The 144,179-nt window shown below is 42.9% G+C and overlaps 1 protein-coding gene across 1 annotated transcript; it reads left to right on the top strand.

Annotated features, from left to right (window-relative positions):
* The first annotated feature begins 34,308 nt into the window (after window positions 1–34,308).
* LOC121283127 (integumentary mucin C.1-like) lies at window positions 34,309–104,081 on the top strand. The gene is made up of 4 exons (XM_041197263.1): window positions 34,309–34,370; window positions 96,331–96,588; window positions 98,777–98,899; window positions 99,437–104,081. Exons 2-4 carry the CDS (start codon window positions 96,369–96,371, stop codon window positions 100,606–100,608), a joined length of 1,515 nt encoding a protein of 504 aa, XP_041053197.1. The 5' UTR covers window positions 34,309–34,370; window positions 96,331–96,368; the 3' UTR covers window positions 100,609–104,081.
* The last annotated feature ends 40,098 nt before the right edge of the window (window positions 104,082–144,179 follow it).

The raw sequence follows: 144,179 nt of genomic DNA, 5'->3' as shown, positions 1-144,179 counted from the left end.
AGCTACTACATTAACAACGACAATGTTAATATACATTTTTAGCACAGTAAAACATACCATGGCACTTCATAGGAGCATTATCAACAATATTTGACACAAAGCCTCTTAAAGAAAATGTTAGATCAGATGACCAAAAGTGTGGTAAAGTGATAAGTTTTAAGCAAACACCTTAAAGGAAAAAATAGAGGTAGAGAGAGAAAATTGGAGCCTAGGGCCCAGGTAGCTGAAGGCACAGTGCCAGTTGTGAAGCAATTAAAATTGGTGATGTGCAAGAGGCCAGAATTAGAGAAATGAAGGATTGCAGGGCTGGGTGAGGATACAGAGATAGAAAATGGTTTGAAAACAAGGATGAGGATTTTAAAATTAAGGTGTCGCTCGATCGGGAACCAATGTAGGTCAGTGAGCACAGGGGTGATAGGTGACCAGGACTTGGGGCTGAATTTTATGGGGGAGGGTATTGCTCATTTACCAAGCTTTTCGTCATCTGACCTAACATTTTCTTTATGAGGCTTTGTGTCAAATATTGTTGATAATGCTCCTATGAAGTAGAAAAGTTGGTTGAGAGCTGACCGACTTTAACAAAGGCTGCTCTGCAGCGATAATACACTGATGGCAGCCTTAACAAGGTAATTTGGGAACTTCTGCTGTGCAGGGAAAGGAAGACCCGCCTTCAAGAGCTGCTGGCCAACCTGATTGGCTGGCAGCTGAGTAGCCCCTACAGTGCCAGAACACAGCTGCTGCAACCGGAAGCAGTTACAAGAAGATGATCCATGGCAACTGAACTTAGAGGTAAACCAAGGGGTTCTTGGTTGAGGAGGGATTGAGGATCCTAGGAAGGGAGGGTAGGGGCATGGAGGGTTGGGTTTTGGAGGCCAGGGGGAGAGAGTGACAAAGGGGGGCTAATATCTAGGGTGGGTGTCCCCAATGGCCACAGGGTACCCCGCTGCCCCCCAAAAGGAGATACCCCAAACTTTCATCCTGGAGACAGCATGTCTGCAAAATACCCATCAAAGAAAAAGACCTCAGAGTAATGTGAATGGACCATGTTTCCTAATCCATTAGCACAATATCCAGATACTCAAATAGGTGGAGACAAACCATCAAATCCAATCATTTGAACAATGGGATCCTGACTAAAAGGGGAAATTTCCAGACCTGATTGAATCAAGTTACAATTGGAATACATGATCATGGCTGAATTACTGGTCAGCTGGAGGGGGCAGTCACATGAAAAGCAAACCCTTTGTATGTTTTAAACGCATGTTTTCTCAGCAGAAGTGAGGACAAGCAGCTGAGAAGGTGAAAGAGATCCTTCCTCTATTTCTTTCTCTCTCTCTCCAACTAACTTGCAAGCTGTTGGGACTTGTCTGCTATTGTTTGACTCTGCGCAGCAGGCAGAGATTTTAAAGAAGGAACTCAACTCCACAATGGTATCTCCAGAAGAACAGATAGATTGTCAATCCGCACTTTTAAACTACCTCAACACTGAAAGCAGAAGTCAACGGTGTGAAAGCAGCAAGACCACCGGATTCACCCTGAAGTCAGCCAAGTCGCCACGCTGCAGACTGTGAATTCCTTTTAACGTTTATGGACTCTAATTTGGCCAACCTATTCATGTGTGTATGTGAGAGAGAGAAAGTTGGTATGCATTTTATTTAGATCAGCTGAGGTATAATAAAGCTAACCTCTTTCTTTGTTAAACTCACGAAAATCTGACCTTTTGGTCCTTTTCTGCTCAAAGCATGTAAACAGTTAAGCACTCACTGAATTGGCAAACAAAAAAAAACCTGTTGCAGTCAAATGAGGAGAGGACAAAGAGGGGAGCCGTTCAATCCTTCCTCACCTGGTTGTAACACCCTCTTTGGTGTGAGTTAAAAATGGACAGCAGAGTTTTGGTTGAGCTGAAATTTATGAAAGGTCAAAGATGGCGGGGGCTGGGGGGTGGGGGGTGGCGGGGGGCTGGCCAGGGGAATATTGAAATTGTTAAATCTAGAGGTAACAAAGGTATGGGTGAGGGTTTTAAAAGCAGATGAGTTGAGGCAGGTACATAGTCAAGCGATGGCACAGAGGCAGAAATAGGTGACCCTCATGATTTTGGTGCTGGAGAAGTTATGTGGTCAGAAGCTCATCTCCGGGTCACATACAAGATTACCCAAATTACAACAGAGGTGTAAAAATGCACTGACTCCAACAACTGCACAAAACATTAGTTATTATTTAGAAAAAAAGTAGAATTTTTATTAATTGATCCCACCTGTTCTCCTTTTCATTCATGCTTATCATTAGTACTCTTAGAGATACAGGTCGCACACTTCTTTAAAACCAGATCTGCTGAGCTATGCATTGGGTTATTGACAGTACAAACATGCCAACTATCAGTGTTGCATGCTGGCTGTCAGGATTTCAAGAGGGCATGTCAATGTCTGCTGACATCAATCAACAAAGATTCAGTCCATCCTGTTGCAAGTCATTCTGTATACAATAGATAGGCATTTTCTCAAAAACAGGAATTCCCAATTGCAATATGCAGCACAGCAATAAGGAGGGGAGTATAATGAGGTTGAGCAGGTAGTTCAGTGGTGTTACAATTATGAGGTTTGGAAGATTGTTATATTTTGGGACTGTCTTTAATTTAAGGTAAAATGAAAGGGGCCATTTGACCTATTCTAGAGCCTGCCTGACAGCAAGTCTGGGTGGTCTGATTGCTAGAGGTTAAAGAGGGCCCAGATTGTTTTACTGGGAGAAAAACGCAAGGTGTTTAGGCTTGGAGACAATGTGGCTAGGATGTGAGTCTCTAAAATCCCAGAAAAGTGTTGAGATTGTCATGTTGTAAACATTAATGTTTTAAACTGTCCATTTAAGTTCAAAGATGAAAAAACGTTCGGCTCTCAAGGATAGCTAATCAGCATCTCTATCTTGATACAAGGCCCATGCGATTCACATTGCCATGGTAATGGGCCTTGAGATGAGAAGGGTACAGAGGAAGCCATTATGATACTGGGTTTTGGACTCTTCTAAAAACACCACTGAATATCACTGCCAGTTAACCTGCCAGGGTCTGAGATACAGCAGCTAGAAGCCAAAAGTCTTCATGGTTCGTCACCCCAGAAAGCAGGTGAAAGACCAAATTCATAGAGAATTAAGATGAGGCTGGAATATTTGCCTAGCTTTAGCTGAAAGGAGAAGGATCCAGGAAAACTTGCACTATGAAAGACAGTTCTAGGATTAAAAGTTTCTAGGTTGGAAAGGTAAAAGATCAGAAGTAAACCCTTGGGAGCTAAGAATCATTTTGGACTGATTCTGGGAGAACTGAATGTCTACTTAAAAGACACTGTAATATGCATATGATGGTTTTTTTTATGGTTGTGTTAAAAGTTCTGTTCTGTAGTTTTAAAGTATAAGTTGCTTACAAAAATAGTGTTTAGCAATTAGTACTTTTAGCCTGTTTGTTACAGTAAACATCTTAAAACACGAAATCTTGTCATGTCATTCTTTCAGCTTTTAACTAGATGTTTGAATTTCTTTTAAAAAGTTAACGGTCCCTATGGGGATTGTAACAATGGGAAGAGACATGGATGGTGATAGGAGTTTGGTGGTAGGAACAGGAATGGGTCTTAAGGAGATTAAACGAAAGGGGACTTGCTGGGAATGAAGGTATAGGTGAAACAGGAGATTTAGGGAGAAGATGGGAAAAGAGTTGCTGAGGGCCACAATTTCCCTACAACTCCTACTCCAGGTGCAGCTTGCAGGTGTAGCTCTTTTATCTGCCTTGCTTCACCATAGTACTCACACTCTTCCAAAAGAAAAAAAATAAGATAGTAGCCCAGGGACAGTGAGCAGATGGGGCACATCCAGAATTTGAGATGGAACACTCCGTTTTGCCCTTGTTTTAGTTATAGCGTTTTCCAGTAAGAGGGATTGGACTGATTTTCCACCCATAATCTCTCAAAATAGCATATATGGAGTGTCTCACTGTCCTGGGATTTCTGCCCAGTATACAGGTAATGTTCTCAGCAAAGTAGTTTTGTGATTTACACCAAGGCCTCAAGCCATGACCATACATAGGTAACTGATCCATTCTGGAGCTCAAGAGCTTTCAAACATTTTAAATCTTTGGGTCTTTATAAGGATGTTGGTGTACATTATCAGAAGGGTGTAATTACTCCATGACAAGTTTACATATAAAACTTGCAATGCAATATAGACTTAGTGGCCCCCATATGTCCTTGTCCCTTCCAGCATGCTATTGCTATAACTTCAGAAGGAGTCTGCTGGAAGGACCAGCAACCTGGTCAGGACCCGAATGTGACAGGATCATCCTTTATGGATGTGAAATCTTTCAAGCTTATTCGCGTTAGATGCAGTATGACGAGTGGGTGGCATGGATTCCCCCATATCTTTAGCCCTGAGTAGGTTCCAGTATCAAATTTTAAACAAAAATATATTTCTGGGCATCACCAACAAATCTTCCTGAACCAGTCAGACTTTCCAGCATATTTTCTAAGCTGGCATCCAAGGTGTGCTCCTAGTAATGCAGATGCATACCGACAATAACCTCTCCATGACTTAAGTCTATGAGGGTCAGCAACACAGTTCGCTAGAAAGTGTATCTCAGCAGGCCATAAAAGGTTTTCAAGATCTGTAATTTATACCAAAATAAATACAGACAGATTACACAAATTTAAAACAGGAACTGAAATATATCTGCATGCCCCAATCTAAATATCCACTGGCCTCGAACTCCTCTTTGCCTAAGGACTACACTTGGACTTCCCACGAACAATATCATGACAGATTAGCATTTTTTTTAAAAAGAAAGGTTTGTCTTAATGGGGCAAGTTGGCTACATTGTTGGTGCTGTCCTCAAACTCAGATGGGCCTTACCTGCCCCAAAACTCCCAGAAATATTACAAGAAACAGAAAAATAAGAAATAGAAGCAGGAGTAGGTCATTCGGCGCTTCAAGCCTGCTCCTCCATTCAATATGATCATGGCCGATCCTCTATCTCAACTCCATACTCCCGCTCTCTCCCCATATCCTTGACGCCTTCAGAGTCTAGAAATCTATCTATTCAGTGACTTGGCTCCACAACCTTCTGTGGTAGAGAATTCCACAGGTTCACCACCCTCTGAGTGAAGAGAGTTCTCCTCATCTCAGTCCTAACTGCTCTACCCCGTATCCTGAGACTGGGATCTCTTGTTCTAGAACCCCCAGCCAGAGGAAACATCATCCTTGCATCCAATCTTCCAGCCCTGTCCGAAATTTATATGTTTCAATGAGATCCCCTCTCATTCTTCTAAACTTTAATGAATACATGCCTAATCGGCCCAATCTCCCTTCATTAGACAATCCTGCCATCCCAGGAATCAGTCTGGTGAACCTTCGCTGCACTCCCTCCATGGCAAGTATATCCTTTCTTAGGTAAGAAGACCAAAACTGCACACAATACTCCAGGTGTGGTCTCACCATGGCCCTGTGGAGCTGCAGTAAGACATCCTTGCTCCTGTGCTCAAGTCCTCTTGCAGTGAAGGCCAATATACCATTTGCCTTCTTACCTGCTTGCTGCACCTGCGTGCTTGCTTTCAGTGATTGGTGTTCGAGGACACCCAGGTCCCTTTGTATATCAACATTTCCCAATCTATCACCATTTAAATAATATTCTGTCATTCTGTTTTTCCTACCGAAGTGGATAACTTCACACTTATCCACATTATACTGCATCTGCCATGTATTTGTCCACTCACTCAACCTGTCTACATCGCCTTGAAGTCTCCTAACACCCTCGTCACCTCTCACATTCCCATCAAGTTTCGTGTCATCAGCAAACTTAGAAATATTACATTTGGTTCCCTCATCCAAATATATTATTGTGAATAGCTGGGGCCCAAGCACCGATCCCTGCGGTACCCGACTAGCCACTGCCTACCACTCTGAAAAAGACCTTTATATTCTTACTCTCTGTTTTTTGCCTGCTAACCAATTCTCAATCCATACCAATATATTACCCCCAATTGCATATGTGCTTTAATTTTACACACTAACTGCTTAGGTGGGACTTTATCAAAATAATTCATCTGACAGAGAATTCTGGGGGGCATTATGAGCATCCTGGACTGTGATCCAAATGATGCAAAGCAACTACCTTAACTGCCATATTACAAAATGTTGAAGTTAATATTTGAATGTAAGAAAATTGATTCTGTGGAGCTAGGTTACCATGATAGTTGAAAGTAGAGTTATTTTGGTACAGATAATCAGCAGAGCTTGAATTTCTTTTTTTATGTCTAACTTATTATTCTATATGACACTTTCTTAGCATCATCATAGATTGATTTTTACAGAAAAAATCTAATTCTTCAATTTTTAGAGCTTGGATAGCTAAAATAAACTGTTTATTTTATAATGACACAAGCAATTTAAATTTAAGCATTCTTTTTGAAACATTTTTTGCATTTCATTTTTATTCAGTGCATCACAGTGTTGAGGACTGAGGTGACTCAACTGAGAAATAATTATATAAAGAAATTATAAATGAGATGTATGTTAGGACTGAACAGACTTCATGCCTGAGGCTCAACTATCCATTATTAATTGGTGGATAGTTATTAAAATTACTCGTTCTTTTTAGCTGACAGTTGACTCTAATTTCTGATAAGACTTCTGCATTTGTAGAACTTAATTACATAATAATGATAGAGAAGGAACAGAATTTCCAGCTCAGTGCTGCAGAACAAATGCAAATCCTGTGCATATCCAGTCAATGGAATAAATTGGACAGTTCTACAGGTTTGTATAATTTTCACCTGCAATCACTGCATTTTCAGTACCAATTTCAAGTTTTTCACTCCTCCTGGTTATAAATTTGTCAAGATAGCTATTTCACATAATCTATTGATGCTCAGGACTCCTGGGACTCAGGTCAGAGGAATTAATTGCAAGTGAAAGATGCAGGCTTGGGAGGGTGACAAGAGGAAGCAGAGAGCCAAGGAGACTGCTCAGGTGACAGTTAACAGCTGATGACTACATCAGTCATAAAATACCTGAAACCACAATGTCTCAATGAGAAAACAGCAACAGCCACAACAATTGAAAATGTGCAGTTGCACACAGTTCTTTGGGTAATGAATAAGCTCCAACATCAGAGTTCTCTTAAAAGGTCATCAACATGAAATTTTGGGAAAATAGGGAGAGCCATGTTGCAAAGCTCCCCGATACTTTCCCGCCTGTGGGAAGATTTCCTAGGGCAGGCTGGGAACAGGATTGACTGTACACCCCACAAAGGCAGGCAACAAATTAGTCCAATTAAAATCCCACTTAGGGACCATTTTACACCAGCATTTTACTGACATTGGAGCATACTCCCCACTCCCCACCTCACCCACCCCTGTTGTGTGCAGAGGTCACCAACTCAATTGAGGCAGACTGCCATGTCAGGCTGGCGGCAGATGGTGGGGGCCAGGGGGTGCGAATACCAGGACCAGAACCTATATGGCCCAATAAAGAGGCCATGGGGATGAAAGGTCTCAGCCCTGTCCGTGACCAGTCCTGCAGAAGGAATTTCCTTCCACCCCAATGTTCCTACCGGCTAGGTCTCCTTCTTTCATGAATTCTTTGCAGGCAACCAAAGGCGCCTCCAAGTTGAAGCTCTCAGGCTTGCATGCCTGCCGCGGCAGTGCCCACCTCTCCCAGTGGGGCTGCTAGCCTGACATTGTTGCAAGCCTTCAGATTGGGCCAGTACCCTCAGTAGCCTGCCTGCTGACCTCAACAGGGCTGTGAGCATGGAAGTAACCAATTAGGAGACCTCCTCATGGATGGTTGCGCCAGCGGGCTCGCTGATGAGAGGGACAGGCTCGGGACCCCAACATGGACCTGACTTCAGGGTCCTGACGCCTGCCTGAAAATATAATGTTAACTCTATTTCTACCTCCAGAGATGCTGCCAGGCTTGCTAAGTATTTCCATGTTTTTAACCCCACATTACAATATTACAGTATTGAGCTTGTCATTGTTAAAAAACAGTATCAACACAATGGGTAGAATTTTCCGCCTATCGGGGGGTTGTGCGGGGGACCCCCCTGATCGGGTCCGCACTGCCATTTCACGCGGGCGGGCCGATTAAGGCGGGCCCAGTGTGACACGCACCCAGAAGCGCTGAGCGCTCCCTGTGCGGGTGCGGGGGGGGGGGGTTCCCTAAGTTGGGAGTGCACTCTTTCCCGCATGTGCGCAAAACAACGCAGAAATCTCCCTGCGGCGTTTTAAAAATTTTAATAAAGAAAAAATAATTTAAGACGTCCCCTCATGTGACTATGTCACATGGGTTGGGACATGTCAGTGAACTTTAATGAAAAAATTTATTTAATTTGCAAACCTTTCATGGAACCTCATCCTGCCCGTGGATGAGGTTCCATGAAAAATGTAAAGGCCACCTGGCTCTTCGCCTGTACCCCAACCTTAAGGTTGGACGGGCAGCTTTCTCAATAGGTTTAATTAGTTCATTAATGGCCTTAATAGGCCTTTGACAGTTCAGTGGGTGCACAGGCAACTCGACTTCGCGCCCGCCAAACTGAAAATCTAAACGACGCGCGGTGACGTCGGAACGCACGCCCAACATCACCCCACATGATTTTACACCTCAGCGAGCAGGCCCCTCCCCCACTCGCCAAGCCAAAGTTTCAGCTCAATGTCATATTATTTTGCGTTGAATTATGTGCTTTTGTGCTGAATGCAATACTGTACTAATGCAAGGTAATTGAAAAGCAGAATACCGCAGATGCTGAGGGTCTAAAATAAAAGTAGAAAATACTGAAAATACTTAACAGATCAGGCAGCATCTGTGGAGAGAGAAACAGAATTAACATAGCAGGTCAATCTTTCATCTTCATCTGACCTTCCATCAGAACTGGGAAAAGTTAGAGATGTAATAGGATTTGAGCAAGGGGTGCGTAATTAATTTTGTCCTGTGGCTGAATTATTTTCTTCCCTAGTTCACATCTTCTAATTTTGGTAGCTATTTTACTAATATTCACTCACATTGTAGTTCAGTGATCACTTTCTGTTATTTTCCATAACACAGATGCCTGCACACATGCAGGTACAGTTTTGTCCTGGTTAGCCATGTCAGGACATTTTTACCCGAATATACTCCTGGGGCAGAATTTTCTGCCTGTCGGGCGGGCGGGCCGGACCAATTTCCAGCGGGTGGGAAGCCGATCCCCGCCAGAGAAACGCATGCACATGAGAGAGCGCACATCTCCCTGAGGCTAAGTGCTGCCTCAGGGAGATTGCTGACACTTTTAAAAAGATGAAAAATAGAAAAAAAATTCCTTAACATGTCCCCCTTATGAGATGGGACATGTTCATAATTAACATAATAACTTTATTAAAAATTTTAAAACCCTGCACAAAACCTCATCCCACCACTAGATGAGGTTTCATGTTTTCTTTATTTGTCGCCAGGGCTCCTGGCCTGCCTGCTAACCTTAAGTTTGGACGGGCAGGTCATTTAATTGTTTAAATGGACCTATCAATGAAAGTTTAAATGGGGCGGGTTGATGTCAGGGGTTCTGTCCGACGTCATCCCATCATTTTAAGCGCTGGCGAGCAGGCCCCGCCCCCTGCTCACCAACAGCAAAATTCTGCTCCTGATGTTTTTGTGATTCTTTTTGGCAGGAAAGATATGATGAGGCAGTATAAAATAAAGGGAGAGCCTCTAAAGGAGGTGCTGGAACAGAGGGACCTCGGTGTATACATACATAGGTAATTGAAGATGGCAGGGCAAGTTGAGAGAACAGTATATAGTATCTTAGGCTGTATTAATAGGGGCATTGAGTACAAGAGTAAGGAGGTCACATTGAGCTTGTGTAAGACACTAGTTAGGCCTCATCTGGAGTATTGCATTCAGTTTTGGGTGCCATACTTGAGGAAGGATGTGAAGGCATTGGACAGAATACAGATGAGGTTCACAAGAATGATTCCTGGGATAAAGAATTGTAGCTATGTGGATAGACGGAGAGGTTGGGACTGTTTTCCTTGGAGAAAAGAAGGCTGGGTGGAGACTTGATAGAGATATTCAAGATCCTGAAGGGTATGGACAGGGTAAATGGTGAGAAACTGTTCCCACTCAAGAAAGCATCAAGAGCTAGAGGGCACAGATTCAAAATAATTGGCAAGGGAGTAAATGCGATGTGAGGAAAATGTTTTTCACCCAGAGGCTGGTTAGTGTTTGGAACAAACTTCCTGAAAGGGTGGTGGAAGCAGGTTTGATCAAGGTATTCAAAAGGAAATTGGACTGCTACCTGAAAAGAGAGTATGTGCAAGCTTACGGGGATAAGGCAGGGGAGTGGGACGAGGTGGAATGCTCTTTCAAAGAGCCAGTACAGACTCAGTGGTCTGAATGGCCTCCTTCTGCACTGTAAAGGTACTGTGATACTGTTTATTATATGCATGAGGTTCTGAACCACTGTTGTAAGTTGCCTCACACCCATATGGCCACTCAACTAATTTGGTCATTAACAACTGGAGCTCCATTTCTTTAAAATGTGTTGTTGACTTGACAATATTAATGGAAACCAGCACTACAGTCTATCACCACATACAATATATGGTATTGGGGTGGGCTTCCTATCCTGGTTCTGCTTAAAATAAAACCCATCCTACCTCTGCATCCGACTCCAGCGAGATTCGTTGGGGATTGGATGCAGTCCCAGCACTAGCCACTGCTCCTGGTGACGCTGCTAGGACCAGAGAGTTGCCAGCATTTGATTGGCTGGCAGCTCTTGGAGGCAGGAACTCCTGCCCAGATAGGGTGGAAATCTTGCCCTGAGCCACCCCTTTGAGCATTAAACAGCTGTGGGGCAGCTTGCCAGAATGGGGTGGGTTCACCATTGACTTTTTTGCCACTGGGGCTGTGAACCCCAGTACAGTATTACGCTAAAACCTGCCCGTGGAACTCAATGCCAGTAAGCACGAGGTGGTGTATTTTGGCACAAAAATAATCGCAGCAATTATATTCTACTTTGAAGTACTTTATGTTTGAGGGACCTCTTCCTCTTCACTGCATGGATCGACTGGTTGCAGCAGAAAAAATTAGCTAAGGTCAGAAATTTCCTTGGAAATGAAACTGCTCTGCAGCCATAATGTTGCTGGAAGTGTAACAGAAACTCCATTTTCGTATGTAAAAGCACTTCACCAAAGTTATGGTAGAAAAGCAAAGCTTGGTGGAAATTTCCTCTTAAATTTTAAGGAAAGGAAAAAGAAAGCAATAATATAAAAGCAAGATACTGCGGATGCTGAAGATCTGAGATAGAAACAGAAAGTTTCTGGAAAACCCAGCCGGTCTGGCAGCATCTGTGGAGAGAGAAACAGAGTTAATGTTTCGAGTCCAATATCTTCTTCAGAAATAACTGCTTCTACTCCTTCCCAAAATCCACAAACAGGATTGTCCTGGTAGACCCATCGTTTCAGCCTGTTCCTGCCCCACTGAATTTTTTTCTTCCTATCTTGATTCTATTTTTCTCTCCCCTTTCCAGACTCTTCCCACCTACATTCATGATTCTTCTGGTGCACAACATCATTTCAATAATTTCCAGTTTCCTGGCTCTAATCCCACCTCCTCTTTACTCTGGATGTCTAATCCCTCAGCAGGATGGTCTGAGGCCTCTCCGCTACTTCCTTGGACAGAGGCCTGAACAATCCCCATCCACCAGAACCCTCCTCCACCTAGCTGAACTTGTTCTTTCATTGAATAATTTCTCCTTTAACTTGTCTCACTTCCTCCAGCTAAAAGGCATAGCTATGGGTACTTGCAGGGACCCTAGTTATGCCTGTGTTTTTGTGGAGTATGTGAAATATTCCTTGTTTCAGTCCTATTCAGGCCCCTACCTACAGTTCTGTTCCTATATATTGATGATTGTATCAGTGCTGCTGTGTGCTCTTGTCTGGAACTGGAAAGATTCATCAGTTTTCCTTCAATTTCCGCCCCTCTCTCACCTTCACATGGTCAATCTCCAACACTTTCCTTTCCTTTCTTGACTTCTCTGTTTTCCATTTCTGGGGATGGACAGTCTACCAATATTCATTACAAGCCTACTGACTTCCACAGCCACCTTGACTACACTACCTCACATCCTGCTTCTTGTATAAAAAAGCAATAAACTGCATCATTAATAAACTGAGAAAAACAATAAAGTTCTGTAGTATTTTCTTTTAACATGGAGGGAAGGCAGTGGGGAGGGGGCAGGGTTTCTGAGATATTCTTCCTATCTCAGAGGATCAAGGGTAAATCCTTCAGCCCTACAAGCTCTTTTTGTCACTGTCATGAAGCTATTAATATATATAATATTCCTGGAAAACATTTTTAAAATAGAGGTTTAGTCTGTGGGTGTGTCTTAATTGGATTAAAGCTAGATAGTCTGAGTGCTTTGAAGTGTACTAGTTTTAAGATATAAGCGAGGTAGAGTGCATTTGCATTTTTTTGAATAGAGTTTTCAAGAAGTGGGGTGAAATCTGGCACCTAGCTAGCAGGGACCAAGCAATATGTTTATATTACTAATAAAATTGGTACTATGAAAGGGGTTTTACTGTTAGAAGAGGTGGAGCTCAAAGAGGCTAGTGATACAAAGAGAATTTACATTCAATGAGCTGTGCTAGGTATAACTTCAGTTTTCATGTGTGCAGAGCAAACATGTAAGATCAAAGCATCTGTAAGCCTATAATTATGTCCACAGGAACTAAAGTGAAAGGAACCTCATTTTGAATTTGTACAGTGAAAATGCTTTGCCTGGTGTCTGCTTAAGTCTATGGATTGCTGTTGCCTTAATGGAGATTAGTTTAGGAATTTGTTAAAAGCTATGATAGTAGTATTTAGTATATATTTAACTTGTGTAAATTAATAAATGTCTCATGTATTTTGATATAAAACCTCTCGAGAACTTGTGGTCTGATCCCTGAATTTCGAGTTGCATCTCAAACATACCACTTAAAAATATAGGCTATGACAGTTGTTTAAAGTTTCCCACTGGGATTTTTAAATAACTTGGCTTTACCAAACTGCTGGGTCATAACCATTGGGGGCTCATCTGGGATAATGATATTTCTAATTCCTTGATTGGTTTGGAATTGGTAAATCTTAAGGTTACGAGTATGAGAAGCACTTTGAATTCAGGAGTTGGTGAGGTATTTTAGAAGTGGTGAGACTGCAAGATAGCTTTGGCAGTTGCTAAGACTTATCTGGGAGTAGAAGAGATAACTCTGATTGGGTTGGAGAAAATAACCAAAAGTAAGTTAACAGAGTTAGCAGTTAAGTTAAAATTGGGGTTACCTGAGGGTGCTAGGAAATCAGATATAATTAAAAGTATAGCACAGCATCTACAGTTGGAAGTGAAACCTAACTCTAGTGAGTTACAACTGGAGGTAATGAGACTTCAGTTGCAAATGAAAAAGCTTGAATTAGAAGCAAAGGACAGAGAAATGGCTTCAAAAAGAGAATTAGAAATTGTAAAGATAGAGAAGGCGGAAAGAGAAAAAGAGAGAGGATTCCAACTGAAAATATTGGCAGTTGAAAAAGAGATGCCAGTAGGTGAGGAAGGATTTGTCTCTGGAGTAGAACCCAAAGGGGATAAGTTTAACTTTGTACAAGCTCTTCCAAAGTTTGAGGAAGAAGATATTGAAGCACTCTTTATTTCACTTGAGAAGCTAGCTAAACAGATGAAATGGCCACAGGAAAACTGGACGTCTTTAATACAGTCTAAGATGTTTGGTAATGCGCTTGAGGTGTATGCTTCATTAATAGAAGAAATGTTGGTGAATTATGATGTGGTAAAAAAGGCTACTTTGAGTGCATTTGAGTTGGTTCCTGAAGCATACAGGCAGAAATTTAGGGATATGAGAAAACAGCCTGGGTAAACTTATAATGAGTTGAAAAGAGTAAAACAAAGTAATTTTGACTGATGGATATGGGTGTTAAAAATAGAAACAACCTATGCAGCTGTTAGAATTTAAAGATCCAATCCCTTCAGTAGTGAGAGCTCACATGGAGGAACAGAGGGTTGATTCTGTAAGACAAGCAGCAGAGACAGCTGATGACTATGAGTTAGTTCATAGAGCTAAACCTTTCTTTCGTCACCCTTTCAGTTGTTTAAAGTTTCCCTTTGGGATTTTTAAATAACGTGGCTTTACCAAACTGCTGGATCATAAGTCACTCAATTAGAACTTGGCTAGTCTGTACATCAACTCCACTTACTTGCTTTGATTCCATCTCCCTTAATATCCTTATCCAATAAAAAATCTATCAATCTCAGATTTGAAAATTTCAATTGACCATTTAGGAAAGAGTTCCAAATTTTTACTGCCCTTTGTGTGAAAATGTACTTTCTGATTTCACTCCTGAGCGGCATACCTCTAATTTTAAGATTCGGCTCTCCAGTTTTGGTTTCCACTACTGAAATAAATGGATATTTGGTGTATCTATCCCATCAAATGATTTTATCTTGGTGGAGGATTAGCAAAAGGTGTGGAGAAATAGGAATAAATATCAATTTTAAGTCATTTCAAGCCATTTCTCCAGGGGTTCTACAAAGAACCTTTGTGAATCTTCCAGGCACAGGCATCAAATAAGAGCGTATGGAATAATTCCATCAGGCTACAATCTGAAGGTGCACAAGCTGATCTTTCCTTATATCAATGTGTGAAAGCAGGGGAAAGTCACATGGAGGGCTCTTCTGATATCATGGTGCCTAAACATTGTATTCAATTGTTCAATGTTCTTTGTGCTATTAGACAAGCCTGAGTGTGGTTACAGAGAAACTGAAACTAAACTGAAATAAACAGCTGTAAGCATGGGAGCGAACATTTTAAAGCATTGAATAAAACTCCTGCTCATAAATAGAATCTAATGTGTCATCTCTGCATATCTTCAAGGCATAAAACATAAAGGCTGGTGATGAAGGTGAGGGAAAAAAAGTTTAAATTTACCAGCTCCAGCATCATTCCTTTCTTCACTGGAACATACACCCACGTTGTGGAAGCAATGGATTTTGGGTTCAAGATGTACTTGCTTGCACCACAAGATGTAACAGCAACCCGCACAAAGTATATTGACTCAGAGCAGAAGGCCAGTGAATATTCAAGCAACCAACAGGAGATACATCTAAATTTGATACAACAGTTAGTGCTCTTCAGTAATACTTTGGACCAAAGAAGCTGTGATGATCAAACAATATACATTTCAACAGAAGTGGCAGAGAGCCCATCACAGTCAGATATCCTCAAAGATCTGCCCAAATTGGAGAGATCCCAAAACCATGTCCAGCTCAAGGGAAAAAGTGTACCTCATGCTTAAAGTGTAATCACTTAGCAGAAGTATGCAGGTTGAAGAAGAAGACTTCATTAGTTCGACAAATGAAGAAGTCTCCACCTGAGAGTGAAGTACAATACATGTACACCACCATGGACGTTAAAGCACCAAGTAATTTTAAGGAATATCCAGTCAAAATTGCCGACACCTTAGTGTTGCTTCTCATCAATGTTGGTGTGAAACTATCCATATTGAGCGACAAGGTCTACCATTGTTATTTTTCTCAACTTTCTCTCACTCCTGCGGCAAACAATCTTCCAGCTTATGGTGACTCAGTTATTCTAGTTTTGGGAATGATTACAGTTCAGTGCGCTACAAAAATGTCATCCTAGAAGGTTCATATTCTACACAGCCAAAGGCCAAAGGGAGTAAGCATTTTTTGGTAAGCTTGGCTTCAAACTTGCACACCCAACCAGGGCACACATTAACAGGGTCGATGACACAGACTATACCCAACGGTATCCTTCCTTATTTACTGGTTTTGAGATTAAGGGGTACTATCACGTTCCTTGCATTGACACATCAATTTCGCCAGTTTCACAAAATTTGAGATGGTTGCCATTTGCAATTGGTGCAGAAGTGTCACAGGGGCTGGAGCGATGAGAAGCAGATGGTAGCATTGAGCGAATCAACTCATCGACATGGCTATCGAACCTAGTCATTGTGCGACGCAAAAATTACAAACTTAAACAATACATCAACCTAAAGGTGGTCAACAAGGCAATCGTTCCAGACAAGTATATACTTCTTACAATCCAAGAACTATCAGCATCACTTCATGGCACCACAGTATTCATGAAACTCGACATACAGCACTAGCAAAGCAAAGCCGATATCTTACAGTTTTTGTTACTCACAAAGGTGTGTTTCAGTACCACAGAATGCCCTATGGACTAAGTTCAGCACCTAGCGCATTCCAGAAGATTACTTCTTCAGTCTTTCCAGATGTTGAGGGGACGTTCAATCTACTCAACAACATCATTGTCCATGGAAGTACAAAGCAGAGGAAGGTACAATCAATGATTTTCAGCAGCGCTCATTTGACTCGCACAATTTTACGCTCAACAAGGATAAATTCACATTTGTGGCATCTGTGAATTATTTTCTAGGCCAAAGAGTGACAGCAGCTGGAGTAAAGCCTACACATAACGATACCAAAGCCATTTATGCCCTTCCAGCCCCATATAAAGTGAAAGAACTGATATTATTCCTCAGTATTACCAACTTTCATCACAAATGCTTTCCTAAGTACACAGAGATCATGGAGCCTCTTCGAAAGTTACAGAATAAAGATGAGCAATGGGAATGGGCAATTGCATAGCAAACAGTGTTGACACATTAAAGGTGAAGATAGCATTTCCACTACTCCTCACACATTTCAACCCACATGTGGAAAAGTATGTCATAACAGATGCGTTGGGAAATGTGATTAGAGCTGTGCTTTCTCAATACATTGAAGAAAGCGAATGACCGACCACTTATATTTCACACCCATTGTCAGAAACTGAAGGCAAATATTCTACACAAAATCTTAACATTTGACCTACTGCACGCTGCACCCCCAGTACACTAAGCCCTTCCCCTGACATAAACACATTGCTAGATCTCTGACCCATTTTCAGGTGCTTCATAATTTCCGTACCATAAAAAGTATCTTGCCTCTGAAATCTCATCCTTTTACTGTTGTCAGATAAAGAAACCACATACTCATAATCTTGATTTAATAAACAACCTGCAATTGCATTCACAAACAGGTTAAAACCTCAGTTTCAACATTATCCATTGTTGCCATGGAATTTTCTGCAAATATACTTTTATATTGAATGATCGCACTGTATATTTGAGACTTCTTTGTTTCTTTCCTTCTTCCTTTTGACACACAGAAAAAATGGATGTTTTATGCTGTGCAGAATCATATAACTGGAAATTAAATACAGCAGATAACATTACTAATGGACAGCATCATATTAGAGGCTAATACACTCCACTTCTAAAAATATTTTTTTGAGGCTGATACAAAATTATAATTAATCAGAAACCTACATTATGAGGAATGTAACCTAAGCTGCAGCAATATAGAATAATAGTAATGATCGTTAAAATTTCTATTGAAAATCTTCATCCTCGATACAAGAGTTCCAACCACTATAAGTGGTTGCTAAAACTGTTCGCTCTTTCCCTATCTGGCATCAAAGTTTGCTAGAGAAAATTATGTCATTGCCTGGGCTGTACAGCTGCAAAAAACACAAGCTGCAAGCTCCCTTCCTTTTTCTTCTTTTCTGCTTCCTCCTTGTCTTCCTTCTCCTCGTGGTCCTGCTCCACAGCTTCTCATTGGTAGCTGCTGGCAAAGACAGCTCCCCTATGATGTCAAGATTGTGTAACATACATTGCATTTTGAATATCAAAATATTCATACAGTTGGTTTAATATCCCATTGAGTGATGTTAGTAACAAATGTAATAGTGATTAATGCAAAACCTTGTAATTCATAAGTGATTATTTGTTAATCTACAGCTGACATAAATACAGCACAAACCTTATCAGAAAAGCAGCAAAACCTGGATATTTAACTGTCTTGCTTCATAGTTATTAGAAATAGAACGAAGAATAACATGCAACCATTGTTCAAATTTTAATAAAATATTATTTAGCTGATGTCAAACTCTAACGTTTCTAGTGGATAAAGACAGCTGACACTGCAGAAAGCCACACATAATCTGTCAAACAACAGCTCACTTTTCTCTTCTAGCAGTAACACTTAAGCATTCAAACCAAACACACAAACTTTAAAGGTGCACACACATAGGAATAGCTTTGATTCACATTGTTTATATCAGTGTTAACATAGACATAAATCACAACTTAAATTACAGCAATTTCTAGTGCATGTTCTTGTGAAGGCAATAAAATTGTAATAGGGGACTGAGAGTAATGATATTGCATTGGAAATTTAAAAGTTTACTTGTTTTCTGGTTATCATCCTAAATGAATCCAATAATCCCTCACCCCATTGAACCCTTGATGCCTAGAAATTGGTTGCTGCCTTGTTGTGATAGAGGAGTGAAATTTGTGAAGCACAGGGGTGATCCAAGAATTGCATGAGTGAAAGCAGAATTCCACTGAGCAGGTCAAAATCTGTAATCTCAATTTAATTGTATCAATTAATTCTGACTTCCAGTTTTCACATCTTCAGGCTATGCTGGGCATGATGCACACCTGCATGATGCAATCTCAGCTGTGTTAAAGGGACTATACACAAATGGATAGTGTTTTTAAGTCATTCACAGAATGTGGGCATCACTGTCCATCCCTACTTGACCTTGAGAAAGTAGTGATGAGCTACCTTCTTGAATGCAACTGAGTGGCCACTTCAGACTGCAATTAAGAGTCTGGAGTCACATACAGGCCAGACCGGGTAAAGACAGCAGATTTCCTTCCAACAGTTCACATGGTCACTATTACTGAAACTTGCTTTATGTTCCAGAGATTTATTTAATTGATTAAATTTCAATATCCCAGCTGCCATGGTGGGATTTGAACTCATGTCTCCAGATCATTAGTTCAGGTCTCTGAATTACTAGTCCACTAACATAATCACCATGCAACTGTACCCTCAGGACATTAAGGATGGATAGTGGACAGAGAGCAAGAAGAGCATTCAGATCTAATGATGACTCAATGGAATTACTGTTGGGTATAGTTGGGTAGAGTCAGGAGCAGGAGGTATATACTTTTCTCCAGCAACAAAAAGAAGAAACCTGTGGCTCTTATTAAGAAAGCATAGCTGAGGAGGAAGATAGAGGAATGTGGTGCTCAGGGAGTGGATTTTATGGAGGCAACAGATGACCCGCCCCTGCCCCAAGATAAAAGCCCGCCGACAATGCACCAACTAGAAATCCAGCTGCCTCACAGCGATAATGCATTGGGGGTGGCCTTAATAGGGTGAGAGTGGGACTTCTGCCCCTCAGAGTTAGGAAGTCCTGCTCTAGGGGGCTGACGACCAACCTGATTGTCTGGCAACTCTGTAGCCCGAGCCATGCCGCAAGAGAGTAGTGGTCACTGTTGAGACTACAATCAATGCCCAGAGAAGAAGAGGAGGTGAATATTGGATTTAGGTAAATCTGGAGGGTTTTGGGCAGGTGTGGCTGGGAGACCCCAATGAGGAGGGGAGGGGTGGAAGTTGGATTAGAGAGGCCGCAGAGGAAGGGACAAAGGGAGGATACCATTTTGGGGGAGGGGTGGGGGGGCGGTACCCCAAATGAGGGACCCTCCACCTTCCTACTTGTCAGCAGCCCATGCAGTGAAAGCTGCCAGACTGGCTGCCTTCCTTCCGCCTTCCCCTGCAGACTGAAAATTGTGGTTGAAGTGGAATGACACCTTTAAGTGGGAATTAATTGTCCACTTAAGGTCCTCAATAGGCCTAAGAACGGGCCTGATGCTTTACCCTGCCTCCCCCCAACACCATAATGTGGCGTGGGTTGGAAGGCACGGGCTGGCCACCCACTTCGTTTTATGTGCCTCCGCCTTCAAATATGGTAACATTGGGGTGGGGGCATAAAATTCACCCCAGGTTTTCAATGTAGGAATCTATTTAATGACCTAACTAGGTCAGGAAAATTGCATTTGCTGATCCAACCACATTCTGTTCTCTTAGCACCCATCCACCACCAGGGAGTTCATAGGTATCTGGTGACAAAACTACAAAAAATTCTGATGCATATATACTGACCTTATTTCATCAATGACTGAACAATGGGAAGACTAGATATGGTGATTGCTGAGAAGGAGAAAGGTAGTCATGCATCAGCAATTTGGCCATCCTCTCAAAGGCTTGTTTGCTGTCTCAAACAGCATAACTGATTTGTTAACCAAGGCCTTACAATGCATTAGTGATCTCCACTGAACTGGTGTGCAGCAGAGGGGTAGAGGTGATGTGGTGCCAGCCCAGGAGAGGGATGATGGTGAAAAGGGAGTAGGGAGTAGGAACCCAGTGGAGATGAGGCCAGGTGAAGATGTGAGGGTGTGAGGGAGTGAATGGTGATGTCCCTTGAGCTGGCAGTGACTGAGATGCCCCCCGCCAGCTGACAGCGTGTTTCCTGTGGCTGCATAATTATTGAGGCGGGAATGGGACGATATGGCGTGAAAACCCGCCATTGTGGCTGGCGGGTAGAATGACTTTTTTCCCCTGTTACGAAACTTTGCGCAAATTTGGGACAATTCCGCCCATAGTATCTCCTAGGCTTGGTGTCATATTTTGTTTTACAATGCTTCTGTGAAGCGTCTTGGAATGTTTTGTTACATTAAAGGTAAAATATAAATATGTTGTTGTTGTTGACATAGAAGTAAGGAAGTTATGCTAAACCTTTATGAAACATTGGATAGGCCTCAGCTGGAGTATTGTGCTCAATTCTGGGCATCACACTTTAAGAAGGATGTCAAGGCCTTTCAGAAGAGATCTACTGGAATGTTACCAGGGATAAGGGACTTTAGTTACATAGAGAGACAGGAAATGCTGGGTTTGTACTTTTTACAACGGGAAAGGTTAAAAGAGGATTTGATAAAGATGTTCAGAATCATGAATGGTTTCGATAAATAGGGAGCAACAGTTCCCAGTGACAGAAGCATCAGTAACCAGAGGATAAGGTGATTGGCAAAAGATCCATGGGGAAATTTTTTTTTTTTACACACTGAATTGTGACTTGGAATGCATTAGCTTAAAGGGTGCTGCAAGAAGTTTCAATAGTAACATTGAAGAAAGCATTGGCTAAATACTTGAAGGAAAAAAATGCAGGGCTATGGGGAAAGAAAGGTGAATGGAACTAATTGGATTAATCGACCAAAGTGCTGGCACAGGCACGATGGGTTGAATGGCCTCTCTCTGTGATATAGCATTCAATAATTCTATGATCCTCTGCATCTCTCTCCTGTGCATGTGCTGATCCTACCATGGTACACGTTGCTGCCATGGTTGATGATGGTCTTCCTCTCCTGATGTGCTGTTAAACGGATCCAATGTACATTCCATCCAGAACTTCTCAATGTGAAATCAACCAGGGTTGAAAAAAACTGCATCAACAAAAGCATTCCCTGCCAAACGCTTGGCTGAGGGAACTGAGGCAGCAGCTGCAATAAATTAACTTTTATTCAGATGGGACAATGACAAGTTTAGATATTCTCCATTTTCCCTGGTCAGCTTCCTGATCCCTGGGAGAAAAGTCAAAACCAATTTGCAAAGACCCCATTAACATCTCCTAAGGATGCTAATTACGGCAATAACCAATCCCCCAGCTGCAATAGTTAAAACTCCTGAACCAAAAGCAAAATGCTGCAGATGCTGGAAATCTGAAATAAATACAGAAAATATTTAGCAGGTCAGGCAACATCTGTGGAGAGACAGTTAACATTTTAGGTCAGTAACCTTCCATCAGAACAGGAAAAAGTGAAAAGATGCAACATGTATTAAGCAAGTACTGAGACAGGGAAAGGGACATGGTGGGTAGTGGGGGGTGGGGGATGAAGAGCAAAAGGGAAGGTTTGTGATAGGGTGGAAGGCAGGAGAGATTAAATGATAACAGGGATGATTGTGCAAGGTAAAAGGAGCTGGTAATGGTATAAGCAAAGAAAGAGAAGATAGGTTTGGAATAAACATAAATAGGAATAGCAGAATTATTGCTATCAGCAGGCGTCCAAGTAAATGGGGGCAGAAAATATGATCTGAAATTGCTGAACTCAATATTAAGTCCAAAAGGGTACATGGGGCCTAATTGAAAGATGAGGTGCTGTTCCTTGAGCTTACATTGAGCTACATTGGAACAATGTAAGAGACCAAGGACAGAGAAGTCTGATTGAGAGTGGGGTGGAGAATTAAAATGACAGGTGACTGGATGCTTGGGGTCATGCATACAGACTAAATGGAGATGTTCTGCAAAGCTGTCACGCTATTCCAGAGGAGGCCGCATTGTGATAAGTAAATACAATATAAAAAATTGAAAGAAGTACAAGTAAATCATTGTTTCACCTGAAAGGAAATCAGGATGTAGAATTGGTTTGGGTGGAAATGAGAAATAGCAGGTGAAAGAAGTCACTAGTGGGAGTGATCTACAGGCCCTCCAACAGTAACCAGAATTCAGGACAAATTATACAAGAAATATTGTGTGTTTATGATAAAGGGGTGGCAATAATCATGGGTAATTTTAATCTATATATAAATTGGAAAATCAGATTGGCAGTAGTAGCCTGGATTGTTTCTTAGAGCAGCATGTTCTGGAACCAACTAGAGAGCAGATTATATTAGACTTGGTATCGTGTAATGTGACAGAATTAATTAAAGACTTCGGAGTGAAAGCACCCCTAGGTAGCAGTGACGACTATATAATTGAATTTTACATCCAGTTTGAAAGGGAGAAGAGTAGGTGTAAGACTAGTATTTTAAAGTTAAATAAGGGCAACTATGTGGGCATGAAAGCTGAGCTAGCTGAAATGAACTGAGATGCTAGGCTATAGATCAATAGAGAAGCAGTGGCAGACATTAAAGGGGATATTTAATACAGGAATTCACCAAGACTCCTTCGACAGCACTTTCCAAACTCATAACCGCTACCATCTATAAGGACAAGGGCAGCAGATAGGTGGGAACATCACCGCCTGGAAGTTCCCCTCCAAGTCACTCACTAATCTGACTTGGAAATATATATTTCTGTTCCTTCACTGTTGCTGGATCAAAATCTTGGAACTCCCTTCCTAAGAGCACTTTGGGTGTGCCTACACCACATGGATTGTAGCGGTTCACCACCACCTTCTCAAGGGCAACTAGGGATAGGCAATAAATGATTTATTTAAGATTAAGGAGTGAACCTGGCTCAATTTGGAATGCTGAAAGGGGAGGGGAAGATATGTTTAGTCATGTCAGCACCCTGGAGATGGCAGAAATGGCAGAGGGTGATTTGTTGAATGTGGAGGCTGATAGGTTTAAAGGTAAAGACATGGAACCCTATCTTGGTTCTGGAAGGGAAGGGGTGTGGGAAATGGAACATATATGGTTGAAGATCCTGTCAACCAGGGTGGAAAGGAAACCTTAGTTGAGGAAAAAGGAAGATGTATCAAAGATATGGAAGGTGGCATCACCAGAAGAGATGCGACAGAGAGGGGAAATTAGGAGAATGGAACAGAGCCCTAAGGAAGGTTTGAGGAACTGTAGTCCTGGTGGCTGTGGGATATTGACAAAATATTGGGAAAAGAACCATGAATGTTGGTCAAATGGAAATAGAAAGTCAAGGAAGGGAAGGAAAGAGTCTGAGATGTGGAGAAGTGTGAAGGGTGAAAATTGGAAGTAAAGCTGATTACATTTCCCAGTTCAGCGTGAGAGCAGGAAATGGAACTAAGTCATCAGGTGGTGGAAAAATCTCACATTTTGCCATGTTTCCATTATTCCCTCTCATCATCCTCTATCTGATCCCAGACGTCCCTAGAAAATGCCTCACTTTCATTCCCTCACATCCACACCTCAAGCCCAATGTGATATGCACCTGTAAATGTCCTCCACAGTGGAATATGTGAAAATTCCACTAACTTATTATCCCTATTAGACATCATTATTGTCAGTGTAATTTCCATGAATAGATGTAAGACAGATCCATCTTATGTATTCCAGAAACTTTCACCTATTTCTCAGGGCTACCTGCATATCCTGTAAATCTGTTTTGTTGCTTTGGTGAGCTGCAATACTGTGCTTTAAACTGCTAGAGTGAGATGGTCACTATCATCTTCATTCTCAAACGACAGTGTTGGTGTCTTGGAGCAGCATGGCTTTCCTTTCATTGCTCTCTTGATTTAGGAGGAGGGGGAAACGGAAAGAGCAATGAACAGTGAGGCAGCAAAGAAGGATGCAATCAGCCTGCTTTTAATCTTCACCCTCACTACCACCACCACCCCAGCCCCCTCTCTCCTCCCCCGCTGCTCTGCCTTCAGCAAATTTGTTTTTTTTAAATTCATTCACGGGATGTGGGCTTCACTGGCTGGGCCAGCATTTATTGCCCATCCCTAGTTGCCCTTGAGGAAGCACTATATGAGTTATGTTACCTTCTGCATTGTAAACTGCTGCCCCAATCAAGTATCAAAACTGTTCCCTCCATGATGGTCAAAATCTACACAGCTCTCAACTTTGTCACAGGCACTCTCTGAACTGTAGGCAAGGAATCTAAAATATAAATCAAGGCTCCCCACAAGTCAACCAAAGCTGACACTGGTCATCAGTGATGGCCAAAATCGCTTCCCTTCCCTGAATCATAATAGTCTATTCCTTGAAATATATTACCACCCCTCCGAGGTCCACCACCGAGGCCTACCTCACCTAGGCATTGTGTTCTAACTTCTACTATTAACAGGAGTGGCTGAAGATAAGCATCAGAAGGGAATACCCCAGGTAGTAACAGACAGAGGATTTTTTTATTCATTCATGGGATATGAGCTTCGTTGGCTGGGCCAGCATTTATTGCCCATCCCTAGTTGCCCTTGAGAAGGTGGTGGTGAGCTGCCTTCTTGAACCACTGCAGTCCATGTGATGTAGGTACACCCACAGTGTTGTTAGGAAGGGAGTTCCAGGATTTTGACCCAGCAACAGTGAAGGAACGGTGATATATTTCCAAGTCAGGATGGTGAGTGACTTGGAGGGGAACTTCCAGGTGGTGGTGTTCCCACCTATCTGCTGCCCTTGTCCTCTAGGTGGTCCTGGTCGGATGTGCTGTTTAAGAAGCCATGGTGAATTCCTGCAATGCATCTCGTAGATGGTATACACTGCTGTTACTGTGTATCTGTGGTGGAGGGAGTGAATGTTTGAGCATGTGGTGCCAATCAAGTGGACTGCTTTGCCCTGGATGGTGTCCAGCTTCATCAGTGTTGTAGGAGCTGCACTCATCCAGGCAAGTGGGGAGTATTCCATCACACTCCTGACTTGTGCCTTGTAGATGGTGGACAGGCATTGGGGAGTCAGGAGGTGAGTTACTTGTCGCATGATTCCGAGTCTCTGACTTGCTCTTGTAGCAATAAAATTTATATGGCTAGTCCAGTTTAGTTTCTGGTCAATGGTAACCCACAGGATGTTGATAGTGGGGGATTCAGTGATGGTAATGCCATTGAACATCAAGGGGCAATGGTTGGATTCTTTGTTGTTGGAGATGGTCTTTGCCTGACACTTGTGTGGTGTGACTGTTACTTGCCACTTGTCAGCCCAAGCCTGATGTTGTCCAGGTCTTGCTGCATTTGAACATGGACTGCTTCAGTATCTGAGGAGTTGCAAATGGTGCTGAACATTGTGCAATCATCAGCGAACATCCCCACTTCTGACTTTATGATGGAAGGAAGGTCATTAATGAAGCAGCTGAAGGTGGTCGGGCCTAGGACACTACCCTGAGAAACTCCTGCAGTGATGTCCTGGAGCTGAGATGACTGACTTCCAACAACCACAACCTTTGTGCTAGGTATGACTGCAACCAGCAAAGAGTTTTCCCCCTGATTCCCATTGACTCCAGTTTTGCTAGGGCTCCTTGATGCCACATTCGGTCAAATGCTGTCAAGGGCAGTCACTCTTCCCTCACCTCGGGAGTTGAGCTCTTTTGTTCATGTTTGAACCAAGGCTGTAATAAGGTCAGGAGCTGAGTGGCTCTGGCGGAACCCAAACTGGGCATCAGTGAGCACGTTACTGTGAAACAAGTGCTGCTTGATAGCACTGTTGATGACCCCTTCCATTACTTTACTCATGATCAAGAGTAGACTGGCAGGGTAGTAATTGGCCGGGTTGGATTTGTCCTGCTTTTTGTGTACAGGACATACCTGGGCAATTTTCCACATAGCCAGGTAGATGCCAGTGTTGTAGCTGAACTAGAACAGCTTGGCTAGGGGCATGGCATGTTCTAGAGCACAAGTCTTCTGTACTATTGCCGGAATGTTGTCAGGGCCCAGAGCCTTTGAACTATCCAGTGCCTTCAGCCATTTCTTGATATCACGTAGAGTGAATCGAATTGGCTGAAAACTGGCATCTGTGATGCTGGGGACCTCCGGAGGAGGCCGAGATGGATCATCCACTTGGCACTTCTGGCTGAAGATTGTTGCAAATGCTTCAGTCTTATCTTTTGCACTGCTGTGCTGGGCTCCTCCAATATTGAGGATGGGGATATTTGTGGAGCCTCCTCCTCCTCCAGTGAGTTGTTAATTGTCCACCACCATTCATGACTGGATGTGGCAGGATTGCAGAACTTAGATCTGATTTGTTGGTTGTGGGATCACTTAGCTCTTTCTATCACTTGCTGCTTATGCTGTTTGGCATGCAAGTAGTCCTGTGTTATAGCTTCATCAGGTTGACACATCATTTTTTGGTATGCCTGGTGCTACTCCTGGTATGCCCTCCTGCACTCTTCATTGAATCAGGGTTGATCCCCTGGCTTGACGGTAATGGTAGAGTGGGGGATATGCCGGGCCATGAGGTTACAGATTGTGTTCGAGTACAATTCTGCTGCTGCTGATGACCCACAGCGCCTCATGGATGCCCAGTCTTGAGTTGCTAGATTTTTTCGAAATCTATCCCATTTAGCACAGTGGTAGTGCCACACAATACGATGGAGGGTATCCTCAATATGAAGGTGGGATTTCGCCTGCACAATGACTGTGCGGATGCTGTCATGAACAGATACACCCGCGGCAGGCAGGTTGGTGAGGATGAGTTTTTCCCTTCTGTTGTTCCCCTCACTACCTCCTGCAGACCCAGTCTAGCAGCTGTCATTTAAGACTCAGTCAGCTCAGTCAGTAGTGGTGCTACCGAGCCACTCTTGGTGATGGACATTGAAGTCCCCCACCCAGAGTACATTATGTGCCCTTGCCACTCTCAGTGCTTCCTCCAAGTGCAGTTCAGCATAGGGGAGCACTGATTAATCAGCTGAGGGTACGTGGTAATCAGCAGGAGCTTTCTTTTGTTTGACCTGATGCCACGAGATGTCATGGGGTCCCGAGTCAACGTTGAGGACTCCCAGGGCAACTGTGTACCACTGTGCTGCCACCTCTGCTGGATGGTGATGGTGGAGTCTGGGACATTATCTGTACTGTGGGGATGACTATGTCAGGCTGTTGCTTAACTAGTCTGCGAGACAGCTCTCCCAATTTTGGCAGTAGCCCCCAGATGTTAGTAAGGAGGATTTTGCAGGGTCGACAGGGCTGCGGTTGCCGTTATAAAAACAAAAAACTCCGGATGCTGGAAATCCAAAACAAAAACAGAAACAGAAATACCTGGAAAAACTCAGCAGGTCTGGCAGCATCGGCAGAGAAGAGCACAGTTGACGTTTCGAGTCCTCATGACTCTTCAACAGAACTAATTATTTTTTTCATCAGCTGAGGGTACGTGGATGAAAAACTTATTTTTTTACTTAGTTCTGTTGAAGGGTCATGAGGACTCAAAACGTCAACTGTGCTCTTCTCCGCCGATGCTGCCAGACCTGCTGAGTTTTTCCAGGTATTTCTGTTTCTCTTTTGGTTTGCTGCAGTTCACGTCGTTTCCGGTGCCTAGGTGAATGCCGGGTGATCCATCCGGTTTCATTCCTTTTTTGTATCTTTGCAGCGGTTTGTTACAACTGAGTGGCTTGCTATTTGACAATTACAAGTGTCAACCACGTTGCTGGGGGTGGGGGGGATGGTGTGTGTGTGTGTGTGTGTGTGTGTGTGTGTGTGTGTGTCTGGAGTCACATTTAGTCCCGACCGGGTAAGGATGACAGATTTCCTTCCCAAAAGGGCATTAGTGAACCGGATGGGTATTTACAACAATAGACAATGTCATCTTTGGACTTTTAATTCCAGATTTTTACTGAATTCAAATTCCACCATCCCCAGAGGATTACCCTGGGTCTCTGGGTTACTAGTCCACCGACAATACCACTACGCCATCGCCTCCCCTGTATGTAACTGGATGGACAAATTTTGGAAGAACTATCTATAGGAGGTGGATTTGTAAACTGCGGCGTGCAAGAAGAGTAATTTCAACTGCTAGCCACACTTGGTCTCCACTCCTGCTGTTCTTCCACCCACCTTCCGCTACCCCTTGCCCTTACCAGGAGTTACTTGATGGCTGCTGTCAGAGACAGTTGATCTAAAATTGTACATTTCCATCAGGTAAGTTGACTGTGGTACTGGCAGCTCACCCTGAATATTTATACAGGCCTCCAAATTCGGGAACTATGCAATTTCTACCCTATCACTTTGTGTTGCTCGTCCAGTATCATAATCACTAGTCTACCTTACCTTGGCAGCCTTAATTAAACTTTTTGCAGTACTGTTCCATTATCCTGAAGCAGAGAGAGGTAGCACTCAGCAACACTGGCACGTGGCCCTAGTAAGCTATGACTGCTTTTCAAAAAGTGATTTACAGTAGGATTTCATGTTTATTCAAAATAAAGAACTTAATCAGTTTGTTATTCTGCAGGATTAGTGAATTTGTATTAATATTCCTACTGTCTAAACTCTTCCAATATTTAAAAACAAAATTATTACTGTTGCAATATCTATGAATTACTGATTAAGATGTGGGACTATTTCCTGGTTATTAACAGTACTGAACAAGGTTTGCTAACTGATTCCTGATGTGCTTTAGAAGATCCAACATTTCTGCACGTTTTGGCCTTCTCAGCTGAAAATGCCTGGAATTTGCATTAATATCACCATTGCTCTTGCACAATATTATTTAAATCAAAAAATAATTGTAAAAGTGAAGTGATACTTGACTAAGCAGGCAACTTGTAATGAACAGCCACTACTTCATTCAGTGGCCTTTTTGCATTGGAAACCATCCAGGATTTTGCCAAATCATCCACATGTATTACAGAGCATAATCTGCAACAAATGAACAACCGTATGTATCTGCAGACAGCAATCCCTATGGTTATGTTGGGATTCATTTTTGGATGCATTGACCCTGCCAGAGTTTTTATAGGAGGCTGTTGGCTGCCTATGCCATTGGGGCACATCTCCTGCACTCATCTGCCGCCACCCACCCACCCCCCCCCCCCCCCCCCCCCCCCGTGCATGGAGTAATGGGGTTGTGGATGTTCTGTGCCTTACAAGACAGGTTGAAAGATTCCTGAAACAGCAGAGACCTGATACAATCAGATCCCTACTATTTTCTGATGTGTTTTGCTATTCCCCAACACAAGTATGGCAGGCATCCAGTATAACCCTTTAGGAAATTCATGCAATGTTCTGCAAGGAAGGCAAGATGTGTGTTCTGCTCAGCAATAGCACAGATTTATCTATAGGTCATGGATAGGCTGTAACAAACCCTAATTTGAATAAACCACTGGCATATAAAAAATATGCACAAAGGCTTTGGCTAGCAGCACAATGAAGGAGTATTTACAAAGTCGTAAACAAACACAGTGCATTCTCTTTAGAAATCAAATTTCACTCCAGGCAGATGGGTGTGGACTCTTTTAGACTCAGATCCTTATGAGAAAAAGGACTCAATAATTTTCCCATTGGTGGATTAATGACATGATGGGACTCCACCCACCTCAAAGACCATATCACTTTCCTGCTCAAGTTTCTTGGACTGGTCTCATTATGTTTGTGGAATGAAAGCAGTAAAACCACTGCTCATTGTTTCCCCGCTGCTATGAGGGAGAAAGTGAGTGGTGCTACAGCATTTAAAGCATTGCTGCTGATTTAAAGGGCACACTGTTTTTGACAGTGAGCAGCTGATTAGTGCAGCCAAAAGTGAGGAAGGAGCAACACTGTTGGAATCAAAAGCAGGAAGGGGTTCCTGGCTTATTAATGCCTCGGTTGATGTCCTTCTCACCAAAGTAAGGTCTGGAAGTGAAAGTTTATCGGGAACTGAGGACAGAAAACACATAAGAAGGTCTATACTTTATGGAGAAAGGTGGCAAAGACAATGGCAGAAAATTCAACCACCCCATGAACTGCAAACAATGCAAGAAGGGGTTTACTGACTTCAAAGTTGGTGAAGGTGATTGAAGGGGCTGTTCTGCACTCACATCCAGTAGGGGTATGACAAACTTCCTTAGTTATCATCACCCAGACAACAAGAAAACCGAACAATTCACAGGGAGTATCTAGATACAATAGTGCATTATGTTAAATCCTAAACCACTGTGAGAACTTACATTGTGTGCATCTATAGGTTGTGCTTGTCTCAAAACTAAGGTGTTTAAAGAAGTCTCCATCTCTAGTTGGATAGCAATGGTATCCATGCAGGAATATGGTGTCCTTGCCAGTCACATTATGTTAACTCTACCTTTTCACATTGAAAAGGAATAGGTCACACATAATCAATGTTAACAAGTTCTATTGGAGGAGGAACATCAAACTTGAAAACATTAAATCCAAGTGAGAAGGAAGTATTCTAAGTCATTGGAAGACAAACAGGGGAAACTCTTCAAGGTAGAGAAATAGAAGGCAGAGTGCTCAGATCAGGTTGTTAGAGGCAGAGCAAGGAGAACCAGAGGTCCTTTCAGCTTTATGTGGACTGTCAAAATATATCACTGGTGGTGCACCTAGCCAAGGAATCATGTAACTGTTTGCACGAAAAAAGATTCTGCATTCTTGAAATCCTAGGAAGGAAGGAAGAGGCCAGATGTTTGGATAAGTTCACCAACTCTGTATTGCCTTAGCGCTAGCCTGGATACATCCCTTGAGAGAAAGTGGTTAGTGAGTCATTGAGTCTGACTGATCATGTTAAATTGAGAGTGGAAGATTGAGAGAGTGTATTCCTCCACAACGGTTGTAGAAATTATCTTCCTCAACTGAAGAACCCGGAGATCCAGATTTCAGAGGCCCAGTTTTTTAAAAAAATGGTTCAGAGCCCAAGGTCTTATACGCAGCTGGTGAAGACAGTTTCCATGTAAATGAGATAATGGAGAACTAGGAGGAGTCCACTAGCCGCATTTAAAATATATTGCAGGAAGTTTCTCATGAAACGCTGGATACCGAGAGACTGTAACAGCCTGGGAGTTTCTGAAGCAACAAAATGCCAGGATGAGTGCTGTAGATTTACAAAGTCTGCCATTGGACCATCTTATCTACCTGATGTCTAATTTGCAAAAGGAGATTTCATCCTAATTTGTACTTGTTCCAACAAGATTTCTATTGAATCTCATCAAGGCAGTGAGACTCTTTCTCTTCAAATGTCAGACATCTCTTCATTAGAACTGTGTAGCAAAAATTCCAAATTGTGTCTCCCATTTCTCTTATCCCTATTTTAGAAGTGCCTTGAACTGTTTTGTATATAAATGATGCTATATAAATTTTGGCTGTTGGTTCGCAGTAATGTTCAATCTTAAATCATGTCAGGCTTGATTATGTTGTGGTTGCCAATTGGTGCTGCAGTATCCATTTTTTGTATTCTGGCCATTCTTACCATGACCAAATCAAGTTCAGAGTTTTCTTTATACCAGACATACTATGGAGGTACCCTAGCCACTGGCTAAATGCTAGCAGAGGTGGGAAGAGGCCCTTAATTGGTCACTTAAGAGGCTCATAGGGCATGAGCAGGAGGGCCATCCACCATCATCACTGCCACTGGCAAGTGGTACATTGCCAGGAAGTCGATGGGGACTCCACTTGGCGTCTTCTCGTGCATTTTACAGGCTCACCCCCCTCCTAGCAACCCCCAAAGGACTAATAAAATCCAGCCCACTTACAAGCCAGATTCTCACCATCAAAGTGGGTAGCTGGAGAAGGGAAATTTCCCAGCTTAGCACACCTGCCTAGAGGAAAAAGTTCCCTGAATGGCACAATTTTCACTCCCAAATGACAGGTGTGGTATGGAATTGCACCCGCTGCCCCTGGATGCAGATCAGAGGCAGAGGTAGCCACAGAGACTGCTGAGTAGTGAGGCTCAGCAGGTCTGGCAGCATCGGCGGAGAAGAAAAGAGTTGACGTTTCGAGTCCTCATGACCCTTCAACAGAACTGGTTGCAGAGACGAACATAACTTCTTCAAGGAAGGCACTTCTTGAAGAGCAGTGGCAGTCAATTAAACAGAGATAAAAACAAAAAACTGCGGATGCTGGAAATCCAAAACAAAAACAGAATTACCTGGAAAAACTCAGCAGGTCTGGCAGCATTGCTGCCAGACCAGCTGAGTTTTTCCAGGTAATTCTGTTTTTGTTTTGGATTTCTAGCATCCGCAGTTTTTTGTTTTTATCTGAGTAGTGAGGCTGCCTGGTTAAAAGGCCCGCCTTTGTTCTCTGGAACTTTGTCCCAGTTATTTTGTTAAATATTAGACCCTCTAGCACTCATCCTTCACAGCCCGTCAACCCCCACCCACTCCCCATGGTCCATCCATGCCACCTCTTGCCAACCAATGCTGCCACACACCCTTAATAGCCCCTCATGCCCTCCATCCAACTCAAAGCAAAGCACTTCCATGCCCTTTCACCCACTATACACGCTGTACAGAACCAATGAACCTTATAGTAACAACAGCAGATGTGGAAATGCTTAAAAATCAGCATTTATAACTTCCTTTAAAAGAAACTGGCGCAACAAACCTATAAAGGGTCAATCAACCATGTCTTTAAAGTATCAGTAAAAGAAAGTATAAGCACTTGACAACTCTTTATCTTGTGTAAATAAACATTAAGCCAGTGACAAAATCAATCACAGAAAAAAAGCTTGTAAAGCTATCAATTATGCAATATTTCCCTCCTGTGCAACTGTTTCAACAAAATTATTAATGGGAATCTGGTGGGCTCTCTGTGCTTGGCTCTTTTTTTAAGCATTTCCGCACATGGTATTTATTATTGCTATAGGATTCATTGGTTCTATACTGAGTATATAATGGGTGAACGGACATGAAAGTGCTAGGAGTTGGCATGGAAGGCATGAGGGGCCATAGGGGCTGTGTGAGGAGGCATGCATTAGCGGCGGCGGGGGGCGTGGATGTTTAAGACCTTTCGAAGTAAATTTCAAAAGGCTCCCACATTCAAACCACGTTTCATGATTCCAAGTGCCGTGAATGCACAAGTCCTGGAGAAGCTGGCCCGACTCCACGAAAATTGCAGAGGGAGCTCGGAGGTGCCTTCCCCCGCAATGCAGCCAGCTAGGTCGGGAATGCAGGGTGCATTGAGTTCTGCTCGCCATTTTTAAAGGCCCACAGAGTATCCACAACTCCGCGAAAATCCAGCTCCACATTTAAGGTCAATACCTTTCACAAGTCTTCAGAGTACGATTCAGGAAAAAAGTAGTATAGCTGTTTAAAAATGGCATCCTTCAAACAGCCCATCTGAAAATTGGCCTTTATGGATTTCACATTCAATTTTAAAATATTAAAAATGTTAAATTGCATGGGTGCGGTGTTTGCTGGTTTACCTTCCTTAATGGAATACATATTTATAACATACCTATGATAAAGATTTTAGTAGCTACTTTACTAGGCTGCTCCAGGTCATTCCTCCTAATAACCAGTCACAAGTTCCTGCCTTGAATCATGCTGGCAGCAGTTTTGCGCGGCCCAGCTGAAAAGACAGGCCGGGAGCAGGAATCTATCACTGGGAAGGAGGCAGACGTGTGCGTCCGGTTCAGACGTGCTGCAATTATTATTCATATACGTAATTGTCATGCGTTGAAAATACAATCGTTTGGAAATCAGAAAGGAACTTGGGACAAGCTGAAGACTCCTCGTCCCCTGCATTATTTCTGTACATCAGTTAAATTGCACCAAGCCTCGCATGTTTTGACTGCTTTGTTCCGTTTGGTTACCTCAGTTTCGCTGACACTCGCGCGCGGGTTGCTGTCGCTTTTTTCCCTCTGACTATCCGAGTGCAGGCATGCGATGACGTTGCAGGCTTTCTGAAGCCAGAGTGCAGGAACCAAAGCTTCCTTCAGGCGCCGAATCCGGGTTCACCGCCAGCAAGCGATCAACTGCGGCTCCGCTCTTTTACCTCAGCACTGGAGGTGTAAAATAGTCTTGCTGCCGCTGACTGCAGTGAGACTTTGCTCAAGTTGGGGAGTTTGATTCACAGCAGCAATGGTAAGTTACAGAAGAAAAAAAAGACTTGAAAGTTTTGCCTGGCCTAGTTCAAGAACTTAATTTACAGAATCTTGGCAGATCTCTTCACAAAAATGATGCCTTTAGTTGTATGAAATGCCTTAGTCTTTCAAAGCTTACCTGATTTAGTAATCACTTTTGCGTGTGTGTGATCTGATGGCAGTTCATAGACGTTTTTATTTTCCACGATTTGCATTCTCGTAGTATATCCCTTCGTCCTTCTTTCCAAAGTAAATATACAAGTATGTTCTGTATAAATCCTGGTATAGATTTGGGTGTTTGTGGGATACTGAAGTCGAATGGCACTTATACACTGAGTGATTTGACCAACACACTCATGAGCAAGCAACAATCATGTTGATCAGTTGAATATTTCAGGTAATCCATATCTGTTCTTCCTCATATTATACAATAAGTGCAATTGTTTATTTCTTTTAGTTAAAATACTTGTTACTGATGCATGGCTTTAACACTGCTTCCTAGTAATTGGCTACTCATTAAATTGCTGTGACATGCTACTGGGCTCTTTTGGTCCTAGAAATCCATGGTGTCTTATGAGTTTTTAATTCATTCATGGGATGTAGGCATTGCTGCTAATGCCAGCATTTATTGCCCCTTCCTAATTGACTTTGAGAATCTGGTGAGTCACCTTCTTAAACTGTTCCAGTACTGTGGTATAGGCACATCCAGAGTCTTGTTAGGGAGAGTGTTCCAGGATTTTGACCCAGTGACAATGAAGGAACGGTGATATATTTCCAACTCAGGATGGTGCCTGACTTTTGAGGTAGACTTGCAGACAATTGTGTTCCATGTGTCTACTGCCTTTGCCCTTCTAGATGGCAGCAGCTGTTTGGAAGGTCCTGTTAAAGGAGCCATAGTGAGTTGCTGCAATGATCTTGTAGATGATACGCACTGCTACCACTGTATTCCAGTGGTGAAGGGAATAAATCTTTAAGGTAGTGGGTGGGATGCCAGTCAAGCAGACTGTTTTGTCCTGGATGGTGCCAAGCTTCTTGAATGTTGTTGAAGCTGCACCCATCCAAGCGAGTGGGGAGTATTCCTTTACCACAATCCTGACTTGTCCCTCCTTAATGGTGAACAGTCTTTGGGAAGTCAGGAGGTGAGTTACTCGGTGCAGAATACCCAGCCTCTGACCTGCTTTTGTAGCCACAGTATTTATGTGGTTTGCCTCGTGACGTTTCTGGTCAATGGTAACCACGAGGATGTTGATGGTGGTGGATTCAGCGATGGTAATGCCATTGAACGTCAAGGGGAGATGGTTAGATTCTCTCTTGTTGGAGATGGTCATTGCCTGGCACATGTGTGGCATGAATGCTACTTGCTACTTAATTAGCACAAGCCTGAATGTTCTCCAGGTATTGCTACCTGTGGGCCTGGACTGCTTCATTTTCTGCGCAATAAGCGAACACCCCACTCCTGACCTTAGGATGGAGAGAAGGAGATTGATTAAGCAGCTGAAGATGATTGGATCTAGAAACTCCTGCAGCAATGTTTTGGGCCTAAGATGATTGGCCTCCAACAGCCACAGCCATCTTTCTTTGTGCTTGGTATGACTGCAGCCAATGGAGAGTTTCCCCTGCTTCACATTTTACTATGATTTTTGTGATTATGCTTTCCTACTAATTTGGGTTACAGAACTGCTGGGCAGCAGGGTCATCAGTGACAAATATCAGAACTTCCCATTGGATAAAAATGTTGCCACATGACAAAATATTAGCTTATGTGAGAAGTTTTCTGTATGTGGGAATAAAGTATTCATTTACTGGTGCTGTGATATAGTCAGTAATTAATTTGGTACTCCGATTCCATAGTTAACTGTACTGTTTCTCTATTTATAAAGTAAGGATCAGTATTCATAAATTTCATTATGCAATGTTCATATTTATTTATACAATATATTGATTTTGAGATTAATTGCAAATGACAAAACCCTTCCTAGAGTGTGTATTTTTTCAGTATTCCCAATATTCCAGAATATGCTGATTTATGTTGGAGCATGGCTTTATCATGGTGGTTTCCCTCGAGTACATTATCCAAAAATATATTATTCACATGTGAACTCTAAGCTGAGTGTTAACCTTTTGAACCATGGAAGGTATCATATCCTGATTTATACTGATCTAAATCCTGTTCTATCTTGATTTCCATACAAGTGTGCTTTCCAGCGTTGCTCACTGGATAATAATAGGGGGACCCTTGGTTTCTTTTTCTCTCCTTAACTAGTAGCTGAGGCCAACTGAAACACTCTTACAGTACATAGGCTAATAGCTTCACTTTGTACTTGGGTCCTTCATTAAAATCTTCAGGTTCTGTTTTTCAATGGCATGCAGTGTTGACTTCTTGATGTTTACAGGCATGTTCTGCTTTTAAAGGTCCAGTGACTTCACAAACCACTGTGCAAAAATAATTGTGTATCTAGTTAAACCTGTCATATTGGATTCCACTTTCTTTTGTGAAATAATGTTGCAGTTGCAGAAATTCTTGCAGTCATGTCTTGACAGCCAGGTTATGTCAGTAATTGAAACATTTCAGACTCTCAAATGGTAAGGTGTGACTTCCATAACTTGCTGCTTAATGCATATTAGTACTTTGCAACTGGTGTGAAGATTGGCGCTGATGTAAATCTACTCCCTTGCAGAATTTGGGCTATCACATTTCCACAGGGGTTAACTAAACATGTATCTTTTGCATATTAATGTGATCAATGTTCATTAAAATTATAATTGAAAGAAATACATGTGTTATTTTTAAAGTGATTTCTGCTTGTGATGTGTCCTTCTACAGGATCATTGGAAGTCTGGTTCTGGTGCTGCACCGGATAATTTTGACAGCTTTTATATATACATGCCTTCTGGTTGAAGAAGTCATCTGTTACAGTTAGTTAAGTTGTGTTTCTGACTTTTGCCTTTGGAATAGATACAAATGTACATCAAAACTTTAACAACACTTCAACACAATATGTTAATGTATAATATTTGTTTGATCCATGCACAAGACGGCCTTTGTGCCTCTGTAGTTTAGGTTTCAACATGAACACAAATCTGGAATTCTGACAAACTGTCCAATCTCATATCTGAACATCACTTTGTGATGTCTTAGAACAGTGTTTCAGCCAACCTCCCAGACTTGTAAGATCACCATCCCTGGATATGGCCAGACCCTCCAGACATGGCACCATAGTGGTATACAGTCAGGAGGGAATGGCATTAGGAGTCCTCAACATTGAAGTCTCATAGCTTCAGGTTAGATATAGGTAAGGAAACCTCCTGCTGCTTATCACCTATTGTCCTCCTTCAGCAGATGGATCAGAACTCCTTCATGATGAACTGAACTTCTAAGAAACACTGAGGGTAGCAAGGGCATTCTGGTTGGAGAACTTCAGCATTTATCACCAACGGTGGATTGGTAGCATCACTACTGACCAAGTCCTGAAGAAAATATCTACCAGGCTGGGCCTGCGTTAAACAATTAGAGGGAAAAACTGTTCAGTTGTTGACTTGAGACTTGTTTGTGACTGATTAAGGACCACGCAAGTACAGACTGTGATTATGAGTGACAATAGTCGTTTGGTAGTACTGAACTTGAGTATTGAAAAAAAAGACATGTAGAAGCTTTTTGTCTTGCACTCATCAGGACACTTCACAAGTATATTAATATAATGGGAAACAACAGTTTATGAGAAGAGAGTGCCAACCAATCAGCACTCTCTTCTCATACAGTTTAGATTGTCTTCACCTTATTTTGGTGGTATTGCGAAGTATCCTGGTGAATGCAAGACAAAAAGCTTTGACATGTTTCTTTTTCTACAATAGGTTTATTAAGTATCAGAAGTTAAACTATACAGTACTTAGCATTAGGTAACAATATACAGTTGAGTCATCTACAACTCTGGTCCTTAACTCCTGGATGGCTGTGGCACTGTCTCTTCAAGTACCCTGTTGACTGATGATCTTTGATTCTTCTCCTGTCAGTGTGCACCAATGTCTCAAAGTGCCTTTATCCTTTCCAGGATGCTGGTGCCTTGTTGCACTAACATGATTAGATTTGGGTTACATCATTGTTCCCCTGTGACCATACGATGGCTCAGTAAGGTAACATAATTGAAATGGAATGAGCAACTTTGTGGACTCGCACTTCTTTCTGTTGACCTCCCTTATCTCTGCCATTGTTCTTCGTGCTAGAAAATATGGTTTTACAATATTTAATCAGACCAAGGTCAAGGTTTTCTCTAGCACAAGCACATGTACAAGTACATCAAAATCATATTTATTTATCATATTTACCTATTATTATATTCAGCAAGTCTTCTTCATTATGCTTTGTGGTTACATTTCTAATATTAAAGCAGCGTGTTACTACAGTGAAGGAAGCACAGCTTGTCTAAACTAGGAGATTTCTCCCCACATCAAGTTAATTTAACAAGTGTCTGCTTATGCAGCCTAGCAGTTTAAATATCCTTCCTCTCTATAAGTATACACAAAGCGGAACAACTTGAACTGACGTCTTTTGCTACTTGAGGATTGTGTAAACATATTGTGGGCTCATTTATTAAGACTAGGCACATGAGAACACGTACACATTGATAGAAAACATGAAGACAGCAGCAGGCTGGTCTCTGCTGACAGGTTGAATTCATACTGAGGCTGGATCACATGGGACACTTCCCCCCTAGTGATGGCATGCTGCGATCCCTTAATGGCATTATTTTTCCTATATTCTATCATGGGATGTGGGCATTGCTGGCAAAGCCAGAATTTGTTGCTCATCCCTAATTGCCCTTGATTGGCTGGCTTTCTAAGCAATTTCAGTGGGCAGTTAAAAGTCTACATTGTCACATGAAGACCAGACCAGGAAGGACAGCAGATTCCCTTTTTCTAAAGGATGTTAGTGAACCAAGTGGATTTTTGATAACTTCATTGCACCACTACTGAGACCAGCTTTATATTCCAGATGTATTAATTGAATTTAAGTTCCACAAGTTACCCTGGTGGTATTGATCTTGTGCCTCTGGAGCATTAGCCTGGGTCTCTAGATTACAAGTCTAGTGACATTACCACTATGCCATCATCTCCCCCAACTGGGGCAGAATAAACAACTTGAATTGACATCTTTTGAGCAAGGCTAACAGTCATGCTCTGTTACTTAGCCTTGGCATAAAAAGACAATTAACATCTTAAGAAGATCATAAAGAACTACTAAACCCCACAAAACTGACTTGACATCACCCTTATCAAACTACCATATATATCTATCCATGACAGTATTGGTAGGAGTGACCACCACACAGTCCTTGTGAAGACGAAATCCCATCTTCACACAGAGAACACCCTCCATTACATTTGGCACTACCATTGTGATAAATGGGATAGATTCAAAATAGATCCAGAAGCTCAGAACTGGACAGCATGAGAATGGGGTCATCAGTAGGAGTGAAATTATGTTCCATTGTGTCAAAATTGTATTCCATTGTTTCATCGTGACAGAAGTGTGCCAGTTGCAGTTCAGGACATTTGACTCTGGATTAGAAGGTTGAGGCTTCAAGTCCCACTCACAGATTTGAGCACAAAAATCTAGACTGTCACTGCATTGCAGTACTGAGGAAGTGCAGAATATGTCATCTTTCAGTTGAGAGGCTAAACTAAGGCCCTTCCTGAGACCCCCATCAACAGTTTTCAGCCAATTAAATTCACTTCATGTGATATCAAGAAATGACTGAGTGCAGCTTAGTAACACCCTGGCAATATTGATGCAGACTTGTGCTCCAGAACTTGCCACCCCTCCAGTTGTTCCCGTACAGCTGCAACACAGGCATCTACCCAACAATGTGGAAAATTGTCCAGGTATGTCCTGTCCACAGAAAACAGGACAAGCTCAATTCGGCCAAATACCATCCCATCAGTACATTCTGAATCATTAGTAAAATATGATGAAGATGTCATCAACAGTGCTATCAAACAGCAGTTACTTAACCAATAAGTTGCTCACTGATGTGCAATTTGGGCTCCTCCAGGAACTCTTGGCTCTAGACTGAATTACAGACTTGGTCCAAATATGGACAAAAGAGCTGAATCTCAGAGATGAGGTGAGAGTGACTGTCCTTGACATCAAGGCAGCATTTTACTGAGTGTTACATGAAGGAGCCCTAGCGAAATTAAAATCAATAGAAATTGGGGAAAACTCTCCACTGGTTCGAGTCATACCTTGTACAAAGAAAGATGGCTGCGAGATGTATCATCTCAGCCCCAGGACATTGCTGCTGGAATTCCTCAGGGCATTGTCCTCTAACTAACCTTCCTCATCCGCTTCATCAATGACATTCCCTCCACCATAATGTCAGCAGTGAGAGTGTTCGTTGATAATTGTACAGTGTTCAGTTTCATTGCAATTCCTCATAATGAAACAGTCCATGTCCGCTTGCAACAAAACCTGAACAGCATTCAAACTTGGGCTGAAAAGTGGCAAGTAACATTAAGCAGGACCACCTGTAACAAGAGAGTATAGCCACCTCCCCTCGACATTCAATGGCATTACATTGCTAAATCCCCCACCATCAACATCCTGAGGGGACATCCTTGATTTGAAATTTAACTGGATCACCTGATAAATACCGTGGCTACAAAAGCAGGTTAGGTGCTGTCCCCTATTCTGGGCTGGTACTCATATCCGGACTCCTCAAAGATTTTCCCCTCTTCTACAAAATACAAGTCAGGATTGTGATGGAATGATGCCTGGATGAGTGCAGCTCCAACAACATTCAGAAGCACGACACCTTCCAGGGCAAATGGACCACGTGATTGGCACCTGATCCACCACCTTAAACAATCACTTCCTCCAGCACCAACATGCCAGGGCTGCTGTGTGCACCATGCACAAGATGCACTGCAGCAACTATCCAAGGCTTCTTCAACAGCACTTGTCAAACCCATGGCCTCTACTGCTGAGAAGAGCAAAGGCAGCAGGTACATGGGACCACCATGACCTGCAAGCTACCCTCCAAGTTCTGGCTTGGAAATATATAGCTGTACCTTCAGCATTGCTGGGTAAATATTTTGGAACCTCTGGCCTAACAGCACTGTGGGTATGCAGCGCTACCTTCTCAAGGACAATTGGAGAATTGAGGGTGATGAATGCTGGCCTTGCCAGTGGCACCCACGTCCCACGAATAAATTTTTTAAAAGTACAGGGCAGTGCCCATAAATAAAGGTTGAACTGTACAACCAAATACATCTCTATTTCTCAATAGCAGTAAAATCTGTGTAATCTGTTCTCACTTCACTCATTTAATTTGTGAACGCTTATCTTGGCATCAAGGAATGCAGAAGTAATGCTGTGTAATAAATGCAGACATTTAAACTTTGTTGAGGCTCCCTGTGTACAAGGTTCAACTGTATTATGTGAGGTAGACAGTTCAAAGTATTATATTCTGTAATCTCAGAGTAGGCACATCACCTCTTTTGCAGCACCTGGACAAGTTTCTAAGAGATAATTCTTTTGGCTCCTAAGAGCTTTCTGCTAATGAAATTGTACTAATCTTGTTTAGCATATCTATTGGAAGCAAAACAACATTTTCTGTTTGTTTAAAGTGAATCCTGTAGCACCACAGTCATCGCCTCTGTTTTAAATAACATCAATAGTCTTTCCAAGACTTTTTAAAATTATTGTTTGCATTTAATAAAATTACCTCCTGCTGTATCTGTGCTTGGCAAATTCTTTTCATATGTTGGAGTAATTTATGCCAGGGTTCTTTATTTGTTTCAAAGTTCTCACAACAGCTTAAAGGGCTATGGCATGCATCATCCTAAGGCCTGAAACAACCTAACCTAAAGATGAATTGTTAACATAAGTTTACATTTTTGATGTGTAATTGCCCCAAAGTATACTTCTGTCATTTATTTTTCTCTATGGTTAAACTACGTCTGTTAATCAGCTGGAATCTTCTTTGTTTCTATAGAGGTGAAGAAGTCTTCCAACACAAGGCCAGATGTACTCACTACTTTGTTATTGAGCGTCATCAAATTTAATTTTGTAGCTATTTTGAAATCTGATAACTCTCAATACAGAAAGCAGTGTGTACAATTGTACAAATGATTGACTGTCATCTGCAGTATTTAGAACACTGATGTCTGTCCACATCCTATGAAAGAATTGAAAAATTAAGAAAAGCAAGCTACTTTGCATCTTTCCTCCTTTATCAAATGACTCTGCAGAAGAACTTAATGTTATCAAGAGATTTTGTTAAATATATATGTTATACAACGACTTATTCACAATCTCCCTTCAAGGGTGGTAGGCAACTTTGAGTTCTGAATAGAAGCATAAATCAAACACATACATTACAAACAATAATACTGTTCCAATTAATTCTCTTTCCAGTCTTTTCCTATTTACAACAACACCTTTTCTCACACCTTTAAGGTAATGAAATGTCCCAAGGCACTTCACAGGATCATTATAAACAAAGTATGACACTAAGTTCCAGGTTTTAAAGAGTGTCTTAAAGGAGGAAAATGAGGTAGAGAGGCAGAGAGGTGTAGGGAGGGTATTCCAGAGCTTAGGGCCTGGGCAACTGAAGGCCCAGATGCCAATGGTGGAGCAGTTAAAATTGGGGATGCACAAGTGGCCAGAATTAGAGGGTTGTCGGGTTGGAGATGATCACAGAGATAAGAGTGAGCGAGGCTATAGAGGGATTTGGAAAAAAGGATGAGAAGTTCGAAATCAAGACCTTGCTTGACTGGGAGTCAAAGTAGGTCAGTGAGCACAGGAGTGATAAGGGATCAGGACATGAGCAACAGAGATTTGGATAACTTCATGGTTACAGGCAGTGGAATGTGGGAGACTAGCCAGAATTGTGTTGGAATTTTGAGTTAGGAAAGGCATGAATGAGGGTTTTAGCAGCAGATGAGCAGAGACAGGAGCAAAGTGAGGAGGTGGAAATAGGCGGTTTTAGTGATGGTACGACTATGCAGTCGGAAGCCCACCTCTGGGTTGAATGATACTCAAGTTGCAAACAGACTGGCTTAATCTCAGACTGTTGCCAGTGAAAGGGATGAAGTTGGAGCTAGGGAATGGGGTTTGGAGCAGGGCCCAAAGACAATGGCCTCAGTCTTCCCAATATTTAATTGGAGGAAATTTCTGCTCATCCAGTACTGGATGTCAGATAAGCAGTCTGATAATTTAGCAACAGTGGAGGAGTCAAGAGAGAGTTGGTGAAGTAGAGCTGGGTGTTGTCAGTGTGCATGTGAAAATTAATGCTGTACCATCAGATGATGTCACCAAGGGCCTGCCTCCGGATGAGAGGTGGGAGAGGGCCAACAATAGATCCTCGGGGGACACCAGAGGTAACGGTGAAGGAGCAGGAAGAGAAGCCAATGCAAGTGATTCTCTGGTTACAATTAGATCGATAAGAATGGAACTAGGTGAGAGCAGTCCCACCCAGCTGGATGACAGTGTAGAGGTGTTGGAAGAGGATGATGTGGTCAGCTGTGTCAAAGGCTGCAGGCAGGTCAAGAAAGACAAGGGGAGAATGTTTATCCTTATCACAGTCACATAGGATGTCATTTGTGACTTTGATAAGAGCTGTGTTGGTACTGTGACAGGATGGAAACCTGACCAGAGGGATTCAACCATGAAGTTCCGGGAAAGATGGGAACAAATTTGGGAGGCAACAACACGTTCAAAGACTTTAGAGAGAAATGAGAGGTTGGAGATTGGACGGTAGTTTGCAAGGACAGAGCAATCAAGGTTTGGTCCTTTGAGGTGAGGGTGATGACAGCGGATTTAAAGAAGAGAGGGATGATACCCAAAGAGACTGAATGTAGGATAACATGGGGCCCTGGAGGAGAAGTTGGGTGATCAACAGTTTTGTTGGAATAGAATTAAAGGAACAGGAGGTACGTCTCAAGGACAAGATGAACTCAGAGAAGCCGTGAGGGGAGATAGGAGAGAACCCAGAGAAAGAAACGAGTTCTGGGGATAGTGTTAAAGGAAATTAGCCAGGTGAACTAGGGAAAGGGAGGGGCACTGCAGAGACAGCTGATCGGATTGTCTTGGTCTTAGTGACAAAGCAGTCCACTTGTTGGAGGTGAGGGTGGAGGAGACAGGGGAGAGGGGTTTAAGAAGACAGTTTGCAGTATTTACTGGTTTACTCCATAACTATATTTATGTTGCAGACTGTAGTTGCAGGAGATCAATTAATTATTGTATATGCCATTTTTTTCTTTCAAAGCTACCTCAGAAGAAATTGGGAACTTTATGCTTTCCATTGTTTTTAATGTGTATAAAAATCAAATCACCTTAGCTGCTAATGGTGCCTTCCTGAAGTTTTGCATTTTAATAATTTTCCATCAGAACAATGGGCCAGGTTTTTAAAGGCAATTCTTGGTAGCTCTGTGAATGGCTATCAAGCCATTTTCTTTTAAATCAAGCCATGCACACAAATACATGCTACAACTGAACATCTGGTGAGCCTCTTCACCTGTGATGAATTGGTCTAGGACACCCAAGAATTTCAGGCCGAGGCTGCCAGTGCAGGTTAAGGCTTCTGACTAAAAACATTGGCATAGTTTTAAACACTGACATAACTCTTATGGTTTAATAACTTTCTCCTAAAATGTTTATTTTTACAGTATTTTATCATTACTGGGGAAAAAGGTTTGTAAGTGCTCAGCTTACCAGACAGGTGCTGACTGAAAGGATTTGCAAATGTTATTTTGAGTAATTTTGATTGGCTCCCCACCTCTTAATTTATTCATATATTTTCTTGACAGTTTACGCTTGATTAGTGAATCCTTATTGGAAATTATATTGATCCTGTTCCTTATATTGACATCCCTACCTCTTCAGGTGTGCTTCACTGCTGTTTTGAGAATAAGAAGTATTCAGCTACAAAAAATTGCGCATATAAACTCATGATGCTGAAGTGTTACATAGGCAGAACTCATACCTTATATACTCATGTAAAAGTCAAATTCTAAGTCTAAATTTTTACCCAAAAAGTAGGGGGTTGACTTTTACATGAGTAATAGTTTCAAGGGGTTGAAATCCACCCTCTCCCATTGTTTCACTATTGCAGAGTTGCCAGGTGGGAGACTGTTCCTGTCAATCCCACCCCCAAAAGTAGCACAAAAGGAGCCAAAACATATTTTAATTATTGAACTTTTATTTATAAATAAATAGCTTCCATGGAGACAGGATTTAATTTATGCATAGTAAATTCATCAAATTTATCAAATTCATCAAAAGCTAAAGCCATATATACAAATTTAGATAATTTAATTTGGTTTTTTTTTCATAGCCAGTTGTCTTCACTATCACCGTTTCTCTCCAACTTTGCTCACCATTGACTGGCATGTCAAAATTCATGGGAATCTCATCCAGATTCCCAATACGGGCCAATTTGTATCCATTATGTTGTCAATGTTTGATTATAAACCGCTGAAATGAGATAAGCCTGTCATCAAGTACTGCTGGGAGATGCTGTGGAATCTTGGTCTTCTGTTGCAGTGCAAAATTGTTTCTTTTCATAAGCCTGGTTCACCATCCAGGGCTGGCTTTGAAATCTGCAATGCCTAATTTTCTTGCTTGTTTCAGGGCAAAGATTCGGATAGATCTGTGAAGAACTGAGAATCCATTCTAGTGATTTTCATTGACATATTTTGCAACTTCATTTTCCAATTCCAGCCACATTGCTACGCTTTCCTCTGTTTGCACATTTATTCTTGGGCATCTACCTAAGCTGTGTAAAGGGCTTCCTCCAGTCTCGAACATTCTTCTCCAATATCTTGAATTCTCTCGCTACTGCCCAATTATTTGTCTGCTCTGCAATCTCATTGACTTGAAGTTTGAACTGGACTGTGAATCTGCTGTTCCTTCTTGATACCATGTTGCTATATTAGAGGGTGGGATTGGTGGGAATGCAGCACGCATCAGTGAGGTGCTAGCATTGACAGCATGTGTTGACATGTGCAGACATGAGGAGCTGAACAACTGCCTTCAATGGTAAGCTATTCTAGGATTCTATCAGTGAATGTGTTTGCCAAAGGGCAAATTTGACTTCAGCGGCAAGCAGGTGGTAAGTACAAAGAGTTTGGATTTTTTGGCCAAAAGTCAGGGGTTGACTTTTATATGAGATCAACCATTACTTGAGAATATGTGGGGCTGAATCTTCTGGCTGGTGTGTGGGTGGCAGAGTCCGCACGCCAGCGCTGAAAATATCGTGCAAGCGTCCCGACGTCAGCACGCGGCATTGCGATGTTTTGGTTGGCAGGCGCTCTATGCAGCGGGATGCATGCCCACCATTAATTAAAGGCCTTGTTAAGGCCATTAACTCTTCAATCAACCAGGATTTTGAGGGGCCTGTGCGAACCTCGGCTCGGCGCATGGGCCCAATGGGCAGTCGGGTAATTGACGGGATGAGGTTTGATATCGGAATTTTGAAATTGTAATAAAGTTTTTGTGTATTTCATTAACATTTCCCATCTCGTGTAACATTTTCACATGAGGGGGACATGTTAATTATTTTTTTAATTTTCTATTTTTAATGTTTCAGTGCCTTTCAGCGATCTCCCCGAGGCAGCACTTTGCTTCAGGGAGATGTGTGTTCTATCGTGCGCATGCACGAAAGAGCACACTCTGGCAGTTGGGGAATCGCTCCCCGCCCACACAGGAAGTGCATAGTGTTTCCCATCGGGTGGCCTGCCCACTTAAGTTGGCAGCGAGGCCTATTTCGGCGGCAGCAATCAGCTGCCCACCCACCACCAAGTCGGTGGGGCCCACCCGCCCATCAAGGGCAAAATTCTGCCCATGGTATGTTAGGTGTAATATTTGTGTATGTGTGATTATATTAATATTACAATTTCTGTAGATAGTTTCTTTCTCTGCAGACATGCACACTATCACCTCCAGCTTTGACAGGCCTGGAGACCAGTTGCAGCTAGCCATGTGTAAGTACCTGATTGAACTCTACCTCACCACCACCTCTTTCGATTCCTCCATTGATACTAAATTATCAGACTGCTTGTTTGACGTCTAGTACTGGATGGACAGAAATTCGCACATCTAAACGTTGAGAAGACTGAAGCCATTGTCTTTTGTCCTTGATACAAGCACTGTTCCTTAGCCACCTTATTTGGTACACACTGCTGTTACTGTGCATTGCTGGTGGGAGTGAATGTTTGTGGATGTGGTGCCAATCAAGCAGGCCTGCTTTGTCCTGGATGGTGTCCAGCTTCTTCAGTGTTGTGGGGGCTGCACTCATCCAGGCAAGTGGAGAGTATTCCATCACACTCCTGATGTGCCTTGTAGATGGTGGACAAGCTTTGGGGAGTCAGGAGGTGAGTTACTCATCGCACAATTCCTAGCCTCTGACCTGCTCTTGTAGCCAAAGTGTTTATATGGCTAGTTCACTTTCTGGCCAATGGTAACCCGCAGGATGTTGATAGTGGGGGATTCAGTGATGGTAATGCCATTGAACATCAAGGGGCGATGGTTGGATTCTCTCTTGTTGGAGATGGTCATTGCCTGACACTTGTGTGGCTCAAATGTTACTTGCCACTTGTCAGCCCAAGCCTGGATATTGTTCAGGTCTTGCTGCTTTTGGACATGGACTTCCTCAGTATCTGAGGAGTCACGAATGGTGCTGAACATTGTGCCATTATCAGCGAACATCCCCACTTCTGACCTTATGATGGAAGAAAGGAGATTAATGAAGTAGCTGAAGATGGTTGGGTCTAGGACACTACCCTGAGGAACTCCTGGGTCAGAATTTTTCGGTCAACAAGTGGGAGCAGGGCCTGTGGTGACGTCTGGTGACATCGGGCGCTACCGAACTGTCAAAGGCCTATTAAGGCCATTTAAAAACTAATTAAACTAATAAACTGAGCTCCCGTCCAACCTTAATGTTGGCGGGCAGACGAAGAGCCCAGGCGGCCTTCGTATTTTTCATGGAACCTCATCCACGGGTGGGATGAGGTTTCATGAAGTGTTTATAAATTGAATAAAATTTTTTATAAAAATTCATTGACATGTCCCAGCTCATGTGACACTGTCATGTGAGGGGACATGTCTTAAAATTTCTCTTTTCTTTATTTAAATTTTTAAAACTTAAACTAATCTCGCTGAGGCCCCGACTCACAGAATCAACCCACCAGCACCACCACCACCACCACCACCACACACACCCCCCCCCCCGCCCGCATAGGGAGTGCACAGTGCTTCTGAGTGCACGTCACGCTTGGCAGGCCTTAATTGGCCCGCTCACGTAAAATGGCGGTGCAGGCCCAATCGGGGGCGCGATTGGGTCCTTGCCCACCTCCCGCACAACTGTGCTGACAGGGGGAAAATTCTCCCCCTGCAGTGATGTCCTGGAGCTGAAATGACAGACCTCCAACAATCACAACCACCTTCCTTTGTGCTAGGTATGACTCCAACCAGCGGAAAGTTTTTCCCCTGATTCCCATTGACTCCAGTTTTGCTAGGGCTCCTTGATGCCACACTTCGTCAAATGCTGCCTTGATGTCAAGGGCAGTCACTCTCACCTCACCTCAGGAGTTCAGCTCTTTTTTGTCCATGTTTGAACCAAAGCTATAATGAGGTCAAGAGCTGAGTGGCCCTGGTGGAACCCAAACTGGGCATCATTGAGCAGGTTATTGCTAATCAAATGCCGCTTGATAGCACTGTTGATGACCCCTTCTATTAATTTACTCATGATCGAGAGTCTGATGGGGCAGTAATTAGCTGGGTTGGATTTGTCCTGCTTTTTGTGTACAGGACATACCTGGGCAATTTTCTACATAGCCGGGTAGATGCCAGTGTTGGAGCTGTACTGGAACAGCTTGGCTAGGGGTGCATCAAGTCCTGGAGCACAAGTCTTCAGTACTATTGCCAGAATATTGTCAGGGCCTTTGCACTATCCAGTGCCTTCAGCCGTTTCTTGGTATCATGTGGAGTGAATTGAATTGGCTGAAGACTGGCAACTGTGATGCTGGGGACCTCCGGAGGAGGCTGAATTGGATCATCCACTTGGCACTTCTGGCTGAAGATTGTAGCGAATGCTCAGCCTTATCTTTTGCACTGCTGTGCTGGCTCCTCCATCATTGAGGATGGGAATATTTGTGGAGCCGCCTCCTCCAGTGAGTTGTTTAATTGTCCACCACCATTCACGACTGGATGTGGCAGGACTGCAGAGCTTAGATCTGCCCCATTGGTTGTGGAGTTGCTTAGCTCTGTCTATCACTTGCTGCTTATGCTGTTTGGCACACAAGTAGTCCTATGTTATAGCTTCATCAGGTTGACACCTCATTTTTAGGTATGCCTGGTGCTGCTCCTAGCATGCCCTCCTGCACTCTTCATTGAACTAGGGTTGATCCCCTGGCTTGATGGTAATGGTAGAGTGGGGGATATGCCAGGCCATGAGGTTACAGATTGTGTTCCAGTACAATTCTGCTGCTGCTGATGGCCCACAATGCCTCATGGATGCCCAGTCTCGAGTTGCTAGATCTGTTCGAAATCTATCCCATTTAGCACAGTGGTAGTGCTACACAACATGATGGAGGGTATCCTCAATGCGAAGGCTGGACTTGGTCTCCACAATGACTGTGCTGTGGTCACTCCTACCGATACTGTCATGGACAGATGCATCTGTGGCAGCAGGTTGGTGAGGATGAGGTCAAGTATGTTTTTCCCTCTTGTTGGTTCCCTCACCACCTGTTGCAGACCCAGTCTAGCAGCTATGTCATTTAGGACTCGGCCAGCTCGGACAGTAGTGGTGCTACCGAGCACTCTTGGTGATGGACATTGACGTCCACCACCCAGAGTACATTCTGCACCCTTGCCACCCTCAGTGCTTCCTCCAAGTGATGTTCAACATGGAGGAGCACTGATTCATCAGCTGAGGGAGGGAGGTGCATGATAATCAGCAGGAGGTTTTCTTGCCCATGTTTGACCTGATGCCACGAGACTTCATGAGGTCCGTAGTCAATGTTGTGGACTACCAGGGCAACTCCCTCCCCACTGTTCCGCCACCTCTGCTGGGTCTGCCCTGCCGAGGGACAGGACATACCCAGAAATGGTGATGGCATTGTCTGGAACAGTATCTGTAAGGTATGATTCTGTGAGGATGATTATGTCAGGCTGTTGCTTGACTAGTCTGTGAGACAGGTCTCCCAAATTTTGGCACTAACCCCTCACCACCCCCCCGCCGGGTGGGTTGGGCCATTTCAGAGGGCATTTAAGAGTCAACCACACTGTGGGTCTGGAGTCACATGTGGGCCAGACCAGGTAAGGACGACAGATTTCCCTCCCTAAAGGGCATTAGTGAACCAAATGGGACTTTTACAACAATCATTTCATGGTCATTAGACTTTTAATTCCAGATTTGTAGTGAATTCAAAATCCACCATCTGCCGTGGCGGGATTCAAACCCGGTTCCCCAGAGCATTACTCTAGGTCTCTGGATTACTAGTCCATTGACACTCCTACCAGCAACAATACCACTACGCCATTGCTTCCCCTTAATATACAGGGGTGGCAGGCCCAACTCCATCCAGCACCTCTCCCAGCCCGAAACAAGGAGTTCCCCCAAGGCAGGTGCCGTGAGCCAGAAAATTTCCTGACTCACGCTACCTGCCTTGGGAGTGAAAATTAAAGCCTAGGTTTAAGACATAATCATTAAATGCTGACAACAAAGAAGTACCATAGAAACAAACATTAGGCACTCATGCATGCTTCGATATTAAGATCCGGTTGCATTGAAATGTTTGTGCAGAGTGTTGTTGCAAAGTTTTGTGAGTCTGTTTCATCATCATGAAATATTTGTGAGTTAGCTGTAAGATTTAAGGTACGATTTGTAGTGGGCATAGGCAGCTGCATACAGATTTATTAATACAGTGGCAGCCTTTAAAAGGAGGAGAAGACCTATATGAAAGTTTGTCAAATAGCTCCAAGAACCCAGATTTTGTTGTGCACTGCAGCATCTTCAGGCTTTTCCTGTTCCTGTGCAATGGGGGCCTTCCTACTACTGGCTTTCAATGAAGATGCCGGTGTCAGTTGGCCTTCATCCTTCATGATACATCCTCCTTGTAGGATGAAGTTGTGCAGAATGCAGGCTAATGCAGCATTCCCTGAAATTTTAAACAGGCTGCTTTGTAAGACCCAACAGATCCAGCCAGGCATTCAAACTATTGATGAATACTCTGGTGGCTGTTTACAGCTCATTATTGAACTGATATTTTGGATTGGAATATCATGAAGATGTCAGGCACTATGCCTATGGAGGATAGCCTTGATTAGTCAGGGTTTGTCATCCTGGGTCAGGTATTGGAGTGGACTGTCATTGCTGGTTGTCTCTGAGCCCTGTGTTTACAGTGAGCAGGAGAAAATATTCTGCCACAATTGCCACAATCGCTGCTATACAGTACATAACGTTGTGGGGAGAAAAGCAATAAAAAAAATTGAGAGATCGGCTGAAAAACAGGGTAATCACACTTACTGAACTTATAAATTCCAGATACAACCAGGCCCTAACAGCCTTGGACACTGATTGAGTGTGTTCAGTGGTAGGTGTATGCAAATATCTAAGTGATGTTATTAGAGCTGGACTAAATATATTCAAATCAAGTTTCTGGTTTTTTCAGATTGGAGCTACTTGCATCCACAAATTCCCCCAATGAAAATATGTAAAATGGGATAGGTCCCATGTGTGCTGGATCTCCACCCCTGCATGTTACTGATAGAAATATTCATCCTAGATTTTCCAAAAATCCAAGGCCAAGATTTTCAAAAAGAAGTATAAGCATTTGCTAGTGAAAGGGTTAATGTTTCTTCACAAAACTGGAATCTCTGACTCAAGTAATGTCATTATGAGCTTTCTGGAGCAGATGATTTGCTTTCTGCATGGCAGATCTTTTCATATGTACAGCTAACAGCAGTCTTGATCTTTATCTTCTGTCGCACAGCACAGTTGCACTTGGCATATACACTGGTAAAGCAAGTTATTATTTGCACAGGACTGCATTTTCTGTGATAAGTTTGTACTCTAAGAATGTGTAAATAATGATTAAAAAATTATCACGTGATCTCAAAATGTTCCTCCGGAGGAATTTCTGATTACATTTTATGTATAGGTATCAGTAGCATTGGAAGATATAGTTGTAGCTTGGAAGAAAGAGCTGTTGATGTGTCAGGAACAGGTGTGAAGCAATCCACTGAAAAGTAGTACAGTCCAGTCTGATCAAATAATTCTCTAGTTGGCTTTAATGGTACTAATGGCTGGTGATTGGGTGATTTCCATGCGCTCTTTTTCTTCACCCTCCCCATTTTGGAGCGTTCTCAGAAGAACTGTCCTTATTCCATCCCTCTAAGTCTGTGGTGCTTTTGTAAACTGCATCCTCTGGAACAAGGTAATTGACTGACTGAAAATTACCTGTGCCCTTCCCTGCTAGTTGAACAACTGGTGATATTAATTGCTGCTCCTCTGTCAGGTCACTGGAGAATCATTACAGTTACAATTATGGAATTATAAGGCAATGTAGAAATGCACATCTAACTACCCATTTTGACCTACAGCCACAATACAAAAGCTCCCTTGGATGTGCCATTTAAATAACGCCAGATGCCTTGAATTTTAAATGTGAGTAAATTGATTTATCCAAATCCTCACTATTTAACATATAGCTTGGTGTTGTCTCCATTTTCTCTCTGATCATTTAATTCCATTTACTAGTAGAATTTCACTGAGTACCTTCTATCAGGGATAACAGATTATATTGTCCCTTAATTTTCTGTCCCATTCTCTCATATATTGTAGACAATTAACCTTTAGACTGTTTAATAACCTAAAACTTAGTGTAGCCCAAGGATTATATTGCAGCGACTGGAAATTCTTTCTTTACATAGCTTCTATGTGTGAGTTATGAAGTCCAGACAGCAAGATGTTTAACTTCCAATGACTCATTGAATAAATATCCCTCATTGTATGGTACATAGCCAGGAAGTCCCAAATCTGATCTTGGCCAGTGCGAAATAAGCAACTTCAGTTGTAACAGCAGTAAATGTGTTATAATTAGTTCAGTTATGGGATTGAATGCATTAAAATATCAGAGTTCCCACTTCTAATCTTTGTCTTCTGTTAGAAGATCATGGGTAATGGGTGAGGACAAAATCTGGCTCAGCTTTCCCACGATCAACAGCTCACATAAGAATGTTAAGTTGCCACAAGGTTGTTGCCACCTGATGAAAAGTACCCAAGCTTGAATCATCTCTTTCAAAAGAAGGGGAAAATTGGAAGATTCAACCTATCTTGGTCACATGAATTCTGCAGAAGCTAAATGAGAAGCAAAAATGTATCTGCTGGAAAATGTGAAAGATAAAACACTGGAAACACTCATTTTCAACACAGAAAAGTATAATTTTTTAGGGGCCAATTTCAAAAAAATGTGAAGATTTCCTGATTTCATTCCAGACAATATAATTCCATTTGAGTCTGTGTATTTGTGTGTTTGGTAACAGCAGCCTTTGATTTTAAGCATAAGTCTTTTGGCCTTGACAATTCCATTGTTATTCATGCAAGGGCACAAATGGATCTCCTGGGTGTTAGCTCACTAATTGGGCACTATGTTATATAATGTACCATGTATTATTTTGGAGCTCTTAGTAACCTGTCACAAGATCATATTGTTATAAATAGGCATATATTGCAGTCAGTTAGTCATTTTTGTTGCTGGGAAAGATTTGATGGGATCACTAAGAAATAACTGACATTTATTTTTAAATGCTTTCTTAAATATAAGTATGGCACAAAAATTCCATTGCCGATAATTATGCCAGGCATATCTAAATAAAAATATTTCTTAGGTTTTCAAATATTTGATGTTGTGTTGTGTTGACCATAAATTATTTTGCACGGAAATCAGAAACCAAGGGAACTTTTTGTCTTGGAGCTGCATTTACAATGCACTTGCGACGTCTTACTAAGATGACGGGAGTTTTGAGTTGCTGCCTGTTTATGAATTATGCCGCCAGCACATGGCAGGAATGTTTCAGGTATAAGAAGAAGCAGCATGATTTGTATATTTTTGTTATCAAAACTGCTTTGCTGTGGATTTCAAATCTGTCTTGCTATGTCTTCTATAGTTTTCTTTCATAATGAAATATGAGTTTTAATGCATTTGACTAGAAAGAGATTTTAGCATGATTTTGCTTGGTTAAATGAGTTATGTGTTAGGATCAGATCTGCTCCAATTTTTAAAAAAAGCTATAATATGTGTTATTGACATCAAATAAATGTTAAAATCAATAGATGGTTATTTGTACTCATGTCCAATTTACTATATTACAGCTTACCTAGAGCAGGGAGCTCAGGTTGTGCAATGCCACTTGTCCGACTGCCCTTTTTCCCCGAGTAGAACACTGCATAGGAACATGTATAATTAACTCTCTGCCTGAATAAATAGTTACTGATTGAATGAGTCAGGTAAAAGATGCGCTACCCTAAAACATAACTTAATTTTTAATAAATGATACCAAGTGGCAGAATATTTTGGGATACTAATACCAGAGCTACTACATATGAGCATAAGAAATAGGAGCAGGAGGAGGCCATTTGGTCCCTCAAGCCTGATCAGCCATTCAATTATATCATGGTTGATCTGATTGTGGCCTTAACTCCATTTTCCTGCCTACTCCCCATAACCCTTTTATCCCATTTAGATCAAAAACCTGTCTAACTCAGCCTACATTATATTCAATGACCCAGCCTTGTGACACTCCACTAGTCACAGCCTGCCAACTTGAAAATGCCCCATTTATCCCTTTTCGCTTCCTGTCCATTAACCAACCCTTTATCCATATTAATATACACCCGCCCCCAACTCCATGAGCCCTTATCTTGTGTACTAGCCTTTTGTGCAACACCTTATTGAATCCCTTTTGGAAATCCAAGTAATATCTACTGGTTCTCTTTTATCTAATCTGCTTGTTACATCCTCAAAAAAAGCTCCATAAATTTGTCAAACGCTATTTCCCTTTGCTATGACCATAGCTGATGTTAATGCTGAACAAGCCAGGTCTCAGAATGAAATCTTCCTCATTTGCTCGTAATTTTATTTTGTATTGTAGAAACGAGGAGGGAAAGCCATTGAACACACCGCATTCCAGCAATAATTTTAAAATTTGAAGCATTAATATGTTTATTAAAAGAAAGAAAAGATAAAACAAACACACATAAGGTAAAAGATACACAGTTAGAAAAATCTTACAAAAATAACCCCAAAATTGCTTTATCAAAGTTACACAATAAAACTATCTTTTTGGCAACAGCCCTCATAGACTCTTAACCATAAAATCCAGGAAATATTACCCAAACCAAGAAATTGTTTTAATTTTTAAACAGGAGTGCAATCCACGACTTCCCAGAACAACTCCATGCTGATGTGGATTTTCCAAAGGGAGATTTTTTTAAAAAAAGCTGTTTTGCAGGACAGTCTCCTGGCCCAAAACTGAGTTGCTTTTTCCAGTTACAAAACTTTCACAGCTTTTTCAGCACACTCCAAACACGCAGGAGTTGGCTTTCAGCAGGACTGCTCCCCACAGCAACTCACCATAGCTGAAAACCACTTTTCATAAATATCCTTTTCACCCCTTTCATCTTAGTTCTATTGTCTTCAAATATCCCTTTGAAAACTCAGGTTCCCAAATATTAAAACCTTTCATGTTGATATTTTCCCTCTATTTTGTGTCAGTAAAATTTAAAACGCCTGCCCAGTTTGCTCACAAATTTCCTGTAAAATGTAACTGTTCTTTTATACCTTTGAGACTTCTTTGAAATATAACAGTTACACATCAATTTCAACACTTATCTCCCAGTGCAAATTTGAGATCTACTCTGTTTACTTGTAAGTTAAGACCCATCATAAGGCCTCATTACAAAATGCAATAAGATAACGCCTTTAGTCTTTAACCCCTTAGATTTCTGACAAACTAATCTGACAATCACAGACAATCTGACTCCAACAGCCTCTCCTTTGATTAACCCTGGACACACACAGACCCAGCTTTACCCTTACCTACACAGAATATATGCATAAACAAAGAAATATAAAAATATACACATATCACCACATCTTTCACAAAACCATGCTGACTCTGATTGATTGTAATACGATTTTCTAAATGCTCTGTTACTATTTCAATGTCTTGCTACTATTTTCTTAATAATGCATTCCAGCATTTTCCAAATGAAATATTAAGCTAACTAATCCATATTTTCCTGTTTTCTGTCTCGTTCCTTTCTTGAATAGTGGTGTTACATTTGGAGTTTCACAATGCACTGGGACTTTTCCAGAATCAAGGGAATTTTGGAAAATTATAACCAATGAATCCGCTATCTCTGCAACCACTTATTTTAAGACCCTAGGATGTGGAAATCTGGTCCTGCATCTCTGTCATGACACACACAATGGCAGCAGTGTATACTGTTTGCAAAGATGCACTGCAGGAACTCACCAAGGCTACTTAGACAGCACCTTCCAAAGCCACAGCCTGAATTTTGCCATTGTCAGGCGGGGGCCGGTCGGGGAGCCAATTAAGGCCCTGCCCTGCATGGATCGCGAGCAGCAACACTGAGCGCTGCTTGTGCAGGCGGGGGGAGGAGGAAGAGCCGGGCCTCGCGCACAGTTTGTGCATGCGAAAGAGTACTTCAATCTGCCTGGGGCACGGAGCTGCCTCAGGGAGATTGAAGCTGTTTTTTAAAAAAATAATAAACACAGTAACTGTGACTGTGTCAGATGAAATTGGACATGTTTTTAATGTTAAAATAAAGGTTTTATTTAATTAGTATTAGCTTTAGGAAACTTCACACCCGTGGACGAGGTATCCTAAAAAATGTAAAGGCCACTTGGCCTTTTTGCCTGCCCGCCAACCATTAGGTTTGGACAGGCAGCGTAAATTTAAAGTTATTTAAGTCATTAATTACCTTAATAGGCTTTTCAATTATTGGCGGAAATGCAGCCGACTCCGGCACGCACCCACCGAATGAAATGTTGCGCAAGTACGCGATGATGTCGGGATTCGCGTCCAATGTCAACACGCGTCATATTATGTTCTGGCATGTCGGGCACACGCCCAGATGCCAAAGGTAAAATTCTGTTCCACGACTGTAACCATCTAGAAGGACTAGGGCAGCAACCAAATGGGAAAACCACCACATGCAAGTTCCCTTCCAAGCCATTCACTATCCTGACTTGGAAATATATCGCTGTTCCTTCACTGTCTCTGGGTCAAAGTCCTGGAACCCTCTCCCTAACAGCACTGTGCATGTACCTACGTTACATTGACTGCAGCGGTTCAAGAAGGTAGCTCACCACCACCTTCTCAAGGACAGTTAAGGATGGACTATGAATGCTGGCCTAGCAAGCAACACCCACATCCCATAAATTAATTTAAAAAAAGGTCCAGGGGACTTATCAGCCTTAATTCCATTAGTTTATCTAGAACTTATCCTCTAGTCATAATGATTGTTTTAAGTTCGTCCCTCCCTTTTGTCCCTTGATTTTAGTGTCTTCTATCATGAAGACAGATACAAAACACTTATTCAAAGCCTCTGCCGATTCCTTGTTTCACGTTATTAATTCCCTAGTCTCCTCCTCTAAGGGTCCAGTATTTACTTCAGCTACTCTCATCCCTTTTATATTCTTGTGGAAACTCTTATTGTCTGATTTCTTTCCAGTTTACTCTCAAATTCTAATTTCTTCCCATTTTTTAGTCATTATTTGCTGGTTTCTAAAATTCTCCCATTCTTCTGGCCTACCACCAAGCTTTGCAGCATTGTGCAACTTGTCTTTCAATTTGATACCATCTTCAACTTCCTTGGTTATCCACGGATGGTGCATCCTTCTCATGGAGTCTTTCTTTATCGATGAAATATAGCTTTGTTAAGAGTTATCTACTAAAATGTCTGCCACTGTTTACCTGCCCTCTTACCTTTTAATCTATTTTCCCAGTCCAACTCTATCTGCATGCCTTTGTAATCACCTTCATTAAGTTTGAGACGCTAGTTTCTGATCCATGTTTCTCAAACTAAATGTGAAATTCTTGCATGTTATGATCACTCTTGTCTAGAGTATCCTTTATTATGAGATCATTAGTTAATACTGTCTCATTATACATTACCATATCTAAAATAAGCTATTCCCTGGTTAGTTCCACAAGGTATTGTTCTAAGAAACAGTCGCAAATGCATTGTTATGAAATCATCCTCAAGGCCTTCTTTGCCAATTTTATTTGTCCAATCTATATGAATGTTAAAATTGCCCACAACCATTGCAGTACCCTTCTTACAAGCCCCCATTTTCTTGATTTATACTCTATCTTATAGTGTAGCTACAGTTAATGGCCCTATAAACTACTCCCATTAGTTACTTCTTTCCTTTACTGTTTCTTATCTCCATTCAAACTGATTCTACATCTTGATCTTCCAAACCAAGATCATTTCTCACTACCATTCTGATCTCATTCTTTATTTCAGAGCTACACCATCTACTTTTCCTTTCTCCCTGTCTTTCCAAAATGTCAACTACACTAGAACATTAGGTTCCCAGCCTTTGTTACTTTGCAACCATGCTTCTGTAATGGCTATTAAATCATACCCATTTATTTCTATTTGTGCCATCAATTCATCCACTTTGTTACAAATGTTATGTGCATTCAGATAAAGAACTTTAATTCTGCCTTTTAACCATTTTTTCCTATTCTGACCCTATTTGCGGGTGTACTCTGTCCCTTCTTGACACACTTTGGTGGTCATTAGCCATATCGCTACCCTACACTCTTGTCTTGTCCTTTTTGCATTAACTTTCTAAATCTCCTCTCACATTAACCTCCTTCCCACCCCCACATCCCACCAAGCCCCCCCCGCACCGCCATTTCGTTTAAAGTTCTCTTTACAGCCCCAGTTATACAAGTCGCCGGGACATTGGTCCTAGCATGGTTCACGTGAAGCTTGTTCCAATGGTACAACTTCTTCTTTCTCCAGTACCGGTGCCTGTGCCCCATGAATCAAAACTAATTTCTCCCAGGAAAATCTTTGAGCCATGCCTTTGACTCTCTGATCTTATTTACCCTTTGCCAATTTGCTTGTGGTTCAGAGATTGTTACCTTTGTGGTTCTGCTTTATTATTTAGTTCCGAGCTACTCATACTCCCTTAGCCTACCTTTATCATGGACCACTCCAAGTTCCTCGCAGGCAACACAGCCTTGGGAACTTAAACTCTCGGCTGCTGCAAACAGTATCTATTCCCTGAATAATTCTATCCACTAATGCTGCTATACTATCCTGTATACTATACTGTACTGCTACTACATTCCTTTTTACTCCTCCTATTTGAACCCACTCCCCCCCACCCCCCCGCCCGGTATTATGGCGCTGCAGTCAGTTTGCTCATCCTCCCTGCAGTCCCTGATCTGACCCACACAAGAACCTCAAACTGTCAATTTTGCTTTGTAAAACAGAGGCTCAAATCTTCTGATCTCCGGATGGTCAAACCCAGGAGGTACCCTGGAAGATGTGCTGGGAAGTCCCAACAGAAGGACCAGGATTTTGCCCTCACCAAGCAGGCTAGGTAGGGGTGGGCGGGAGTGGTTGGGAAGCTGACTGCCGCCCACGATCGGGGCGGGAGCATGATTTTACGTTGGCAGACCAATGAAGGCTCACCCAGCATGAAAGCGCTGCCTGTATGGTGGTTTGGGTGGGGGTGTGGGGGGGGGAGGGGACTTCGCACAGGGCTGCCTCAGAGGGATGAGGATTTTAAGAAATAAAAGTAAAGATTTTAAAAATGTTACAAGACACTTCCCCTAATGCGACTCTGAGCAGGGACATCTGATTAATGAAAAGTTAACATTTTAATTTTATTTTTAATTGCTGTTGGAAACCTCATCCCGCCTGTGGATCAGGTTTCCTAAAAAATCCAAAGGTCGCTTGGCCTTTTCACCTGCTTGCCAATCGTAAGGTTGGACAGGTAGCGAAAAATTACATTTAATTGGGACTTTAATGGCCTTAATAGGCCTGTTATTTTTTTAGCAGGTGCGCTGCTGACCCCCACGCGCACCTGCTGATCGAAATATCACACATCATTTTACACTTGTTTGGGTTGGGCACCCGCCCACCCAACGAATTCTGGCCAAGGACTCTGCGGGAATTGCTGGGAAGTTTAAACTTCTGTTGGGCAATTACCCTGCCTCTGGAACTCTCTGAAGCTCTGAGCTAAAATTGGGGACTTCAGATGGTTCTGACTCACTTAGCAGAATAGCTACCCAGGAAAAGTTATAAGGATTCATTTCCAGTTCTAACTCCTGGCTAATTATAGTACTGATCTCCTGACTAGCTCCCGAACCCCTACTGGACTCACTGACTACCCCCCACCCACCAATTACCCCCTTGACCTCTGACCAACCCTCACCCCCCCCGACTACCTCAGCTGAATACTCCCTGACCCCCTGACGATCCAACTACCTCCCGGACTCCTCCCTGACTACCCATCCTGACCACCCAACTATCCCCACCAACTACCCTGACTACACCCATTAACACCTGAGGTTGCGCCTTGACCCTCTCACCCATTTACCTCACACACTTACCATCACACTTACCATCTCTGTCAGCTTGTCAAAATGACCTTGGGACATTTAAACTTACTGGAGAATGGCAGCTCATGCTGTAAATAGTGTCACCCAGCTTCCCCAAAACTCCTACACTACGAGGGAAGGCCTCCAGGAGCAGGTATGTTCCTCATTTCACAGGAGGCCAAGTTTGGAAGCCCGTGCATGAAACCTGGAGCTCCAGTGCAGGGTAAGTAAATTGGAGTGGAGTGGTAATCCAGCGGTGGTTGCCAGTCCTCGGAAGATTCAGCCCTATGTTATTACCCATATACACGTTTTCATATCTTGCAGGTAAATAGCTGAAGAAACCATACTGACAGAAAGCTGTTTAACCCAAATATGACTGAGTTAGCCACGATACACCCACTTTCACATGGTTGGACAGCAGCCAGATGAATATGTTTGTATTGTAGCTCAAGTTGTTTGAAATTGGAGCCACTGAACTGGATCGCTGGCAAAAAGCTATCCAGTGCTACCATTAAACATTAAAAGCCTTCTGTGAATATCATTTTTAAAAATCCCTTTGTGAGTGTCTGTGTATAGTTGAACTATTTAAGTGTTCAATATAATATTTAATGGAGAATAGGTTTTAAATGCAACTTCTAGCAAGGTAAATTGAAAGAGAAATTCTTATCTAGGGACAAAATAATCTTCAAAATCTGCAACTATATTGAAAACTGCAGCCTCAAAATTATTGTTGGTGAAATTAGTGATTACTATCTAATGTGTTCATGTGAAATTTCTCCGTCTACTATTTTACCAAAGGTGGTAACCTATTTAATACTGATTGATTCCTGTGTTCAAAGAGAAATTGAATAGAAACATGCTTGTCTGCTATCAACACCTAATAGTGCTAATTTCTAGACTTTTATGTAAATTCTCCATTTTACAATATAATAAAATTATTAAAGACTAGGGTGTCAACATTTGGTAGAAAGTTTTTATCTCTCTGCTGCTTTCTATTCTTATTATTAGTTGCAGCATGTCATCTTGAGCTGTCAGCTGCGGAGTTTCATGTTGGGTACATAAGCCATATGGAGCTGTTGAGGCAAATCCTTCATAATCCAGCAGCAATTAAGAGAATTTGCAGATAAGCCCTAATCATTTAATTTCTTTCAGAGAAAGAAAGTAAATGAATTTTAAATATATTGAGTTCAGTGAGGTAAAATCGCATGGTTATGGTGCTTGACCATTTTCACGCTACCAGCTGGTTAATTATAACATGCAGCCACAACAGAGTCTGATGTTACACATTGGTCAGGTCATTCTATTTAGAATCAATTTAGAGAGTTGCATTCTGTTGATGCCTACAATACACAGGACATGACGTTTAAACTTGGCATTGTAATTAATTGAACTAATTCTCTCCAAAGATAAGGATTCCCTTTTGAATGAAAGAAAACAACTGATGATGTACTATACAATCCAAAAAGCCATAAGTTAGATCCCTGGCCTGTGGTGAGTCAGCTGACCAAACCGGAGCTGGCAGTAGGAATATGAGAATTGGCACCAGTGCCCTGGCAAGGATCCCACCCATGATAGGCATACAACAACTGTTGGACAATACGCAAATATGTAGATACCATTTGAGAATAGTTTAAAGCTCAGGTGTGATGCTGATTATATCTCCAAGCTCACTCATGAAGAGTAGCCACTTGGAAAAGTTACTGGAGAAATACAATACCATGGTTATATATTACAACAAAAGTAAGACCTTCAGGAGAGGAAGAATCTGGGGAAGATTAGATTTCTATGTGAAAATATGAAGAAAGTTTGGGAAGAGAAGAAAGAAAGACCTTGAATAATACTTTTACAACAAGAATCTCTGTGTTAAAAGATGGTACAGGCATCAGGGCAGAGGAAGGAAGGAATAATTCTTTTAATTTAGTTTTTTTAACTTAGGGTCAGAGTCATTTATGGCACAGAAGGAAGCCATATGGCCCATCGAGTCCATGCCGGCTGCCACAGAGCAATCTAGTTGGTCCCATTTCCCCACTCGGTTCCTGTAGCCCTGCAAATTTATTTGGTTCAAGTGTCTGTCCAATTTCCTTTTGGAATCATTGATAGTTTCCACTTCCACCACCCTTGTGGGCAGCGAATTCCAGGACTTGTCAATGAAACAATCCTATATTAACAAGAGTTCATATAGATGATGCAAGGTGTAGCTTGATGAAAGTTCTTCTAATATACTTGCCATAACCATGAGTTTAAAAGTCCTTCTCAATGCTGAAAATTTAATTTTACACTCAGCACTCTGAGGTTTTGAGCTTATGTTTTTGCTTTGTGTTTGGTGAACCAAGAAACTATTAATTCATTTTTAAATTTTCTGCAATTATTTGACAGTTCAGCATGCAGGGTACAATTTTTATGCAGAAAAACTTGGTACAATTGCAGGACATGATCACACACAGTGACATGTAACATTTATGTTATGCTGTGATAATCACCACCTACAGCCTTAAGTTAAGATTCTTCAACATGTCAGTCTAAATGTTTTCTGCAATATCCTTTATATTGTTCTTCTGTGCTGAATAGATTAAGAAATGGACATGGGAGCTGATAAAAATCATATTTGGCCAATATGAAACTTAATTTGCAAACTGCCAGAGCAGAAAATGTGAAGTAAGACCTTCAGGAAAGGAAGAAACTGGGGAAGATGAGATTTCTATGCGAAAATGTGAAGAAAGTTCACATTAACTAACCAAAATGAGAAAGAAGCAGAAAATTGAAGGTTCAATTCTTGTTTTTTGTGGATTGAACTTTCGCCTCTTGTTTAGTTCGAATGAAATCTGTACGTCCTTTGAAATAATTTTTATTTCCATAGTTATTTTTAACATCCATTGAGTCCAGAATAATTAAGTTCCCTCAGCTCTGTAAAACAAACTCAAATCCATTTTAAAGACTGCAATGTATTTGGATCAAAGGTTAACATTAATAAATTGAACCTTATTCAAAGAATACAGTAAAATAGAAATGTTCTGTCACAAAAAAGAAGATTTTTTTTTGGTGATTCCCCCCACACCCCATCAATTGCCACCGCCACCTTTCCCCTGCAGAGACCCTCAGCAATATGTTATATTTGAGAGTGGCTCAGATAGACTGCCCTTTTTTCCATTATCCCAAATACCAACAAAGAGTGGGGACTTTTCATCAGGTGAATAGCCAGCACTGACCTTATCTAGCCACTTTATGCTGCCCAGGTATTTTCTCACTTCTTTCATCTTTGTGCCCACACACCTTCTTTGACTGTGAGGCTATGTTGGAGAAATGCTATCATGCTGTCAGCAGTATCGCTGCATGAACAGCACAAGCACAATACCGGATGGTTAGTGGGCTGATCTACTCTACCGTGCTCGGGGTAATTGTCTGTTCGGCATTCAGTGTCTCTTATGGCAACATTGTTACGAGGGCTTTATGTGACGCAGTGTTTCGGAGCTTCAATATTGTGCATCACAAATTCTTGAGTCTTTCAATGTTCACTAATCAGATTTTTCAGAAAGCAATTGCTGAAGACATTCTTATAAGATATGTACTTTGAACGTTCCAGAGGACACCAACTATCAGTAGTTTAATCAACTTAATGACATCGCAAACAACATGAGTAATGCAAATAGTAGTTGTTTTGTTCATCCATACTATTCATGCTTCTTTAATCAATACTTTGCTTGGTGCTAGGCTGTGAAAGTCCGAGGAAGCAATCATCTGCTATTTGTCATGCTGTATTTTATCTGACTGGCACTTTCTACAACACATTGGCTATAATTTCATGCAGTATCTTCTAGAATGAACAGTTTACAGAAAGGCTCAATTTTTATTGAGCACAAACTGAAAGCACAAATTTCATACACACTCAGGATTATCAGAATTTTGCCTGGCTTTGATACTGAGAGCATTGTTACAACACTAATGACACACACTGTGTGTTCTGGCTAACAGTGAACTAAGATCAATATCTCCAAGTACTGCTAAACCAATAATTTAAGACTGGGGTCTTGTGAGCAAATTCTGGCTTGTGTCATGAGCAGAAATATTTATCATCCTGTCATGGTGTACTTGGTTTATAAGTCTGTACAACACTTCCAAATGGAATTCTACAAACTCACAAATATATTCTTAAAACCCTCTTTTAAATTCTTCGCTAGTATACAGTAATTTCACCACAGAAGGTGTATAATTCCCTACATGAGAAACAAAAGAACCAATCATTCACACAAATTATCACACACATCAGATTTCCTTAGCTTTGGTTGAGAATGAGAAAATTGATATTTTTCTAAAAAAAAACTTTTCCTGCACAGTTTCTTTTCACCTCTCATAAATTTTATAGATGATCCTTTAATAACTTGAAGGATTCACCACTGGGTGCCGACAGGTGTATGCTGGAATTGATTGTTTGTATTCCCTCATTCTCCCCATCGCATTCTGTAGTTAATTTTGGGGGCTGGAGTCCAGATTCTGCCATTGTTACTGTCAAATCGTCTGAAAAGGCTTTGCTTGGATCAGAGTTCTTTACAATCGCATTACAGTGAATTATGATGATCAGTTGTTGTTGATCAGGTAAGTGTGCTGATCAAGACAGCTCTTTGTAATGAAACGAACATAAGAAGTGGTGCAATGACACAGTGGCCAGGATTTTACTGGCAGCAATGAAGCCCTGACTTCGGGACCTAAAGGGGGTGGCATGGTCATATAGACTGGGGGTGGAAGTCAGTGAGCAACATAGCGGTATTGTTGGGGCAATCCAATTAACAGCTTTCAAAAGTTTCCCCCATGATTCCCATTGACTCCAGTTTTGCTAGATCTCCTTGATGCCACATCTGGCAAAATGCTGCCTTGATGTCAAGGCCAGTCATTCACACATCACCTCGGGAGTTCAACTCTTTTGTTCATGTTTGGACCAAGACTATAATGAGGTCAGGAGGTGAGTGGCCCTGGCCTAAGCCAAACTGAGTGACAGAGAGCAGGCTATTGCTGTGTGTCACGTGACACTTGATAGTTTCAGGTTGACAAGCTGTAACTAGTGAAGTACAGCAAGAATCAGTACTTGAGCTTCAACTATTTACAATCTATATTGGTTACTTAGCCGAGGGCTTGATTGCAATGTGTCCAAGTTTGCTGACTATACAATAGGTGGAAAAGTAAGCTTTGAGGAGGATGCACAGAGGCTGCAAAAGGATTTATACAGGTTAGGTGATTGAGTAAAAATATGACAGATGAAATATAGGCCAGGGTTTTACAGCCCCTCCCGCCCAGCTGGATATTATGGTCCCACCATCCTGAATGGAGATTTAAATGGCTCACCTCATCCACCGGGGTGGGGTGGGGAGACACCGTGGCAGGGCTGCAAAATCCTGACCTTAATGTGAAGCATTGTGGAGTTATTCAATTTTGTGAGAAAAATAGAAAATAATGTTTTTTTAAATGGTGAATGACTGGGAAATATTGATATTCAGAGGGACCTGGGTGCCCACGTATTCTAATCACAGACAGTTGACATGCACATGCAGCAAGCAATTAGGAAAGCAAATGGTGTATTAAACATTATTAGAAAGGGCTTAACGCGTAAGAATAAAGAAGTTTTATTACTCTTAAATAGGGCCTAGATGAGAGCTCACCTGGAGTACAGTATACATAGTTTTAGTCTCCTTACCTAAGGAAGGATATACTTACCTTAGAAGGAGTACAACAAAGGATCAATAAGCTGGTTCCTGGAATGAGGGCAATGTCCCATGAGGAGCGATTTAAGTAGACAAGCCCTATATTCCCTAGAGTTTATGAGAAAGAGGTGATATCACTGAAACATATACAATTCTTAAGATGCTTGGCAGGACAAGGAGTATGGCTAAGGAAAACTAAGGACATATGATCAGTGATGGTTTGTGCCTAGGGTGTCTAGAACAAGGAGTCAGGGTCTCAAAATAATGGGTCGGCTATTTAGAACTGAGATGAGAAGAAATTTCTTTGTTCAAAGGGTTATGAATCTTTGGAATTCTGTATCAAAGGGAACTGTGGCTGCTCAGTCAGTGACAATGTTAAAGACAAATGTCGATGTATTTTTGGATACTAATGCAGTCAAGGGATATGAGGTTGGTGCAGCAAGGTGGAGTTGAAGTAGAAAATCAGGCATAACTTTCTTGAATGAATGATGGCGCAAACTCAAAGGGGCATCTTTGTTCATGTGTAAGAAGTGCACAGTCAGTGAGGGGAGACTTCAGCCTGAGTGAGACAGACTGAGTGAGTATATTTGGGAATTTGGTTCAAAGTGAGAATTGGGGAAATAGGGGGAAAGAGGTGCTTTATGTAAGGTTTACTGCAAGAAGTAAATTCTGGTGAGTAGGGAGTTCGGTGAAGGGCGAGGAGGAGGTGCTTTTTTTCTTCTACTCCTATTCAGCCTCCAGTATTTGATTTTCACTTTGGTGCAGCAGAAGGAACAGATAAATCAGTAAGCGGTATCATTAGTTTTATCAGTATGGTAAATACTGTACTGTTTTATACAATATTGTTTGATTAGTATTGTAAAGTTTACTGGCAATGTCGAAACCTATTGGGAGATGTCGGCTTTATCAATTATAATTAACTAATTAGCAATTATTAATTAACTTACAAATATTGGCGATGGCAGGGCAGGTGATGTGCTGCAATTGCAGGATGTGGGAGCTTCTTGAAACTGGTGTGATCCAGGGTAAACATATCTGCAGTAAGTGTTTGCGGCTGCAGGAATGTCACCTCTGAGTTATTGAGCTGGAGGCTGAGCTGCAGGCACTGTGGCATTATCAAGGAGGGGGAAGTTACCTGGACACTTTATTCCAGGAGGCAGTCACACCCCTTAGGATAGAGTCTTCTGGTTTTGTCAATGGTCAGGAACAGAGGGTGTGACTCCAAGTGAGGTAGGTAAGGGGACCCAGAGGGCAGGAGTGCAGAAGCCTCGGCTCTTGCAATTGTCCAAAAGGTTTGAGGTTTTTTCAGCTTGTTATGATGAGAGTGGGGGCTGCAGGGTAGATGAGCAAACTGACCATGGCACCGTGGTACAGGAAGCCATTGAAGCAGGGGGAGTTACAAGGAATGTAGTGGTAGTGGGGGACAGGATGGTTGGAGGGATTGACACCGTTCTCTACAGCAAAGAGCGATGCCATAGTTTGGGACATTTGCTCAGGGCTGGAGAGGAACTTGCATTGGGAGGGGGAGGACTCAGTCGTCATGGTCCATGTTGGTACCAACGACATGGGCAGGACAAATAAGGAAGTTCTCTATAGTCAGTATGAGGTGCTTGGTACCAAATTAAGAAGCAGAACCTCAAAGGTCATAATCTCTGGATTATTACCTGAGCCACGTGCAAATCAGCATAGGACAAATCAGATTAGGGAGATGAATACATGGGTCAAAGATTGGTGTGGGAGAATTGGGTTCTGGTTCATGGGGCACTGGCACCAATATTGGGGAAAGTGGGATCTGTACCATTGAGATGGTCTACACCAGAACCGCACTGGGACCAGTGTTCTTGCAAACTAGGGAAGCAGACAACGTTTTAAACTAAGTAGTGGGAGCAAGGGAAGATGTGGCAAATCAAAGAGTAGAGACAAGGCAAAAAGAGAAAGATATTACAGAAAATGAAAGACACATCCTGATGGGGGGTGGGGGTTAGAGAGTACAAATCTAGCAGTAAATTAACGGGTGAGACTAGAGGTTATAAAAAGAATAAAAGGATAAAACTAAAGCTTCTGTATCTGAATGCATGAAGCATTTGAAACAAAACAGATGAACTGAGCACAGAAAGAAATAAATAACTATGATTTGATAGCCATTACAGCGACATGGCTGCAGGAGGACATGGATTAGGACCTGAATATTAAAGAGTATAGGACACTTGGGAAGGACAGGAAGTGAGGGAAAGGTGGAGAGGTGGCTCTGTTAGTTAATGATGAACAATAGAGAGGGCTGACCTAAGTTCAGGAAACCAGGATATGGAGACAGTTTGGGTAGAGATGAGAAATGGTAAAGGCAAGAAGTCACTTGTGGGAGTCGTTTACAGCCCCCTATAAGACCATAAGACGTAGGCGCAGAAGTAGGCCATTCAGCCCATCTAGTTTGCTACGCCATTCAATGAGACCATGGCTGATCTGATAATCCTCATCTCTACTTTCTTGCCTTTTCCCCATAATCCTTGATTCCCTTACTGGTTAAAAATTTTGTCTATCTCAGCCTTGAATATGCTTAACAATCCGCTTCTACAGTCCTCTGTGGTAAAGAATTCCAGAGATTAACTACCCTCTGAGAGAAGAAATTCCTCCTCAACTCTGTTTTAAATGGGTGACCCCTTACTCTGAGATTATGTCCTCTGGTCCTAGACTCTCCCACAAGAGTAAGCAACCTCTCAGCATCTACTCTGTCAAGCCACCTAAGAATCTTATATGTAGTAACCACATGATAGGATAAAGCATAAAGGAAAAATAATGAGAGCTTGTCAGAAAGGCACGCGTTAATCAAGGGAGATTTTAATCTACATATAGACAGTAAAAGTTGGATGGGCAAAGTTTGCCTAGGTGAGGGGTTCATAGAATGTTTCCAGTATAGTTTCTTAGAACCGCATGTTCTGGAGCCAACCAGAGAGCAGCTATACTCGATCTGATATTGTGCAAAGAGATTGGATTAATTAATGACCTCATAGTGAAGGCACCCCTAGGTAGCAGTGATCATAATATGATTTGACTTTTACATTCAGTATGAGGGAAAGATGAATGGGTCTGGGAGAGGAATGGGTCTGGGACTATGTTTTTCAACTTAAATAAGGGCAATTATAATGACATGAAAGCAGAGCTGGCTAAAGTGAATTGCAAATTAGGTTAAGGGATAGATTAATAGAGATGCAGTGGCTAATATTTAAGGGGATATTTCAGAATACACACAATAGATACATTTGAACAAGTAAGGAAAAATCCAAGGGATGACACACCATCCGTGGTTAACTAGAAAGGTTAAAGATAGTAGCAAACTTTTTAAAAGTATATAATTGTGCAAAGACAAGTAGAAGGCCAGAAGATTGGACAGAATATAAGAAACAGCAAAGGATGACTAAAAGATTAATGAGGGAAAAATTAGAGTATGGGAGAAAGCTAGCCAGAAATATAAGAACCGGTAGTAAGAGTTTTTTAAATATTTTAAAAAGAAACAAGTTAACAAAGTGAGCATTGATCCTATAGAAAGTGAATCTGAAAAATTGATAATTGAAAACAAGGAAATGGCAGATGAATTGAACAGGTAGTTTGCATCAGTCTTCACTATAGAGGATACAAGTAACATCCCAGAAACAGCTATAAATTAGCAAATGGAAGGTAGGGAGGAACGCCGGAAAATTACAATGACCAGAGAAGTGGTACTGAGTAAATTGTTGGAGCTGCGAGCTGACAAGTGCCCGGGTCCTGATGGACTTTATCCTAGGATCTTAAAAGAAGCAGCTAGTGAGATAGCTGATGCATTAGTTTTCATTTTCCCTAGCTCCCTAGATTTGGGCAAGGTCCCATTAGATTGAAAGATAGCAAATGTAACTCCATTATTCAAAAAGGGAGAAAAACAGAAAGCGGTAAAACCACAAGCCAGTTAACTTAACATCTGTCATAGGGAAAATGTTGGAAGCTATTATTAAAGAAGCAATAGCAGGGCACTTGGATAAGTTCAAGGTAAGCAGCAAAATCAACATGGTTTTGTGAAAGGGAAATCATGTTTAACAAATTTATTGAAGTTCTTTGAGGAAGTAACATGTACTGTGGATAAAGGGGAACCGTTGGATGTACTGTACTTAGATTTCCAGAAGGCATTTGATAAAGTGGGACATCAAAGGTTATTGCGGAAAATAAAATCTCATCATATAAGGGTAACATATTGGCATGGATAGAAGATTGATGGGCTAACAGGAAGCAGAGAGTAGGCATAAATAGGTCTTTTTGAGGTTGGCAAGATGTAGCGAGTTTTATGCCATAGGGATCAGTACTGGGACCTCAACTGTTCACAATTATATAAATGACTCGGATGAAGGGATGGATGGAATGGATGCCAAATTTTCTGATGACATAAAGATAGGTAGGAAAGTAAGTTGTAAAGAGGACATAAGGAGCTACAAAAAGATATAGATAGGTTAAGTGAGTGGGCAAAGACCTGGCAAATGGAGCATAATGTGGGAAAATGTGAAATTGTCCATTTTGGCAGAAAGAATAAAAGAGAAGCATATTATTTAAATGGTGAGAGATTGCAGAGCTCTGAGATGCAGAGGAACCTGGGTGTCTTAGTGCATGAATCACACAAGGCTAAAAAGCAGATAGAGCAAGTAATTAGGAAAGCTAATAGAATGTTATCATTTATTGCGAGGGGAAATTAATACATAAGTAAGGAGGTTATGCTTCAGTTGTACAGAGCATTAGTAAGACCACGTCTGGAGTACTGTGTACAGTATCGATCACTTTATTTAAGAAAGGATGTAAATGTGTTGGAAGCAGCTCAGAGAAGGTTTACCAGACTGGTACCTGGAATGGGCAGGTTGTCCTATGAGGAAAGGTTGGACAGGCAAGGCTTGTATCCACTGGAGTTTATAAGAGTAAGAGGCAACTTGAATGAAACATATAAGATCCTGAGAGGTTTTGACCGGGTGGGTGTGTAGATGATGTTTCCTTTTGTGGGAGAATCTAGAACTAGGGGTCACCATTTAAAAATAAGGGGCCGCCCATTTAAAACGGGGTGAGGTGAAATTTTTTCTCTCGGATAATCATGAGTCTTTGAAACTCTCTTCCTGAAAAGGTGGTGGAAGAAGCCTGCCAGAGATGGATAGATTCTTGGTCAGCAAGGGGATGATAGGTTACTGGGGGTACTTGGTTTGCAGATTTGAGGTTACTATCAGGTCAACCATGAGCTTATTAAATGGCGGAGCAGGCTTGAGAAGCCAAATGGGCTACTCCTGCTCCTTGCTCGTATGTGCTTTTATTACTGTCATCATAAAACTGGTACATCTCAAAACCTTATTCTTGAGAATGGGAAACCCGACCCCAACCCATTGAGTGCACCAACTTTCAGTTTAACTGGGGCTGTATGGGTGGGATTGGAGGGCAAGTAAACTACTCTCAAATAGTGTATCAGTAATTTTAATATGTTAATGATGCTGTGTGCCTCAGATTTCAACCACAATTTTGATCTAATAGCTGCTGGTAGGGATTATCAGAGCTTGCGAAGCCTGCCAGATCCAGTCGGCAAGTGGTTTTCCAGCACTGTCTTTGGGCCAGAGGCAGAGGAGTGCTTCCCCAACCCCAAACCCCCAATGTTAAACTACTGCAGTCTGCCTCTCTGCCATATGCTGCAAACCCCACCCAACCTCCTTTCATGATTTGATGTGGATCCACCAGCACCCCCTGTGGTCTGGCAATGAACCCCCATCGTGCAGTTTAATAATAATGCCCTTCTGTGACCTGATTTAAATATCCCACCACAATCTCTTCCTCCCTTCCTGTCCAGTCCCTGCCTACAGTAGGTTTCAACCTTAGGCCATCCTGCCCAACCGCCAGCCAATCTGGCCAGCTGCTGGACAAGAAACAGAGGAAATAAATTCAAATTCAGCCAGGCCTCCACATTAGCCATCTTTACAGATTTCTACATTTATAAAGGTTAGTGATATTCTCTCCTTTCAAATATCAGGCTGGAGATATTTTGAGTTGCTTCTGGGCCAAAACAATATGCAAAACCAGCTAGTAGTATCTATTTTCCAGGGATGGGGCTGGCCATCAAGCATGGCAAGTTTACTGCAGTGACACAATTACTTGTGTTATTCACAAAAATTACTTCTAGCCTTTGAAGTATTAATGTTTTCAAGTTTGCACCGGGGCATATTTCAAAGGAGCTGGTTATTTCAAGTTTAACACCTGTAACAATCTATAATTCCTGATTGTTGTAAGGAATCCATTTGATCTTGTGGGGATCGGTTAGCTCAGTTGGCTGGCAGCTGGTTTGTGATGCAGAGTGATGCTAACAATGTTCAATTCCCATACCTGCTGAGGACATCCATGAAGGCCCCCGCCTTCTCAACCTCACCCTCACCTGAGGTATGATGACCCTCAGATTAAACTCACCACCAGTCGTCTCTCTCCAATGAGAGAGAAGCCTATGGTCCTCTGGGACTACAGCGACTTTCATTTCATTTGATCTTCAGAGGAAATTGACTGTTGAAACTCCAGAAAACCATATGACAGAAGGCTCCATGTTTCAGCTTCCTGATTCCACATTAACATGCAAGGGGCTCCATGCTGCTGAATGTCCATGTAACATTTCTTTAGATACTCAGTTCGAGCCTTGCTTGAATGGATTCCAAAGATTGTTACTTTCTTTCGCTGTGTGTTTCTGCTTCTGTGTAATCAGTTTGCTTTGTGAATAAAATCAACTATCTATTTTAGCCTGAAAACATGGTGTGACAATATAGTATATTTTGCCCTTTCGCAGCAATAAGGAGAATAATTGGAAGCTCACAAATATGTTGATTTGTCACATCATCATGAAAGGGGCATTGTTAGAATATGTGATGCTATTTCATGTCTATCATTAGATCATAAATTTATGGAAACTGATTTTTGCTGTAAAATTTAGGACAAAGCTCAAGAAATACTCGATCAATAATCTTAATTGATAAATACACTTTCATTTGGGACTAGCATTAAATCTGATCCACGCTGAGTATTCCAGATACTAGATTTCGCAGTTCCTTTCAAAATAATTAAAATCCAGTTACGCGTGTCATATTTTTATCCATTCATGGGTTGTGGGCGTAGCTGGATAGGCCAGCATTTATTGCTCTTTCCTAATTACCCTTGAGAAGGTGGTGGTGAGCTGCCTTCTGAAACTGCTGCAGTCTATGTGGTGAAGGTGCTGTTAGGCGGGGAGTCCCAGGATTTTGAACTTCTTCACCTCAAACTTTAAAGGTGTACTTGGTAAGCTCATGTATATATTGAATATATATTTAGCATATTAAGAACACCCAACATGGCTTCAAAAAAGGTCATGTCTTACAAATTTGATTATACACTTAAAGAAGTCACCAAGGTGGTGGATGAGGGAAATCATAGAATCACAGAATCACACAGTGCAGAAGAGGCCCTTCGAACCATCGAGTCTGCACCGACTCGTGAGAAACACCTGACCTACCTACCTAACCCCATTTACCAGCACTTGGCCCATAGCCTTGAATGTTATGACATGTCAAGTGCTCATCCAGGTACTTTTTAAAGGCTGTGAGACAACCCGCCTCCTGCACCCTCCCAGACAGCACATTCCAGACCGTCACCACCCTCTAGGTAAAAAAGTTTTTCCTCACATCCCCCCTAAACCTCCTGCCCCTCACTTTGAACTTATGTTCCCTCGTGACAGACCCTTCAACTAAGAGGAACAGCTGCTCCCTATCCACCCTGTCCATGCCTCTCATAATCTTGTACACCGCGATCAAATCGCCCCTCAGTCTTCTCTGCTCCAGGGAAAACAACCCAAGTCTATCCAAACCCTCTTCATAACTTAAATGTTTCTTCCCAGGCAACATCCTGGTGAATCTCCTCTCCACCTCCTCCAGTGCAATCACATCCTTCCTATGATGTGGCCACCAGGGCTGCACTCAGTACTCCAGCTGTGGCCTCATCAAGTTTCGATACAACTCCAACATGACCTCCCTACTTTTGTAGTTTTCACTTAATCATAGTGCATGGGGTCTGCCTTCATTCACTAAGGAGAGAGTGTTGGCTGCTGGCTTTCATTGTTCACTGCAAAGATTGGGTCAGGAGATCGCCTATAAGCCACTGATAAAGTGAGTACCAGGGCCTGCAAACTCTAGTCAGTTGGTTGGAGAGTCTGGTATTGATGGCTGTGTCACTATGGAGAGAAAGAAATGCTTGTATTCATATTGTGCCTTTCACAATCTTACAATATCCCTAATGTTGTGCAGCCACTAAAGTATGCTTGCAGTGCAGAATTATCATTCATGCCAGCTCTTGCCATTTCCCTGCTGTTGGTCCTTCTCTCAGCCTATGTGTAGAATTTTCTATGCCTGTTGGCATCGAGTGTCATGGTGGGCGTGAATGGACAATATGGCGGGAAGGCCAAAAAATCGGTTTCCCAACGCCGTGAAACCAGTCTGCAATCGTCCACTCTGCTTGCCAATGGTGGGCCACATTTCCTACTGCCTCACATCAAAAACTTCATTCTCATACATCTGCATATCAGTATAAGCCCTGCTTGCCAAAAGCATTCCCCCACATCAAATCCAGTAGACACTTTTCTTAGAATTCCCGAAAACATTAGACAAGATACCACAACAGAGGCATTTCTTACAAGATCGAACTATCTGGGATAGTGGTAATATACTGAGCTGGACTGAAAACTGGCCGAATGGCCATAGTCAGAAAGCAGTTTTAGACATTGAGAAAATAGATGCTGAGGTGCATCTATAGAACAATTGATTATAAGATAAAACATACCATTTTGTCCTTGTAAAAGACGTTGGTCAGGCCTGAGTTGGGATATTGTGTGCAGTTCTGATCTTTACACATGGTAGGTTAGGGTTAGAAGTTTTGGAAAAGGTGCACAGGAGGGCCACTAAACTAATTCCAAGTTTAACAAATGTTGGTTATCAAAATAAGCTGAAAGAACTGATATTCCATATTTTAGAGAAGCACAGATGTAGGAGTGACCTGATCAAGTTTATAAGATGATGAAGAGATTGAAGGTGGTGTGTGATTGTTCTTAATTGGTGGAGCAAATCAACAGAGGGGCTGGGAGCAGAGAGGAAAAAGAGAATCGTGAGACTGGGAAACAGGGAAGAAAAGAGTGCCTGCTGGCCCTCAGTCTGAATCAGTCTCCAGTGTAATACAGATAGAGCAGTGCAACAAGCAAAAACTTATTTATTGTCACAGACTTATGTGTATCACTACATTGTTTAATTCGGTGTATTATAATAACCAATTGCTATATGTGATTGACCATCCATCTAATCCTCTATTTTGTACATGGTTTTGAAGTATGAGATAAGTAAAAAAAATTTGAGAATCACTGAAGAGTGAAGCCTGGTAATTAACTAACTGGGCTTACTCAGGCCCCAGTGGGAAGTATGTGCTTTCTCATTGACAGGCTAAAAAAACAAGGTGCATTTATTTAACAGAATTATTGAATGAAAGGAGACCTCCAATTAAGTGGTAGCCAGGTCCACTTAATAACAAGGGGGTAAATAGGAAATTGCTACAAATTGTGTTGATTTGTTTCAAATGAAGAGGTTAGGGAGGACCAGGGATCACAATTGTAAGTTGTTTAAGATCAGATATAGATTTGACGTCAGGAAGTGGTTCTTTTCCCTGAGAATAGTGGAATTTTGGGAAAGACCGCCAGTTCATGCAGTCACAGCTTCTTCAAGCGAGAGTTGGATTTGTTTCTAGTTGGGATGTGATCACCTCTTTAAAAAAGGTCGGTATTGCATAGAATTGTCAGGGCCAGAATGATCTCCTGGACTATTTCCAATTGCCTGTCAGGTGAAGGAACTTCCTAGATTCTTTTCCCTCACAAATTGACTTGCGTTTTTATCTTTATTGCCTCTCCCAGGCGATCACACATGGCCCAGGTGGGGTGGAGAGTGTATATAGCTTGCTTGTATCTTCTAATTTATCCTTTCCTCTCGGCTCTCCTCTCTATTTCCTACTTCCTCCTTTTCCCTTCTCCCCCAACCCCCTACCATCCTGGCAACCATTTCCCTCAGGAATTGTATAGACGGGAAACTCTTGGTAGGCTGTGTAATTCTCTTGAATGACTGCCCGTGCTGCTTTCTTGTCAGCTAATAAAGGGTTGGATAAACCTGACCAAATAGATTTCTATTTTCACCAAAATGTACCAACTAAGAGCTGAAAATATCTCCTCCTAATTGGCTTTGAAGTAGCACACAGGCTTTGGAAGCTTGAAGCCACCTGGCTCGAGGCAGGCAGTCAATAACCTGTGTTGCTGCATGGGTTGCTCACAAAGCCATTTTTTTTTTGCACAAAACATAATTAACGCAACTATTATTTATATGAAGCTGGGAAGTTTCATTACATTTTTTGTAACTTACTTTGTTGGTTTGAAGGAAATTGTTTAAATTTTTTTTTCAAAAAAGCATAATTCCCACAGTGTAAGTAACTGAAGCATAAAATAGGGACTTTGCCTACTGTTAGTAAAACCAGATGTTGGTTCTCATCTTGAAATTTCTGCAATTATCCTTCCATATAAATTATGTATTTGCACAGAATTCAGTCTGAAACACAAAGCTGGGTTTAAAAATGTGTAATTTCCTTGTAAAAGATAAGCTGCATTGCATTTAAAACTGGCTTTAATGTGAGCCTTTATTCTCTTCTATTCTGTCTCAAATAGCTAAAATGTGTTAATGTACTCATTCAGGTTTTTTGACACAATTACGCATCTGAATGCCACATTTGGTTCCCTTTCTGTGGTCACAATATATAGTGGAGGCTACAGAAAGAATAGCACAGTATTCATTGCCCGTGAGCAGCGTGTGGCCATTCCTATGCCTATGAGGAATCTCAGTTGGCTTTGACCGACTTTTAGCTAAATTGACTTGATTCTTTTTGTTCCCAGTGTTCAAACAAATATTGTCAGGACAAACCAAGCCGTGGAACTTAAACAGTTTTGCTTTTCGGTACAGCTTTTAATGAAAATTTATCACTTCATACATGGGTTAAAACGAGTGTATCCCCAAGTGTGGAATGCCTTTTGCTGCTTTGTGGTATCTGCAAATGTTCAGTGACTCACTAAATATAAGCACAGGCCCATAAAACAGCGCAATATTCTTTTTAAAAATACAGTACATACTTTGTGCAGTCAGCGTAAATCTCATAATTTTGAGTGTGTGATGCATTTTTCTTTCTGATATATTTTTGAAATAGTGGCCAGGACAAAATATTAATGTATGTTGTTCTTAACAAGTCAAATTTTTGAACTGTATGTATGTTATCATTCTACACTATTCTAAAAGCATTTGGCTTTTATCTTAATTGAATCTATTTTTTTCACCAATCCCTGGGTGTGTACCATTTACAGCTGAGAGGGTAACTAGGAGATATGCTCCTAGAGTATTCCAATCCCAGCTTCAACTATAGGTTATGTGAAAGTAATCCATATTAACTGTTCCTTACAGTTATGCTTTTTGGAGGGAAAGCAATGTCCCTAGGTTCTGCATCACTTTTCAATACAGCAATATAGATGATATTAAGAACTTAACAGTGTTGAGGATTTTAAGTGCAGAGCAACATCCTGCCCATCAGGATGCATCCAGGTATATGTGTGCATCATTGTAAACAATTGATACTGGTGGCTGCTGGCTGTTATTACAGCCTCAAAGGAAGAATACTGTGCCTACAGAATACTCTGCCTACCTGTACCAGGTTGACAATGTGGTTAGTCACAACTTTCCAGACAAGGATTAACCTCAAGCATGCTGGCAAAGAATTGTATTTTAAGGTATGATGCTGCCTGGCAATAGCATTAACAACAGGTTGCATTTAGATGGTGCCTTTAACATAGCCTTATCAGACACAATTTGACACCAACCTACATAAGGAGATATTGGGACAGGTGATCAAAAATGTTTTGTGAAATGCAGGTTTTAGGGAGCATCTCAAAGTTAGGGAGAGAGAGGTGGAGAGGTGGAAAGGTTTAGAGAGGGAAATTCCAAAGCTTGGGATCTAGACACCTGAAAGCGTAGCTGCCAGTGGTGGAGAGGTGGTAATTGGATTGCACAAAAGGCATGAATTTGAGGAATGCAGAATTTTCAAAGACTGGAATTGGTTGAAGAGATAGAGATGGGTGAGGCCAGAGAGAAATTTGAACACAAGGGTGAGAATTTTGAATGTGGCTCCCAGTCTGCTAAATGCCTCAGTGTAAGTCAACGACTAGAGGAGTGATGAGAGAAGAGGACTTGCTATAGGTTAGGATACGGGCAGCAGTGGAGCATGGAAGAGCTCAAGTTTTTGGAGGGTGAAAGATAGGCAGCTAGTGAAGAGATCATTGGAATAGTCAAGCCTGGATCTAACAAGCGTGGATGACAGTTTCAGTAGCAAATGGGCTGAGAAAGGGGCAAAGATGGGTGATTATTATGGGGGGAAGTAGACAGTCTTGGTAATGGAGCGGATTTATGTCTTGAAGTTCAACTGAGGTCCAATAGGGCACCAAGGTTGTGAACAGCCTGGTTCAACCTCAGACAACAGTCAGGAAGATGGATGGAATCAGTGGGTGAGGAGCAGATTGTACTGCCAGCTGAAAATTATGTCTTTGATCTTCTTAATGTTTAATTGGGGGAAATTCCTGTTTATTCAATGCAGGATTTTAGACAAGCAGTGTGAAAAAAACATAGGCATTGGAGGGGACGAGAGAGTGGTGCTGAGGTAGAGCTGTGTATTGTCAACGTACATGAGGAATCTATTGCCTGTTTTCATATGATATTGCTAAGGGCCATCATGTAGATGAGAAATAGGAATGGGCCTATGTAGACACTTGGGGGATTCCAGTTCTGCTTTGTCAAGCATGACCTTCCTTTCCAAACTCTATGTTGGTTGCTTCTAATTATTTTCCCTTCCTCCAGGTCATCCCATCTTCAATTTAGCTTAGATAAAGTAGACAGGAAGGACCTAGTGGAGAGGTCAACTACCAGGGGGGACACAGATTTAAAGTGATTGGTAGAATGATTAGAGGGGAAATGAGGGAAAATTCCTTCACCCAGAGGGTGGTGTGTGCCTGGAATTCGCTGGTTTGGTGGTGGAGGCAGAAACCCTCAACTCATTTAAAAGGTACCAGGATCTGCACCTAAACTGCGATAACCTGTGAGGCTATGGACCAAGTGGTGGAAGGCGGGATTAGAATGGGTGGCTAGTTTTTTTATTTTTTCTTTGTCGGCCGGCGCAGACAAACTGAGCTGAATGGCCTCTTTCTGTGCCGTAACTTTCCTATGTTTCTATAGTGGAACAACATCCAGGCTTTTGATTGCAAGCTATGGGAACAATGGGGCACTTTGTACTTTAATTCATTTTTGTTGTGCTTAGATCTAGCAAGTATTGTGTTGTTTTACATTTTGTGTTTCCAAAATTAGGTTTCAACAGTTTATTTAAAGAAAGATTGGTATTTTTGTAATATATTTAAGGAATATTGTCACAACTCACTGGAGATAGTGCACAGTAATATCAAGCCTCACTGTTCCCCAAGCCGCGACATATGTGAAAAAGTTTGATCAAAGCACCAGATTGCCCCAATTCTACCTAATTGTTTAATTTAAGTTAACAGAATATGAGAACCGGGTTTGTAAACTTAATAAGTAAATAACTTTTTTGAACAAACTGTCGTTTACCAGTGGCAAAAGAAAGAAATATGAACTGCTAATTTCTAACTCTATAACCTAAATTTTAACCCTTCTTCAATCCCTTTACACACACAAACAATACACATAAGACACACAAAAACATGGATATTAAGGGTGGGATAAAACAGTTCAATAGCACAAATTCCAGAGTACAAGATTTGATGGGTTGATTTTGATCAATGTCTTCCAAATTCCTTTCAGTTCCTCATGATGGCACGAGCTAGTCTTCCAGGACTTTCAGTATTTAGTTCACTGGTTGAGCACTTGCCTTTTAATGTCTCGAACAGTGATTTTGCCCCTTTGTCTCTTGACAGGGGTTGTCAGAGAGAGAGCAGGTTATAGAAATATGAGGAGAAAAAGTCAGCTAGCTATTATTGTGGAATTACTGGAATCTTCCACACACAGGAGAAAGAGGTTTTAGGTCTTGTCCCTTTCAAGCTAGGTGCTATTCTGCTGCACTGCTCTCACAGAAAACCTGATCACCTGGTCAGGAGCCAATTAAAACGTTGTTGCCAGGCAGCTCCCTTGGTCCAGGACTCATTTCCGGCACCATCCTGTCTTTCATGGCACACTCTGTTCCAGGACTGCAACATTGTATATATCTCTTATCCTGTTCCAATGGGCATGTCTTTCAAACTGCAGCCATTGTCATTTTAATCCACAGTCCAACAGAAAATAAAAAGATATGTTCTTTACAACAGTCCAACAGAAATAAAAAGATATGTTCCATACAATATCAATATTGTAATGTGCTAGTGGCGTTAAGCAATTAAATATAGAATTAAAGCTATATAAGTACCAGCATGTGAATGATGGGCCAAATGGCCTCTTTCTTTGGTGTATGATTCCAAGAAAGCTATAGTGTGCCACAACATGAGGATTATTTTCCCTCTTTTTGCACCTATTCATGCTACCCCCCCTCCCCTCCTTGAAAGTGTCTATTCCTTGCTGGGGTGTTGTTGGATGGGTGCCAAGCATCCTTTGGTATATTGTAAAACTATTCAAGATTATGGGCAGAATAATGCCGTCAGCATGCGGGGGCAGGCCCGACACGCCGACGCATAAAATGAGGCGAGATGACATCGGGCGTGTGTCCCAACATCATCGCGCGTCATTTTGACATTGTGTTCGGTGGGCCATTAAGAAAGTAATTTACCTGATTAACACCGCTGCCTGTCCAACCTTAAGGTTGATGGGCAGGTGAAGAGCCCAAGCCTTCTTCGCATTTTTCAGGCAACCTCATCCACGGGCGGGATGACGTTTCCTGAAGGTTTTATAAAATTAATAAATAAGTTTGGTAAACTTCACAAACATGTCCCAGCTCATGTGACACTGTCACTTGAGGGGACATGTTTAAATAATTTTTAACTTTATTATTTATAAACTTTTATTATGTACTTAATCTCCCTGAGGCAGCTCCGTGCCTCAGGGAGATTGCTGCACTCTTTCGCATGCATGCATGAAAGAGCGCAGGCCCTGGCTCTCCCTCCTCCCCCTGTCCACACAGTACACCGAGCGTTAACGGCCATGCGTTACACTGGGTGGGCCTTAATTAGCCCACCCGCGTAAAATGGCAGCGTGCAGCCGATCACGGATGGCGATTGGCTCTGCCCCCGTCCACTTCCTCCCAGCCTGCCTGACATGGTTAAGATTCTACCCTATGTGTGAGCTTTGACAATCAATTCAGGAGGCTTAGTTATGCATGGAAGAATCGAAGCCAAACCAGATCATGCCCTCACTCAACACTCCCATTTACTCACCTAAAGCAAGGATCACTGAATAGAGATCAGAAGCAGTCAATTGATTCCATTCATAAAGAAATGTAAGCTTTAACTCAAAAATGTAAATTTATCTAAAGGGCTTTTACTGCTGTTAAACTTACTAGCAGATTTTTAAAAATCAAATGTTAATACTTACAGAAGGTTGTGAGACTTGATGCCTGGACTATGGTGATCTCAGTCGTTTCACCTGAGGCAGCAGTATTAGACATCTTCAGTGTTCCAGGGGTGGACAAGTGCTTCTGCTTCCAGTGGTTATTAAGTGATCCCTTCTGTGTGTGGATGTCCGATGAGGTTAGGATCAAGCTCAGCTGCGAAGTCATTCCGATGCTCATGCTTTGATGGAGTTGCTCAAAGGCTACTGATCCAGTGGAACTGAACTGGAGCAGATTCAACACCATCAAATAGTCTGAGGGAGGATACCACAATGAAAAAAATCAATTTTTCCCAGAAATGGATTGGACAATGCCTTTTCATGTCAAAGACCTAAATTCAAATCCAGGCCAGACAACCAGAATGAAAGTGGCATTGAAGGGGTAATTATTGGTGGCTTGTGGGGTTCATATTTGAAGTAGTAGGGCTTTGAGCCAGTTGCTGGTGGGTTGGATCCAACTAAACAAAATTAGCTTCATATAGGCACAAAATTGACATTTTCACTCAGAAGCTATGAGCGATAACTGGTGTGGACCAGAAGTTTAGCAACAGGTCAGAAGTGGGACAAAAACAAAAATAGCTGGAAAAACTCAGCAGGTCTGACAGCATCTGCGGAGAGGAATATAGTTAACGGTCCTGATGAAGAGTCATACGGACTCGAAACGTTAATTGTATTCCTCTCCACAGATGATGTCAGACCTGCTGAGTTTTTACAGCTTTTTTTGTTTTTGTTTCAGATTTCCAGCATCCACAGTATTTTGCTTTTATCTTAGGTCAGAAGTGGGAATGTTCGCTGATGATTGCACAATATTCAGTACTATTCGCAACTCCTCAGATACTGAAGCAGTCCTTGTCTGCATGCAGCAAGACCTTGACAACCTTTGGGCTTGGACTGATATGTGGCAAGTGCGGTACAAATGCCAGGCAATGACAATCTCCACCAAAAGAGAATCTAACCATCTCCCTTTGATGTTCAACAGCATTACCACTGCTGAATTCCCTGCTATCAACATCCTGGAGGTTACCTTTGACCAGAAACTGAACTGGATCAGACATTTAAATACTGTGGGTACAAGAGCAGTCAGAGGCTGGGAATTCTACAGTGAGTAACTCACCTCCTGACTCCCCAGACTCCACCATCTACATGGCTCAAGTCAGGAGTGTGATGGGGTACTCTCCACTTGTCTGGATGAGTACAGCTCCAACAATACTCAACACTCGACACCATCCAGGACAAAGCATTCACCACCTTGAACATTCACTCCCTCCACCACCAGCACACAGTGACAGCAGTGTGCACCATATACAAGATGCACAACTCAACAATCAGCCGGGATTTTCCATGCCTGCTGGCACCAGACGTGTCCGGTTGTGTGAGCGGACAATATGGCACGATCGGATTCACGACGGCTTGAAACCAGTTTGCCATCCTCTGCTCAGCTCACCAATGGCCGTGTTCCCCGTCATCAGATGTTGGGAGCCTCATTGTAATACATCAGCATATCATTAAAGGCCCGCCCACTGGAATTGTCCCCCCTGCTGGATCGGCTGCCCACGTAGGTGGGAAAACACGCCGATGTGTTTCACAATGGCACATAAGCAACTGCACTTTGTTTGGGACTTCAAGGTTTGTTTGCCTACCTTGCTTCGGTCAGCACTTGTGGTCATCAGCACTAGGCTTCACACACAGCACCCCATCACTTTTAGGGAGGCTCATGGCAGGTCTCTACCTACCAGACCAGCCATTTGTGGGTGACTTTTCAATGGCTGCAGGGCTAGGGCTTGCTTGGCGAAGGGGGAGAAGTGGCCTCAGGCAAGGGAAGAGGATGAGAGCTGTACTGAGGAAGGAGTGTAAGCCAGGGTGTGTGTGATGGGGCACATGTTGATCTGTGCAAGTGGCCTCAAGATGGCGAGGGTTGCGAGCCAGTCTCCAGAGGAGATGAAGCCAGATGAACATGTGAGGGTTTGTGTGTGTGAGAATGGGTGGTGATGTCCCTTGAGCTGGCGGTGAGTGAGATGCCAGTGAATGTGTGATGGGCTTGAGTATGAGAGTTTAGAGTGTTGAGATGGTTGCTATACCTTGGCTTCACGGATTAGATCATTCTCCTCTATCTGCATTGGGTGGCCAACCTCTTCTGTGTAGCATTGGCACTAATCACCGTTGCCACTGCCTCCCAAGCCTGTTTTGTCATGCTGCTGCCCATCCTGCGGTCAGAGCGGGGGTAGAGGACATCGCGGCGGGCCGCCACTGTGTCCAAAAAGCATTCCAGTGATGTGTCACTAAACCTGGGCGCTGCAGTCTTTTTGCCTTTCACGGACATCTTCCCTGCAGTAGTCCTGGGCTGGAAGCACTGAAATGTGTCCGCGTGGCTGGACTTTAAATATGATGCCCGGCTTGATGAAGTGGCAAGGTGACAGTGTGGCGGGCGAATGAGAACCCGCCCGCCATTGAAACAGCGTGTTTCCCAGGCATGCATAAATAAAAAAAAGACGGGTTTTGGACAATATGGCATGAAAACCCGCCATTGCGGTCGGCAGGTAACACATTTTACCCACCCGTTACCGCACTTAGTGCAAATCTGGGATGATTCCGCCCATCTTCTTCAACAGCACCTTCCAAATCCGCAACCTCTACCACCTAAAAGGACAAGGGCAGCAAGCACCACCGCCTGCAAGTTCCCCTCCAAGCTACACCCCATCCTGAATTGGAATTATATTGCATTCCTTCACTGTCACCAGGTCAAAATCCTGGAACATCCTAACAGCCTTGTAGGTGTATTTACACTGCATGGACTGCAGCGGTTCAAGAAGGCAGCTCACCAACACCTTCTCAAGGGCAATTAGGGATAAGCAAAAAATACTGCCTAGTAATGCTCAAATCCCATTAACAAAATGATCTTGAAAGACTCTAGTGCCTCTTCATGCTCAGTTACAAATAAGATTTGTTGTCACATTGGAATTTCATTTATAAGCTTTAAATATTAGATAGGTAGGCTTTTAAAATTTAATTATACTTGGGCTCAACAGAAAATAAGAACAACTTTACCGTATTCCAGGAACCTGATTAGGCAATATACTATCTCTGGATGGTAAGCAGCCTCTTTAGTAGCTGCATCACCAACCTGCAGTTCTATGACCCCTCCAGTGTCACCAGGATTGATGAACAATGCAGTATTTATGAATTCTTCTGTTTGTGAAAACAACTGATTTTTTTTTCTCTTGTTAAAGAGTAAGGCGGATGAAAGATTCCTACAGTCATCTAAACCAAAGTAAACCTGTGAGTATATTTTAAAATGCTTAAAACAAACTTGTCCTGTAATAACTTAATTACTATTTGTAAAGGACTAGGTATTATCAGTGCTGCTCCACTTTATCTTTTTGGTAGGCATCCAGGAAGACACAAACCCATTTTTTATTCCTGGATTCAGCACAAAGCTGTATAGATGAACAGAATGTGAGGATGGCCTACTCCATTTCAGAATCCTAGAGATCAGCTGTCAGTCTCTCATTAGTTAAGACCTAGAATGGCACCAAAAGAATTGTTCACTGCTTGTCATAGCTCTGTCGTTATCTTGGTAACCTGTAGTCCATATTACTATTCCATACAGATTTGAAAATTCCACACAGACTACCGGTGCTGTATCTTCAAATATTGATATGTTGCCTGGGCTCTCTCCAATAGTACTGTTGACTAGAATTTACAGTCACAGAATCACACAGTGCAAAAGAGGCCCTTCGGCCCATCAAGTATGCACTGACACGTGAGAAACACCTGACCTACCTAATCCCATTTACCAGACTTGGCCCATAGCCTTGAATGTTATGATGTGTCAAGTGCTCATCCAGGTACTTTTTAAAGGATGTGAGGAAACCCATCTCCACCACCCTCCCAGGCAGCACATTCCAGACCGTCACCACCCTCTGGGTAAAAAAAGTTTTTCCTCACATCCCCCCTAAACCTCCTGCCCCTCACCTTGAACTTGTGTCCCCTCATGACTGACCCTTCATCTAAGGGGAACAGCTGCTCCCTGTCCACCCCGTCCATGCCCCTCCTAATCTTGTACACTTCAATCAGGTCACCCCTCAGTCTTCTCTGCTCCAGCGAAAACAACCCAAATCTATCCAACCTCTCTTCATAACTTAAATGTTTCATCCCAGGCAACATCCTGGTGAATCTCCTCTGCACCCCCTCCAGTGCAATCATATCCTTCCTATAATGTGGCCACCAGGACTGCGCACAGTACTCCAACTGTAGCCTCACCAAGGTTCTATGCAACTCCAACATGACCTCCCTACTTTTGTAATCTATGCCTCGATTGATAAAGGCAAGTGCCCCATATGCCTTTTTCACCATCCCACTAACATGCCCCTCCGTGAATTCTGTTCTTCTGTACGTAAGTTCAAATGCAGGGTTGACATTATTCATTCACTGAAAATATATGCTAGTAGAAGATTGGTGACACCCACTGATACTCTAACTAAGCCCCTCTCTTTCTTTCCTCCCACACCAGTCACCAGCCAATGTGCAAAATACCTGCTTAGTGAACCTACATGTGATGTGGAAGCTGTTTTGCAGAAGACTGGTCAGATTTTGTATTCAAACTTTTGTATTGCTAGTTTCTCCATGTCCTAATTAGAGCTAAGGGTTGATATTATGGATTGGCATTTAGATGACTATCTGTCATTCTGCTCCATTTATAAATTAAAATAAGAAAATGGCAAAACTATAAAAATTGGTAAATAGGAAGTCAATATAATTTAGGTAAGAATGTTGACCATGTAGCAAACTATATCATTGATAAGTACTTGATGGTAATGAATGGCAACTTGGAAATTTCATTAATGAAAATTTAGCTATTTGGAGGAAATTAGACTTAAACAAGCCATTTGGAAAGAATTGCAAATATTGCATCTTTGTTGGTGTAAGGATAAGCCCAACAACTACATACCAGTCATTTTAACTTTGGTGGTGGAAAAACTTTTAGAATTGTTAATCCAGCACATAATTAACAGTCACTTGGAGAAATATGAATTAATTAAGGAAAGCCAGTATAGTTTTGTTGAAGGCAAATTTTGTTAAACTAACTTGCTTCAGTTTTTTGATGAGGTAACAGAGAGGATTGATGAGGGTAATGTGGATGATGTGGTGCAAGTGGACTTCCAAAAGGCATTTGATAAAGTGCCATTTAGCAGGCTTGTCAGCATAGTTAAAGTACATAAAAGGAACAGGGGCAGCATGGATACAAAGTTAGCTGAGTGACAGTGAACAGAGTGTATGGTTAATGTTATCTTCAGGCTGGAGGAAGGTTTACATTGGGTTCCTTGGGGGCAGTATTAGGACTGTTGTTCTTGATCTATGTTAATGACTTAGACTTGGATGTGCAGGGCACAATTTCAAAATTAGCAAATGACACAAAACTTGAAAGTATTGTGAACTGTGATGAGGAGAGTGAAAGGCTTCATGAGGATGGGCAGACTGGTGGAATGGGAGGACACGAGACAAATTAAATTTAATGCAGAGAAGTGTGAAGTGTTACATTTCAGAAGGAAGAATGCGGAAAGCAATATAAAGTAAAGGGTATAATTCTGAAGTCTGTGCAGGAACAGAGCGACCCAGTGGTATTTGTGTACAAACCACTGAAGGTGACAGGGCAGATTGAGAAAGTGGTTAATAAGGTATATGGGATCCTGGGCTTTATAAATAAGGACATAGAGTTCATAGAATTTATGGTGAACCTTTATAAAACACTGCTTCAGCCTCAACTGGAGTATTGTGTCCAATTCTGGGCACCAGGCTTGAGGAAGGCTGTGAAGAAAATAATGGGCAATTAGGGATGGGCAATAAATGATGGCCTAAAAAATGACGCCCACATCCCATGAACGAATTCAAAAAGTAAAAGATTTACAAAGAATGGTTCCAGGGCTCAGGGATGTCAGTTACATGGATAGATTACAAGGTTATTGATCCTTCATGCGCTGTTACTATACAAATCACAAAGCCTTTTATATTAAAAAAAAATTATATCACTAGATGCCAAAACTTACAATGGAAGAGTATTCTGTGTTTGGCAGCCATGTCATTTTTAATTTCACTGTTTGAACTTGAACTGTTTTCTACAGTATAGCTTTCATTTCCTTGGAGATTTTCATGACAGGAAAGTAACTTAACCCGTTCTCCACTCTGGAGAACTGATTGTTGACCTGCTGTATGTGCTGTTCAATAGAGATATGAGCTGAGGTGAATCAGAGAAAAATTAAGGTAGGTGTTGAAATCCAAACCAGCAAAAGAAAACATTCTAGGTTTGATAAAAAGTCATTGACCTGAAACATTAACTCTGTTTTTCTCTCCACAGATGCTGCCTGACCTGCTGAGTATTTCTAGCGTTTTCTGTTTTTATTTCAGAATTCCAGCATCTTTTTTTTTATATTCATTCATGGGATGTGGGCCAGCATTTTTTCCCATTCCTAGTTGCCCTTGAGAAGGTGGTGGTGAGCTGCTTTCTTGAATGCTACAGTCCATGTGGTGTAGGCACCCCCACAGTAATATTAGGGAGGGAGTTCCAGGATTTTGACCCAGCGACTGTGAAGGAACAAAAATATGTTTCCATGTCAGGATGGTGAGTGAGTTGGTGGGGAACTTGCAGGTGGTGGTGTTTCCATCTAACTGCTGTCCTTGACCTTCTAGATGGCAGTGGTCGTGGGTTTAGAAGGTGCTGTCTAAGGAGCCTTAGTGAGTTCCTGCAATGCATCTTGTAGATGGTACACACTGCTGCTACTGTGTGTCAGTGGTGGAGGGAATGAATGGCACCACATCCACAATCAATCAAGTGGGCTGCTTTGTCCTAGATGGTGTCAAGCTTCTTGAGTGTTGTGGGAGCTGCACTCATCAAGGCAATTGGGGAGTATCCCATCACACTCCTGACTTGTGCCTTGTAGATGGTGGACAGGCTTTGGGGAATCAGGAGGTGAGTTACTTGTCACAGGACTCCTAGCCTCTGATCTGCTGCTCTTGTAGCCACAGTATTTATATGGCTAGTCCAGTTCAGTTTCTGGTCAATGGTAACCCCCCCAGGATGTTGATAATAGGGTATTCAGTGATGGTAATACCATTGAACATCAAGGGGCGATGGTTAGATTCTTTGTTGTTGGAGATGGTCATTGCCTGGCACCTGTGTGGCATGAATGTTACTTGCCACTTGTCAGCCCAAGCCTGGATATTGTCCAGGTCTTGCTGCATTTGGACATGGAGTCTGAGGAGTTGCAAATGGTGCTGAATAATGTGCAACCATCAGCGAGCATCCCCACTTCTGACCTTATGATGGAAGGAAGGTCATTGATGAAGCAGCTGAAGATGGTTGGGCCGAGGACACTAACCTGAGAAACTCCTGCATTGATGTCCTGGAGCTGAGATAACTGACCTCCAACAACCACAACCATCGTCCTTTGTGCTAGCTATGACTTCAACCAGTGGAGAGTATTCCCCTGATTCCCATTGACTCCAGTTTTGCTAGGAGTCCTTAATGCCACACTCAGTCAAATGCAACCTTGATGTCAAGGGCAGTCACTCTCACCTCACCTCAGGAGCTCAGCTCTATTGTCCATGTATGAACCAAGGCTATAATGAGGTCAGGTACTGAGTGGCGGAACCCAAGCTGGGCGTCGGTGAGTAGGTTATTGCTAAGCAAGTGTCGCTTGTTAGCACTGTTGACCCCTTCTGCTACTTTACTGACGATCGGGAGTAGACTGACGGAGCGGTAATTGGCCGGGTTGGATTTGTCTTGCTTTTTGTGTACAGGGCATACTTAGGTAATTTTCTACATAGCCAGGTAAATGCCAGTATTGTAGCTGTACTGGAACAGCTTGGCTAGTGACTTGGCAAGTTCTGGAGCACAAGCCTTCAGTACTATTGCCGAAATATTGTCAGTGCCCATAGCCTTTGCAATATCCAGTGCTTTCAGCCGTTTCTTGATGTCACATGAGTGAATTGAATTGGTTGAATACTGGCAACTGTGATGCTGGGGACCTCCTGAGGAGGCCGAGATGAATCATACACTTGGCACTTCTGGCTGAAGATTGTAGCACGTTTTATCTTATGCAGCTTTATCTTTTGAACTGATATTCTGGGCTCCCCCATCATTGAGGATGGGGATATTTGTGGAGCCTCCTCCTCCTCCTCCAGTGAGTTGTTTAATTGTCCACCACCATTCACAGCTGGATATGGCAGGACTTAGATCTGATCAATTGGTTGTGGGATTGCTTGGCTCTGTCTATCATTTGCTGTTTATGCTGTTTGTCAAGCAAGTAGTCCTGTGTTATAGCTTCACCAGGTTGACACCTCATTTTTAGCCTGGTGCTGCTCCTGGCATGCCCTCCTCCACTCTTCATTGAACCAGGGTTGATCCCCTGGCTTGATGGTAATGGTAGAGTGGGGGACATGCTGGGCCATGCGGTCACATATTGTGTTCAAGTACAGTTCTGCTGCTGCTGATAACCCACAATGCCTCATGGATGCCCAGTCTTGATTTACCAGATCTGTTCGAAATCTATCCCATTTAGCACGGTGGTAGTGCCACACAACAGGATGAAGGGTATCCTCAATGTTAAGGCATGACTTTGTCTCCACAATGACTGCGCGGTGGTCACTCCGACCAATATTGTCATGGACAGATGCATCTGTGACAGGCAGGTTGGTAAGAATGAGTGTGTTTTCCCTTCTTGTTGGTTCCCTCACCACCTGCCACACACCCAGTCTAGCAGCTATGTCCTTTAGGGCTCGGTCAGTAATGGTGCTGCTGCACTCTTGTTGATGGACATTGAAGTCCCCCACCCAGAGAACATTTTGCACCCTTGCCACCCTCAGTGCTTCTTCCAAGTGGTGTTCAACAACTGATTCATCAGCTGAGGGAGGGCGGTACATGGTAATCAGCAGGAGGTTTCCTTGCCATGTTTGACCTGATGCCGTGAGACTTCATAGGATCCAGAGTTGATGTTGAGGACTCTCAGGGCAACTCCCTCCTGACTGTTTCCCACTATGCTGCCACCTCTGCTGGGATGGTGATGGTGGTGCTTGGGACATTAAGACATGATTCGCTGAGGATGACTGTGTCAGGCTGTTGCTTGACTAGTCTGTGAGACAGCTCTTCTAATTTTGGCACTAATCCTTAGATGTTATTAAGGAGGGCTTTGTAGGGTCGAAAGGTGGTCTGTCCAGTTTTATTCCTTTTGAGGCTTTGTAGAGTTTTTAAACAACTGAGTGGCTTGCTAGGCCGTTTAAGAGCCAACCACTTTGCTGCCGCACATGTAGGGATATCAGTGAACCAAATGGGAGTTTATTACAACAATCGACAATGGTTTCATGCAAATTTTGCAGACATTTTTTTCAATTCAAATGTCACCATCTGCTGTGGTGAGATTCAAACCTGGGTCCCCAGAGCATTATCCTGGGTCTCTGGATTAGTAGTCCAGTGACAATACCAGTACGCCATTGCCTCCTCTTGCAATCTCTCTTTAGTGGATGGCAGCCTTGCCATGAAATACTTAAACCATTGTGTAATTCCAATAGGTTTTGGGTGTGTCTGTCTGTGGCAGCCATTGTTTCAATATCCAGTGCTTCGCATTTTTAATGTCTCTTCTTGAGACAGTTATGAGTTTTGATGCATGTCTGGATTATAGGAAATGTCTCTCTCTTCACACTCCCCTGAGGGTGATTGGTTAGTTTCTCACCTTCACCTTGGAATGTTGCATTTTTAAGCAGTTTGCTGTCTCATTTCAAATTGCAAAAGCTCCAGTCAGTTGAAAGTGAAAAATCATATTTTCAAAAATAAGCATAGCCTTGTTACAGCTGTATAAATGCAAGTCTTTCTTTCTCCGAAGGAAATTACTGAATGACAGTCTGACAGCTTCATGGTGACTTATACTGAAATAAATGTTTTATTTCCAGATTTTTAAAAAAGAATTAAAATTCTTTAACCGCAGTGGTGGGATTTAAATTCATGTTTTCTGTATTACTAGGTCAGTAACATAACTGCCACAATACTGTATCCAGACTAAAGATATTGCCTCCAGAGCAATGAGATAATGTCTGCAGATTAATATTTCCAGTTTGAACTACAGTACTACTGTCTATGTGCCCAGAAGTCTCTCTAACCACCAATCTGATCCAATAAATTTCATAAGTGAATTTTACCATGTTTGATCTATAGTGATCTTGAGTTTTGAGGTTGCTTGAAACTCAAACCAGTTTATTGCCTCTTTTAACAGGTTGTGTCAATCTTCAACCAGTTTGCCTCAGGAGGTAACTTCAAAGAAATGGCTGTTTCCCTCTTGCAGGATTGGCAACACTAATTTGGTTGACCGTGATTTTATTTCATGGCATGGTGGCTGTTAGGGAAAGATTACAAATTGGACTTGTAGCTCGCCAGCTAAAGCTACGCGTATAGGGCCAGCAGGCATGTCGAGGATGTCGGGGGGTGTTGGTGAAGTGATGATGAATTTTTTAATATTACAATTAGAAACTAAAGTTTGAATCACCTCATGTACATAAGACATGAAATGACAGCAGCATTTTATCTGTGTTGAGCTACTAATGGCATCTGAAGTAAACCAAACTCCCTTGACATTCTGTGCCATTTCTAGCAGCTACTTTCCAGTTTAATAGCAATGGAGGGCCATACTGATGACGGATCATAATAACAGAATGAAGTGAAGCCTGTTGGAACAGCTTTTATACATTAGTTTGTTCAGCATTTTCCTTTCGTCATCAACAACAACTTGCATTTATGTAGCACCTTTAACCTAATAAGACATCCCAAGGTGCTTCAAGCAAACATTATCAAACACTGAGCCACATAAGGAGATATTTGGACAGGTAAACAAAGGCATAGTTAAACGAGATAGTTTTTAAGGAGCCTCTTAAAGGAGGAGAGAGAGTCAGATGTTTTGGGAGGGAATTCCAGAGCTTAGGTCAATGGACATACACATAATGGATGAATAGGACTTAATGTGAGTTAGCATATGAGAAGCAGTGTTTTGTATGAGCTCAGGTTTACTGAAGACTGCAGAAGAGCATTATAATATTCAAGCCTTAGAAATAAAAATGGCATGGATGAATATTTCAGGAGCAGAGTAGCTGAGGGAATGGGTGGAGACGGCCATAGTCACAGAAGTGAAAGTAGGCTTCTTGGTGATAGAGAGGGTGTCGGGTCAGAAACTTAGCTCAGGGTCAAGTGGAATACCGAGGTTGAAAATGGTCCAGTGCAACCTCAGGCACTGGTCAGAGGGACCATTAGAATTACTGGTTAGTGAACAGAGTTTGTGACGGGGACTGAAGACAGTGGTGTCAGTCTTCCCAAAAGTTAATTAGAGGAAATTTCTGCTGGTCCATTATTGGATGATGGCCAAGCAGTGTGACATATCACTCATACCCTACACAGAATTTTACATCATCTTGCTTTGGAAGAATATTCTCCATCGTGATGAAGGAGAATAAAGAATTATTTTCCTGTGTGGACAAATGCTTAAGTGAGAAATGGTGAGATCATTTGATGTGGCACAAAAGCAGGAAGCTGACTTTAGTAAAGATTATGATGGGAATTTATGCTTTCCTGCTGGGGGCACTCTTGAGTCATACACAGTTGAAGTGTTTAAGATAACTCTGCAGTGCTGAATTAAAGTATGTTGATTGTACTCACGCAGTTGCTGTATCTTTTCTTTAAAAACAAAGTCATAACTATTAATTTGTGCTCAAAACAGTATCAAACTCCAGACAAATCTGATCAGAAACTCGATTACAGCTTCAAGCAATGTTCTTGTTCCCTAACCCCTTCCTCTATGCTGAGCACCATTCCCCTGCTAGAATAGACAGGTTCCTGCATATTCTGTCCTTTTAACCAGCTGCTGGAAGATGTGCCAAAAGGCTTGGGGTGACTCACCTGTTGACTAAATTTTATTTACTTCATTTTTTTATAAGGAAGTATTAAACCTTATGTCCTGGTTCCACAACATTTCCAAGATTGGTAAAACTTGTGTGAGATTATGGGTGTACACTGTGGCACAATCCAATGCACAATAGGGTTTTGGACTTCATACATTCTTTTAATGTACAACGAAATTCAATTTAAATTTGTGAAAATATATTCCTGAAAAGCCAAATTCAGGACAGTTTAATTTAGATCTTAGAGCTTTGAGTCATCTTTTGCCAAATATGCGTCTTACAAAAATGCAGCCCAAACATTGTATGAAGCAGCCAGTTACATTATTGTATAAAGGACTCAGCATGGTCCATAGAGAGCTTAATTTCAAAATCCTTTTAACTTAGAAAATGTCTAAACACTGGGCGAGTTGAGTTCGTGTAGCTCCTGACTCATCCTCAGCTAACGCTTCTCACCCTTAGCATTTTGACACAAAATTAAAGATAGTCAAAATTTCTAGCTATCAATAAGGGTACAGCAGCAATGAAAATATAGCTTGCTGTGAATGTACCTTAGCGTTTTTACAAATATAAAGAACACAAAAACATAATAAATAGGAATAGGCCATTCAGCCCCTCAAACCTGTTCCACCATTCAATAAAATTATGGCTGATCTTCCTCAATCCTACTTTCCTATTCTATTCCCATATCTCTAGACTCCAGAGGAGCTGTTTGAAATAAGCCTGCTCCTGATACCTCTTATTTTGAACTCAGTTATTTCAAGTTCTTTCCCGCATGATTTATACCATAGATGAACTTGTTTATTGCCTAGGTTGAAGCATCTTATGCAGCCATAACTGATTCAGCTAAGACTGCTTTTAGTGTACAAGCATTTATATCTACACACTGCTGTGCATATTCTGGCCATGACCTTGAATATTTTTGGACAGACTCTGTTTGCTAATGGAGCCACACTGGCCCTCATTAGATCCCATGACCATGATATTCAACTACCCAGCTGTCCTTTGCTCCACAAATATTGACTGACCAGCTGAGTATTTCCCCTAGTTTTATGTTTATTTCAGTTTTTCCAGTGGTTTCAATTTTTTTGTTTTTTCTTTACCTTCTTTTATTATTGTGAACACGGTGGGTTCAACCAAGAGACCAGCTGCTCCATTGAAAGTTATTTTTTGATCTATAATTTATTTCCATTTTCCAGCCTTAATTGCACTCACTTATACTACAAGATCAACACTGCACAGTAGCAACACATGTTCCATAATAAATACAGAGTCAAGGTCCAAGAGGAGGAAGCTTGTAAGACTGAGGTGAGGCTGACACCAATACAGTATCAAACTAGGTTTTAAAAAGTACTCAAGGAGATTGGACACTTTTTAAACTTACCTGAAATTAATATATAAGCTTTTATAGTGAAAAAGAGCATTGCCAACCAGGCTGGGTTAGCTTAAAGTGTAAAGATTAAAGGGTTTCTGCAGATCTTCTTCTAAAGTTACAGTGGATGATTAGGAGATACCGCCACCGCCCCAGGAAATGCTACCCCTAAAATATTATCTGTTGTGTCGGTAGCTGTAATACACAAACGCATTATCAATCTGCGTGTTATACTTCTTTTAATAACAAAAGAAGACAGCATATTTTGTAGAAAAGTAGTTTTAAAGCAAGTGCGGTGACATGGTGCATTAGAACTCCATGGGAGTAAGGAGCCATGATCAGGTACACAAGTCTTTCCTTGGCAGCCATTAGTGTCATTCCTAATCGTTTGACATGGGTGTGGTTTTTTGATTCTTTGTCTCCCTGTTAGAGACAAGGGCAAGTTGGTTCTGTGAGCCACCTTGTTTGCAAGCAATCAAGCTGAGAACTAGAAAAGATCCCCCATTGGGACTAACCGCATTCAAATATTCATCAATGCTGAGATTTGAAGCCTGAGATTCACATACAGATTGTCAGGCCCCCTGATGACAAATTACTTTTTAAAAAATTCTATAACCATTTTTTTTTATATAATTTTCTTTCAGATTTGGAAAAAAGCAAACAGAATTGGATCAGTCTACCAATGACTCCTTTACACTGCAATTCTGGCCAAACCAGGATTTTGTTTGGATTATCCCCAAAAATGTGGACGACTCTTGGTCTGATTCTTTACATATCCATTTCCTTTTTGCCTGCGAGCGCAATGTATAATTTACAAAATAATGGAATCAAAGTGCTGAAGTCCCGTCGTGTCAGTGGTGTAGAAGAATGTAATCTAACTTGTGACAATGTAGCAGACCAAGGTAAAGTATGTCAGTGTAGATAAATATGGGAGCAAGAGAATACTCAGGATGTTTTATTGATTGCTGCCATTCTGCTAACCTGTGTATTACCTCCTGAAGTCATTTGCATTCCTCCTCAGCATTTGCTAAGCTCCCTACATTTGTGTCATTATGGAATTTTGAAATTGATAGTTCAACTCCAAATCAGGAATAAAAATGCGCCCCTAGCATACACCACCAATCCGAGGAGCATGCATTAACCCAAACTCTTCCTTTCCTGTCTTTTAAAATGTACTACTACATTTTGTCTCTTGTACTATACACTTAATTAGTTGTAACAAACCTCTTATGAGGTACCTAATTGAATACCTGAACATATATATCACATCATAATAAAGCAGCTCTGTATTACTTTGACCTTTTATAATCCCAAAGATGTACCTATGTAGAATTCTTATACAGAAAATGAAACTTTATTATACAGTAATCCAATTTTATTGTGACATTTTCATGATATTTTACATGCATTTCCCTTTAAAATCAAATCCTCTTTTCCTAAATTATACTTTAATGAAGTATCAGAATGTACACTTCAATGAACAGAAATAAATATTAATACATTTACTGGGTGAGAGAGTCACTGATCTTTAGAACAAGTTGATAATTGGAGGTAGGGTGCAGATGAGGCAATGGAGGCAAAAGCAAAGTGCAGCAGGTTGATGAATGGCAACGGGGTATGGTAAAGGTGCTGAGGATAGGGTTTGGTCGTGGGTGAGAGGGACACTAGTGGCAGGGATGGATTCTGTCAAGGTGGGGAGATGGTATTTCCTAAAACATTTCTATGGCACTGACTTGGAGAAACCTGATTTATTTAAAATTGATATGGCTATGTTTTTTTTAAGTAACCAATCTCACTTGTATCCTATCACCACTAAATTGGATATCTCCTCCCCATCACAACCAGGCCCCATGATAGATTAAAGGTTGGAACTTAGGTCTGGTCATAGCAGAGAACCAGATTGCAGGAGGGGGTATCGGGCAATAAATTCTGCTCTTTGGTGGGGCAGCAACTGCTATAAGGGGTTGCAGGGACAACATTGCCAAGCATCAGGCCTCAGGCTTGATTCTTAGCTCCTCCAAGACAGGACCCCTGTGAACCCAGCAACCTCTAATGTTGGAAATGTATGGAAGGTAAGTGAAGAAAAGTGCCACACGCCTTGAAGATCAAGCTTGGAGGGCTTGAGTATTAAGTAACGTTAATACCATAACTGCAGCCCTGATACCTTTGTGTGGACAGATCACCCACTCCTCTGCCCTCCCTGTGAGGATGCAGCAACAGTCCATACCACAAATACAGGAACGCACCACAACAACACCAAAAATATCCTAGAGTAATTTCTGGCACTTTGCAATAGCAGAGGTCCTTCAACATCACCTTACCTGCAAGTTGGGTGCTTGGCCCTTTAAATAATGCTAGTCCTGGGCCCTTCTTGCAGCTGGACCCTTGATCTTTGGTGAGTGACTTTCAAATTTGTTGAATGGACCTTGAATGGTCCAATCACATCAGTCAGTAGAGCTATGTGACATCATTAAGATTTGTGATGTTGCTTTTTTTAAATCCTTTCGTGAGATGTGAACATCAATGTCACGGCTAATATTTGTTGCTTATCAACTGTTGGTCTTGCCAGTGACTATCACATCCCATGAAAGCAAAAAAGCAACTGCGCTGTTCTTATTGTGCTGTCACATGAACCCTATTGGTGCCCACTTTTCTCAACATGACGCAATCCACAGGATAAGTTGAAAGTGGCTGGTGGTGCAGCATAACAGCCCCCTGAGGGAAATCAGCTATTGTTAACAATCCAAGTTTCAAATCCTTCATTTGAAGATGCATTCACTGATCTTGACCACCCACATGAGACCAATAGACTTCTAATAGCACAGTTGCCAGCTCCTCGGGGCTAGACTCTAGAAATTGTCCTCAGTGGCTACCTGCTACTAATCCCTTTCGAGGGTGGTATCAGAACCTCCAGGCCCCCTGGTGGAACCATTGCATATATCCTTCTATCCACAACCATCGCACCCAAAAAATGTCTCAAACCGATTTTTAGCCCTTAATTTATTGTAGATACAGTACCTGTGTGTGAATTCGTTAGTAAATTAAAAGCAGTGCATGATGTGTAAGTTTTTCTTCTAACTTTTTTTGCAGATGGCTTGGAGTGTAACTGGGTGGTGATTGAAGAAAAACAAAACCTCTGCTTTTATTTACACTGTCTTGATATTCAGATCTGTAAAGGAGTGTCCGTGGAAGATGTTAAAGCTTTGCAAATAGGTATGAACAGAATCAATTTATTTTTTAAAAGTATAGAATTGTCACATGTTAATGACTGTAGGCAATTCTCTGATAACAATGTAAAATGTTTCTGATTTTAAGTCCAGAAATCTTTTCATAAGTTTGTTTTTCTTTTTCTTTGACTGTATGCAGATTACATGGATGAAGTAATTTGCACTTTTCTAAAATTAAGTATATTTTTATGCTTTATTGTTCTGGCCTTTGAGGGCATGTTGTTATTCCCTGACTGAAAGGACAAGCAAACCTCTGCCAATAACAATCAGCAGAAGTTAATCAAAGTAGTTCAGTCCTGTGTGGAAATGGTTAACCTCCAATTGCTCTTTTCAATGATACACAGTATTGAAAATTACATTGGTTTGACTTGCTGTTTATGTGGGTTGGGTAAAAGGATCTTGAACATCCAAGCAGACCTATCGTATGTCTTACTGTGAACATTCTGAGTAACCATTCAGGAATAGTGAGAAGGTGCATAGCATTACTAAAAATTTTTAACTGAGGTTTTTTTGTGTATTCTAGGGCAAGGTTTACCAATCAAGATGTTTTTAAATCGTGTACAAAGGACTAGAATAATTAATAAAAGGCTTCCAAGAATCACTCCAAAAAATAAAACTAAATCAGAGGTAACAATTTCAGCGTCTTCAATGATCACCACTGTACCAACTGTCACCGGGACAGCCACAGACATAATCACGACTACAGTAACACCAGCTGTTACCAATACAACCACAGCCACAATCGCGACTACAGTAACACCAACTGTCACCAGTACAATCACAGCCGCACCAGTGGTTACCAGTACAACTGCAGCCACAATGACAACTACAGTAACACCAGCTGTCACCAGTACAGCCACAGCTGCAATAACACCAACTGTCACCCAAACAGCCACAGCCACAGCTACAATGTTACAAGAAGTCACAAGTACAACCACAACTGTTAATGTCACATTGACAGCTTTAAATACTTCAGGTGCTCTACCTATAAATGCAGTGATTACAACAGCCCCCACTGCAAATAATTCATCAATAAATGTCACTGAACCAACTCCAATGATATTCACATCATCAACTGAATATACCACGCATCTCCCCACTAGCTCAGCAAAAAACAATCTACCAATGTCAACTGGACAGCAGACTACGTCAACAATTGTTCATCAAACTACAATGGCAAATGCATCAACTACAAAACTCAATAGTAATTCAATTGCCTCTGAAACTTTCCCTGAAACTACTACAAAGCAAATGCATTCCTTGAAAATATCAACCCCCAAATCAACCACCAAAACCCTTATGTTGACTGTGATTCCAACAAATGGGTCGACGACACAGGAAGCAACAACGCAGCAGAAACAAAGAGATACAACCAAAGTGAGTAGTTCAACCCCTGGAACCATGCCCACATCCACAGTGGCTGGAGAAGCATCAAAGCCACCAGAAATAAAATCCAGAACTACACTTGCTTTTAATGATGGGAAGAATTACATCTTTCCTTCAGTGCCTGCTGGATCCCTAATCAAGTATTTAGCTGATACCACTTCATTAATAACTATACTAATATTTGGGCTGCTGTTTCTCTTAGTGAGTATTCTATTGTTTGCTCAAAAAGCATTTGAAAGCTATAAAAGGAAAGACTACGTGCAAGTGGACTATTTAATTAATGGAATGTATGCAGAGTCAGATATGTAAGAAAAAGGAAAGTTAGAAACATAGGAAACAACACTTCTTTACAGTAATGGGAACGTTTCATCAAACTAAGCACATCAGTAGAAAATATGGTGTGGATCAATTGCAACTTGTGCCATAAGTCAAACAGTACTGTCTCGTTCTGGAACCTTCTGTGGGGCTTTCAGAGGATCAGTTGCCTGAGTATTCTTCATGAATTTCTGCATGTTACTATGTTGAAAACAGGTACTGTGATTCTAATTTGGGCTATCTTAAAATTGATTGCACTCTTGTTTGTTAATATTGATTAAATATTTTGGGGACTGCCCTCCTTCTGGCTAGATTGCAACAAAAAAAATACTGCTTCAGCCACTGTTTCATTTTTTAAAATGTCCTTGGTGTATTTTTGATCAAAAAGGAATTTTGCAATAAAATAAGTTTTTAATGAGAAAAATGCATTAACCTAAAATGACCTTCCCAGTAATACAGTGCAAAAAACAATGCTACTTAACGTCGAGCCAGAATGTACAATTGTAATGTATCACTAAGTTTTCTTGCCTTAAAATTTAATTTTTTTAATCCTACATTTCTGAAATGTACATCCCTTTTCTCGGAGATGCTTGTGTATAATTTTTCAATTCCTATGCATAAGTTCATCAAATAACTTTTAAAATAGCTCCTGTATATTAATTACTGAGATACTATTGTATCCCACTGCTGCAAATGCCCTGCTTTTCTGAACTACAGTATTACCTTAATGGAAGACTGAATCTGATGTACATAAAAGTACAAAGCTCACACAATTTCACTTGTACTACTTTGGCATATGTCTTTCACAACAGTGTCTTAACAGCAACTTAGTCACATCACAGCAAAATCCAGCAGCTGCCAGGTCAAAATTGCCACATGTTGGATGTCTCTTGCTCTTCCCAGCACTGACACAAATTCTCAAGACATGGAATGTGTGTAGCATATGAAGCAGGAGACTATGTTACAGAGACTTTGCGAAAAATGGATGCATTCCATAAGCAAGACTAAATAGTAAGATTGGGATCAGCAGCACCCATTTTTGAGTGCTATAAGACCCTTTACAGTTCTAAAATAGTTTCTGCAGTAAAGGCACTTTTCCCATACTTGTTAAAATTTTCAGTAATCTATATGGTGTGATCTGGCTGATGCTGGACTACTTTTTTGCTGACTTAATGGTTTGTACACAAAACATGCTAACAGACATGGTGGCCAAATATAGCTTCCTCTTGGAATGAGCATGATAACTGGGCGAATGAGCAGAAGCCACATAGAGCAGGACAAACTGCCAGAAGAGGGAGGAGGAGGTGAAGAAGAGCTTTCAGCAGGAGGGCATAACTGCAGAAGGTGTTTAGGAAGCAAATCTGTTGAAGAACAAGTGCTTGAGAGCTGTGAAGCCCCTTTACACACTGGTATTCAGAGTCATGATGGCAGCTGTCTACTGATGTGCTTAGTTTGATGAAACGTTTCCATGGCAGCACCAGGCATTAGGTGGGTGTTGCTTGGGTTGCACTTGAGGCTGAGATATCAGCTACCAGTTGCTGCATCGTGATTGGGTCCATAGGTGTGTTGATGGAAGTGGCAACCTGTTCCATGTTGGAAAGAATTGCTTCCAAGGTCTGCACAAAGCCTTGTGCCAACTTGATGTTAGACTCCTCTATCCTCCTCGACAGTGAACACAGGCTTTCTGTCAGACTTCCCAGTGCACCAACATTTGGGTGTGCACAGCCATCAGCTCTCTGTGGTAGCCTGCCCAATCAAAGACATCATCTGAGTCCTCCTGAAGTGCATGACCTCTGGTGAACTGACACCTATGCTATCCCTCCCCTCCTGCCCTGTTTCACCCATGTTCAGATCCTATCTCTATCCTATCCTCTTAAGCTACACAAAGTGTCAATATCAGGGCTTGTGACTGTGAAATCATCTGATGATGTGTCCTCATTTTCACTATTTTCTCCACTGCCTAGATAGGTTGCAGTTCTTGGATATCCGAAAGGAAAGAGGTATAGGTTTGGTTTGTGGTGAGGGAAGAGGGGAGAGTAAGAAATGCATGCTATATCAACAGTTTCTCAGTCAGAACAGACTGCGGGATGAGGGAGAAGTGGGATGGGAGAGGAAGGATTAGGTATGAAGATACTGCCATCCTCAATGGTTTCAGCCCTACCGATGGCCACAGCATCAGCAATGACCTTTCTTGTGATATTAGCACCATCTTCTCCAAGGGGGTTTGATCATGCAGGCATGCCTCTCCCCGTTTGTTAGTTACTGCTGCTTCCAATTGTGTGCTACCTTCTGAGAGAGGGGTCATAGCTGTCATAGGAACAGCTTATGGTGTGTGCAAGTTGCGAAATGTGGGTATGAGGCTTGCAACAGTGCTAAATAGCCAGGCCTGTGAGGGTGAGGTGAAGTACATGAATGTTAGGGATGAATACTGATTGTTAGGGATTGTTAGAGAGTAGGTGAGCGACTGGGGTGTGGAAAATTGAGCAGTGGCTGAAATTAGTGGTGCAGTGGTAGGATGTGTTATTTAAAGGTACATTCACTGACCTTGACCATTCAAGTGAGATCATTAAACTTCGGAAAAGTTATATCCTTCCCCAATGCCTCCCCCATCCGGCTGGGAATTTAAAAATTCACATTTAGAAAGTGCCTTCCACAGCCTCAGAACTAAAGCACTTCACAGCCAATTAAGTATTTTTTGAAAAGTAGTGATTGTAATGTAGGCATGTCCAGAAAGACAGTGCAAACAGCAATTGGATAATTGACCAGATAATCTGTTTTGGTGTGCTGGCTTCCTTTGTGTTCTATTAGTTTATTCCAACAGTGTTTTCTTTCCTTCTCTCCAGTATTCTCCCAATGAGCTATCATCAGCCCCCATCTCTTTGTACATGCTGCCCCTCGATGACATCATTTAGAGGCATTGGGTCAGATTTTACATGTATGCTGATGATACCCAGTTCTAATTCTCCACCACTTCTCTTGATTGCCTGAATGCTACCAGACTGTTTAATTTGAATTTTCGCAGAGAGGGAAGGGCTCTGCGCCTTAGCCCAAATTGCGCTGGAGCCTTAATTCTGGAAGCCCTGCCCCCAAATCTGACACCTACCATTTTTGCCAGGGTGGGAGAGGAAATGGAGGTGGGTTGAACTTTGCACATCCATGGTTCACAGAGGCACCTGCACATGTAAAGTGAGCTACCTTCAAACAGATCCAATTTTCGTTACTGGGGTTTCCAAAACAAGACTCATGGGTTTTAGACATTTGAGGAAAAGGTCTAATTCTGCTGGAGTTATTTGGTGTGGCCAGGTGCATATTTGAAGAGATCAGGTATCTCTTTGGAATTGTTAAGGATTGACATAAATGTGTGTAAAAAGTGGATAAGCTCTGTGGAACTATCAAACTGTCAAATAATTTAAATCCACAGACACTTTAAATTTTTGAAATAAAACATCCTGCCTGCTGCAGTTGAAAAGAATTGGTGCTTGCTTTTTCACTGTTTGTTGATGAAGGGATTAGTGCTGCTTGACTGCTTCCATAATTATCACAGCGAAGGGCCTGTAAATTACAGTTTGAGTGACAGCTCCAAGTGATTATGAGGAGATTAGCTGTCTTTGATGTGGGGTTATAAATACAAATATATGTCTTGCTAAAGGATTAAGTACTTGAATGAAATGTTTGTTTTATAAGGGATTAAGTACTTGGAGTGATTTAAATGTTATCAGTGAGAATGTTCTTTTTAAATAGTAATGCCTCCAAGAGACAGTTAGAACTTATTTCATCTCACCTTGGCTTTTGAGTTCTGCCCATGGTGCATACTGGGTGAGTGGAAATGGACAGTGTTAGGGCAAAGGGTAGTGGGCGGGGGCCAAGGGCTTACATGAGTTAGCACTAAGTTGGAATAGGGACTGTAAAGGGCCATGGGTATGAATGGGGGCATGGGTTGGCATGGAGTGTATGAAGAGCTATGGAAGGTGATAAGAGGAGCATGGGTTGATATGGAGGGTATGGGTATGAGAGGTCATGCGAAGTGGGTAAAGGGGCATAGGTTGGCATGAAGGGTATGAGAGGTCATGGCGGTGGGTAGAGGGACATAGGTTGGCGTGGAGGGTACATGGGCCATGGAGGACATATGGGGCCATAGGGGGTGCACATGAGGTGGCATGATTTTGCATGGGTGGGGCATGGGGAATGTGTTATGATGAGTTGGGGTGAGGGCTAGACTGCTGCTTTTTGTTTTTTTATTGTACTGGGACAAAGTCCCAAGCACCAAGGTGGGCCTTTTAAACAACCCATATTGGCACACAGCGGCTGCCCCTGAACTCTTGCCGGGATCGTTAGCACCTGCCCATCCAGAACAAAAGTCGGAAGATTCAGGGCACTTTCTCCTGAGTCAGAATTTTCCTGACTTGACAGTAAAAAATTGGGCCCTTGTCTGGCATCAGGGGTGAAATCTTGTCACTTTAGACTCTGGTACAAGAGCAGGACTACTTATGGGTCACAAACCCAACCTCCCAGTTAGTGGGCCTTTCAGATTGCTCTTTGCCAGGGCAAACCAATTAAGAGCCTTCCTCCAGGCTCCCCAACTACTTAGGTGGCAAAGGTGGGATGATGCAGCCATTTTGCCAGAGGAAGGATTTCTATTTAAAAGAAACATGACATGTTTCAGAAAAGCTTAGTAGCTCTTGGATTTTTCAAGCTGCAGCAGTGAGAGGAATGGAGAGCTGACCTGGGAAGGTTGGCCTCACCCACACCTCGCTCCCCACCACCCCACTCTGCCAGGTCTCCCACTCTTACTGAGAGGTCCAGCTGAGGACCTACAGTAAGGTGAGCTCTCAGAAGGATAGGTGGAAGAGGACAACCTCTCCAACCAAGCAAGGATGGATGGAAGTAGCCAAGGAAGTCAGTGGCAGAAGTGTGGTCCCTTCAACTTGGAGAGAGTGCATCAAAAGGATTCAGGATGCCAAGAGGACATGACAGGTAAGCCGCATAGCATTTCCCATACCAATCCCACTTGCCCAACTTCTCATGCATTGCACTTTTCAGGTTAACACGCCTTGCAAATCCACTCATCCTTCTCTGAGGGCACCTCACAACCCATTCAAACAGCCCCAACACTCACTCTAACCCTCAGCCTGTTTCCCTCTTGCATCTATGCCTCGCAGTGACCCTCCACAAACTGTCTTTCCCTCCTCTGCCCACAAGCCGCTACCAGCACCCCTTTGCTTTCTATTTTTGTAGGAGAAGAGAGCACACAAGTTGACCAGAGGCAGAAGTGTGGAGTTGGGAGAGGCAGGGTGGTGATGGGCCTCCAATGACAGGGACAAGGTCAGCCTGGGAAGGACATTGGTGCTTTTCAGACATGTTGTGAAAGCTGATTCTCTGCTTGTAGACCCTGTGTTTGGGATTTCACCTCCTTCTAACTGAATCTCAGCGGTCATCCCCTCTGCACTGTGGAGGGGTATGTGGCGGAGGAGAAGGTGGTTCCTGATGCTGCTGGAACAGTTGGCAGAGGTGCAGCTATATACCCTGCATCCATGTTGCTTTGAAAGTTGGCAGCCGGGAAGTGCAGATGAGGGTGGGTGAAATACTGAACAGGTGAAGTGCCCTCCAACTGTTGGCAATCGCTGGTAACATTCTGACAGCATCAGTTTCACTGGGGATTTTTTATATTCAATTGCACTCGTCTTCTGCAACCTGCTGGCTTGCAGACACAGCTGGAACTATCCTGCTATGTTGGGAAGGAGGGAATCTAGGTGAAAAATGTTTCCCAATTGCCTTAAGTCCTTCAATTAGCTTCCCTCCTCAGCCATGGGCACTTCCCCGCTACACTCCCACTTCTTCTCTGGGAAAGCTGGTAGGGGATGGGATCATGCTGGGATAGCAATCTGACATTGTGCTCTGCAATTTTTTCATCCCATCCCTGAACCCAACGCACTGGACTGGGAAAATTCCTCTAGCTGATCCATCTGGACCAAAATTTGGTCACATGTATCCTGTCTTGTGCCACCCCACTTGCTAGTCTCCTCCTCATCTACACTGACTCCACAGCCTTGAATGTAATCAATTCAAAAATGTCTTTGTCTAAACCACCATCCTCCTTATTTCAACAATCTCCCCCAGACCCTGCCAATCACTTTTTACAGGTCTTCTGTACATTCCCCTCTCCCAAAGGCTTTAGCTCTGTTGATCCTACTTTGAGAAACCACTTTAAAAGCTTTCACAAAACTCACCCCTTTAATCTAGTCTTCAGCAACTCCCAATGCCTTCCTTCCTGGATCAGCATGCACAACTTTCTGACTGTGAGTTAAGTGCTTTGGGATGTTTTACTTCATACATTAAAAGGGGCTATGTAAATGCAAGTTATAATATAACAATCTTGCACCCATCACTTATCAAGTTGAGGGTTGCACAGAAATTCAAAAAGGCAAAATACTGCAGATGCTGGATATCTGAAACATAAACACAAAATGCTGGAAATACTCAGCAGGCCAAGTTGCCATGGGGAGAGTTAACATTTCAGGCCAGAATGGAAAATGTTAAAACTTGATATAACAGGTTTTAAGCAACCACAAAGGTGAGGAAAAGCAGGGGAGGGGAAGAAAGAACAAAGGGAAGGAATAAAAGAGAGCAATGTTTACAATCGGAAATTGTTGATTCCGGAAGGCTAACTGCAGGATGAAGTGCTGTTCTTTGATTGTTCCTGAACTTTAATGGAACAGTATTGGACAAGGACCCAGAAGTCAGATGGGAGTGGGTTGGAGAATTAAAGTGGCAAACAGCTGGAAGCTGTGGGTATGCTTGTAGGTGCTCAACAAAGCAGTCATCCAATCAGGAATTGGTCACCCCTATTTTAGAGGAGATCCACCTTGGGATGTGGGTGTCACCAGCTAGGCCAGCATTTAGTACCCATCCCTATTCAGGGAGCATTTTAAGAGTCAATCAATCACATTGCTGTGAGTCTGGAGTCACATGTAGGCCAGACCAGGTAAGGACAGCAGATTTCCTTCCCTAAAGGGACATTAGTGAACCAGATGGCTTTTTATGGCAATGGTTTCATGGTCATCATTAGACTTTTAATTCCAGATTTTATTTTTATATTGCATTCAAATTCCACCATTTGCCACAGTGGGATTTGAACCCAGGTCCCCAAAGCATTACCCTGGGTCTGCTAGATTACCAGTCTAGTGACAATACCACTATGCTATTGCCTCCCCTAAATATCCCCACTGTTGCTCCCACACTCTCAAACTGTTAATTTCCCCACGGCTGCACTCACACACTTGCATGGTTAACGTCCCCACTGCTGCTCTCAAACTCTCTCACTTTTACTGTCCCTGCTGCTCTTCTCCACTCTTTCACCATTAATGTTCCCACTGTATTCAGACTCTGTCACTGATAATGACCCGTCTGCTCCTCTCACACTCTTACCGTTAATGTCCCTACTGCTGCCCTCATGCTCTCTCGTGGTTAACTTCCCTGCTGCTCCTATCAGACTTTCTCACTTTTACTGTCCCCGCTGCTCTTCTCCGCTCTTTCACCATTAATGTTCCCGCCGTATGAGAAGAGCAGTGAGGACATTAACAGTGAGAGTGTGTGAGAGGAGCAGCAGCAGGAATATTTACAATGAGAGAGCATGAGAAAAGCAGTAGGGACATTAACAGTGAAAGTGCGTGAGAGGAGCAGCTGCAAAATTCACCGTGAGAGAGTGTGAGAGGAGCAGTGGGGGGACATTAACCTGGTGAGAGCATAAGAGGAGCATTGGGGAAATTAACAGTGAGAGAGTCTGAGAAAAGCAGTAGGGACCTCACAACATTTAAGAAGTCTTTCAATGAGCACTTGAAACACCATAGCATACAGGGGTATGAGCCAAGTGCTGGAAGATGGGTTTAGAATAGATAGGTTCTTGATGGCCGACACAGAAGAATGGGCAGTAGGGCATGTTTCTGTGCTGTATAACTCTATGACTCTATGACATTAACAGGAGAATATGAGAGCAGCAGTGGGGACTTCAACGGTGAGAGAGAGCGTGGGAGACAGACGGGCCATTAATAGAGTATGTGAGAGGGGCAGTGGGGCCATTAACAGTGCGAGAGTGTGAGAGCAACAGCAGGGTCACTAACAGTGAGAGTGTGTGAGGGAAGCAGTGGGGTCATTAACAGTGAGAGAGTGTGGAAGCAGCAGCAGGAATATTAACAATGAGAGAGCATGAAAAGAGCAGTGGGGACATTAACAGAGAGAGTTTGAGAGCAACAGCAGGGTCATTAACAGTGAGAGAGTGTGAGGGAAGCAGTGGGGTTATTAACAGTGAGAGAGTATGAAGGAAGCAGTGGGGTCATTAACAGTGAGAGAGTGTGAGGGAAGCAGTGCAGTCATTAACAGTGAGGATTGTGGGAGCAGCAGCAGGAATATTAACAATGAGAGAGCATGAGAAGAGCAGTGGGGACATTAACAGTGAGAGAATATGAGAAGAGCAGTGAGGACATTAACAGTGAGAGTGTGTGAGAGGAGCAATGGGGGCAATAACAGTGAGAGTGTGTGAGGGAAGCATTGGGGACATTAACAGTGAGAGAGTGTGAGGGGAGCAGTGGGGTTATTAACAGTGAGAGAGTGTGGGAGCAGCAGCCGGAATATTAACAGTGAGAGAGAGTGAATAGAGCAGTGAAGACATTAACAGTAAGAGAGGGTGAGTAGAGCAGTGAAGACATTAACAGTGAGAGAGTCTGAGAGGAGCAGTGCAGACATTAACAGTGAAAGAGTGCAAGAGGAACAGCGGGGACATTAAGCATGAGATAGTGTGAGAGAGCAGCGGGGACATTAAGCATGAGATAGTGTGAGAGCAGCAGCGGGGCCATTAACAGTGAGTGAGTGAGGGAGAACTAGACAGACTGTCTGCCAGCTCCACCAGGAGACAGTCACAGCCCACATTCAGAAAGCAATATTACCATGTGACATCACAGGGAATCAGGTAAGTGATTGGTTGGTGAGTTTTTCCTGTTTATCTCATATAAACGAGGCAATAAACTGGGGAGTCTTATATTTCAAGCTGTATTAAGTATTAGCAGGGTTTATCAGTATTCCTAAGTTTTAGTAGAATCACAGAATTTTAACGGCACAGAAGGAGTATTCATCGCATTGTGCCTGCACTCGTTCTCCAAATGAGCATTATGACCTAGTGCCATTGACCTGCCTTTTCCCCCTACCCTTGCACATTGTTTTTATTCACATAATCAACTAGTGCCCTCTTGAAAGCCCGAATTGAACCTTTTTGCATCACACGTCCAGGCAGTGCATTCCAGACCCGAACCGCTCGTTGAGTGCAAAATTTTTTTCTCATGTCACATTTGCTTTTTTTGCAAATCACTTTAAATCTGTGCCCTCTCGTTCTTGATTCTTTTATGAGCAGGAACAGATTCTCCCTATCTACTCTGTCCAGCCCCCCTCATGATTTCGAACATCTCTATCAGATTTCCTCTTAGCCTTCTTCTCTCCAAGGAGAACACTCCCAAACTCTCCAATCTATTCTCATAGTTGAAGTTTTTCACCCCGGGACCATTTTTGTGAACTTCTTCTGCAGTCTCTCTAATGTGTTCACATCCTTCCTATAATGGGGCACCCAGAACTGTACACAATATTCCAGCTGAGGTCTAACGAGTGTCTTATATAAATTCAGCATAACCTCCATGCTCTTGTCCTCAGTGCCCCTGTTAAAAAAGCCCAGGATACTATATGCTTTATGAACTGCTCTCTCCATCTGACCTGCCACCTTCAATGATCAATGCACATATACACTGTAAATAACTTAGCTTTTTACTTCTGTTAGACTGTTATAAAGAACATATCTTTTTATTTCTGTTGGACTGTGAATCAAATTACAATAGCTGGAGTTTGAAGGACATGTCTACTGGATCAGTGTAAGGGATATATACAATGTTATAGTCCTGGAACAGAGCGTTCCATTAAAGACAGAATGGTGCCGAGGAAGAGTCAAGTATAACGGGGAACTGCCTGGCAACAATGTTCTAATTGGCTCCTGACCAGGTGACCAGGGCCTATGTGAGAGCAGTGCAGCAGAATAGCTCATGGATGAAAGGAAAAAGACCTAAAACCTGTCTCTCGTGTGTGTCAGATTCCGGTAATTCTATAATAATAGCTAGCTGGCTTTGTCTCCTTATATCTCTATATCTGCTCTCTCTGAAAACCCCTGTTAAGAGGCAAAGTGGAAAATCACTGTTAGAGACATTGAAAGGCAAGTGTTCAACCAGTGAACTAAAAACTGAAAGTGCTGGAAGACCACCTCATGTTATCAACAAAGAACTGAAATCAACCCATCGAATCCTGTACTCCAGAATTGATGCTATTGAACTGTTTTATCCCACCCTTAAAATCCATGTTTTTGTGTGTCTTATGTATTTTCTACGTGTGTGTATAGGGACTTAAGAAGGGGTAGAGTTTATGTTATAGAGTTAGAAATTAGCAGTTCATATTTCTTTCGTTTGCCACTGGTTAAAGACACTTTGTTCAATAAATAGTTATTTACTTGTTAAGTTTACAAACCTGGTGCTCATATTCAATTAACATTAATTAAACATTTGGGTGGATTGATCAAACTTTTTCATATTTGTCACAGCTCGGGGAGCAGTGGGGCTTGATATTGCAGCACACTATTCCCAGGGAGTCATGACAACGGCCAAGTCTTTCTGCTCCTGTACCCACTTCAAAATTTCACCCCTTATTTTATATTGTCTGTCCATGTTCTTCCTACCAAATTGGATCACCTCACACTTCTCCACATTGAACTTCATCTGCCACCTATCTGACCACTCCACCAACTTGTCTATGTCCTCTTGAAGTTCCACACCATCTTCCTCGCAGTTCATAGCAGTCCCATGCTTTGTATCATCCGCAAACTTTGAAATTGTGCCCTGCACACCAAGATCTAGATCATTAATATATATATCAAGAAAAGCAAGGGTCCCTGGGGAACTTCAATACAAACCTTCCTCCAGCCTGAAAAATATTCATTGACCATTACTCTCTGCTTCCTATTTTTCAGCCAACTTTGTATCCATGTTGCTACTGTCCCTTTTATTCCATTAGCAATAACTTTTCTGACAGGCCTGTTATGTGGCACTGTGTCAAATACCTTTTGAAAGTCCATGTACACCACATCAACAGCATTACCCTCATCAACGTTTTATGTTACCTCTTAAAAAAAACTCCAGCAAGTTAGTTAAACACAATTCCTTCTGTAGAAATGCATGCTGGCTCATCCTTATCAACCCATATTTTTTCATGTGACTACCAATTCTATTCTGAATAATTGTTTCTGGAATCTTGCCCACCACTGAAATTAAACTGACTGGTCTGTAATTGCCGGGCTTATCCTCACAGCCTTTTTTGAACAAGGACTTACTGTTTGCAATTCTGCAGTCCTCTGGCACTACCCCTGAGTCTAGGGAAAAGTGAAACATTATTGCCAATGCCCCTCCGGTTTCTACTCTCACTTCCTTCAATATCCTAGGGTGCATCTCATCTGGTCCCAGCGCCTTGTCAACATTAAGTACCGACAGTCTATTTAACACTCCTTTGAACCCTTCTATTGACAGTTTCCTCATCTGTCACCATGGCCTGGGTAGCATCCACCTCCTTGGTAAAGTCAGATCAACATGGAAAAAAGAGTTGAACTTCCAAGGCGAGGTAAGAATGACTGCCCTTGACATCAAGGCTGCATTTGACTGGGTGTGGCATCAAGGAGCCCTAGCAAAAGTGGAGTCAATGGGAATCAAGGGGAAAACTCTCTGCTGGTTGGAATCATATCTAACACAAACGAAGATGGTTGTGGTTGTTGGAGGCCAGTCATCTCAGCTCCAGGACATCACTGCAGGAGTTCCTCAGGGTAGTGTCCTCAGCCCAACCATCTTCAACTGTTTCATTAATGACCTTCCTTCCATCATAAGGTCAGAAATGGGGGATGTTCGCTGATGATTGCACAATGTTCAGTACCATTCATGACGACTCAGTTACTGAAGCTGTACATGTCCAAATGTAGCAGGACCTGGACAATATCCAGGCTTGGGCTGACAAGTGGCAAGTAACATTCATGCCACACAGGTGCTAGGCAATGACCATCTCCAACAAGAGAGAATCCAACCATTGCCCCATGAGGTTCAATGGCATTACCATCACTGAACCCCTCACTAAGAGCATCCTGGGGATAACCATTGACCAGATACTGAAATGGACTAGCGATATAAATACTGTAGCTACAAGAGCAGGTCAGAGGGTAGAAATCATATGACAAGTAACTCACCTCCTGACTCCCCAAAGCCTGTCCATCTACAAAGCACAAGTCAGGAGTGTGATGGAATATTCCCCACTTGCCTGGATGCGTGCAGCTCCCACAACACTCAAGAAGCTTGATGCCGTCCAGGACAAAGCAGCTTGCTTGATTAGCACCACATCCACAAACATTCATTCCCTCCACCACCGATGCACAGTAGCAGCAGTGTGTACCATCTACAAGATGCGCTGCAGGAATTCACCAAGGCTCCTCCGACAGCATCTTCCAAATCCACAACCACTACCATCTAGAAGGACAAGGGCAGCAGATAAATGGGAACACCACCACCTGGAAGTTCCCCTTCAAGTCACTTACCATCCTAACTTAGAAATATATTGCTGTTCCTTCAGTGTTGCTGGGTCAAGATCCTGGAACTCCCTTCCTAACAGCACAGTGGGTGTACCTACACCACATGGACTGCAGTGGTTCAAGAAGGCAGCTCACCACCACCTTCTCCAGGGCAACTAGGGATGGGAAATAAATGCTGGCCCAGCAACGAAGCCCACATCCCGTGAATGAATTAAAAAAAAACCTCAGCCTTAGCCCCTTCAACCATGTGTAAGTCCCCTTTTAGGTCCCTAATCGGCCCTACTCCTCCTTTTACCGCCCTTTTACTATTGATATGTCTGTAGAAGGCTTTGCAATTCCCCTCTTTGTTGGCTGCCAGTCTTTTCTCATAATCCTTCTTCGCTTTTCTAATATGCTTTTTCATCTCCCCTCTGAGCCTTCTGTATTCCTCTTGGTTCTAAATTGTATTTTCTACCTGACACCTGTCATAAGCACACTTTTTCTTCTTTATCTTAATTTCAATCTCTTATTTCATCCAAGGAGCTCTGGATTTATTTGTCCTACCTTTCCCTTTTGATGGAATATACCTTGACTGTGCCCGAACCAATTATTTTTTGAAGGTAGCCCATTGTTCAGCTACAGCTTTTCCTGCCAATCTTTCATTCCGTTCTATCTGGCCAAGCTCCGTTCTTGCCCCATCGAAGTCAGCTGTTGTCCAGTTAATTATTTTTACTCTGGATTGCCTATTGTCCTTTACTATCATCATCCTAAAGCGTACAATACAATGATCACTGTCTCCTAAATGTTCCCCCACTGACACTTGTCCTACCTGACCCACCTCATTTCCAAGAATCAGGCCTTTTCTTGTTGGATTGGACACACACTGCTGTAGAAAATTCTCCTGAATGCGATCTTGGAATTTATACCCCTCTCCACCCTTTATGCTACTACTGTCCAATGCTACATTTGGATAATTAAAGTCCCCCATTATAACTAATCTACAATGGTTGGATCTCTCTGTAATTTCCCTGCAGGTTTGTACATCTGCGTCTTTCTCATTATTTGGCAGTCTATAGACTACACCGAGCAATGTAATTTCACCCTTTTTGTTTCTTAGCTCTGGCCAAGTTGATTCTGTCCTTGAACCAACTGGGACATCCTCTTTCTCCAGCACTGCAATGCTCTCCTTAACCAATACCACCACCCCACTCCTTTTCCTATCTCTTCTGAACACCTCGTACCAAAGAATATTTAAAATCCAATTCTGCCCTTCCTTGAGCCAGGTCTCTGTTATTGCCACAACATCATATTTCCAAATGGCAATCTGCACCTGTAACTCCCCAATCTTATTTACTATACTCCATGCATTCACATACATGCATAGTAACCCTGGTTTAGATTTTGTTACTTTCTCCCTTGCCTCAACTTTACCTATTAACTCACTATTCTCCATATTAGTGCTATCTGCCCCTCCCAGTATTCTGTGCACCCTGATATTCCTCTCGAAAATTTTCTCCTGGTTCCCACACCCCTGCTGAGTTAGTTTAAAGCCCTCCCAACTGCAGTAGCACAATGCCCCGCAAGGAACTCAGTCCCAGTGCTGGAGAGAGAGGATGTCCCAGAGGGGTCAAGCACAGAATCTATTTAGCTAGGGCTGAGGAACAGAAAAGGTGCAGTTAAGTTGCTGTAGCCTATAGGCCACCAAATAGTGGGAAAGATGTGGAGGAACAAATGTACAGGGTAATTACAGAGACGTACAAGAATGATAGAACAGTAATAATGGGGAACTTTAATTATCTGAATATAGACTTGGATAGTAGTAGTGTAAAGAACAGAGGAGTTCAAGAGTTCCTAGAGTGTGTCAGGAAAATTTTATATATTTCCAGTCCAATGAGAAAGAAGGTATTGCTGGACTTGCTTTTTGGGAATGATGAGGGCCAAGTAGATCAAGTGCCAGCAGGGGAATATTTAGGGGACAGTGATCATTGTATCATAAGGCTAAGGGTTGGCTATGGAAAAGGACAAAGAACAATCCAGAGTAAGAATAATTAATTGTGAGAAAATCAACTTCAGTAGTTTAAGAATGGATCTGACCCAGATAATTTGGAATCAAATATTGGCAGGCAAGACTGTAACTGAACAATGAACTTTAAAGAGAGATTGTTTGGGCATAGTCAAGTTATATCCCAACAAAGGGAAAGGTAATTGGAAAGACCAATTTTACACCCCTAGGCCAGGATTTCCCGGTCAGCGAGTTGGGGGGTGGGGGGGGGGGGGCGTGGGGGGGCTCACTGGCCAACGCGTAAAATGACATCGGGCGGAACTCCCAACCTCGCCCCGTCTCATTTAAATTTTCAGGTTGGCGGGGGCTCAGCAGAATCAGCTGTGCGCCCGCCAACCTGTCAATGGCCAATTGAAGCCATTGACAAAATAATTAAAGTAATTAATGGACCTGCCCATCCAACCTTAAGGTTGGCGTGCAGGCTGGGAGCCCTGGGGGGTTTAAGAAAAAGCATGAAAACTCATCCACAGGCGGGGTGATGTTTCATGTAGGTTTTAAAATTTTTAATAACATTGTCAATGAAAGTGATGGACATGTCCCAATTCATATGACAGTATCACATGAGGGGACATGTCAGGGAAATTTATTTCTTCTGCTTTTAAAAATTTTCCAGACCGGAGCCGATCTCCCTGAGGCAGCACTTAGTCTCAGGGAGATGAGTGTGCTCTTTTGCGCGCATGCACGAAAGAGTGCACTCTCAGCTCAGGGAATCCCACCCCACCCGCACAGGGAGCGCATAGCACTTCCTTGCGGATGTCACACATAAAATGGTGCCGCACCCCCAATCGGGGGTGCCGATCGGAGGCGCACCTCCACATGACCGCTCCTAAACTTTCCCCCCTCAACGGGGGGAAAGTTCTGCTCTTAAAGTGTAAGGAGGAGGGATTGCCTAGGCCCCTGTGCTTAAATTTGATGAGGAACTAGGAGTGGATGAGATACATCCAAAGATACTGAGGCAAGTGTGTAGAAATTGGGGAGGCAATGGTCATAATTTTTCAATCTTCCTTAGACTCAGCAGCGGCGTCAGAGGACTGGAGAATTAAAAAATGTTATACTCTTGTTCAAAAAGATAAGCCCAGCAACTACAGGCCAATCAGTTTAACCTCAGTGGTGGGGAAGCTTCTGGAAATGTTAATTCAGGACAAAATTAATAGTCACTTAGGTGGTTAATGGGAGTTAATTAAGGAAAGCCAGCATAGATTTGTTAAGATGAAATTGCGTTTAACTAACTTGCTTGAGTTTTTTTGTTGTGATAACAGAAAGTGTTGATGAGGGAATTGCTGTTGATGTGTTGTACATGAACTTCCAAAAGGCATTTGATACAAATTATGACCAGTACCTCCCCAATTTCCATTCACTTCCCTCAGTATCCTTGAGTGTATCTCATCCAGTCCTAGTTCCTTATCACCTTTAAGTACAGGAGCATATCCAATACCTCAACCTTACACTTGAAGAATTTAAAATTGGTCTGTACTACCTTCTCTTTCGCCATAACCCGTGCAGCATCTTCTTCCTTGGTATCATCTTATCATACAACAGACTTGTGAACAACTTTATAGTTCATGGAATGAAAGGGACAGTAGCAACATGAATACAAAATTGACTGAATGACAGAAATCAGAGAGCAGTGGTTAATGGACGTTTTTCAGGCTGGAGGAAGGTTTGTAGTGGAGCTCCACATGGGGTCAGTGTTAGGATCCTGATATATATTAATGACCTAGACCTTGGTGTAGAGGGCACAGTTTCAAAACTTGCGGATGATATAAAACTTGGAAGTCTTGTGAACTGTGAGGAGGATAGTGTACAACTTCAAAAAGACATAGATGGGTTGTTAAAATGGATGGACAGGTGGCAGATGGAATTTAAAGCAGAGAAGTGTGAAGTGATTCATTTTGGCAGGAAGAGCGCAGAGAGACAATAGAAAATTTAGAGTACAATTCTAAAGGGTATGCAAAAGCAGCTGATATATGCACGCATAAATCAATGAAGTTGGCAGGACAGGTTGAGAGACCGGCTTTATCAATAGGGACATAGAGTATAAAAGCAAGGAAGCTAAGTTAAACTTGTATAAAACAAGGGTGCAGAAAAGATTCAAGAGAATTGTTTCAGGGATGAGGAACTTAAGTTACGAAGGTAGTTTAGAGAAGTTGGGACTGTTGTCCTTGGAGAAGAGAAGATTGAGAGGAGATTGATAAAGGTATTCAAAATCATGAGGGACATGGACAGAGTCATTATGGAGAAACTGCTCCCATTGGTGAAATGATCAAGAACAAGAGGGCACAGGTTTAAGGTAATTGCCAAAAGAAGCAATGGCAACATGAGGAAAATTTTTTTCTCACTGCCTGAGAGTGTGATGGAGGCTGATTTAATCAAGAGAGAATTGGATTATTATCTGAAAATGAACACTGTTCAGGACTAAGATGGGGGAGTGGCTCCAGGGTGAATTGCTGCTTCAGAGAATGACGGTCGAATGGCAATCTTTGCTGTAAGATTCCATGATTGATTCTAAAAAGTAAAAGGATAATTAAAGGAATGGTGAGACAGATTATGAATTAAAAAATGATATTGCTGAAAAAAGAAACATTTTTTGTTGAAGGTCTTTGTCTTGCACTCATCAGGACAATTAGCAAGAAGAGAAGTCTGCCAGGAGGTTCTCTACCACAGTCCACCACCTATCTGGTCAGTAGGACTCGAAACGTCAACTCTTTTCTTCTCCGCCGATGCTGCCAGACCTGCTGAGTTTTTCCAGGTAATTCTGTTTTTGTTTTGGTCAATATACATGTTGGGATTCTTACAATTCCACGCGCTATAAAATTGGCCTTATCAGCAACCTTGTAAATAGGATCCAAGCCATTTGCCCACGATGTAAGCTTAATGCTGAAACAAGGCACATCAAAGACGCCCTGCAGGATAATGACTACCATGATCAGATCATTTCACGCTGTATATTGCGCAGATTCATCAACGGGCCTAAGGCCGTCACTTTTGGCCCTGAAAAGTGTCCAATCTACCTCTGCTTATCCTGGAAGGGCAAGGTATCTCAAAATTTGAACAACAGGTGAAGCTAGCTGTTTCATGTTGCTACTATACAGCAGCAACACGAGTGGTATTCCCCACTAACAGAATGCTGCCATCAAGCCAAGAAGATGTTCTGCCTATCACAAAAATAAATAACGTGGTATATGAATTTCAGTGCCAGTGTGATGCTAGGTATGTAAGTTGTACATCCCAAAGACTGGTAGATCGTATCAAACAGCATGTCTCTTCAGCTCTTCACAATGGGCAAGGTACAGACCGTACCCAGCCAGATCATGCTTGCAAAATTCAAAACACAGTGTCCAACATTAGATGTGATTCCACATTTGGACAACATTTGCTAAGTAATCCTGTGCGCTAAGAATTGTGCTGATAACCAATTTAAGATTGTCAGTCGGGCTCACAGTGCGTTGCATTTGTGTGTACTGGAAGTTATATTAACGTTAATACACAGGGCCCAGTTCTGTGTAGACAGAAAGAACATGCACACACATTGTGCCTGTTTTAGCTAAACAAAATAAAGTGACAACCATTTGCTAGTTCATTCCTCAGGGCAATGCCTTGACCAATCAGAGTCAAGCTGCATGGTTTGAATTTCAAACAATGCTTGGCAGTTAACTGTCAGCCAGTGCATTCTCCATGACAACACCTCCACCAATCAGAGTCCACTTGCCAACCAATCAACACTGTCTTCTCATACAGTATAAATTGTTGTTCCCTTTACATTTGGTATTCTTATGAATTGTCCTGATGAGTGCAAGACGAAAAGTCTTGACAAAACGTCTCTTTTTTCAGCAATACTCAAGTTCTGTACTACCACATTACTAAAAAAATGATATCTTGTTATGGCAAAGAGCATAGTACTGAATGAGTACTTTGCGTCCATATTTAGAAAGGAAGAGGATGCTAATGTTGAAGTGGGGATAATAAAAGGATAAAAGCATATAAAAAGGAAGTGCTATATAGGTTGGCATCACTAACTACAGGCTAATTAGTCCAATGTCAGTGGTGGAAAAGCTACATAATTGTCAAGGACTGACCAGGTTCTCTAAAATATGGAATGGACTGGCAGGAATTAACAGCAACAAATACTTGGTGCCCTCTGGCAATAACAAAACATAAGGTAGCCATTCACACAAACTACAAAGATCATTTGTTTCCAAGACAGTGTGTCAACAATCTTTCTTCCCAAGGGTAATCGCACAGTGGAGTAAGCTGCCAAAGGAAATAGTCACAGCCTCATCACCTGAATTTTCTAAATTATTTCCATTTATAAGTTTTTCATTATCTGGTCATTCTGATTTATCTAGTGCTAATCATATATATATATATATATTATATATATATATGTATATATAGGTGGAATATGAATGCTAGTCTGTGATACTGACACAACCAAAGCAGAAGAAGAAGAAAATTGATTCTCATTTTAAGAAGCAAGAATTAATGAAGGGGAATTAGCATGGATTTGTCACGAAAATCATGTCTGACTAACCTGAATGAGTTCTCTGATGAAGTAACAGAGAGGGTTTATGAAGGCAATGCAGTAGATACTGTACAGATGGACATTCAAAAGACATTTGTTGAAATACTATGTAACAGACTTATTCATAAAATAGAAGCATATGGTATTAAGGGAATGATAGTAGCTTAGATATGTAATTGGCTAAGGAATAGAAAGCAGGGAGTAGTTATGAATGTATGTTTTCTGACAGGGGAGACATATGCAATGGAGTCACTCAGGGCAGTATTCAGCCTATTGCTTCGTTTGTCTATATAAAAGAAATGGACCTCGTGATACAGTGTATAATTCCAAAGTTTAAGGATGACATAAAACTTGATGACAAAGCATGTAGTGAGCAGAATAGCAGCAGACTACAGAAGGACATAGATTGGTAAAATGGGCAGACATATGACAGATGCAATTTAATGCTAATAGTGTGAAGAAATTAAATTTTGGAGAAACATTGGGCAGAATTTTCTGCCTGTCAGGCAGGTGGGCCTGACCCAATCTCTGGTGGGTGGGGCCAGCAAAGTGGGCCGCACCACCATTTTACATGGGCGGGCCAATTAAGGCCCACCCAGCGTGACATCCGGCAAGAAGCGCTATGCGCTTCCTGTGCGGGCGGGGGGTATTCCCCAAAAGCAATGTCACATGAGATGGGACATGTTCATAATTTACACTATAACTTTATTAAACTTTTTAAAACCCTGCATGAAACCTCATCCCGCCAGTTGATGAAGTTTCATGTTTTTCTATTCCCCGCCAGGGCTCCTGGACTGCCTGCAAACCTTAAGGTTGGACGGGCAGGTCCTTTAATTGTTTAAGTGATCCTGTGAAAGGCCTCAATTGGCCATTGACAAGTCAGCGGGCCTGCAGCTGATTTTGCTGCGCCCCCACCTTCCTGAAAATTTAAATGGGACGGGATGACGTCAGGGGTTCCGCCAACATCATCCCGCGTCATTTTACACATCGGCGAGCAGGCCCCGCCCCCTTCTCGCCGACGGCAAAATTCAGCCCATTTTGTACAGACCGGATATCAGTGCTTCCCAAACACTTTCCCAGCATGACCCCATTTTAATGCCTCAGACATCGTGTGATGCCAGAGTGAAAATTTGGAAGGTATGAGAGCTGTTGAGGCTTCAGGCTGACAGACTAATCAGTCAGTAGTTACTAGATATATCCTTCTCCTTTTTTCTGAATAAGTGGGGAATATTTACAATCCTCCAGTCCTCTGCCACCATTCTTATTCAAAGAGAACTGAAAGATTGTGTTCAAAGCTTCTGTTATCTCAACCATAACTTCCCTCAGCAACCTTGGATGCATCCCATCTGGACCAGATGACTTTTTAATTTTGAGTGATGCCAATCTATATAGCATTTTCTTTTTATCTATTTTTATCCTATTTATTATCTCCACTTGTGCAATCATTGCAGAGCACTTGAAGCAGCTAAATACTTGCAATAACCTCAACTAAAATGTGATATATCATTAAATCTACATTGTAAATTTGACTCATATAATTAACTCTTTACAATTCTCTTTATAAATCTCTATAATTCTTAGCTACATAAAATCTTGAAGTTCCATTTCTGCATGTACAGGACATTTGATATATGTGACTGCAAATTACACGCAGATTTTATGATAGTCACTAAATAGGGTTTTAGTTGTATACAACACAAAATATCTGTGTGACATACTTTCAAAGGTTTTTCCTCCTCTACAAAAATATTATGGCTCATAAAATTTTAGCAAGCATGAATATATACTTTTTAAAACTATGTATGTAAAGTTCTCAAATTGAGTCTGATTTGCAAAAACTTTGACTGCAGCAGTAACAGAAAAGATAGCAAGATTGTTGCATCTATCTTAATACCCAGGATATGGGTTCGGGTTAGTTTAGCATTGATTAATGATTTGGAAAGGTCATGAAAATGGCAGGTTTTCTATTTAAAAAAATGAACATCTACCTTTTCACAGGCTTTTTTGGCAGCAGCAATCAGGCCTCAAGAGGCCAGTCCATTAGGCCATGCCCACCATTAGAAAAAAACATGAGGATTTAAAGGGGCCTCACAACTGTTGAAAATCAGTCTGAGCTCCACGGCAGCCATTGCTGCCTCGGAGCTGGCAACCCAAAATGACATCTCGCAACCCCACTGCGGGTGACAAACCACAGTTTGGGAAACCCTACAGTATGATCCAAATGATACTATTATGAAGAGGGTACAAGAGCAGAGAGATCTAGGGTACATTTCACAAATTTTTGAAGCTGACAGAGCACATTGCTAAGGTGGTTAAGAAAGTATATGAGATACTTGACTTTGTAAATAGGAGCATTGGATACAAAAACAAGTAAGTTATTCTAAACATTTACAAATCTTGGGTGGGATTTTCCCAGATTTGCACTAAGTGTGGCAGCGAGTGGGTAAAATGGAGTTCTACCCGCTGACAAAAATGGCAGTTTTCACGCTGTTTTGTCCCGAGCTCGCCTCATTATATATTCACTCCTGAGAAACACGCCATTTCCATGGTGGGTGGGCTCTCATTTGCCCACCCGCCATCACCCCATTGTTGCATCATGCCAGCCGCCATCTCTAAAAGGCAGCCGCCAGCAAAGCGCTTATCGCCACCAGCTCACCACTGCTGCCCGGGAAACGTGGCCAGCAAAGGAAAAAGACTGCGGCCCCCCCCCCCCCACTTCAATGACGGATCCCTTGAGCGACTGCTGGATGCCATGGAGGCCCTCCGGGGTGTGCTGTACCTCTGCTCTGGCCACAGGATGGGCAGCAAAGTCACCAATCCAGCATGGGAGGCGGTGGCAGCGGTGGTTAGCGCAAACACCCGGCAGAGGAGGACAGCCACCCAGTGCCACAAAAGGTTGAATGATCTCCTCCATTCCGCCAGGGTAAGTCACAGTTTTCATCACTCCCAACTCACACACTCACAAACCTATCATACATCCACAGGGCCCTCACTCACTGCCAGTACAAGGGACATCACCATTCACTATTTTACACACATGATCATTGTCCTCATCCTGTCCATGGAGCCACTCACCATCCGCACAGGCCAGGCATACTTATCATCTGGCCGACAGGAGTCCTGATACACTCCCCCTTCTCTATCCATTCAGGACAAACTGGCTCACAACAGGAGGGAAATGTTGCAGACAGGTGGAGGGATGCCAGAGATCAAAGAATTTGATAAAAGAGCCATCCAGCTGGCTCTGGGACTGGTCCTATGCTGACAGTGAGGTCGGCGCTGCTCTACCAAGTGAGGAACCAGCAGTGCAACATCCATCAGGCAATCATGCCGTGAGTGATGTGTCCTCTTTCACATGCACTAATTATCTCTCCTTGCTGTCACAGGCACATCTGCCAAACAGCTGACATAGTCCCTGGCCCAGGGCCTCCAATCAAGCCCTGAAGAAACCTCTGAAGGGGAATCTGAAGGCACCCTCCCTGAAGACCTGTCACAGTGCTCACCCACACCCTCCACCAGTGCAGAGACACACACCTTGGTGGGACCTAGCTTTGGAGTAGCCACAGGATCACAATCGCACATCGCACTTCCTGATCCACAGCAGGCAGAAGCAGGGACTTCCCAGGTCCCTGGCACTCAGAGGACTGCTGGAGGCCAGAATGTTGCTGAGTCTGAGTCAGATGATGAGCCTCTGGACTCGGTCATGCCACAGCTGCTGGAGCTGCAAAGGCAAGCTCGGGAACAACAGGAAGGGATGTCCGCTGCACTCCTTAGATGGCAAGGCACAGTGGAGGAGTCCATCTGTCTTCAGGCTGAGGTGATAGCGTCGGCATTGCAACACACTGACGACAACACTGGCAGAATGGCGGCTGCCATGGAGACCTTGGTCCAGGGCATCACAGATGCCTCCAACAGTGTATACGTAAGAAGGGTGCAGGGTAGCTCGGTCTCAAACCAGCTATCCCTTCCACTCATGGAGTCAGCCAGGATCCTTGGGCACCCATAGAAAGGAATATCAGCAAGTGCATACTCGAGGGCCATCCACCCAGGCGACTCTGGGTCTGACCGGCCCATCAGAATCCCCTCTTCCTGTGATCTCTGCAGCTCCAGCGTCATAGGCCGAGGAGGGTGCCACTGCCACACAGCAGGACCCAGAAAGCAGGCCGGGGCCCTCCAGGTCTCAGCCCTCCAGAGGACGCCCGCCAAAGTCATCACAGACAGAGCTTCGCAGTCAGCAGGCTGCCTCTCCACCTCTGTTGTGGATGTCCGGGGAGCACCAAGGCAGGGTTAGGAAAGTTAGGTAAAAGTAGTTGCACAGCCTGGGCACGGTTATAGATCACTTGCACATACTGTTCACTATTGTCAATAAACTCCTAAGAATTTCACCCTGCCAGTGGCTCCTTGATCTGCTGAGCAGTGTTCTTGTCACTCAAATGTGAAACTTTTTTACACAAGATAAAAGGCAGGTGTCTCAGTCCAGGGCCTCTTCCCGATGCTCTGTGCAGCCTTCGGACCACAGTGATGGTCCAGCCTCACACTCCCTGGAAACATTACTGATGCCTGCACCTCAGCAGTGCTGGTTATTGCTGCCAGAATGTAGTGGGCAGGTGTCACAGAGCTCTCTCATTCTCCCTGTGTGCTCTCAGCACCTTTAAGGAGGGGCTGGCCCCCATCACACCAGCATCTGTGATCATTGGTGCTGTGCACCAGCTCCTGAAGGGCTGAAGTGCTGAAGGCGGACACAGCATCAGAAGTTTCATGGCTGTGTCCCTGAGATGGCCCTGATCACAGAGCGCAAGCAAACTGCCCTCGGCCAGACAGGAGTCAGATATTCTCAGAGGCTATGTGAAGATTCATGGAGTGTCCTCACTGCATGTTGTCATCATCCTCCTGCAATCGAGCAACGATTAGGGACTCCACAGCATCTCCATGACAGGAGCGTTCTCTCAGTGGGTATTCACGCTGCCATCAGCCAGACTGGAGTCAAATGTTCACAACTGCGCTGTGAGGATCTATGGGGACACCTCACTGCATGTCGTCATCATCCTCCACAAATCTGGCAGCTGTGAGGGCCTACTGAGTACACCTGCCTCGTCTGGCCAGTGCGAGGGCCTCTTCCCCATCGGCGTCCTCCTCATCAGAGGAAACGTGCAGCTGCTCCATCTCCTCCTCAGCCAGCTCCTCTCCCCGTTGCAGTGCCAGGTTGTAAAGAGCACAGCAGATGACGACGATGCATGACAACCTGTGGACTGTATTTCAGGGCTCTACCAGACAGGTCCAGGCACCGGAACCACATTTTCACCATCCCGATGGTCTGTTCCACCAAGTTGACAGTTGCTGCCTGAGCCTCATTATAGTGTCACTCTACCACAGTCTGAGGCTGCCACACCGGGTGCCATCAACCACAACCTCTGCCTTGTTCCCGAGAAACCAACCCTGCAGCCTCTGTGGACCCTGGAAAGCTGCAGAGATCTGTGAGTGACTCAAGATGTAGGCGTTGTGCACACTCCCTGGAAACCATGCGCACGCCTGCAGGATGCATTTCTGGTGGCCGCAGACCAGCTGCACATTCAGTGAGTGGAAGCCCTTGCGGTTGATGAAGTCCACTGAGTGTAGCGATGGAGACCTGAGCACCACATGAGTGCAGTCAATCACACCCTGCACCTGTTTCCCACACCAATGGCCCTTGCATCCTGGCTGTCCTGGTCCCAGGTGAAATGCACAAAGATGTGTGCCATGGAGAAGATGGCATCCGTGACCTCATGGGTGCAATTGTGGGTGGAGGATTGTGAAATCCCACAGAGGTCACCTGTGGAGTCCTGAAAGGAGCTACTGGCATAGAAACTGAGCGCCACAGTCATTTTCACAGCCACAGGCAGTGGATGTCCTCCATATCCCCTTGGCGCCAAGCCCTGCAGTAAGTGGCAGATGTGAGCCACAAGGTCCCTAGACTTGCGCAGTCATCGGTGACACTGGTTCCCAGTCATCTGCAGGATTAGCAGGTGATGTCTATAGACCCTGGGTGTTGCTAGGCACCGACCAGCCACGGCTCACTGTCGCTCCTGGGCAGTGTGTGCGGGAGCCCCTGCTGCCCCTTCCTCATGAGATTACTGCTCCTGCCTTTACGCAGCCAGGAGCCTCAGACACCCTGTCCTCAGTGTCCTATGGCCTCTGTCGGGCATCAGGCATACAGCTAGGTCACCAGGGTCCATGAACCTGATGTGGTCCTGCTGCTGCATGAAAGAGGGAGAGATGTGGTTGTCATGGCTGCACTTATCACATTTCCTGACCCCATGCGACCACCCTTAACACTTCCCGGAGAGTGCAGGACATGCCTCAGATGGCAAAAGATGAGTGCTCTGCATGGCTGCCCTGTCAACCTGCGACATGGGGCAGACAGCTCCTGACCGGGATGCTGAGATTGCAAGGGGCTGTGAGCACCTCCAGCAGTGACTGCTACATGACCAGCATTGGTGAGGACAATGTACAATGTGTGCAGCCCAATTGCTCTGTTATCCAGTAAAGTGGTGCTGGACTTGAAGTGTGTGTCAAAGGTGTTGGGGGGGGGGGGGGCGGGGGGGGGTGTGTGTGTGTGTGTGTGTGTGTGTGTGTGTGTGTGTGTGTGTGTGTAGGTGACGGGGGGGTGCGAGGGTGGGGGTAAGGTATGGAGTGCTTGGTGGCCCTTTGGTGCCTCCAAATTCCTTGCATGGGCGGGCAGGCGAGGAGCCCAACCCTAATCGTATCACGGTGGCTGCACCTGATCTTTCTCAGCTGCAGAGGCATGGTCGGTTCATACAAGTGTCCCTAATGCATGGCCACTTCCCTCGCTTACTCTGCCCTCCACCTCGATTGCCAATGTGCGGAATGCAGCGCCAGGGCAGCACTTGACCTCGCCCCACCCGGACCGACAACGGTCGCCTCTGAGGCCAGCCAGTAGTTGCCCTGGACAACACCCCCTCCCCCCTGCCACCCTCAGCTGTCACCCCTGAGGCTGGCCAGCACTTGCTCCTGCCCCCCAGCATCCCTGAGGCCTCTAAACGCTGATGAACGCTGATGCTCATTCATCTTAGTTCCCCCAAAGTGAAGGCCGCCAAGTGCACATCGCCTGCATGGTGTTGCAAACACGTCGGTGTGCTTTCCCACCAACGTGGATGGACGATATGGCAAAGTTCCAAGAGCCTGGCAGGACAATCTTTTAATTATATGCTAATGTATTAAAATTAGTTCCCCGCCAACTGATGGTGGGAAACACGGTCCGCCAATGGGAGGCTGAGCGGACGATTGCCCCCTCCCTTCAGGCCATCGTGAAGCATGTCATGCCATATTTTCTGTGCACACCACCTAACTCACCTGCCAACAGCGGGCTCAGAAAATTCCACCCCTTGTGTTAACCTTCTGCTCGAGTATTGTGTACAATTCTGGGTGGCACACTTTTGGATGAGGATACAGCCTTGGAGAGGTTACAGAGGAGGTTTACCACTATGATACCAGAGATGAGGGTCTTTACTTATGTGGCAAGATTGGTAAAGCTCAGATTATTCTTGTAGCAGAGAAGCTTAATGGGAAACCTAATTGAGGTATTCAAAATAATGAGGGTTTTGATAAAGCAAGTAGGGGAAAACTTTCATCTGGCGAATGCAGCAGTAATCAGAAATCATAGATTTAAAATAATTGGCAAAAAACTGGAAAATGAGGAGAGATTTCTTCACACAGAGCATTGTTAAAATCTGGAACACTACCTGAATGTTTGATGGATTCAGATTCCATTGGAACTTTCAAAAGGTATTGGACGTGTACTTGAAGAGGAATAATTTACCGTGTTATGGAGAAAAAGCTGGGTTGTGGGACTCAATTGGATAATTCTTTCATTGAGCAATATAGGTACGATGTGCTGAAAGGCTTCCGCAGTGCTATATAATTCTACAGTGGTGATAATGGGTGTAGTGCTATAGTGGCTACTGGACTAGCTTTTTTTAATTCATTCAAGGGATGTGGGCCTCACTGGCTCGGCCACCGTTTATTACCCATCTCTAATTGCCCTTGAGAAGGTGGTGGTGAGCTGCCTTCTTGAACTGCTGCAGTCCGCATGGTGTAGGTACATCCACAGTGCTGTTAGTGAGGGAGATCCAGGATTTTGACCCAGGGACAATGAAGGAATGATGATATATTTCCAAGTCAGGATGGTGAGTGACTTGGAGGAGAAATTCCAGGTGGTGGTGTTCCCATGTATTTGCTGCCCTTGTCTGTCTAGATGGTAGTGGTCGTGGGTTTGGAAGCTGTTGTCTAAGGAGCCTTGGTGAGTTCCTCCAACACATCTTGTAGATGGTACACACTGCTGCTACTGTGCGTCGGAGGTGGAGGGAATGAATGTTTGTGGAAGGGGTGCCAATCAAGCGGGCTGCTTTGTCCTAGATGGTGTCAAGCTCCTTGAGTGTTGTTGGAGCTGCACGCATCCAGGCAAGGACAGAGTATTCCATCACACTCCTGACTTGTGCCTTGCAGATTGTGGACAGGCTTTGGAGAGTCAGGAGGTGAGTTACTCGCCACAGGATTCCTAGCCTCTGATCTGCTCTTGTATCCACAGTATTTATATGGCTAGTCCAGCTCAGCTTCTAATCAATGGTAAGCCCCAGGATGTTGATAATGGGGGATTCAGCGATGGTAATGCCATTGAATGTCAAGGGGCAATGGGTAGATTATCTTTTGTTGGAGATGGTCATTGCCTCACACTTGTGTGGTGTGAATGTTACTTGTCAGTTGTCAGCCCATGCCTGGTTGCATTTGTACATGGACTGCTTCAGTAACTGAGGAGTTGTGAATGGTGAACATTGTGCAATCATCAGTGAACATCCCCACTTCTGATCTTATGATGGAAGGAAGGTCATTGATGAAGCAGCTGAAGATGGTTGGGCCTAGACCACTACCCTGAGGAACTCATGCAGTGATGTCCTGAAGCTGTGATGACTGACCTCCAACAATCACAATCATCTTTGTTTGTGCTAGGTATGACTCCAACCAGTAGAGAGTTTTCCCCCGATACCCATTGACTCCAGTTTTGCTATGTCTCCTTGACGCCACACTCGGCCAAATGTGGCCTTGATGTCAAGGGCAGTCACTCTCACCTTACCTCTGGAGTTCAGCTCTTTTGTCCATGCTTGGACCAAGGCTGTAATGAGGTCAGGAGCTGAGTGTCCCTGGCAGAACCCAAACTGAGCATCAGAGAGCAGGTTATAGCTAAGCAAGTTCCACTTGATAGAACTGTTGATGACACCTTCCATCACTTTACTGATGATCAAGGGTAGGCTGATGGGGTGATAATTGGCTGGGTTGGATTTGTCCTGTTTTTTGTGTACAGGACATAACTGGGCAATTTTCCGCATTGCTGGGTAGATGTCAGTGTTGTAGCTGTTCTGGAACAGCTTGGCTAGGGGCGCAGCAAGTTCTGGAGCAGAAGTCTTCAGTAATTTTGCCGGAATATTGTCAGGGCCCATAGCCTTTGCAGTATCCAATGCCTTCAACCATTGTTTGATATCATGTGGAGTGAATCGAATTGGCTAAAGACTGGCATCTGTGATGCTGGGACCTCTGGAGGAGGTCCACTCATCCACTCGGCATTTCTGGCTGAGGATTGTAGCAAATGCTTCAGCCTTATCTTTTGCATTGATGTGCTGGGCTTCCCCATTGTTGAGATAGAGCTATTTGTGGAGCCTCCTTCACCAGCGACTTGTTTAATTGTCCACCACCATTCACAGCTGGATGTGGCAGGACTGCAGAGCTTAGATCTGATCCGTTGGATGTGGAATCACTTAGCTCCGTCTATCACTTGCTGCTTATGCTGTTTGGCACGCAAGTAGTCCTGTGTTATACCTCATTTTTAGGTATGCCTGGTGCTGCTCCTGGCATGTCCTCCTGCACTCTTCCTTGAACCAGGGTTGATACCCTGGCTTGGTGGTAATGGTAGAGTGGGGAATATGCCAGGCCATGAGGTTACAGATTGTGGTTGAGTACAACTCTGCTGCTTCTAAGGGCCCACAATGCCTCAAGGTTGCCCAGGCTCGAGTTGCTAGATCTGTTCGAATTTAGCACAGTGGTAGTGCCACACAACACGATGGAGGGTATCCTCAATGTGAAGGCAGAATTTCGTCTCCACAACGACTGTGCAGTGGTTACTCCTACTGATACTGTCATGGACAGATGCATCTGAGGATAAGGTTAAGTATGTCTTTCCCTCTTGTTGGTTCCCTCGCCCACTGTGGCAGATCAAGTCGAGCAGCTTTCTTCTTTAGGACTCAGTCAGCTCAGTCTGTAATGGTGCTACCGAGCCACTCTTGGTGATGGACATTGAAGTCCCCCACCCAGAGTACATCCCGCGCCCTTTCCATCTTCAGTGCTTTCTCCAAGTGATGTTCAAAATTGAGGAGCACTGATTCATCAGCTGTGGGGCATCTGGGGTGTGGTATGTGGTAATAAGCAGGAAGTTTCCTTGCCCATGTTTGATCTGATGCTTTGAGACTTCATGGGGTCCGGGATCAATGTTGAGGACTCCCAGGGCAACTCCCTCCTGACTGTATCCCACTGTACTACCACCTCTGCTGACTCTGTCCTGCCAGTGGAACCGGACATACCCAGGGATGGTGATGGTGCTGTCTGGGACTTAACCTGTAAGATATGATTCCGTGAGGATGACTATGTCAGGCTGTTGCTTGACTGTCTGGGAGACAGCTCTCCCAATTTTGGCACAAGCCCCCAGATATTAGTAAGGAAGACTTTGCAGGGTCGACAGGGCTGAATTTGCTGTTGTCATTTCTGGTGCCCAGGTCGATGCCGGGTGGTCCATCGGTTTCATTCCTTTGAGACTTTTTAACAGTTTGATACAACAGAGTGGCTTGCTAGGCCATTTCAGAGGGCGTTTTTAGAATCAACCACATTGCTGTGGGTCTGGAGTCATATGTAGGCCAGACCAGGTAAGGCGGCTGATTTCCTTCCCTAAAGGATATTAGTGAACCAGATGGGTTTTTATGAGAATTGGCAATGGTTTCATGATCATCATCAGACTTTTAATTTCAGGTTTTTATTGGATTCAAATTTCACCATCTCCCACTGTGGAATTTGAACCTGGGTCCCTGGAACATAACCCCGGAACAGTGGATTTGTAGTAATTTTAGTAATCCAGAGGTCTGGACTAATGCTCTGGAAATATGAGTTCAAATCCCACAAAGGCAGCTAGGGAATTTAAATTCGGTTAATTAAATAATAGCTTTTTATTCCAGGTTTATTAGTAATGGTGAGCACAAAACTACTGGATTGTCCAAAAAAAATTAACTAGTTCACCAGCATTCTTTGGGAAGGAAACCTGTTGTCCTTTCCTAGCCTGCTCTATATGTGAGTCCATACCCATACACGAATGTGCATAACTCTTAACTGCTCTCTGAAGTTGCCCAACAAATGACTTAGTCAGCAAATTCACTACAATGGAATACAGTGGTTCAGTAGGGTGCTCAACATCACTATCTCAAGGGTATTAGGGGATAAGACCATAAGACATAAGACATAGGAGCAGAAATTAGGCCATTCGGCCCATCAAGTCTGCTCCACCGTTCAATCATGGCTGGGATAGACAATAATGCTGGCCTAACAGCGATGCTCACATCCTGTAAGTGAATATATTTTTAAAAATGTCTTCTGGAGCAGGTTCTTAGTGTGCTTAGCTTTAGTGCACTCACAGATCAGGTCATGATATGGTAGCTGAGGTTTATTGTTAGTTTTGCATTAGTTCACATCCATAACAGCTTTGTATCAAAACCAATCTGCCAATATACCTGTAGTGTAAACATTAATTATTAGTGATTTGGATCTGAAGCAGAACTAACTATAATTGTTTTGTAGCTGCCCTTTTGTATTAATGCAATTTTTTTGGCATGATTTTAGAAAATATCCAGTTCATTCTACTTTAGTATTTAATGTGTAAATGGACCTGACAGTTGAACAGACATTTGTACAAAACACAAAGAGACCACAAAATTAAAGCAAACCTCAAGTATGTTTAAAATATGATCGATCTTAAGAGTTGATTTATAACTGAATTCCCAAGACATTTTTTTTAAATATACAATTTTCTGTTATGGGACAAGGTGTTTCTGGCTGGATGGAGGTATTGAGAAATGTTATTGCTGTTCAATTATGCATTGTATTCTGTCTATCAGTGACTGTTCGATCTGTAATTTTACTGTGTACCACTTCACTAATGTTTTTGCCCAATTAAGAACACTCATCTAAGAAATCAAACAAATGAATGGAAACAATTTTTATAAAACTGCTAATCTTATTAGTAATTTTATGTCAAAACCCAGTTTTATAAATTATTTTTCACCTCTATAATTCCATTCCCTATTTCACATTTTGGCCACCACCATGCTGTTAGAACTATTTTCTATAAGCTAGATGTTTGACAATGAGAAGGTTCTACCTTATAGCTTGTTGATATACTTAGATGTAGTGAGACCAAGTTGTGCTGCTGACAACATACCAGTTTATATTTTTGGACTATATTAGGAAGATATAATAATTTTCATAATGTTATTGGAATTTATTATAGAGTAGGGTCTGTGTCTATGGGTCTATGTCTTGTGTGTCTGTGTGCGTGTGTGTGTGTGACTTCTTTGAATTAAAGGCAGCTGGTCTAAAGACTTTGGTGTGACAGAAGATAAGCTAGATTTGAAATGCTAAGTAGGTTAACATATGTGTAAAGGGAACATTTGCATTTTTTAAACAAACCAGATTAGATTGATTTCAAAAGAGGGAGTGAAATATTACACCTAGCTAGGAGGAGTTAAGAAACAGTGTGTTTATTTTTCCCAAAGGTTACTGGTAAAATTGGTACTATGAGAGATTTTTAATATTAGAAAGGTAAAGTGAAACAATGGGAATTTGCACCCAAAGAGGAAAACATGTAAAAAGGAGTGAAGGTTGTGTGTAAGGGCAGGAATTGTAAGATCTAACAAGTGTGAAAAGTCTCCAGTATCTACACCTCAAGCTGCTGTCTACAAAGAACTGAAGTTAAGAAAACTCACTTTAAATTGGATTGTTTGGGATATCGTGTTTCTTTACAAGGTCTTTTAAAATCTATGCATCTTGCTATTTACTTAACGAAAGTGAAAATGGGAGTTAGATTAACTAAGGGATTTAGAAGTTACCATAGTAGTGATTTGTAGATCTATGCGTGTACTTAAAATAATTTCTTCTATTAATAAAGGTTTAATTTAGTTTTGTAAAAAGCCTATAAGACTCGTTGATCTTATTACTACTGAATTCAAGGCATGCATCTCAAAATTTATGCAAATTGCAAAAACAGTTGTGGCAGTTTTTTCAAGTTTCCCTTTGGGATTTGAATACTCAGCATTTACCAATTGCTGTGCCATAACAACTAGAAGAAAAAGGCACCAAAAGTGAACATTTTGAAATATATATTGTAACCTGGCTGAATGTAAACGTTCACAATGTTCTCTGACAGGGGCAACACAAAAGTAAGGTGTGTTTGTGTCCAAATTGCTAGCTGAAGGCTGCTCGTGGTAGTTAAATCCTCACTCTTGGCTTTTTGCTGTAATAAGTCTGTTTACAGTTTTGTAATTGAGGTTGCAATATTCTTAATATTGTTAGGTGGTTTAGCATCTTATTTCTGTCATTGCACTGAACTTTTATTTTACTGCTTCCAAATATTGCCTTTTCTGTCTGCCTTTTTTTGGGTACTTTTTACTTTCTCCTTCACTAGTGTTTTCATGTCCCTTGGAAGAGTTTTTAGTTTACTGTTCAAATTCAATTAAAATCAGAGAAAATTGAAAATTAAAGCAAAATTAAAGCAGAAAAATGTGTTAAACTGACTGAAAAATGGCAAATGGAAATATTTCAGTCAGATACTAAATGTATGTTTGAAATTCAATCCCCAGTGTAATGAGAACATAGGCCAGTAATCCTCTTGCTCAGTGTTGAACAGATTGTAGGATATTGATCTAGTTGGCATAATTGCCACAAATTGGTGCTGTATTTTGGTTTCCAAATCCTATAATAATACAGTATCTTTAATGTCATAAAACATCCCATGGTGCATCACATGAGTATTATCAAACACAATTTGGCACAAAGTCACATAAGTTGTTAGCAGGGCAGATGGCCAAAAGCCTAATGAAAAGGAACACCTTAAAGCAGGAAAGAGAGGTAGAGAGGAGGAAAAATTTAGGGAGGGAATTCCAGAACTTAAGACCCAGGCAGCTGAAGGCACTGCCGCAAATGGTGAAATAATTAAAATTGTGAATGCGCAAGAAGCCCAAATTGTAGGAGCGCAGGGATCTCAGAATGTTATAGAGCTGAAGAAGGTTACAGAGATAGGGAGGGGTGAGGCCATAGAGTGATTTGAAAATAAAGATGAGAAATACAAAATCGTAGCATTCTGAACTGGGAGCCAATGGGTTGCTGTACTGGGTAATAAGTACTGGGGTAATGGATGAATGGCACTTGGCCTGAATTAGGATATGGATAGCATAGTTCTAGATGAGTTCACCTTTAAGGAGAGTGAAAGATGGGAGGACAGCCAGAAGATCATTGGAATGTCATGTCTCAAGGTAACAAAGGCATGGATGAGGGTTTCAGCCAGATGATGAGCTGAGGTAGGGGTAAATGCCAAATGTTGTGGAGGTGGAAGTAGGTGATAATGGTGATGGAATGAATATGTGATCAGAAGCATATCTCTGAGTCAAATAAGATGCCAAGGAGGGGGATGAATCTGGTGGCTAGGAATGGAGTTTGTAGAAGGGCCTGAACTCTCTGGTCACAATCTTCTGAATATTTGAAAGAAACTTATGCCCACCAGGACTGGAGATCAGATAAGCAGTGTGACAACTCAAAGACAAGGAGACAAGAGAAGTGGTGGTGCTGTTCGCATACATCTGGAACCTGGAGTGTTGTTGGATGATGTTGCTGAGCTGCAGCATGCAGATGAAAAATAGGAGGGGGCCAAAAATAGATCTTTGTGTCTCCAGAAGTAATGATGCAAGAGTGGGAAGAGAAGTCATTTCTGGTGATTCTCTGGCTCTGGTAAGTATGGAACCCAGGTTCCACCCAGTTGGCTGTTGGAGGAGAGCAGTTTGAGAATGGTTTGTTCAGCTGTGCCAATGGCTGCAGGAAGATTGAGAAGAATGAGGACGGGTAGTTTATTATGGTCACATTCACTAGTGCTGCTCATAAGGGCCATTTTAGCACTGTGGTAGAGGCAAAAACTGATTGGAGTATATCAAAAAGTTGTGGATTTGGAAGACAACAATACATTCCAGAACTTTGGAGAGGAAAGGGTGATTGGAAATGGGACGGAGATTTGCAAGGAAGGAGGGATTAAGGGTGGGTTTTATTGAGAGGGGTGATATCAGCAGATTTGAAGGGGAGGTGAGTGAACCATTAACAACATGTGGAGTCCTGGAAGGGAAGCTGGGTGCACAGCAGTTTGGTGGAAAAGGGGTCAGAGGAGCAGGAGGTGGGTCTCTTGAATGTGAGCTTGGCAGGGTCATGAAGTGAAATATTGGTTCAAAACAGCTCAGCGAAATAGGTATTCCTCCCCACAGCAATGGAGAAAGTTCTTCCGTGCATCATGGACAAATTCACCTGATGGAATAAAAGATGCTATTCTGGAGTTAAGGTCAAAGTGCGTGGTTAAGACCGAGTACAAGAAGCATTATTCAACTCCTTATTGTGCTGCATCTAATCTAGTGGAAATGTACAGAGCAAGTGTCGCATTGTGGAATGCTGTCATTCAGATCAGACATTAAACTGAGTTTCCTTTCTGCCCATGCAGTTGGACAGAAATGATCATTTGGCTCTATTCAGAGAAGAGCAGCAAGTTCTTTTGGAACCCTTGCAAGCATTTCTGCTTCAAATTAAAAAACAGGATTTCGATCATTCATTTCATTTGCTATTTATAGGACTTTTTTGTGTTACCTATATAAGTATGGTGACTACACTATAAAAATAATTTATTTGTGGTGAAGCACTTTGGAATATTCTAAGGCGGTTAACTAATCTGGCAGAGCCAAACACTTGTCCTTTGTACAACCCACTTGATTTTCATTCCATTGATTTCCACTCTGCTAGATTATTGCCCAAGGCAGTAGGGATGAAAATCTAACCCACTGTTATGGCATAGCCAATGGTAAATGCTGAGTTGTTCAAAGCCCAAAAGGAAACTTGAAACAACTGCCAGAGCTTGTTTTGCAATTTATATAAATTTAGAGATGCGTGTCTTGAATTTAGTAGTAATAAGATCACCAAGTCTTATAAGTTTTTACAAAATTAGATTAAACATTTATTAAAAGAAGAAATGAATTTAAATACATAAATAGATCTACAAATTACTATTATAACTTCTAAATGTCCTACTTAATCCAATTCCCAGTTACACTTTCGTTAAGGCAGCAGTGTGACACAAATTTTTAAAAGATCCAGGCAAGGTAAACGATATCCTGAACAGTCAAATTCAAAGTGAGTTCTCTTAACTTCAGTCCCTGAAGGCAGCAGTTTGGTAAATAGAGGCTGAAGACATTTCACACTTGTTTAATCTTAGACTGCCTTCCCTTATACACAGCTTTCGCTCCTTTATACATATTTTCCCCTTTGAATGCAAATACCCATTGTTTCACTATGCCTTTGGACTTTACCTTCCTGTTAATAAAAATCTCTCATAGCACTAAGTTTTACCAGTAATCTTTGGGAAAATTGAACACTCTGGGCAGAATTTTGCCCTTGATGGGTGGGCAGGCCCAACCGACTCGGCGGCAGATAGGCAGCCGATCACTGCCGCCAAAATGAGCCCTGCCACCTTGCGCTTCCTGTGCAGGTGGGGGGGAATTCCCCAACTGCAAGAGTGCGCTCTTTCACGCAATGGCGTGAAAGAGCGCACATCTCCCTGAGGCAAAGTGCTGCCTCAGGGAGATCGCTGAAAGGCTGACAAATATAAAAAATAGAGCTTTTAAAAATTCATTAGCATGTCCCCCTCATGTGAAAATGTCACATGAGATGGGACATGTTAATGAAATAAACAAAAACTTTATTAAACGTTTTTAAAACCGAAAGCAAACCTAATCCCACCACTGGATCAGGTTTGTAAAAAAATCACCTACCCACCTGCCTGTTGGGCCCATGAACCGAGCTGAAGTTCACACGGGCCCCTCAAAATCATCGACAATTGGCAAGTTAAGGGCTACCGACGTAAATATCATGATGCCGCGTGCTGACGTCGGGACACTCGTGCAACGTCAGTGCGCGACATTTTAAGCACTGATGTGAGGGCTCTGCCACCCATATGTCAGCCAGAAAATTCTGCCCACTGTTTCTAAACTTCACCTGACTAGGTGATACATTTCACCCCTCCTTTGAAAACAATCTAGTCTGGTTTATTTAAAAATGCAAATGTACTTTTATACCTTACATTCTATAATTCAATATTTCCCCCATGTTTACCATGTTTAAATAAAACCCTTCAGACCAGCTGCCTTTAATCCAATCAGGTCTCTCTCTCACACACACACACACACACACACACACACACACATGGACACATCCCACTATTACTCTATTTTACAATAATTTATGAGAATTATTATATCATCCTGACACCCACTGTATCAGTGCAAGCTCTTTTTGTGGGCAGATTCGGAAACAGTGGGACAAGCTGCCAACTCTGGCACAACCCTTCCAAAACAAACTATTTATAACACATTATGAATGTCATCACCCTGTGTCTTTCCTGCAGTCAAGCTGAGAAAATTTACCAAATGTACTCTCAAAACCAGATGTTGCAGCCACTGTTCAATTATTTAAAGGATTGCTGCTTAATACCTGTTTCACTTTTCACTAATGAGATTTGTTTTTTGTCACCAAATATGAAGGTGAGCAGGTCAGAGAAAATACTGTTAGGTCTGCTCCTGGAATAGGAAAATCGGCCTTGCACATGGGTGTGAAAGATCATTGAACCGAGCTTGCCAGTTGTGTTTTGGGAAGATCTCTTCCAGGCTGATTTTTGACAGTCATACCACACTTAGGTGCAGGGCTATAAGCTTCATTGCAAATTTGAGACCTACATTATAACAGTTAAGCACAACAAAAAAGTAAACATATATTGTCAAAATACATTTTTGCCTCAATTTTCTTACTAAGGTAGTTTGATTGTTATTTTGTTCAGTCACACTTTGATTACTAAGATAGTTTGATTGTTATCTTGTTCAGTCACACTTTGATAAGTGTATTGTTTAAATTTTGCCTGGCCTGGCCAGAAGCTTTCTATGAAAGTCGTGGCATCTTTTGTAGAAAAAAATCCATTACTAGCCAAATCTAACTACCTATTAAGAAATTGAAGTTACTTCATGATCTAAATCATGACATGTTTGCACTGAACTGTTTTTCTTATATTTTGTTACCTCCTTTGTATTAAAGGAGTGCACTTTTCTGTATTTCTATGGCACCACATAGTGGTCAAAAATATTTGCATGATCGGAAATACTTTGGCTTTGTAATGCAGTGACAAAAGTACAGCTCTTTGCTAAGCAGCAAAAACAAAGTAACAGGCAAAAACTTGTTCATAGCTTTTTGTTACCATATCAAGGTGTCACAATGCTGCTAAATTGCATGGGGAAATAGAAATTGATGTAAACATAAGATTCCCCCAACCACCAACACACACACACAGACACCTGTCTCCCTTTTGGTGCTACCTCATGCTGTAATGCAATTATACAGGTACTCAGCTATCCCACACAAATAATCATTCTTTAAGTACGAACTTGGACACTAAAGGCAGGACTTTGTCATCCCAAGCTGGGAAAACCCATCCCACCGACGATTTTGATTGGTGCAGGAATTGTGGCAGGCGACAACCCAAACTCATTCAAAATGACATCGGGTCAGCTTTTTAAATGCCTGTTCAATTGTGAATTTCCCAGACATTGAGATCTTTAGCAAGGTGGGTAGGTTCTTAAAGCCTGTGTGAAGCACATCAGGTCAGTAAGTTTGTGAACATTGGGTGAAGCCTGTCATGGAATCAGGAATCTTTTGACAAGTAAGTTTAGAAGCTCTTGTCTACTTTAAACGTTGTCATGTAATGGTATATGATAATTTAAGTATGTTTTTAATACAGTGATTGAACATAAGGCTCTGTCCTTAAAGGATAAGCAACCATTAAATTGACCAGGATTGTTTAAATGTTCACATGCATTGAAGTACTTTATCAGCTCTTCTGCACCCAACAGAACTGAGAATTTGATTTCAATATGTCATCTGGATACTATGCTTTGATTTTTATATTGGTTAAAAGTCCTGTTGAACTTTTGAAAACACTGAACAAATGCCAGACTTCTTTGATTGACAGTTCATCTGTTGATCCTTTGAAAGAAATTAACAGATATCTGGCTATCTAGTCAAACAACTTCTAAGAGCTATTTATTGATCTCTGGAGGGTTTTTCTATTCAGTTGTATAATGGAATCTCATTATGAATGCATGGTTTATTTCCAACCCCACTAATGGATTTAACTCAGCAGGGGTTGTTTACACAGCTGTGAAAGGAATTGTCAGATTTGTTTGACAGTTTTTTGAGCAGATAATAGGGTTACAGTGTTTTCAAAATCTTTTTGAATGGCTGTTTGTTTATTTTGATCGAGTTATGAGCACTTGGGAGGAGAGATTTTTTTCAAGAGGAATTTGAATGGCTGTGTGTTTGATTGGCAGTTGTATGAGCTTCTAAGAGGAGTAATTTTATTCAATGCAGTTTGAATGAATTATTGTGTATCTTCACTTAATGTGCATCTCAACGACTGACCAGTGTCATAGGGCTCATGGGTAGAATTTTCCACCCGTCAGGGCAGTTGTGTGGGGGGAGATGCAGGCGGCCACGGATCTAATCAGCACCCCCGATCAGGTCCATGCCGCCATTTTACGTGGGCGGACCAATTAAGGCCCGCCCAGCGTGACGCACTACCAGAAGCGCTGAGCTCTGTGTTCCCTGAGTTGCGGCCTGCGTTCTTTCATGCATGTGCCCAAAAGAGCACAGAAATCTCCCTGACACACAGAGCTGCCTCAAGGAGATTAGCTTAAGTTCCAAAAATTTTAATAAACCAAAGAAAAATTTTTAAGATATGTCCCCTCATGTGACAGTGTCACATGGGCTGGGACATGTCAATGAATTTTAATGAAAAAATAATAAACCCTTCATGAAACCTCATCCCGCCTATGGATGAGGTTCCATGAAAAATGCAAAGTCCGCCTGGGCTCTTCGCCTGCCCACCAACCTTAAGGTTGGACGGACAGCTTTCTCAATAGGCTTAATTAGTTCATTAACAGGTATTTGACAGTTCGGTGGGTGCGCAGCCAACTTGGCTATGCGCCTGCCAAACTGAAAATCTAAATGATGCCTCATGTTGTCGGGACAAGCGCGTCATTTTACGCCTCGGTGAGTGGGCCCCACCTCCACTCGCCAAGCCAAAGATTCAGCCCCATGTGTTCTGTCTAACGTGGATACTGGGTGAATGGGTATGGTAGAAGCATGGGGTTTATGGAGGCGTGTGGTAGGCAAGCAAGATTATCCCCAGAATCTTAATTAAAAACAGAAAATGCTGAAGATACTTAGCAAGATGGCAGCATCTGTGGAGAGAGAAACAGAGGGCAGAATTTTCTGAGCAGGTGTCATGCGCAGAAAATATGGCGCAACCTGCGTCACAACGGCGTGAAGGCAGGTTGCGATCGTCCACTTAGCCCGCCAACAGCGGGCCACGTTTCCCACCATCAGTCGGCGGGGAGCTAATTGTAATTCATTAGCATATAATTAAAAGGCCATTCTGCCAGGCTCTTGGAACCCTGCCGTGTTGTCCGTCCACGTTGGCGGGAAAGCACGCTGATGTGCTTCACAACAGCACAGAGATGACATACACTTGGCAGCCTTCACTTTTGGGGAAATGAGGTGAGTGAGCAGCAGCGTTCTCCACAGCTCGCCTGTTGTTTACAGGCCTCAGGGGCGCCGGGCATGGGGGCAACTGATGCCTGGTCCTGGAGGCAACTGCTGAGGGGGAGGGGGGGAGATGATGTCCAGGGGAAAGTGCTGGCCAGCCTCAGAGATGACTGCTGAGGGAGGGTGTGTCTGGGGGCAAGTGCTGGTCAGCTTTAGAGGCTGAGTGGGGGGGCTGTCCAGGGGAATGTGCTGTCCAGCCTCGGAGGTGACTGCTGATGGGGGGTGGGGTTACCAGCGGAAAGTGCTGGCCAGCCTCGGAGGTGACTGTTGAGAGGGGGGTGTCAAGTGCTGCCCTGGCGCTGCGTACCGCACACTGTCAATCAAGGTGGGGGTCAGGGTAAAGGAGGGGAGTGGCCACACATTAGGGACATCTATATAAACTGACCATGCCTGGGCAACTAAGGCAGATAAGGCACAGCCACAGTGATATAATTGGGGTCGGGCTCCTAGCCTGCCCGCCCATGCAAGAAACGCAGAGGACACTAAAGGGCCACCCAGCGCTCCATATCTTACCCCCACCCCCGCCCTCCTCCCCCGACACAGACTTCGAGTCGCCACCACTTTATTGGACCGTGGAGCAGTTGGACTGCACACGTTGTACAATCTCCTCACAAACGCTGGCCATGTAGCAGTCACTGCTGGAGGCACTCACAGCCCCTTGCAATCTCAGCATCCTGGTTTGGACCTGTCTCCCCCATGTTGCAGGTTGACAGGGCAGCCATGCAGTGCACTTATCTCTGGCCTCCGAGGGGTGACCAGCATTCTCCGGGAACTATTAAGGGGCAGTCACATAGGGCCAGGAAAGGTGCTAAGCACAACCATGATAACCACATCTCTCTCTCTTTCATGCTGTAGAAGGACCACATCTGGATCATGGATCCTGGTGACCTAGCTGTATGCCTGATGGCCTACAGAGACCATAGAAGACTGATGAGAGATTGACTGAAGCCCCTGGCTGCGCAAAGGCAGGAGCAGCAACCTCATGAAGAAGGGGCAGCAGGGGCTCCCGCACAAACTGCCCAGGAGTGACAGTGAGCCTTGGCTGGCCAGCGCCTAGTGACATCCAGGATCTATAGAAACCACCTGCCATTCCTGCAGATGACTGAGAAGCAGTGTCGCCAACGACTGCGCATGTCCAGGTACTTGGTGGCTCACATCTGCCACTTACTGCAGGACTTGGCACCAAGGGGACATGGAGGGCATCCACTGCCATGGCTGTGAAAATGACTGTGGTGTTCAATTTTTATGCCAGTGGCTCCTTTCAGGACTCCACAGGTAACCTCTGTGGGATTTCACAATCCGCCACCCACAAATGCATCCATGAGATCATGGATGCCACCTTCTCCATCGCACACACCTTTGTGCATTTTGCCTGCGACCAGGACAGCCAGGATGCAAGAGCCATTAGGTTTGCCCAGATCTCGCGATTCCCACAGGTGCAGGGTGTGATTGACTGCACCCATATGGCACTCAGGTCTCCGTCATTACACTAGATGGACTTCATCAACTGCAACGGCTTCCACTCACTGAATGTGCAGCTGGTACGCAACCACCAGAAATGCGCACAGTTTCCAGGGATTGTGCAAAACACCTACATCCTGTGTCACTCACAGGTCCCTGCAGCCTTCCAGGGTCCACAGAGGCTGCAGGACTGGGTCCTTGGGGACAAGGACTACCCGCAGAGGCCATGGCTGATGACACCCATGCAGTGGCCTCAGAGTGCAGCAGAGCAACGCTATAATGAGGCTCAGGCAGCAGCTCTCAACTTGGTGGAGCAGACCATCAGGACACTGAAGTTACAGTTCCGGTGCCTGGACTGGTCTGATGGAGCCCTGCAATACAGTCCGCAGAGGGCGACATGCATCGTCATCGTCTGATGTACCCTTTACAACCTGGCACAGCAACGGAGAGAGGAGTTGACTGAGGAGGAGATGGAGGAGCTGCACGTCTCCTCCGATGAGGAGGGCGGCGACAGGAATGAGAGTGAGGGGGTCCTCAGTGGTGACAGCGATGGGGATGAGGCAGGCATACTCAGGAGGCCCTCATAGCGGCTAGATTTATGGAAAATGATGACAACATGCAGTGAGGTGTCTCCAGAGATCCTCACATTGCAGTTGTGAATGTTTGACTCCAGTCTGGCTTATGGCAGTGCCAATACCCTCTGAGAGAATGCTCCTGTCATGGAGACGCAGTGGAGGCCCTAATAGTCGCTTGATCACAGGAGGATGATGAGGACACTCCATGAATCTGCACATAGCCTCTGTGAATATCTGACTCCTATCAGGCCAAAGGCAGCTCACTTGTGCTCCATGATCAGGGCCATCTCAGAAACACAGCTATGAAACTCTAGATGCATCTGTTGCTGTGCCTGCCTTCAGCAGCTCACCCCTTCAGGAGCTGGTGCACAGCATCACTGGTCACAGATGCTGGCGTGATGGGGGCCAGCCCCACCATTAAGGTGCTGAGAGCACACAGAGAGAATGAGAGAACTCTGTGGCGCCTGCCCACTACATTCTGGCAGCAATGACCAGCACCATCGAAGTGCAGGCATCAGTGATGTTTCCAGGGAGTGTGAGGCTGGACCATCACTGTGGTCTGAAGGCTGCACAGAGCACAGGGAAGAGGCTCTGGACTGAGATACCTGCCTTTTATCTTTTGCAGAAAGGTTTCACATCTGAGTGACAACACTGCTCATCAGAACAAGAGCCACAGGCAGGGAGTCATTCTTAGGGGTTTATTGACAATAGCGAACAGTATGTACAAGTGATCAACACCCATGCCCAAGCTGTGCAACTACTTTTACCTAACATTCCTAACCCTACTGCTATATTTTGGAGGTCCCTGGACCTCGACAGCAGCGGTGGAGGCAGTCTGCTGGCTGCGAAGCCCTGTCTGTGGTGACTTTGTCAGGCATCCTCTGGAGGGCTGAGACTTGGAGGGCCCCGGCCTGGTTTTGGAGTCCTGCTGTGTGGCAGTGTCACCCTCCTTGGCCTTTGAAGCTCGAGCTGTAGAGGTCACAAGAAAAGGGGATTCGGATGAACCGGTCACTCCCAAAGTCACCTGGGTGGATGGCCCTGCAGCTTGCACTGGCTGATCCTCCTCCCAATGGGTGCCTGAGGGCCCCTGGCTGACTCCATGAGCTGAAGTGAGACTGAGCTGCCCAGCGCTCCTCTCACGTACACACTGTTGGAGGCCAACTATAGCATCAGTGATGAAGTTAGGCCCGTGCAGCAATGCAGGAGTGACGTCCTGGACCAATGCCTCCATGACGGCTGCCATCCCGGCAGTGTTGGCCTCGGTGCGTTGCAATGCCGGTGCTA

This window comes from Carcharodon carcharias, chromosome 10 (assembly GCF_017639515.1).
Source record: "Carcharodon carcharias isolate sCarCar2 chromosome 10, sCarCar2.pri, whole genome shotgun sequence".
Lineage (NCBI taxonomy): Eukaryota > Metazoa > Chordata > Chondrichthyes > Lamniformes > Lamnidae > Carcharodon > Carcharodon carcharias.
This window is presented reverse-complemented; position numbering and strand designations above follow the sequence as displayed.

What these genes read in the sequence shown, in the direction of transcription:
- LOC121283127 (XM_041197263.1), top strand. Translation starts at nt 96,369, where the DNA reads ATGACTCCTTTACACTGCAATTCTGGCCAAACCAGGATTTTGTTTGGA. An exon ending in TGACAATGTAGCAGACCAAG is followed by an intron (nt 96,589 to 98,776) that starts GTAAAGTATGTC and finishes CTTTTTTTGCAG; the next exon opens with ATGGCTTGGAGTGTAACTGG. An exon ending in TGTTAAAGCTTTGCAAATAG is followed by an intron (nt 98,900 to 99,436) that starts GTATGAACAGAA and finishes TGTGTATTCTAG; the next exon opens with GGCAAGGTTTACCAATCAAG.